Below are 122,947 nucleotides of genomic sequence, written 5' to 3'. Positions count from 1 at the left end.
CGTCACCCAGCCGTGAGTCCGTCTGCCCCAGCCCGGTCCTCTCCCGCCAGCCAGGCAGGGCGCTGATGCCCAGCCGTGAGTCTGTCTGCCCCAGCTGTGAGTCCATCCGCCCCAGCCCAGTCCTCTCCCGCCAGCCAGGCAGGGTGCTGTCGCCCAGCCGTGAGTCCGTCCGCCGCTGGGGCTTCCTGGTCTGTGGTGAGCCGGATTGTGGTGCTTGTCTCATCTCTAAGAAAACTTGCTTAGCTACCAAACCAGCACTAGCTCGACACACAGCAGCCCGTCCACGGGCAGTCACAGACTGGCCGGGAGGCCGTGTCCGTGGGACCGTGGAATGCAGGAGGGCGATCCTGCCCAGGGGCCTCAAGTGCTGGCCGCCGGCGCCCACGGCTGGGCAGAGCCGCAGTGGCCACGGGAGGCCGGCAGGCTTGCTCCCTGCTTTGGGGACCACTGAAGGGGCTGGGCAGTTTTCCATGGTCACCACGGGAAACCAGGTCCTTGTGGGTCCTCGGCAGGGGCTCCCAGGACACAGTGCGGCGGTCCTGATACCCGGGTGCGTGGACGTCCTCCAGCCGGAGGACCCAGGCCACGGGGGCACTCAGGCTGGCCCGACAGGGAGCAGCTCTGAGCAGCAGGTGAAACGCGGTGCCGGGCCCGGGCCCTGTTTGGCCCTCACTGGCCCGGCACGGTGCTCCGTGCGTCCTGCGGAGACGAGGGCCTCGGCGCCCGTCGGTCTGCAGGAACAGCCAGCCCTCGGGAAAGTGTTGTCGGGAAGTGTCTCCAGACACCACTGACAGAACACTTTGTGGGGCCGCCTTCACCCCCCAAGCGGCTGCAACGGCCGGAGCTGGGTCGGTCTGAGGCCAGGAGCCAGGAGATTCATCCGGGTCTCCCACGTGGGTGCAGGGGCCCAAGCACCTGGGCCATCCCCCACCGCTTTCCCAGGCCATAGCAGGGAGCTGGATCAGAAGTGGAGCAGCCGAGACTAGAACCAGCGACCATATGGGGTGCCAGCACTGCAAGCAGTGGCCTTACCCCCTACGCCACAGCGCCGGCCCCCATAAATAAATCTTTAGAAACAAAAACAAGAGCTGTCAAAAAACACAGGCGCTTTAAACACTGACGTGACCCTGACCCTGTAACCCCTCATGCAGAGGGGCGTCTGTCACCGCCCAGTCACTCTGAGTGTCCAGTGGGCGTGCTGCAGGCTTGGTGACGACACTCCTGTCAGTCCTCCCCGCTCCGCCCACAGGCAGGCACCAGGAACCAGGCCCCGGGGCTTAGAGCGGGGCGGCACCAGGGGGATCAAGTGAGCTCAGCTGCGGCGCCTGCTCCACACCCTACCCAGGTCAGGCGCCTGTCCCAGGTCACCCAGCCAGGTGCTTCTTCCCCACTGCCACACAGCAGGAACTCCCGGGGGGCGCCGGCCTCCTAAGGGCATCCTCCTGGGTCCCCCGTGCCCCCTTCTCTCTGGGATGCCCTCTCCCTGGCCAGGGAGCTCCTGTTCACACTGTTCTTGGGGGAGGCTGATGGAGGACGCAGGGGCGGGCGAAACCCCAGCGAGTTCTCAGCTCCGAAGAGGGAGGCACCAGGACGCCCAGCGGCTTCCGGAGCAGGGCCGCAGCTGAGCGAGAGGGACACGGCGGTCAGGAGACAGCTCAGAAACCCCCCGGGGGCCGTGCTGTGGCACAGAGGGTGAAGCCGCTGCCTGAGGCGCCGGCGCCCCCTTCTGGAGCACGGGTTCGAGTCCCGGCTGCTCTGCTGCCGATCCAGCTCCCTGCTGGCCGGAGGACGGCCCAGGTGCTTGGACCCTGAAGACCCAGGTGGGTTCCAGGCTCCTGGCTTCAGCCCGGGCCAGCCCTGACCATCATGGGGAGTGAACCGTGAACAGAGGCACTCTCTTTCTTTCCCTCCCTCTCTCCTCTTGTTCACTCTGCCCTTCAAACTAAAGCTTTAAAAATATGCAAATCAGAATCTTCAGAGAGGAATTAATGGCACCCACAAACGGACTAGGCTGCGAAGGAGCCTTTGGAAACCAAAAGTGTCACGGACACGGGCCAGAGAAACAGACAAATGAGACTTCATCGAAAACTCAAAAATCGCGCTCTTCCCAAGCCCCGTGACGAAGACGAGCTGATTCCCGGAAGCCCCTCGGCGGGGCTCTGCGGCGGCGCTCCCGTGTCCCAGCTGCACCTGGAACTCTGACCTCCCCCGGGCCGTCGCCGTGGCGTGCACCTCGCTCCCACCGCAGGGCTATGGCCGGGGCGCCGTGACGCCCCAGGGCGGCCACGTGTGGGAGGCTCGGGGCGCTGGGTGCGGTTTCTGTTGCGACATTCACAGCTCACCCTGGGCTTGCTGAGTAACCCCGCCACGCACCCACGGGGTTCCACAAACACGTACAGCTCAGGAAGGAGACAACACAGCTCACGCGTGGGTGAGAGGTCCCAGCAGACACTCAAGCAGCCAGTGAGCACCGGAAAAGGTCTGGAAGGGAACACACACTGAAGTCACAAGGAGACGCCGGCACACCCACAGGAAGGCTCAAATGGAAATCCAGCCGCCCCACGTGACGGGAAAGGCCCGCAGCAGCTGGCGTCGTGGGAAGGCAACCTCCTTGCAACACTGGCACGGCCCCCGCGGCCCAGCAGTCCTGCTCTGAGCACGACGCGGGGCCCGGCACTCCACGCTCACCGCAGCCTGAGCCACGTGGCTCAACACAGAACTCGGGACCCCCACGGCCCTCGGCAACACAACGGTGCAGCCACAGAGCGCACCGGACTCGGCAGCAGACACGCGGCGAACCAGCAACACAGGCTGAGAGGAGGACGTGCCGGCCCACGCGGGACACCACACACACGGCGCCCCGACCGAGCCGGGCGTGGCTGGGCGGGGGTCTCACCTCGAAGGGCCAGGAAAGCCTGGGGGGTCAGGGAACGTCCTGTGTCTTGGTAGCAGCGGTGACCGCCCAAAGCTGGCAAAGGCACACTTCCCATGGACGGGAGTGAAGTCCACAGCGCTGATTGAAAAGAAGAGAAAGAAGGTAACAGACTCCCTGGGAAATAAAGCCAAGAAGCCCCCAGGACACGGGGAAGGGGCCCCCAGGACACGGGGAAGGGGCCCCCAGGACATGATGAAGGAGCCCCCCAGGACACGGGGGAGGGGCCCCCAGGACACGGGGGAGGGGCCCCCAGGACACGGGGAGGGGCCCGCAGGACTTGATGAAGGAGCCCCCCAGGACACAGGGGAGGGGCCCCCAGGACATGATGAAGGGGCCCCCAGGACACGGGGAAGGAGCCCCCAGGACACGGGGGAGGGGCCCCCAGGACACGGGGAAGAAATATGAAGGCACAAAGAAGGAAGAGAAGACGGGAGACGGCCAGAGACGCGGGCGTCCAACCTCAGCCGCAGCCGTCCCCAGGCCGGCACACCCGGAGAGATCGAAGGCCGAGGGTCGAAGGTCTCGGCGCGCACAGAGCAGGCTGAGAGGGAAAAGCAGACTCGGGGAGCCTCGCTCTCGCAAAGCTTCCGCGCGCTAAGGAGAGAGATCGTCACGGCTCTGTGGGTGAGGCTCGTGAGTGCCACCGAGGCACGGCTGTGGCCCTGCCGCCGGCACAGTGACGCCTTCTGCTGTTGCCCAAGTGCACCAGGGAGCCGTGCAGCGCCGTCGGCCTTGAGCCGCTCTGCACGGATCCCACACAGAGGTCGACGCTTTCGGGGTGTCCTGGGGGTGGACTGTAACCTTGCTGGCCACCGGAGGCGGGGGCGGCGGAGGACGGAGACCCGTCCAGTCGGGAGCGGAGGTGGAGGTCCGAATGCCGTCCGTCATTCAGTGGGCACAGGCCTCAAGGCCACCTGCCTCAGGGGCCCCCGCCCACGCCGGCCCTGGCCGCCAGCCTCCCTCCCGCCGCTCCTCCGGCTGCCGCACTAGTTCCGCCGGGACATTTGTCCTTGCCACAGCTGGGAGGGGCAGGCGGGCAGCCAGGCTCCGCACGAGGGCGGCCCCTGGGCTCTGCCCAGCCTGCCCTGCCTTCCCGGCCCCGTGTGTGTTCCTTTGCAGCTGTCGAAACAATTTCAGAAAACTTCACAGAAAACCAGGAACCGCTGGGCTTCCCCACGGCCGAGGCTGAGCGGCTCCTGGTGCCGACGGCACCGTGCACGGCAGGCTGCCCCGGTCCTGTTCCCGGCATCCCCTCCGGCCACGGACAGCCGCCCACCACCGCCTACCTTCCCAGAGCTTGAAGCTCGCGTGGGGCCTGACACAGCGAGCACGCGAGTGCGGGGCTGTTGCTCTCCGCAGTGAGACCGAGGCTGCGCGGGCTGGTCCTGTCCGCAGAGGGACCGATTCCCCCCCGCCACATCAAGCACCTGGGAGAGATGTCTGGAGCCATGTAAATAAAGAAATGAGGGCTGGCGCCGCGGCTCACTAGGCTAATCCTCCGCCTAGCGGCACCGGCACACCGGGTTCTAGTCCCGGTCGGGGAGCTGGATTCTGTCCTGGTTGCCCGTCTTCCAGGCCAGCTCTCTGCTGTGGCCAGGGAGTGCAGTGGAGGATGGCCCAAGTGCTTGGGCCCTGCACCCCATGGGAGACCAGGAGAAGCACCTGGCTCCTGGCTTTGGATCAGCGCGGTGCGCCGGCCGCGGCGGCCATTGGAGGGTGAACCAACGGCAAAACGGAAGACCTTTCTCTCTGTCTCTCTCTCTCACTGTCCACTCTGCCTGTCAAAAAATAAATAAATAAATAAATGAGATCTTTCAAAAATCACGTGGTTAGCATTTATTGTATTGTTTAAGGATTTATTGATTTGAGAGGCAGAGTTATACACAGAGAGGTAGACACACACACACACACACACACACACAGAGAGAGAGAGAGAGGTCTTCCATCCACTGGTTCACTTCCCAGATGGCTCCAACAGCTCGAGCTCTGCTGATCTGAAGCTAGGAGCCAGGAGCTGAGGGTGGAGCCCAGACCACATGGGTGTGGTCACCCCGGGGTGGGGTGGGGGCCCGCTGGGTGCTTGTGTGTCGCTGGTTGTGGAGCTCCTGCCCTGGGGAAGGCTGTGGCTGTCACAGGTGGGCTGGGCTTCCATGGCTCCCCGAGATGGTGCCCGCGGGGAGGTGGGGGGCTGACCGCGAGCAGCCTCTCGCAGACGCCCCCTCCCACCCTGGGGCACGGGAGTCCAGTTCTTCACGGCTTACCTACCTTCTCTTGTTTCTCTGTTTTGCATAAGCTTGGAATATCCTCTCCTGTCACTAATCAGTGCTTGTTTCTAATTCTGGCTTTCGCGGAACAGAATACCCAGTTCAGACTGGCCTCAGAAATACAGGTCTGAGCCACTTAAGCCACCGAAAGACTCGGCGTGGGTTGCAGCTACGATTTTTTAAGCTTAATTAGAGAGATGGCGAGAGCGCCCATCCGCCGTTCACCGTCCGAACGCCTTCCGAGGCTCTCAGCCAGCCCTGAAGCTGGGGGCCCAGCGCTTGTCCGGGTCTCGCTCCAGGGTGCAGGAAGCCAGTCGCCGGAGCCATCGCGGCTGCCCCGGGTCTGCAGGCGCAGGAAGCCGGAGCCCACGTGGGATGCACTCAGGCCTGCAGGCGCCGTTTGACCAGGGTTCCGGCCCCGTTTCTCGTGTGCCCAGGGGCAATGCCCTGCTTTCTTAGGGACCACTGAACAGATAGATAAGCGACGTCTCGGATCGAGCCATTCCTGGTGACCGCGGCGGGAAACACCGTGCATGTACTGATTGGCTTGGACAGCGCAGCCCAAGGCGTGGGCACCGGAGAAATCCCACAAAAATGCAAGTTCTCGGTGGCAGCTCCAGGTCTGGGGTCCGGGTGTGAGATCGGCGGCCTCAGCTGTCAGGAGAGCCAGTGGCTTGGAGCCGGGGCAGGGGAGGCTCCCGGCAAACCAGGGGCCGCGAGCTTCCGCCCTCGGTCAGCGGATGCTGCGGTGAATGCTCCCTCCCCATCCTATGCGGTCCGCGCTGGTGCCCGGGAGGGAGGTGACGGCAGTGCTCCTGGGAGAGCCCCAGGACGGCGGCCGGCGGGGAGCAGGCGCCTCTCGCCCTGGCTCCACCTCTCCCACGGTCGCGCCTCTCCACGGGGCTGCTTTCTCCTGGGCCCGGGCGTTGTCTGTCCTGTGCTCAGTCCTGTGTTTGTCCTGTGTCCTCATCCCTAGTGAAATGAAGCCACTAACAAGGAACTGGGGCAAACCTTGCAGCCACTGGCTGGAGACCGCCCCCCACCATGAGGGTCTTCCAGCCTGGACGGCAGTGGTGTCTCAAATAGGGCCCCACCTTCTTCCTCTTCTTTTTTACAAATATTTATTTATTTATTATTTGAAAAGCAAATAGATACAGAGAGGTAGAGGCAGAGAGAGAGAGAGAGAGACAGACAGACAGACAGAGACAGAGACAGAGAGAGATACAGGGACAGAGAGAGTTTTCCATCTGCTGGTTCACTCCCCAATTGGCCGCAACGGCTGGACATGGGCCAATCTGAAGCCAGGAGCCAGGAGCTTCTTCTGGGTCTCCCACGTGGGTGCAGGGGCCCAAGCACTTGGGTCATCTTCTACTGCCTTCCCAGGCCACAGCAGAGAGCTGGATCGGAAGTGGAGCAGCCAGGTCTTGAACCTGCACCCTTATTTACCTGCTACCCACAGGCCGGCCCCAGGCCCAGCTTCTTAGGCAGCGAGTGGATCCTCGTCTTACAGGAACATTTCCCAGTTTTTATTTCAGGTTTGTGCCTGAGCAGGAGCGGAGACTTCGAACAGAGGCATAGATGTATCCTGCACAGGGCTGGCGGCTACAACCCACGGTGCCACCTGCGGGCGCTGGTTCGAGTCCCGGCTGCTCAGCTTCCGATCCAGCTCCCTGCTATGGCCTGGGAAAGCAGGAGACTAGGACCCAAACACCTGGGCCCTGCACCCATGCGAGACACCCAGACGGAATGCCTGGTTCTGGGCTTTGATCTGGCCCCGACTCGGTGAGTGAGAAAAATGGGTGGAAAAACCTCTCTCTCCCCCTCTCATTCGAACAAACACAATCAAATCTTTAACATCTCTTGCGTAACTGTGAGAATTTATTTAAGTGAAATGCATGTGTGTGCAGATAACCCAGAGGCCCAGAGAGGTGCCCCCCGGAGCCAGCAGGGGGCCTGGGAGAAGACAAGGGGCCCCCTTCCTGGGCTAGGGGGAGGCGCCCTATGGAGTCCACGTTTGGGTTGGAGTTCAGGAGGGTCTAGCACGGGTGAGGCTTTCTGGGAGCTCCGTGGTGCATCCAGTGGTGGTCACGACTCTGGACCTGGTGCATCATGGGAAACAGGTGTGCTGGGTTGACAGGACAGGGCTGGCGGCAGAATTGTGGGAAAAGCTCCCAGGCCATTTATCCTCATCCCTGCCTACTTCCTCCATATGACTTTCGGTTGGCCGAGTCCTGGTCGTGCTGCGCCCTGCGGCACTGCCCGGGAGGTGGTGGTGGCCGAGCCGTGGCCCGGCGGGAGACCAGGGCTTGTCCCTTGGCGGGGAGGGCCGTGGTGGCCCTGGCCTCAGCGGTGCAGGCGCTTGGGGAGTGAGCCAGCGGGTGGGAGGGCGCCGGCCCCTCTCCCTCTGCTTTTCAGGGAAGCAAAACTTAAAACCGGAAGTGACTCGGTCTGGAAAGAGGTTCCGAGCCACTGTGCCAAGTGACGGCCGCGACTGCTTCTCTTCCCTCTCCCGTCACACGAGTGTCTGTGTGTGGGTGACGCCGGCTGTCCAAGGAGCCCCGGGAAGGGGGAGGTTGGGAAGATTTACCCCCCGAGTTTTAAATAAAGGTTTGAGGGGTGCACACAGAGATCTGGTTCACTCCCCAAACACAGCAGCACCAGGAGCTCCATCCGGGTCTCCCACAGGGTGGCAGGGACCCTGTACTCAGCCGATCACCTGCTGCCCCCCAGGGGGGGCATTGGCAGGAGGCCAGATCGGAAGTGCAGGGCTGGGACCCGACCTGGCCCAGTGTCACAGCGGACGGCTGAGCCCACGGCCGCGCAGGGCCGGCCCCAGGTGTCTCTGGGTCCCGAGGCTGGGGTGGAACATGGGCCCGCCCTCCCTGCTCAGGTCTGCGGGGGCAGTCGCCGAGGGCGCCCACAGCCCTAACCCTGCACCCGGCCAGGTGGCTGCTCTCGGTTTAATGCTTTTCATTTTTTTTTTTTTGACAGGCAGAGTGGACAGTGAGAGAGAGAGAGACAGAGAGAAAGGTCTTCCTTTGCCGTCGGTTCACCCTCCAATGGCCGCCGCGGCCGGCGCGCTGCGGTCGGCGCACCGCGCTGATCCGATGGCAGGAGCCAGGAGCCAGGTGCTTCCTCCTGGTCTCCCATGGGGTGCAGGGCCCAAGCACTTGGGCCATCCTCCACTGCACTCCCTGGCCACAGCAGAGAGCTGGCCTGGAAGAGGGGCAACCAGGACAGAATCTGGCGCCCCGACCGGGACTAGAACCCGGTGTGCCGGTGCCGCTAGGTGGAGGATTAGCCTAGTGAGCCGCGGCGCCGGCCAATGCTTTTCATTTTGAGAAGAGTCACACGTCTGAAGGGTCTTCTAAAAAGCTCATGGAAAATGCTGATGTGGCGGGCAGGGGGCTGGACGGCCCCTCGCAAAGCCAGCATCTCAGAGAGCAGCTGAGAGTCCAGCGGCCATGTCGGACAGAACGCCCCCAGGTGGGAGGCCTGCACCTGGCTCCTGCTCTCGGCCTGGCCCTGCCCTGATCTTGTGGCCATTTGGGGAGTGAATCAGCCCACGGAAGTCTCTCTGACGCTCTGCTTTTTGAAAAAGTCTTAAACAAAATCTGTGGATGAACCCGTGTATTTTTAACTTTTACGTTAATTTATTTGGAAGCAGTGACAGATCTCCCATCCCTGGCTCACTCCCCAGATGCCCACGTCAGCTGGGGCTGGACAGGCATTCAAGCACCTGAGCCATCGTCTGCCACCCTGGGGCGTTAGCGGAAGCCGGATTGGAAGGCCGAAGCTTGGTGGCACCGCGCTCAAGGGGCAGGCGGAGCCACAGCGCCCCGGTGTCTGCCCGGGGTTCAGATTAACTTGTGATGGCATCGCAACAAGCAGGCACTAAGTGCATGGAGGGAGAGGATGGTGACACACTGGTGCTTCCTGAGAGGCCTGGGGGGACAGCGCCCCAAAGAACGAATGTAGGGGGGCCAACACCTGCAGTGCCAGCATCCCATGCGGGTACCGGTTCTAGTCCTGGCTGCTCCACTTCCCATCCAGCTCTCTGCTGTGGCCTGGGGAAGCAGTGGAGGACGGCCCAAGTGCTTGGGTCCCTGCACCCACGTGGGAGACCTGGAGGAAGCTCCTGGCTTCAGATCAGTGCAGCTCCAGCTGTTGTGGCCATCTGGGGAGTGAACCAGCGGATGGAAGACCTCTCCCTCCCTCTCTCTCTCTCTCTCTCCCTCTCTCTCCCTCTCTCTCTCTGCCTCTGCCTCTCCGTAACTCTGTCTTTCAAATAAATAAATCAATCTTAAAAGGAAAGCAGCAGGACAGAAGCAGGCAGCACACACAGGCTGAGGCCTGCAGCGGCGGCCGCGCAGGGCGCGAGCCCTGATGCAGGGGACAGGGAGTAACAGCAAAGAGCAGAGGGCCGCACTCCCTGGACCTCAGCGGGTGCAGCTTGTACAGTTCTGACGGGAAATGGAGCAGACGTCCGCTCAACGGCGGCCAGAACCGTGTGCCCAGGTCAGCTGCAAGCCAGGAGAGCTTGCGGGAGCGATCTCAGGGGATCAAGATCCCGGTGCAGGTCTCGGGGGAGCCGGGAGAGGTGTCGCGCGGCCAGTGTGACCCCGCAGGCCGAGCCGTGGTTCCCCAGTGCCGGGCGTGGTCCAGGGCGCTGTGCGTGTCGCTGTTCCCGACTGTCACATCTGCTTACGGGCAGTGTTCTGAGAAGGCCGAACTGTCACAGCTCATCACGCAGGAGGGCACCCCAGGGCGCCGGGCTCCGCGGGACACCGCTGTCGAGCACCCCAGGGCGCCGGGCTCCGCGGGACACCGCTGTCGAGCACCCCAGGGCGCCGGGCTCCGCGGGACACCACTGTCAAGCACCCCAGGGCGCCGGGCTCCGCGGGACACCGCTGTCGAGCACCCCAGGGCGCCGGGCTCCGCGGGACACCGCTGTCGAGCACCCCAGGGCGCCGGGCTCCACGAGACACTGCTGTCGAGCACCCCAGGGCGCCGGGCTCCGCGGGACACCGCTGTCGAGCACCCCAGGGCGCCGGGCTCCGCGGGACACCGCTGTCGAGCACCCCAGGGCGCCGGGCTCCGCGGGACACCGCTGTCAAGCACCCCAGGGCGCCAGGCTCCACGGGACACCGCTGTGGCTCCACCACCAGGCCAGGCCCTTGTGCAAGAGCTGCCGTGGAAAATCGCGCGCCGGCCGCCTCCACTGCTGGTGGCCGCCTCCCAGGAGGGGGCGCCGGAGTCTCTGTGCACACGAACAGCCTGGCTCCACCTGGCCAAACTCCGGGGCCCTCAGCTCCCTCGGGCGCAGGGTCGGCGGTATCATCGCTTACTAAACGCCAACTTGCTGGAGGTCACGTTAGCAAGCTCGTCCTTTCCACTTAACTCCGTCTCTCAAACCCTGTGCGTCCCCTCGCGCGCCGCAGAACAGTATAACGGGCTTGCGGTCACGTGGACCGCGTGATCTTAAAACACGGCCGAGCGGCTCTGCCCGCGATGGCGACGGCGTTGGCGTTCCGCCCTCGCAGCCGGTTCGACCTCCGGGGAGACAGCCTGGGGAAGCGCCGTCTGCCTCTGAGCCACAGCCGGGGCGGGGTGGGGGGGGATGCTGGCCCTAATGTCTGAGTTTTTCAGAGAGAGTGAGAAGCCAGGCTACCGAGCGAGGAGCCCCACACTCTCTCTCACACACACGTGTGCATCTACCGTGGCTGCGGGCTTACTCTCAGACACGCACACGCGAATGTTCCGAGCGGCTTGCACTGTACTCACAGCCCCGACCAGACAGCTTCAGCAGACGTCCGCAGCTGACGGCCTCACCCAGCAACAAGAGTGAGCTGAGCGGACAGCCCACGCCCGCGAGGCAGGGACCACGCGTTCTCCAAGTTGCAATTCCGAACAGTGCACACTGCCGTCCAGGGGCTAAAGGCAGACAGCGCTGCCGACCGGGCAGTGGGGGTGGGGTGGGGGGGTGGAGGCCTGGGGAGTCCACTGCGGCAGCCTGGCGCTCGCTTCACGGATGTCCGTGGACTCAGGACACACCCAACGCTCATTTTAAATAGGCACACTTGTAGCTCTGCGGTAACCCAGGAAGGCAAACTGATCACACACTGCAAGCGCTTAGCAAATGCGACCTCGTAATTCTACCCCAAGAGCGATGCACACATCCCCAGCCCGAGGCCTGGACCTGAAGCCCGGCGGGGGCCGTGTCCACTGGCAGGGACGCCGACAGCCCGAGGCCTGGACCCGAGGCCCGGCGGGGGCCGTGTCCCCCGGCAGGGACGCCGACAGCCCGAGGCCTGGACCCGAGGCCCGGCGGGGGCCGTGTCCACCGGCAGGGACACCGACAGCCCGAGGCCTGGACCCGAGGCCCGGCGGGGGCCGTGTCCACCAGCAGGGATGCCGACAGCGGAGTACTGGCCGCAGGGGCTGCGCGGCCTCGAACCCCGGAATATACTGTCCGGCCCTTTACACGAAGGGTTTGGTGAGCGACCCACCGCAAGAACATCACGCCAGGTGTGAAAAAGCCCTTAGCAAGGTAGAACTGCGGAGCGGGAAGGCGGAACGGCGGCCCCTGGGGCTGCAGGGAACTCTGCGGTGACGGCAGGATTCGAACCCCCGTTGTGATGGTCACACAGTCGTGTGTTTACTAAAACTCAGGAGTGGGCATTCGGCCTAGTGGTGAAGGTGCTCAGCCAGGGCCTGTGTGGTGCAGCAGGTTACGCCGCCGCCTGCAGGGCTGGCGTCCCGAACGGGTGCTGGCCCCAATCCCGGCTGCTCCACTTCTGATCCAGCTCCCTGCTGTGGCCTGGGAGAGCAGCAGAGGACGGCCCAGGTGCTCGGGCCCTGCACCCATGTGGGAGACATGGAGGAAGCTCCTGGCTTCGGCCTGGCCCAGCCCAGCTGTTGCAGCCCTCCGGGGAGAGAACCAGCGGACGGAAGGTTCTAACCTGACTTGTAAGTAAATAAACCTTACAAATAAATGAAAGATGCCGGTGTCCTGCGGGGGTCCGCGGCTCTGGTTCTCGAGGCAGCTTCCTGCCAATGCTCTCTCAGGAGGCAGGGACCTAGCTGGGTCCCTCACACCCACGTTGGAGACCTGGCTTGTTCCTGGCTCTTGGAATCAGCCAACCCAGCCCTGGCCGCTATCAGCATTCGAGGAGCGAGCCGGTGACGCGAACCACCTCTCGAATGAATGAGAAGCTTGATGGGGGGCGGGGGACAAACAGACCACACCAAGCTGTGAACGTAGATGGGTGAATTTTACAGCCCAGGGGTTGCACCCCAGCGACACTGCCAGTCGACTCCAGTGCTCGGGCGAGTCCTGCCTCCCCTCCTGGAGCCTGGCACGGGGCCTCCGGGGGTCTCCAGGTGGAATTGGGTGAGTGATGTGGAGCGGCCTGGCGTATGGTCACGAGCCTGGGAGGCTGAGTGCACATGCGCCCGTGGCACCTGCAGGGTCAGAAGGCACGGCTGGGCTTCTCCCCCCCGATACGGGCCAGCACGTGGCCGGCACACCTGGGCTCCCCCCCCCCCCGCCCGAGGACGGGCCAGCACGTGGCTGGCACACCTGGGCTCCTCCCCCCGAGGACGGGCCAGCACGTGGCCGGCACGGCTGGGCTTCTCCCCCCCCCCCCCGATACAGGCCAGCACGTGGCCGGCACACCTGGGCCCCCCCCCCCGAGGACGGGCCAGCAAGTGGCCGGCATACTGAGACCACGGCACGTGCTGCCCTCGGCTAAGCTCTGCCGTGGTTTTGCTCCTAGTGAGACTGCCCACCGCAGCGGGCCTCGGAACTGCCGGAGGGCCTGACTACGGGGGACTACCGACTCGTGACCGGCAGTTCTGGAAGTTTCCAGGTGAGGTCAAGGCCCTGGCTGAGGACCACCGGCCCGGGGGGCCTTTACAGCCCCTCATGGAGTAGCAGAAGGCAGTCATGGCCCGGGGGGGGGGGGGATCCTGTGGGAGGCCAGCCTAAGTCCCACAGCCACCATCAATCACAGATACGGCTCAGGAAGCGGTCACAAAGCCAGACTGCGGGGGCAGGAGGGTGCAGACTGCCCCCTCACCCCACCCAGCACCCCCAAGGCTGACCTCCCTCCCCTCTCCCCAGCACCCCCGAGACTGACCCCCACCTCCCCACCCCAGTACCTCCAAGATCGACTTCCAAACCCCACTCCCCACATCCTAGCACCCTCAAGGCTGACCTCCTATGTCTCAGCACCTCCAAGACTGACCTTGACCCTACCCCCACCCCAGCACCCCCAAGGCTGGCCTCCCAACCCCAGCACCCCCAAGACTAATTCCCCCACCCAGCACCCCCAAGGCTGACCCCGCACCGCAGCACCCCCAAGGCTGACCCCCCAACCCCAGCACCCCAAGGCTGAATCCCCACTCCCCCATCCAGCACCCCCAAGACTGATTCCCCCACCCAGCACCCCCAAGGCTAACCCTCCCCATATCACGTCCCAGCACCCCCAGGCTGACCCCGCCCCCACCCAGCACCCCCCAGGCTGACCCTCCCCATATCACGTCCCAGCACCCCCCCCAGCACCCCCCAGGCTGACCCCCCACCCTTCCCCGGCCCTCCCCAAAACCCAGGTCGCCCTGCTCTCAGGGTCAGCCCTATAGGTGGCCCCCCTGAGCCCTGGGTCCGGGTCAGCCCCACAGGTGGCCCCCCGAGCCCTGGGTCCGGGTCAGCCCCACAGGTGGCCCCCTGAACCCCGGGTCCGTGCAGCTCTGCCACCGCCGTTCAGAGGGCACCCCACAGGGGGCAGCGGCCGACCTGCACGGGACCCACAGCCTCACGCCCCGGAGCCTGGGTCACCGAGCCGTTCTGAAAACTGCCCAGACCACAGACAGGCACACGACATAATTATAATAAATATTTTTAGTTAACTCTCCAACCATCAAAGCATAAATGTTAACATCTGTTAGAAAATGTACACAGCACCCGTGTGTTAACGCGAGCGTCGGCCCGAGAGCGCGCCCGTGGCCAACGCTCCTTTAGGCACTTGGTGTGGCCGGGGCTGGGCGGCGGGGAGCGGGCGCCCTGGCCTGCGCTGCGGGACGCCGTGTGGCTGCGTTGCGTTCCCCGCCCACGTCCCTGAGAGCTGGAACCAGGGCGGGGGGAGACGCGCTGGTAACCACTTGGGTTTCTCTGCCTTCAATGTGGGACGTGGGTTCGGAGGCGGGAGCGGGGCCAGCAGGGCCGGCAGCCGCACTGGACGCTGCTGTTTCAGATGACTGCGGCCTCTCGTGGACGTGGACGCGACGTGAGCACACGCGCTGCTGGGGCTATTTCAGGAAGCGCCGGGGCCAGCAGGTTCCAGCTGTCTCCACCTTCCTCGGCCCTACCGCCGGAGGGAGGGGCCGTCTGCGGGCCGAAGGGTCGGGGCGGGCGAGGAGGGGCCTGGCTCTGCTCCCGGCCCAGCGGGGTCACTGCGCGGCCGGCGTGGCCTGCACGTGCCGCAGCAGCTGCTCGCAGTAGGCGGCTGAGCGGTGCTTGTGGACTACGGCCTCCGTCTCCCTCACCAGGAGGCTGGGGAACAGGCCGCTGCCCTCCTTGAGGGTACCTGCAAGACAGCACGCCATGAGCACGCCAGGAACACGCCACACACACACTGTGAACACGCCAGGCACATGCCTGCACACGCCATGAACACACTGCACACACCCCACGAACATGCCACACACCAGGCACATGCCGTGCACGCGCCATGAACACTGCATACATGCCACAAACATGCCACACACACCAGGAACACACCGTGAACACGCCATGCACACACCAGGTACACACAGCTCAGCACCCCACGTTGGGAGTTGTGCTCAGCAATCTCAACACAGAACTCAGATCCACTTGGCATCACTGGAGGCCCTCCAGGGCTTCGCGTGGCACTGGGCCTGGGACACAGGGTCTCCACGTGGCACTGGGCCTGGGACACAGGGTCTCCACGTGGCACTGGGCCTGGGACGCAGGGTCTCCACGTGGCACTGGGCCTGGGACACAGGGTCTCCACGTGGCACTGGGCCTGGGACGCAGGGTCTCCACGTGGCATTGGGCCTGGGACGCAGGGTCTCCACGTGGCACTGGGCCTGGGATGCAGGGTCTCCACGTGGCACTGGGCCTGGGACGCAGGGTCTCCACGTGGCACTGGGCCTGGGATGCAGGGTCTCCGGGTGGCACTGGGCCTGGGACGCAGGGTCTCCGCGTGGCACTGGGCCTTGGACGTAGAGTCTCCACGTGGCACTGGGCCCGGGACGCAGGGTCTCTGGGTGGCACTGGGCCTGGGACACAGGGTCTCCACATGGCACTGGGCCTGGGACACAGGGTCTCTGGGTGGCACTGGGCCCGGGATGCAGGGTCTCCGGGTGGCACTGGGCCTGGGACGCAGGGTCTCCACGTGGCACTGGGCCCGGGATGCAGGGTCTCTGCATGGCACCGTGGGACCCGGACACAGGGCCCCACGTGGCACTGGCCCTGGGACACAGGGTGTCCACGTGGCACTGGGCCCAGGACGCAGGGTCTCCGGGTGGCACTGGGCCTGGGACACAGGGTCTCCACATGGCACTGGGCCTGGGACACAGGGTCTCTGGGTGGCACTGGGCCCGGGATGCAGGGTCTCTGGGTGGCACTGGGCCCGGGACGCAGGGTCTCCACGTGGCACTGGGCCTGGGATGCAGGGTCTCTGCATGGCACCGTGGGACCCGGACACAGGGCCCCACGTGGCACTGGCCCTGGGACACAGGGTGTCCATGTGGCACTGGACCCAGGACGCGGCTCACGTCAAGGCCAAGTAGCAGCTGCTGGCGCTGCCGCCTCTAGCCCGTGCCCACGGCAGCCTGCCTGCGTCGACAACACAAGGCCCACCCACGCCCTGTGCTGGCAGGGGTAAGCGGGAAAGCGTCTGGGGTCCACAGTGCCATGCACGAGAGAAAGTGGGAGGGGGAGGCAGCGGGCGCTGCAGGGAGCCCCTTGGCAGACCCCTGCGACCCTGAGAGGCTGCGACACCGTCAGGCATCAGTGTCCACCAGGCAGCTGGACGCATGCGGGGAGCCGAGGATGGGGCTGGCCCGAGGCAGGTGGGGAGGGCGCCGAGGGAGGGAGCAGGGGTACTGTGAGCGCGCGGGCACGAGGAGCAGCCGAGCCTGCAGGTGCCTCGGTAGGGCAGGGGGTGGGGGGAGGGCTCGCAGGAGGGGAGGGCCAGGGTCTGTGCTGTAGCAGAAGTGGGGGTGCTCCCAGTTCCTGGGAGAGGCTAGGCGGCTGGGGGGATGGTGGGGCAGAGCGAGGCCCCGAGGGAGGCTGTGCGGGACAGCAGAGGGGTGAAGCTGCCCACAGGATGTGGGTCAGCCCCAGGCTGTGGCTGGGACATGAAGTGACCACTCCAAGGTGGGCAGAGGACCAGCAGAGGACGGAGAGTGGACAGAGATGGGGCGGGGCTGGGTGTACCAAGGGAATCTGGGGGCCACGGGGAGTGGAGGGTGGGTCCTGGGGCCCAACCCAGCACCAGCACGACGGCTGCGGCCCGAGTCGCCTGTCTCCCCAGCACCCAGAGAGCACTCACCTGGCGGCCAGACCCCCTGCTGTGGGCTCGCCCACCCACTCGCAAACAAGCCGAGGCCAGGATTCAGGGCCATGTTCTCGGGGAGAGCCCACAGTGCCGCGGCCAAGGACAAGACCCGACTCACACGAGAAACCAGATCCCACGGATCATATGCCCGCCACGGTAGGCATGGGCCCTCCTCTAACCCCGACCGGTGTGGCCGCCACCCCACTAAGAGCTGAGGTCTCCCAGGGATGTGACAAGGGCATGGCCAGCTGCCCCGCGGGCAGGGGACGACCCCTGGTGGGGTCAGCTGGAACAGCCACGGCCCCACCCTTCTCTACACAGTGGTGCCACGTGTGGGAGACCTGGCCACTGACTCTGGCCACTGCAGGCATCGGGGGAGCACCCGGGGGACGGTGGCTGGCGCCTCCTCTCTCTCTCTCTCTCTCTCTCAAGCACCCGGGGGACGGTGGCTGGCGCCTCCTCTCCCTCTCTCTCTCAAGCACCCGGGGGACAGTGGCTGGCGCCTCCTCTCTCTCTCTCTCTCAAGCACCCGGGGGACGGTGGCTGGCGCCTCCTCTCCCTCTCTCTCTCTCTCTAACACCCGGGGGACGGTGGCTGGCGCCTCCTCTCTCTCTCTCTCAAGCACCCGGGGGACGGTGGCTGGCGCCTCCTCTCTCTCTCTCTCTCTCTCAAGCACCCGGGGGACGGTGGCTGGCGCCTCCTCTCTCTCTCTCTCTCTCAACACCCGGGGGACGGTGGCTGGCGCCTCCTCTCTCTCTCTCTCTCTCTCTCTAGCACCCGGTGGACGGTGGCTGGCGCCTCCTCTCTCTCTCTCTCTCTCTAACACCCGGGGGACGGTGGCTGGCGCCTCCTCTCTCTCTCTCTAACACCCGGGGGACGGTGGCTGGCGCCTCCTCTCTCTCTCTCTCTCTCTAGCACCCGGTGGACGGTGGCTGGCGCCTCCTCCCTCCCTCTCTCTCTCTCTCTCAAGCACCCGGGGGACGGTGGCTGGCGCCTCCGCTCTCTCTCTCTCTCTCTCTCTCTCTCTCTCTCTCTCTAACACCCGGGGGACGGTGGCTGGCGCCTCCTCTCTTTCTGAGACAAGAACATGCTTCCCTCCTGAACCACGAGGCCAGCAGCGAGGCCGGGCTCTTCAGCCTGAGCCACCCGTCCCGGACGCCCACGTGCGCACAGAGACGACGTGAGAATGGCTGGCAGAGGCCTGTGTGACCCCACGGGGTGCGGTCCAGAAGCACACCCTGACCGCAGGCCCAGGCGCCGGCCCACAGCACACGGGCCCCACCGGGCAGTTCCGGGAGGCCTCACCTAAAACCGCGTCCTGGATGGCGCTCTCGGGGTCGTCCAGGTGCACGAGGAGCTCCCTGTACAGGTGCTGGACGTCGCCCTGGTACTGAGCCCGGCCCTCGGCGCTCCCCACGCACTTCAGCCACGTGGCCAGGGTGGAGGCCGCCGCCACCCGCACCTCGTTGGAGACGTCATCCAGGCGTTTCAGGAGCTCTGGCAGGAGGGGCAGGGGGCAACAGTGACCTCAGGGCTCACCCAGGACGAAGCCCACGCGGCCGCTCCCACAACTGCCCAGCAGCTCCAGACCCGGGCAGCAGGGGCTCTGCACAGCACCGGGCCAGCACAGCGCCCCCTGCTGGCAGTTCCCTCCTTCCTCTCCCGTCCCTGTCAGGTTCACTGACTTATCTGCAAGGCCGGGCAGACACGGGCTCTGCACCCGCTGGCTCTCTCCCCAGAGGGCTGCAGCGGCAGGGCCGGGCCAGGCTGGAGCCAGGAGCCCGGAGCTCCACCCCGGTCTCCCCCGTGGGGGGCGGGGGCCCAAGGACTCAGGCAGCCTCCGCTGCTTCCCAGGTGCAGTCTCAGGAATGCTATTCTGCCTTTCAAATAAACGAGTAAACGAATCTTTTTAAAAACCCAACTAAGCACTCTTTTCCAGGAAACCTTGAACTTACGAAGTGTCTCGGGCACACAGAGGCACAGAGGGACTAGGCCCTGTGTCCACCCCCGTCCACCCGGGTCCTCGTTCCCGCAGTCGGCAGAGCCACTGCTGGGCCCCCAGAGTTGCCACCCCGTCCTCTGCTTCCCTTCCGGCTTCTGCGGGTTCACCGGGCTGTGAGGAGGCTCCCGTGGGCTCTGGGTGCTTTGCAAGTGCACCCCCCGCGGTGGGCCGCCTCCCCCTGTGCCGAGCAGTGCATGGCTCCCCGGTGGCTTCTGAATGGCCCCCCTGTGCCCGGCCCCTGTCAGCTGTCTGGTGGCAACACCAGGGCCATGCTGGCACTCCCTGCCGCCAGCACAGCCGGAGCCCGCAGAGCCCACCCAGGGTCCTGTTCTCACGCCGGGGCCTGGCCACCGCTCCTGCTCCAGGCGGGGCCTGGCAGCCCTGGGGCGCCCGCCCGGTGCACTTGCCGCCCTGGGTCATGCCGTGCAGAGACGTCTGATTCAGCACCCGACCCTCGCCTTCCTGTAGCCACACAGGAACCTGACAAAGCCCGCACACCAGCGCCCTGAGACCGAGCTCGCCCTACCTGGGTAGATCTTGAGGAACGCGTCCGGGTCGCTCGTGGCTCCGCAGCTCTTTAAAAACGTGTCAAGGATGCGACAGGACGTCAGCCGTGTCCTCTGGGAGTCGTCCTCCAGGGTGGTGAGAAGCTGGGGCAGCAGCGCCTCCCTCACGGCCACCACCTGCCACAGCACACAGGGCTGACCTGGCCTCCGCCGCCCACCCACCGTGACCCTCGTGCCTTGCTTATTGTCCAGTTACTTATCACATGAAACAGGGCCGCCCCCGCCCGCTGCCTCACTCCCCAAACGCCTGCAAAGGTCAGGGCCTAGAGCCCGGTCTGGGTCTTCCACATGGGTGGCGGGGGCACAGCACTTGAGGCATCGCCGCCATCTCCCAGGCTGCACCAGCTGGAAGCTGGAGACAGACGCAGCGCCAGGGTCCAATCCCGGCCCTCTGACGGGGCCCCAGCACCCGGCCTGACACAAACGTAACCGAGGGGCTGGCACTGCGGTGCAGTGGGCACAGCCGTGGCCTGTGGCGCCCACATCCCACATGGGCACTGGTTCAAGTCCCGGCTGCTCCACTCCCGATCCAGCTCCCTGCTGGTGGCCTGGGAAGCAGTGGAAGACGGCCCAAGTGCCTGGGCCCCTGCAACCGTGTGGGAGACCCGGAAGAGGGTCCTGGCTCCCGGACTGGCCCAGCTGTGACCACTGCAGCCATCTGGGGAGTGAACCCGAGGATGGAGGACCCGTGCTGCGGTCACTCTGCCTTTCAGGTACACAAATGTAGACAAAGCTGTGGACAACACGACTTACACAGGCGAACGGTTTCTGTCCAACCTGGACAGCGGTTGTTAGAGACCCAGCATCCACAACTCCGTGTGAGGCACGGGTCCTACACACGCGGCCCGGGCACGCGGCCACCACTTCAGTCAGGAGCAACCTCTCTGTCCACCAGCAGGTGGCGCGCACACGCCGAGCGGGGGCAGGGGAACTGTCCCGCTTCAGCTCAGACGGCCACAGCGGAACACAGCCTCCTGCCGCTGCAGCCTGCGCCGCCGCCCTGCGGCCTCTGCCCCCTCCCCGCCGTACCTGCTGTGCCGACAGCAGGTCGCTGCTGGTCAGCGCCCACAGGCAGGCCACGGCGGCCGTGCGGACGGCGGCGGCGGTCTTTCCCGCGTGCCACTGCAGGTTGGGCGCCAGGATGTCCTTTACCACCGTCTCCAGGTAGCCGTGGAACTGCCTGCCAAGCAGAGGGCGTGAGGCGGAGCAGGCCGGGGGGAGGGGCCGAGCCGGGACTGCTGCACACACACCCGCCCGCCCGGCAAGCCACTCTGCACACAGCAGTTTGCTCCCAGCTCCGCCAGCCGCGGAGGGGCCTCGGGACGGCCACGGCCCCTGCTGTCCACGCTCGGACCCGTCACGGGCATCGCAACAGAGCCTGGCCTGGGTGGCCTCACGGGAGAGAAGCCCGGAGCTCACGAGAACCAAGCGCCCCAAACCCCATCACGGGTCGGCAGTGCCAGGGTCCAATGCCAGGCAGACTGGAATCCTGACAGCACGTCCCAGGCCAGGGGCCCCAGCCCTGACTCCCAGGCCAGGGGCCCCAGCCCCGACTCCCCCAGCCCCCACTCCCAGGCCAGGGGGTTCCAGTCCAACTCCCAGGCTGGAGACCCCAGCCCCAAGTCCACAAGCTCCGACTACCCCAGCCCCGACTCCCAGGTGTCCTCATTTCACTGGACAGCGACAACTCCATCACCTGACGCCACCTCACACTGACTGTGCCAGGGTCCATTCCTGGGGCACTGTGGGGACACAGTCCACAGAGACCACCCCTCCCCCTCCCCCCCGCGTCCTGAGACCACCCCTCGCCCTCACCCCCGTGTCCTGGGACCACCCTCACCCTTACTCTGAGGCCGTGTCTAGGGGACCCTTCCCCACACTGCGGGTTTCCCCCACCTGGACTCACTGCGGGTTTCCCCCACCTGGACTCCAGCCCAGGCTCTGCACACCGGGGTCCGACCTACCCCTGGGAGTTGACGGTGTCCTTCGGCCGGAGCAGCAGCTGGGTCAGCAGGGACAGGAGCTTCAGGCGCATCTGTGGGTCCTGGGCGGGCTGGAGGCAGGCCCTGAGCGTGGGGAACACCTGGGGCAGTACCTCTCCGACGGCCGGGCCTGCGGAACAGCAGCCGGTGTGGGCGCAGGTGGACGGCCGGCGGGAGCCCCCCTCACCCCCAGCGGCCTCTGCTCTGGACCGTCCAGGCGGGCACCCCGGGAGACAGAGCGTCGTCGCCCCGACCTCCCGCACCAGCCATCGGAGAGCTTCCTGCCTCCCAGGGCGGCCAGCTCCTGAGCCCGCAGCCATCGCCCCGCCCCCGCCCCTGCCCCAGGACGCGTCACTCATACCCTGTGGGCTCTGTGACGCCAGGGGACGCCCAGCAGCTCCGAGCGCTGCTGTCTCATGGGGGGTGGGGGGGATGGAGTCCCATTTATTTATTTGCTGGTTCACTCCACAGATGCCGGGAGCTCCACCCAGGTCTCCCACGTGCCGCCCCCACTGCCTCTCGGGGTGCACACCAGCAGGGAGCTGGGACGCGGAGCAGGTGTCCCTGTGCACACGCCCACCCCATGCCAGCTGTCTCACACACGGAGACAGACCTAGCGCTCCTGTTTAATGCCCGGGTTAATCAAGAGCATCTGTCGCTCGTGGCTCAGCACCACGGACCCCACGCACGGAAGGACATCGCTGACCGCAGGCAGGCGCGGGGCAGAGCGAGGCAGGCGCTGGGCCTGAAAACCTCCGCTGTCCTGCTGCGGTGCCAGCCAGGTTCCCTGCGAACCCGCCCACCCCAACCCCAACAGGCTCCGCGGGGGCTTCCCACACGCGCAGGGCTGCCACAGCCCGCGAGTCCCCATCACCAGGTGTCCGCGTGGGCGGTGGGGACTCAGCCCCGTGAGCCGCGGCTGCCCCCGCCCCGGGTGTTTGTCCTGCCCTGTGCAGCATTTCCGTGTGCTCCCCGTCCTGGCTATGCGTGTCCTCCCCACAGCACCCACGCTGACTGCGTGTCCTCCCCACAGCACCCACATGCTCACTGCGTGTCCTCCCCCACAGCACCCACATGCTCACTGCGTGTCCTCCCCACAGCACCCACATGCTCACTGCGTGTCCTCCCCACAGCACCCACATGCTCACTGCGTGTCCTCCCTCACAGCACCCACGCTGACTGCGTGTCCTCCCCACAGCACCCACGCTGACTGCGTGTCCTCCCCACAGCACCCACGCTGACTGCGTGTCCTCCCCACAGCACCCACATGCTCACTGCGTGTCCTCCCCACAGCACCCACATGCTCACTGCGTGTCCTCCCCACAGCACCCACATGCTCACTGCGTGTCCTCCCTCACAGCACCCACGCTGACTGCGTGTCCTCCCCACAGCACCCACGCTGACTGCGTGTCCTCCCCACAGCACCCACGCTGACTGCGTGTCCTCCCCACAGCACCCACATGCTCACTGCGTGTCCTCCCCACAGCACCCACATGCTCACTGCGTGTCCTCCCCACAGCACCCACATGCTCACTGTGTCCTCCCCCACAGCACCCACGCTGACTGCGTGTCCTCCCCACAGCACCCACATGCTGATTGAGTAGGCACACGCACAGCACCCACACGCTGAGTGGGCACACGCACAGCACCCCCGAGTCCTGGCTCTGGCTCCTGGTGCACACCCGGGAGGCTGTGGTGACACTCGTGTGCGTGGGAAACCTGCTTGCAGCTCCTGGCTGCAGGCGCCGGGGTGAACTGCAGACGGCGTCTCCCTACAGAGCACGCTGGCCAGGCCGTGAGTCAGCTGGCGCCGCACAGGGCTCAGCCCCGGGCCCCGGCACGAGACCAGCTCCGAGGGGTGCCGTCCCCGTCTGCGGCAACGCCGGCCTCCCTCAAAGCGCCGTCCCGGCGCCCTGCCCGCGGGGAGCAGTCCACACAGAGGAGCCGTGGAGAAGCCCCGGGCCCGGCTGACTCACGGGCGGCCCCAGCCAGGGCCTCCAGCGTCTGCCCGGCAGTCTCCAGGCGCTGCGCCCAGGTCCCGCTCTCCGCGGGCAGCGGCCAGGCTGTGGCACAGTGGCCCTCGCCGAGGCCCTCTGCCGGGGGAGGGGCTCACCTGCCTGGGTGACGACAACGCAGAACTGCATGAGCTCGGCCACGTGCACGGTCCAGCTGCCGTGGGAGGCGGTCAGCCCCTCCAGGAGTGGGCCCAGGTGCTTCCGATAGAGGTCCCGGCTGCCCGTCACCTTCTCCACAGCCGCCAGAGAGGCCAGGGTCTCCTCAGCCTGCGAGCAAATCCAGGGGACGGCAGCTCTGGCACTCAGGCCCCCCACAGCCCCCCAGGGGATGGCAGCTCTGACACTCAGGCCCCCCACAGCCCCCCAGGGGACGGCAGCTCTGACACTCAGGCCCCCCACAGCCCCCCAGGGGACGGCAGCTCCGACACTCAGGCCCCCCACAGCCCCCCAGGGGATGGCAGCTCCAACACTCAGGCCCCCCACAGCCCCCCAGGGGATGGCAGCTCCAACACTCAGGCCCCCCACAGCCCCCCAGGGGATGGCAGCTCCAACACTCAGGCCCCCCACAGCCCCCCAGGGGATGGCAGCTCCGGCACTCAGGCCCCCCACAGCCCCCCAAGGGACGGCAGCTCCGACACTCAGGCCCCCCACAGCCCCCCAGGGGACGGCAGCTCCGACACTCAGGCCCCCCACAGCCCCCCAGGGGACGGCAGCTCTGACACTCAGGCCCCCCACAGCCCCCCAGGGGACGGCAGCTCTGGCACTAAGGCTCCCCAGGACCCCCACAGCCACCCACGCCACTTCAGCAGGGCGAGCCCCCGAGGCCCCCCGACCCCACGCATGTCTCAAGGCTGCGTGCACAGCAGACGTGCACCTGCTCACGATGCCAGACCCAGAGGACCCACCGAGAGCAGGGGCTCGGTCTGGGACCAGGACCAGGACCAGGGGGACTGAACACGCTGGATGCTGGGCGGCCTCTTCCCCACCTAGCACCTCCACTTGGCTGGACTCACGGACGTCACCCCACAGGGGAACCAAGGGTGACAGCTCAGGGACAAAGCCGGCTGGCCTGTAACCCAGGCCTCCGACAACTGGCCCACACCGCGCTGGGAGGCCTGGGGGCCCTGGGAGCAGCTGGCCCAGCCCTCAGGGCAGAGACCACAGCTGTCTGCACCACAGTAACCCAGGATGACCACGGGGCCCTGCCCAACTCGAGCCACACGTGCGGCCCTACAAGCCCTCCGGATGCAGCCTTCCGTCCCGCCTGCTCCCGTGCGACTCCACTGCCCCGGAGCCCGGCTCTGCCCGCGGTGCCCCGACCTCCTCTTCAGGACGCTCACCTTGTCCTGGAGGCCCGAGGTCCCCGGCACGGCCATGACGGTCACCAGCACCTGCACGAGCTGCAGGCCGCACTCCCTGCAGTCCTCCTGGCACACGGACACCAGGGCCTGCACGCACAGCAGCAGATTCTGCAGGAAGCCGTCCTGGGGAGAACAGCACACGGTCAGGGCCCTGGACAGCACGCACGGCCCACGGGCAGGGCTCGCGGTCGGGGCCCTGGACAGCACGCGCGGCCCACGGGCAGGGCTCGCGGTCGGGGCCCTGGACAGCACGCGCGGCCCACGGGCAGGGCTCGCGGTCGGGGCCCTGGACAGCACGCGCGGCCCACGGGCAGGGCTCGCGGTCGGGGCCCTGGACAGCACGCGCGGCTCACGAGAGGGAGACCACTTGAGGTGCCTCCAGCGCAGGGCGCTGAGCCCGACAGGAGCACATGGGGGACACAGAACCCAGAGAGAGTGAAGGCACGCGTGCTGTGTGCAATGGCCCTGGCGTGTGGCCTGTACAGGTGCTGCCTGCCAGAGCCCACACGAGTGACAGCTGAGGACAGTTGCGCAGTGCAGTTACGCCATCAGCCGGGACGCCCACACCCGTCCGAGGCCTGGCTCCAGCCCCAGCCGCTCTGCTCCCGATGCAGCCTCCAGCAGGGAAGACAGGCGCTCAGACCCCTGCCCCCGTGGGATGACCCAGCAGAGTCCTGGCTGAGGCCTGGCCGCGCCCCGGCTGTTGCCGCCGTTTGGGGAGTGAGCCCACAGACAGAAGCATACGCTCCACGTCCCTCTGCCTTTCCAGTAAGTAATATTAACAGAGAGCAAGAAACAACAGCCTGTTCTGGATTTGCTTAGACACCCTAGAGCTCTCAGAATTAAAAAGAAAACATGGGGCCCACGCTGTGGCGCAGCAGGTAAAGCCAGTCTGCGCTGCCGGCATCCCATATGGGCGCTGGTTCGAGTCCCAGCTGCTCCACTTCTGATTCGGCTCTGTGCTGTGGCCTGGGAAGGCAGTGGAAGATGCCCACGTCCTTGGGCCCTGCACCCCATGGGAGACCTGGAGGAAGCTCCTGGCTTTGGCCTGGCCCAGTTGCAGCCATTGAGGCCATCTGGGGAGTGAACCAGCTGATGGAAGACCTCTCTCTACTCCCTCTCTGTAACTCTACGGGAGGGAGGGAGGGAGTCGCGGCGTGGGTCAGGCGGGCTGGAAGGGGCCGGGCCGCTCGTGCTGCTGCTCTTCCTGCTGTTGCGCAGTTCCGGATGCTGCTACGGCCCCGGTTCTCCCAGAGAGCAAACACATAAAAACCTCATTGTCCAGAAAGCGCGTCCTGCCCCAAGCTCTCCTCACGGTGACCCATGGGTCACTGCAGGAGCAGGAACCACGCCCCGGTGGCCAGCATGGTGCAGACGGGCACCACACGGCACGGCCTCCTGCTTGGGAGGGGACTGGACAGGTGCTGGGCTGCTGCATTCACCTGCACATGGGAAGATGGGGCCACGCGTGTGAGGGGGCTGCACGTGTGTGACGGGGTGCACGCATGAGGGGGCTGCACACAGGAAGATGGGGCCACGTGTGTGAGGGGGGCTGCACGTGTGTGACGGGGTGCACGCATGAGGGGGCTGCACATGGGAAGATGGGGCCACGCATGTGAGGGGGGCTGCACGCATGAGGGGGCTGCACACAGGAAGATGGGGCCACGCGTGTGAGGGGGCTGCACGCGTGTGATGGGGTGCACGCATGAGGGGGCTGCACACAGGAAGATGGGGCTACACACACGAGGGGGCTGCACACATGTGACGGGGCTCCATCTCTGTCCTGACATCACTGTGTGAACGCCTCCTCTGTGAAACCACAAGTGGGGGACCAAACACAGAACCTGGGCTCGCAGGGCCCGGCCTGGGACTCGAGTCTCCGTGACCAACAGGAAGACACAGCCCACGCGTGCTCTGCCGCCAGGCCTGTGGGACACAACTCTGCACACGACCCTCCCAGCCACAGCCTGCGGGGAACTGGTGCTTCTGGTTCGCCAGTGCGTGTAGGGAGGGACCCACAGTGGGCCTGGGCTGGGGCTGACGCGGCAGCGGTGGGCAGCTCGTTCCCACCCCTCCAACCCCCGCTTCCCTGTGCCCAACAGGCTCCCAGGGATGCCCACGGCACGGCTGGGACCCAGCACCCCACCAGGGGACAGAGCAGGGCACAGATGACTGTCCACAGCTGAACCCACCTGCTGCAGCCGCCAGCCCCGACCCCAGCCCTCCTTTGGGGCTCCAGCAGTTATTGGCAAAGTCGATGCCGCGGCACAGGCAGCCCTGGGGAGCACCGGCAGTGCAGACGGACGCTGCCAGGGCCTTGCAAAGTCCAGGACAGTGTCCCTAGGGCGAGGTCCAGTGCCTTGGCCGCCTGAGCTCAGCCGCAGGGGGCTCACCACACCACACAGGTGCACCGGCCTGTGTGCAGAGCCCCTGGCCAGAGATTTGAGGCGCATCTGCCGGATGCCACACGAGGCCGTGCACAGCCATGCCGTGGGTGTGGCACATGCAGCGAGATTCGTGCCCTTGCCACTGGGGGAGCGCATATGTCCCCAGAGCCCTGTCCTGTCCCTGGCCGCTGGCGGCAGCAGGTCCAGGACTCTCCCGGCCGGGCTGTGACCCGCTCTGAACCTTCAGCAAGCCAGGCACGGACCACAGGGCGCCAGCAGCGTGGCCGGTACAGCCGAGCAAGGGGAGAGCCATGGATCCAGACGGCCACAGCTGGAGGTCCCGACAGGCGGCTGGCCACCCTGGGCCCTGCCCGGGGTTGGCGCACGCTCGGCATGGAGCAGCCGGGAACCCTGGGACCCGTCCCCCCGCGCCCCGGCACCCCTTACGCTCTCAGAGCCCTGGCAGAGGTGCGGCTGGGCCAGCTCCGTGGCCAGGACCTTCAGGTGTGGCTGGAGGGCTTCCCGGGGGCAGCCCCGAATGACGGCAGCGAGGACCAGCAGGCCCGCGGGGCTGGGCGACCGCTTCAGCAGGGGCAGCAGCAGCTTCAGCGTCACCTCTGGGCTGACGAAGGCGCCGACGAGCTCTGCAGACCGCGTGCACTGCGGAGACACGGCGGACGCCAGGCATGAGGCGGGGCCCCCCACAGGCCCGCGTGAGACACAGGACACGGCCTTGGTGACCGGAGGTGCAGCCGTGGACACAGCAGCGTGGGCTGACCCCGGGGCTTCTCCACAAGCGGAGAGGCCACCCCCACACGGCCACGCAACACCATCGTGGGGACAACAGCCGGCGGCCGGGGTTTCGGGCTGAGGGAGACGGCCACGTCCCAGGACCCGCGACGCTGCGTACTCACACTGCTGACCACGGCCGGCTCCTCGTCGGCGCAGGCGTGGCACAGGGTCCGGAGCACGGCCTCCAGGTGCTGTGTGGCGTGGTCCTCGGCGTGCAGCAGCAGCATGGCCAGCAGCCGCGCGGACTTCACCCTGGTCCCCGCCACCCAGTCGCTGATGTCGTGGCAGATGGCGGGCAGCACCTTGGACAGGTTCCTGCGGACGAGCTCCCGACAGCCCAGCACCGGGCGGCTCTCTGGGGGACGGGAGAAACCCGATGAGACTCAGAATTTCTGTGGTTCCGTGGACAGTGCCGTCACCCACGTGAGGCACCCCTACAGGGCCACAGGAGCCCCCAAACTCTCAAGACAGAAACAAAGCCACGCAGCCAGCGCCCAGCTCACCGCGGGTGCCTGTGAAAACTGCTCCCCGGGCCCGTGTAGCCACAGATCTGTGACAGATGAGCCGGCATGTTCTAGAACGCCACGTCAGACTTGCGTGGGACACACGCATGACCGGCCGTGCTGTGCTAAGTGTACGTCCCCTCCCGTCCCCAAAGGCTGTCCTGTCACGTGGCCATCAGTGAGGAGACGTAACCAGCTGTGCAGGGTAACTGCACCACCCCTCCACTGCCGAGGGCTGTCCTGACGTGGCCGTGCCCAGCCGTGCCAAGTGCGTGTCCCCTCCTGTCGCCTAGGGCTGTCACATGCATGACCGGCTGAGATGCCGAGGGCTGTCCTGGGGCGTGGCTGTCTGTGACGTGGACCTGCACAACTGCTGACCCCTGCACCTGCTGATGAGCACGGAGCTGCTTCCAGCCTGCAGTGCTGCAAACGCGGCTGTGCGTGCGTGTGGGTGGGCGCTCCCGTGAGTGGACCCGTGCCATCACGTTCCCTGATGGTTGGAACGGCAGGGCCACGTGGCGGGGGGGGGGCAGTTTCAGGCGTCACTGTCCCCGCAGGCAGTCCCAGACGCGCTGGCCCCGTCCCTGTGGCTTTAACGTAACCTCCTCCGTGGGCTGCGTCAGGGTCACCTTCCTCGCCGAAGTCTCTGCAAACCGCTTGGCTGCCTGCACCCTGGCCACGCAGGAGCCCTCGGCCTCCAGCTCCCCGTCACTCCCGTCACAGCGCGTGCCCAGCAGAGCCGCCCGGCCCAGGCTGTCCAGCAGAAACCCACCGCCCACACGTGTCGTCCACTTCTTGTCCGCACCCGGGGGCCATCTAGATCCCAGGCGCTGGTCTCTGCCCGTCGCCGCTCCGGGCCGCCCATGACTCCACGTCATCCTTAGGGTCAGTTTGTCAATTTGTACAAAGCCGACTGAGAATTTCGATTAAAAGACTTTTTTGGTAAACAATGATTTTCTCCTCCTTCCTAAACAAAGGTTCGTTTGTTTATTTATTTTATTTGAAGAGCAGAGAGAGAATACAGTGAGAGGGTGTGCCACCATCTGCTGGTTCTCTCTCCAAAAATCTCGCAACAGCTGGGCCTGGGCCAGTGCCAGTGGCAGCCAGATCAGAAAAGCTGGGACTCGAACCAGGCGCTCATGGATGGAGGCGTCCCAAGTGCGGCTCGACTTGCCGCGCCACGCCGCCCGCTCCTGGTGCAGAGGCTTTGACTTTAAAAACTCACGCCCCTCGGCAGGTGGAAACGGAGCCACGCCAGGCAGGGTTTAACTTAACTCTAACACCGAGAACCATGGAGCCTTCAGACCCGCCTCCGGCGCCCACTCCTGTCCCTCCTGGTCGTGCGCTACAGAGTCAGCTCCCAAAGGCTCAGCTTGTCTGTCTGCTCAGAGGAGCTCACCGTGACCCTGCAGAGGGAGCAGGCCAGCCTGCAGGTCCCCTGCCTCGCTGAGAACACGGCTGCCGCGGGGACCTGTGGCTGGGACGCAGGAGGTCCCCAGGTTTGGCTCCCGGCTCCGCGGTGGCCTGAGGCCGTGTTCCATCTCGGCACAGCAGACAGAACCCCGGGAACCCTGGGCCAGGCGTGCCAGGCGGCCACCTGCTCGCTGACCACTGCCTGGGCTGCTTTTCCATCCTGGTGCCACCTCCCCGTGGTGGCAGACACGACGGGGCCTGTGAAGCTGCGAAGCCCACAAGCTGGCCGCCACAGCGGCTGCTTCCCCCCAGAGCTGCTGGTCCTGGACCACATGTCCAGCCCTGCGGCCGTGCATGAGCAGCGGCGTGGCTGCACGGCCCCCCCGAACGCCTGGACGGCCGTCTCCAGCTTTCTTGCACTGAAAGCTTCCCCACGCACGCCTAAGTGGCCCCTTCCACACACACGACTGCTTCATCTGAGTCCGCGCTGATGGTGGTGTCCCCAGCTGGGAGGGCACTGGGGGGTCCCTGCAGGCCAGGCCACACCGCACGGGCCGGCTGGGCCTCAGCACTGTCGCGGACGCGGGGCTCTCTGCCTCTTTGTTAGATGAATTCCACTGCTTGGCTGATGAAGTGAAGTCAAGCAGCAGGCGTCTAAAAGCCCCCAAAGCAGCGACTTCCAGAACGAGCCGGTACGGGAGCGACCCCAGCTCTGTTCCCAGGGCGTTCCACGTGAACACACAGTCAGCTCAGCTGGGAAGCGAATCCGCTCATGCCCAGATCTCGTGATAAGACCAGGCCAGCGGTCAGGAGGGGCCGAGGGACACTGGGCGCCCTCCCCACGGCCCCCATGCCACACTGCGGGGCTGCAGGTTCCTGCCCCTCAGCCAAGCCGCCACGGCCTGTCCCTGGGCGAGGTCACCAGGGTCACGGAGCGCACACAGCAGCGCTGATCCTGGCCCTGCTCTGAGCTGCACTCGAGGGAGTCAGGCGGCCACACTACCAGCACCCAGCTGTGTAGACGGCCCACGCCCACGTCGCCTGAGCTGCGGCTCCGGCCTGCTCCTCTCCAGGGGAACCCTGCACAGGGGCTGCTCCCCCCAGGACTCACCAGGCAGAAAGCACCGTCGCTCGGGGGAGAGGAGGGCAGAGGCCCCAGCCGGCGCCCGAGCACACGCGTGTTCACCGCCACCGCCCGTGCTCCTCCCGCTCACGGCCATCCTGACAAGCAAACCGCTCCAGCCCCCACACGTGCTCAGCGCATCCCAGGCGTGACCAGAGCTCCGGGGAGCACCAGGTAGCACCACGGGCACTGGAGAACCCACACCCAACACACAGTCGGGGCCAGGCGCACCTGCGGCTTTCAAACACCTCCCGTCTGTCACGAACACGAGCCACCGTCTGGCTTCCAGGTCCGACCACGGCCAAGTGAGCCCAGCAGCTGGGGAGGAGGCACCCACCCCACCCTCGGCGCAGGGGCAGGCCTAACACCCACACGGCCTTTCTGCCTGGGCTCTGCATCTGCAACGCACACTGCGTTTTTTTTTTTTTTTTTTTTTTTTTGACAGGCAGAGTGGACAGTGAGAGAGAGAGACAGAGAGAGAAAGGTCTTCCTTTGCCGCTGGTTCACCCTCCAATGGCCGCCGCTGCAGCCGGCGCACCGCGCTGATCCGATGGCAGGAGCCAGGAGCCAGGTGCTTTTTCCTGGTCTCCCATGGGGTGCAGGGCCCAAGCACCTGGGCCATCCTCCACTGCACTCCCTGGCCATAGCAGAGAGCTGGCCTGGAAGAGGGGCAACCGGGACAGAATCCGGCGCCCCAACCGGGACTAGAACCCGGTGTGCCGGCGCCGCAAGGTGGAGGATTAGCCTATTGAGCCACGGCGCCGGCTTCACTGCGTTTTCAAACTGACTGTGAGCCAGAGCAAACCCTGCCCGCACCCAAGAGGGCGTGGCCCCGGGGCCAGCTTCACAGCGCGGGGAGCGAGGCCGCGGGGCAGACGGCGGCCGGGTCGGGCAGCAGAGCAGACGGGACCCCAGGGAGCTGGCGCCAGCCTCCACGGCTCACAGCACTGACCCCAGAGGGGTCTGAGTTCAGGCCATGCCAGCACTGACCAGGCCGGGGTGGAGGGGTGGGGGTGGGGGTTACTCGCCGGCCTGGGCTACACCCCTGCCCACGTTTGTTCTTGTCGGTGTGCAGTACTGGATTTAAGAGAACAGCCCAGAAGGGACAGGGAGTGGCGCAGCAGCTAGGACGGCTCCCCACACCTGAGCCCCTCGTCCCAGCTGGCTCCACCCCCATCCCACACTGCAGCCCCTCCTCCCAGGTCAGGCTCCACCCCCACCCCACACCTGAACCCCTCATCCCAGCCCAGGCTCCACCCCCACCCCACACTGCAGCCCCTCATTCCAGCCCAGGCTCCACCCCACCCCGCACCTGAGCCCCTCATCCCAGCCCAGGCTCCACCCCCACCCCACACCTGAGCCCCTCGTCCCAGCCCAGGCTCCACCCCCACCCCACACCTGAGCCCCTCGTCCCAACCCAGGCTCCACCCCCACCCCACACCTGAGCCCCTCGTCCCAGCCCAGGCTCCACCCCCACCTCACACTGCAGCCCCTCGTCCCAGCCCAGGCTCCACCCCCACCCCACACCTGAGCCCCTCGTCCCAGCCCAGGCTCCACCCCCACCCCACACTGCAGCCCCTCATCCCAGCCCTGGCCCCACCCCCACCCCACACTTGAGCCCCTCGTCCCAGCTGGCTCCACCCCCACCCCACACTGCAGCCCCTCGTCCCAGCCCAGGCTCCACCTCCGAGCCCAGCTCCCTGCTAACCGCGCCCTGGGAGGTTCAGATGTGGACCAAGTTCCCGGCCCAGCCGGGGTAGTCGTGGCCACCTGGCGAGTGACCCGGAGGCCACAGACCCTGTCTTGTCGCCCTGCCTTTGGAATAAGTAGAAACAGACACACACACGCACACGCACACACGTGCACAGGTGCATTTCACAGCCCACGAGGGAGAGCCTCCTCCCGGGAGTGACAGGGTTTCCGGAGCAGCGTCAGGGCTATGGGGCCAGGCACTGGTGGCCCGGTGAGGACAGGAGGGGCACGGGGGCTCGTGACCCACGCCTGGAGCTGTTTCTGGTAAAGTGGCCCCTTCCTGGTCACCTGGAGTCTTCCCCCAGTGCCAGGATGCCACAGGCCCCGCAGCCTTGAGACCTGGGGGGGGGGGGGGACGGACACCGCCCAGCTGTGCACGCGGACACTTCCAGGGGCCCACAGGAGCCCACGCGATCTCCACAGCACAACTGTCAGGAGGGAACAGGCCCTGCTGGCCTCCCGGGGGCCACGCCCTGTGCAGGGAGCAGCGCCCAGCCCGGCACCTCCTGGGGCACCCAGAATCCCTTGTGGTTCCCCAGCGAAGCGCCACTCACCTTGCAGGGGGAAGTGGGGTGGGGGCGGCGAGGCGAAGTCCAGCTTATCTTTCAGGTCCGCCTCGTTCTCCCGCTGCCACTGCAGCCCAACCTGCTCCCAGAGGCCCGCGGCCGACCGCCTGCGGAACGAGAGGAGAGCGCCTCACTCAGACTCTTCCACGGACACACGGGGACCACGGAGATCCTGGGCTCTTCCACGGACACACGGGGACCACGGAGATCCTGGGCTCTTCCACGGACACATGGGGACCACGGAGATCCTGGGCTCCTCCACGGACACATGGGGACCACGGAGATCCTGGGCTCCTCCACGGGGTCCACGGTGCGCCTGGATCCCTCCATGGATACACAGGGACCATGGTGCACCTGGGCTCTTCCACGGGGACCACGGTGCGCCTGGATTCCTCATGGATACACAGGGTCCACGGTGCGCCTGGGCTCCTCCAGGGACACACATCCAATCCCAGGGACAACTGGCTCATCCCTACCCCGCCTGTCAGGGCCAGATCCTGTCAGCTGAGCAAGGTGGGGGTGGTGCTGTGGGACCCCACACAGGGGGGACCACCACCGAGGAGGATCACAGCGGTGCAAGTGCAGTCCTGGACAACACCGGAAACCAGACAAGCTGACCGCCGTCAACTGAGACGGCTCTGCCACGGAAGGGACACGGGGCAGCTACATGAGAGTCACCCTCCCCACAGACTCAGGGCAGCTGTGTGCTGAGTCACCCCCACCCTGCAGGGACACAGGGCAGCTGTGTGCTGAGTCACCCTCCCCCCCTGCAGGGACACAGGGCAGCTGTGTGCTGAGTCACCCCCCCTGCAGGGACACAGGGCAGCTGTGTGCTGACTCACCCTCCCCCCACAGGGACACAGGGCAGCTGTGTGCTGAGTCACCCCCACCCTGCAGGGACACAGGGCAGCTGTGTGCTGAGTCACCCTCCCCCCGCAGGGACACAGGGCAGCTGTGTGCTGAGTCACCTCCCCACAGACACAGGGCAGCTGTGTGCTGAGTCACCCTCCCCCTGCAGGGACACAGGGCAGCTACATGAGAGTCACCCTCCCCCACAGACTCAGGGCAGCTGTGTGCTGAGTCACCCCCCCTGCAGGGACACAGGGCAGCTGAGTGCTGAGTCACCCTCCCCCTGCAGGGACACAGGGCAGCTGCAGCTGTGTGCTGAGTCACCCTCCCCCCCTGCAGGGACACAGGGCAGCTGTGTGCTGAGTCACCCTCCCCCCCCCCCCCGCAGGGACACAGGGCAGCTGTGTGCTGAGTCACCCTCCCCCCCTGCAGGGACACAGGGCAGCTGAGTGCTGAGTCACCCTCCCCCCCCCCCCCGCAGGGACACAGGGCAGCTGTGTGCTGAGTCACCTCCCCACAGACACAGGGCAGCTGTGTGCTGACTCACCCTCCCCTGCAGGGACTCAGGGCAGCTGTGTGCTGAGTCACCCCCCCTGCAGGGACACAGGGCAGCTGTGTGCTGACTCACCCTCCCCCTGCAGGGACACAAGGCAGCTGTGTGCTGAGTCACCCTCCCCCTGCAGGGACTCAGGGCAGCTGTGTGCTGAGTCACCCTCCCCCTGCAGGGACACAGGGCAGCTGTGTGCTGAGTCACCCCCACCCTGCAGGGACAGAGGGCAGTTGTGTGCTGAGTCACCCTCCCCCTGCAGGGACTCAGGGCAGTTGTGTGCTGACTCACCCTCCCCCTGCAGGGACACAGGGCAGCTGTGTGCTGAGTCACCCCCACCCTGCAGGGACACAGGGCAGCTGTGTGCTGAGTCACCCTCCCCCTGCAGGGACTCAGGGCAGCTGTGTGCTGAGTCACCCTCCCCCTGCAGGGACACAGGGCAGCTGTGTGCTGACTCACCCTCCCCCTGCAGGGACACAGGGCAGCTGTGTGCTGAGTCACCCTCCCCCTGCAGGGACACAGGGCAGCTGTGTGCTGACTCACCCTCCCCCTGCAGGGACACAGGGCAGCTGTGTGCTGAGTCACCCCCACCCTGCAGGGACACAGGGCAGCTGTGTGCTGAGTCACCCTCCCCCTGCAGGGACTCAGGGCAGCTGTGTGCTGACTCACCCTCCCCCTGCAGGGACACAGGGCAGCTGCAGCTGTGTGCTGAGTCACCCTCCCCCTGCAGGGACACAGGGCAGCTGTGTGCTGAGTCACCTCCCCAGAGACACAGGGCAGCTGTGTGCTGAGTCACCCTCCCCCTGCAGGGACTCAGGGCAGCTGTGTGCTGAGTCACCTCCCCACAGACACAGGGCAGGTGACTGCAGGTGACTGCCCGGCTCCCGTCCTGGACTCAGGCCCAGCACGCACACTCACCGGATGTCCGGCATTTCGTCATCGATGCTGGACAGTAACAAGGGGATGAGCTTGTGGAAATACGAGTAGCGGTCTCGCAGGTCCAGCAGCCAGCTGCCCACCACCGACGTCACCGCCTGTCGCACCTACAGGCACAGAAGCCATGGAGCTCAGGGGGACGGCACCAGCCCGAGGCCAGCCCTCCCCTCGGCTGGCCAGCGGGTTCACCTAGGCCACGGCGGGGACCGTGGCTGCTGCCTCAGCAATGCCAGTGGCAACGTGGGCTCCCCCGGCCAGAGCGGGCGCCGCTCCCGTCCCCGCCCCCGCAGGGCTGCTCAGTGGGCTCCCCCGGCTGGCGTCACACCTGCACCCCAGCTCACACACACAGCAGTGACCTCACACACCTGCACCCACAGCTACACACAGCAGTGACCTCACACACCTGTACCCAGTACACACACACAGTGACCTCACACACCTGCACCCAGTACACACACAGTGACCTCACAACCTGTACCCAGTACACACACAGTGACCTCACACACCTGCACCCAGTACACACACACAGCGACCTCACACACCTGCACCCAGTACACACACAGTGACCTCACAACCTGTACCCAGTACACACACAGTGACCTCACACACCTGCACCCACAGCTACACACACAGTGACCTCACACACCTGCACCCAGTACACACACACAGTGACCTGACACACCTACACCCAGTACACACACAGCAGTGACCTCACACACCTACACCCAGTACACACACAGTGACCTCACACACCTGCACCCAGTACACACAGCAGTGACCTCACACACCTGCACCCAGAACACACAGCAGTGACCTCACACACCTGCACCCAGTACACATACAGTGACCTCACACACCTGCACCCAGTACACACACAGTGACCTCACAAACCTGTACCCAGTACACACACACAGTGACCTCACACCTGCACCCAGTACACACACAGCGACCTCACACACCTGCACCCAGAACACACACAATGACCTCACACACCTGCACCCAGTACACACACAGCAGTGACCTCACACACCTGCACCCAGTACACATACACAGTGACCTCACACACCTGCACCCAGTACACACACAGTGACCTCACACACCTGCACCCAGTACACACACAGCAGTGACCTCACACACCTACACCCAGTACACACACACAGTGACCTCACACACCTGCACCCAGTACACACACAGCAGTGACCTCACACACCTGTACCCAGTACACACACACAGTTGACCTCACACACCTGCACCCAGTACACACACAGTGACCTCACACACCTGCACCCAGTATACACAGCAGTGACCTCACACACCTGCACCCAGTACACACACAGCAGTGACCTCACACACCTGCACCCAGTACACACACAGTGACCTCACACACCTGCACCCAGTACACACACAGTGACCTCACACACCTGCACCCAGTACACACACAGCACTGACCTCACACACCTGCACCCAGTACACACACACAGAGTGACCTCACACACCTGCACCCATTACACACAGTGACCTCACACACCTGCACCCAGTACACACAGCAGTGACCTCACACACCTGCACCCAGTACACACACACAGTGACCTCACACACCTGCACCCAGTACACACACAGCAGTGACCTCACACACCTGCACCCAGTACACACACAGTGACCTCACACACCTGCACCCAGTACACACACATTTGACCTCACACACCTGCACCCAGTACACACACAGTGACCTCACACACCTGCACCCAGTACACACACAGCAGTGACCTCACACACCTGCACTCAGTACACACACAGCTGTGACCTCACACACCTACACCCAGTACACACACACAGTGACCTCACACACCTGCACCCAGTACACACACAGCAGTGACCTCACACACCAGCACCCAGTACACACACACACAGTGACCTCACACACCTGCACCCAGTACACACACAGTGACCTCACACACCTGCACCCAGTACACACATAGCACTGACCTCACACACCTGTACCCAGTACACACAGCAGTGACCTCACACACCTGCACCCAGTACACACACAGTGACCTCACACACCTGTACCCAGTACACACAGCAGTGACCTCACACACCTGCACCACAGCTACACACAGCAGTGACCTCACACACCTGCACTCAGCTCACACACAGCAGTGACCTCACACACCTGTACCCAGTACACACACAGCAGTGACCTCACACACCTGCACCCAGTACACACACACAGTGACCTCACACACCTGTACCCAGTACACACACAGCAGTGACCTCACACACCTGCACCCAGCTCACACACAGCAGTGACCTCACACACCTGCACCCAGTACACACAGCAGTGACCTCACACACCTGTACCCAGTACACACAGCAGTGACCATCCACCAGCTGTCTCTGCGCCTTCCTGAGCTGCCCTTTGTGGCCAGGGACTGTGGCCAGGGATGGCTCGGCCCACAGTCAGACTGGTCGCCAGCTGCGCTGGAGGCACAGAGGGACAGGGCAGGGCTCCCGAGGGGGCACAGTCGGTGAGGCACGCAGTCCAGTGGGGCAGACATGGCCTGAGTGGAGCCCAGGAGACATGGACACAGCAGAGTTCCAGGCAGGTGCGGGCTGCACCTGGAGCCCACACCCGATGCACCCAGCACAAAGCATCACAGACGAACTGAGTCAAGACCCTGTCCTGGCCCCAAAACCCCCTTCACCCTGCCACCTGCACACCCTCTCCATCCCCCTCCCTGCCCCTGCACACCCTCCCCATCCCCCTCCCTGCCCCTGCACACCCTCCCCATCCCCCTCCCTGCACCTGCACACCCTCCCCATCCCCCTCCCTGCACCGCACACCCTCCCCATCCCCCTCCCTGCACCTGCACACCCTCCCCATCCCCCTCCCTGCACCGCACACCCTCCCCATCCCCCTCCCTGCACCTGCACACACCCTCCCCATCCCCCAGAATGCACCTGCACACACACCCTCCCCATCCCCACCCTGCACCTGCACACCCTCCCCATCCCCCACAATGCACTTGCACACACACCCTCCCCATCCCCCAGAATGCACCTGCACACACACACCCCCATCCCCCATGATGCACCTGCACACACACCTTCCTTATCCCCCATGATGCACCTGCACACACACCCTCCCCCAATCCCACCCTGCAGCTGCACACACCCTCCCCATCCCCCACCCTGCACCTGTGCACAGACCCTCCCCCTCATCCGCTGCCCTACAGGCAGCCACAGCCCTGGTGGCCGGTGACTCAGGGCACTGTCATCCACACATCGCTACAGCAAAGCTGTGCCCTGCACCACACGCAGCGTCACGCACGCAAATTCCCAGGAACGAGGGGAGGCAAAGGTTGCGCCAAGTGGGCGGCCTGGGACAGCAGTCAGACCCTGAACTGGGTGGGCAGGGCCGCCCCTCACACACCGACCCCCGTCCCCAGCAGGACTCGGCCATCTACTCCCAGGCACACAGAACACCCAAGACAGCAGGGCCCAGCAGGCACGTGTACACCCGTGCTCTCCACAGCCAGCGCAGGAGCAACACATGTGCCAGCAAGACACGTGCACAGGGCGGACACAGTGACATGCTACACGCTACACGGACGGCAACCAACACACACACACGTTACACGGAAGGCTAGGAGACAGCGACCAACACACACGCCACACGGAGGGGCTGGGAGATGGCGACCACCACACACACACACTACACGGAGAACCTGGGAGACAGCGACCAACAGACACACACTACACGGAGGGCCTGGGAGACAGTGATCCACACACACACACACACACACTACACGGAGGACCTGGGAGACAGTGATCCACACACACACACACTACATAGAGGACCTGGGAGACGGTGATACACACACACACACTACATGGAAGACCTGGGAGACAGCGACCAACCCACACACACTACACGGAGGGCCTGGGAGACGGTGATCCACACACACACACACTACACAGACAACCTGGGAGATGGTAATCCACACCCACAACCACACCCACACACACGCACACCCACACACACTACACGGAGGGCCTGGGAGACGGCGAAGCGTGTTCCGTGCAGCTCCGCTCCCATGAACGCCCAGTGCTCAGGGACAGGGGGAGCGGTGGGAGGGGGTGTGGGGGACCACGAGTGGCCGCCTGGGAGTCACCCCAGTCCCCGGGACAGCGTGGCTGTGACTCAAGGTGACAAATCTCACAAGACGAGGGACTGACGCACGCCGCCCGCGAGCTCAGCAGTGACATGGGTGGGGTGGGCAGCGGGGGCCTGGCTGCTCACGCAGAGGTGGACGGACGAGGTGGCCACTGCCCCCTCTCACGGCTGCCACCGGCACCTCCGCCCGGCTCCCAGGGTCACGCGGTGTCTCCGTCCACCGCTGCCCCGACCCGACCCAGCCCGGCCCCCGCCCCCGGGGCACCCCGGCCGTTACCTGCGGGACGTCGTCGAACAGCCGCTGGGCCAGGTGCGGCAGCACGTCGTCCAGGGCCTTGCTGGCGCCCAGCAGGACCACAGTGCCCGTGGCCTCGGTGGCGGCCACGCGGACCTTCCAGTGCTGGTGGGTAATGGTGTGCATCAGCGGCGCGGTCAGGGCCTCGGCCTGCAGGTGGAAGTGGTCTGCGGGGCAGCGGGGCCGCGGTGAGCGGGGCCTCCCCGCGCAGGGACCCCGGGGAAGGGCGCGCGGGAGTCCCGGGCCGGGGTCCCCTGGGGGACAGGCGCCCGGCCACGCCCACCCCGCCAGGCCACGCCCACCCCGCCTGCCCCGCCCCGCTCACCCGGCGTGGCCCGCGCCAGGGCGGCGGCGCACGCGCAGCTCTCGCGGCGCACGGCGGCGAAGGGGTCGCGCAGGGTGCAGCGCAGCACGCGCACCGCGTCGTCCAGGTGCGGCGCGGCCGCGGCGCCGCCCAGCTCCACGGCCAGGCCGAGCAGCCGCACGAGCGCCAGGCGCAGCTCCTCGCACGGCTCCGGCGGCGGCCGCGCGGGGTCCGGGCCGGCCAGGCGCGCGGCCAGCGCGGGCAGCAGGTGCGGCAGGGCGTCGCGGGGGCGCGCGGCGCGCCGCAGGCCCAGCGCCAGCAGGTGCGCGGCCAGCGCGCGGCAGCCCTCGGCGGGGTCGGCGAGGCGGCGCAGCAGGCGCGGCAGCAGCAGGCGCGCCCAGGGGCCCTGGAAGGCGGCGGGGTCGGCGGCGGGCAGCGCCGCGTCCTCTTCCTCCAGCGCACAGCGCAGGGCCTCCAGGGCGCGCCGCCGCCCCAGCTTGCTCTCGGCTTCCAGACCCGGCAGCAGGCGGCCCAGCGCGCGGCTCAGCTCGGCCGCCGCGGCCGCCTCGTCCGGGCCCGACGACGCCACCTCCGTCGCCGCCATCTTTCCGCGTTGCTCGTCGCCACGGGAACCGGCGCTTTTGCGACGGCGCGGCGCGGATGACGGCACGACTTCCGGCACTTCCGGCGAGCGCGCGGCGCAACGGTCGCAGCGGTCCGGGCGCAACCCACGCGTCCTGGGCGCGTCGGGTCCGGCCCGCGCCGGCTGCTTAGCCGTTGACCGCGGAGGCAGAGAGCAGGTGTCCACCTTGCACACGGGGCTCACGCCGGTCCAGCGAGCCGCCCTGCCCCCTCCCGCACACGGGGGTCACGCCCGTCCAGAGGGCCGCCCTGTCCACCCCGCACGCGGGGTCACGTCCGTTCAGAGGGCCGCCCTGTCCACCCCGCACACCAGTGTCCGGAGGACCGCCTGCGCACCCCGCACACGAATGTCCCGAGGACCGCCCTGTCCACCCCGCACACGAGTGTACTGAGGGCCGCGCTGTCCCAGCTGGCCAGGCCCCCGCTAGAGGGCAGCCCCGTGGTCCCCACAGGCCAGCTCAGCCCTCCGCCCGCCTGGGACGCAGGTGGCTGTCCAGCCTGCACAGGCGTCGCTCTCCCTCCCCTGTGTGCACGGTGGCTAAGGGACGCCAGGACACAAGGCCATGCCCGCGATGGAAGCCCACCACAGACGGCAGTGCCTCTGCCCGAGCCACTGTGCAGGGGGATCTGTTAGAGGGAGCAGTCTTCCATGTGCTGGTTCACTCCCCAAATGGCCACAAAGGCCAGCGGTGGGCCAGGCTGAAGCCAGGAGCCGAGAGCTGCATCCAGGTCTCCCACGTGGGTGCAGGGGCCCAAGCACTTGGGCCATCAACAAGGAACGGGATCAGAAGAGGAGCAGCCGGGACTCGAACCGGCGCCCATGCGGGATGCAGCGGCTCTACCCGCTGTGCCACAGTGCCGGCCCTGATGGAGATTTAGACCCAGCTTCTGCAAACGCGTTCTCCCAAGTGCCCAGGACACGCCTCAGACTCCCTCGGGAGACTGAAGTTTTCCAGAAAATAATTATGATTATTTTTAGCAAGTGGGAAACAGGCTCAGCCAAATGCCCGGATCCCAGGAGCCGAGCCGGGCAGAGACGGGGAGGCCAGGAACACGCATGTGCCGACCTGGGGGTGGGGGTGGGGGCAGCGTGAGCGACAGCGGGTTCCCCGCGTGTGCAAACACGAGAGGTCAGCTGTGTGCCCCGTGTCCAGCAGAAGTATCTTCCAGGAGGGAGGACAGAGCAGGACCCGCAGTGCGGCTGGCTGACGCAGCCCCCCTGGACCGTCCAGGGAGACCCCTCCCAGGGTCGGGGGGCACCTTGATTTTGGCCAGGGGCCCTCTGCGTATTTCTAGCATCATTCAGGAGCCACACAAAGCCGTCCACTCAGGAACTGGCCTGCGGCAGAGCCCGGCCTACGGTTGCCCTGGCGGGGCCGCCCTGGACAGAAAAGGGGTGCTTCCCAGCCTGGGAGACGGGGACGTCACCAGCAGGGGGCGCCCTGGCGCAGCCTCGCTCGTGGAGCACAGGTGCACAAGCCCTCAGCCGAGCGCTGACGGAGCTGAGACATAGCGGCTTTTAAAGGGGACGAGAAACCTCAGCCAAGCCTGGGGCGGACTAGGAGCACAGCTGGCCTTGCAACACGCGCTCGGCCACAGCCGTGGGACTCGCTCTGAAGGTGCGGGAAACAGGCGTGGGAAAGCCTGGTGCTCCCGTGTGCTGGGGCTCTCACAAACGAGGAGTGAGGGTGGACGCCGGCACATCCAACCCCTACAAAGCTAGGGGTTCCAGACACACGCCACGCACGCCCAGCCTCCCCCGTGCTGGCCTCGCGAGTGGCCGTGGCCGGGACGACGTGCTGGACTCTTCCAGGCCTGCTACTCCGGAGACCTGGCCGGCGTGCCACACCTGTCCACAGCCGGTGTGGTGCAGCGCGCAAAGCCGCCGCTCCGGCACCGGCACCCTCAGCCGAGCGCCTGCTTGGAGTCCCAGCTGCCCCGCTTCCAAGCCAGCTCCCTGCTAAGGCGCCTGGGAGGGGGCAGGTGGCGACCCAAGTGCTGGGGCCCCTGCCAGCCGCGAGGGAGACCCAGACGGAGCTCTGGGCTTCTGGCTGCAGCCTGGCCCCGCCCCAGCCGCTGCAGGCGTTTCAAGAGTGAAGCAGCAGGGGACTGAGCGCGCGCTCGCTCCCTCCCTGCATCTCTTCCTCCCTCTCTCCACCTCCCTCCCTCTCTCTCCATCTTTCTCTCCCTCCCTCCCTCTCTCTCCCTCCCTCTCTCTCTCTCCCTCCCTCCCTCCCTCCATCTCTTCCTCCCTCCCTCCCCCTCCATCTCTCTCTCCCCCTCCCTCCCTCCCTCTCTCCCTCCCTCTCTCTCCCTCCCTCTCTCTCCCCCCTCCCTCCCTCCCTCTCTCTCTCCCCCCTCCATCTCTCTCTCTCCTCCATCTCTCCCTCCCTCCCTCCCTCCCTGTCCCTCCCCCTCCATCTCTCTCTCTCCCTCCCTCTCTCTCTCCCTCCCTCCCTCTCTCTCCCTCGCTCCTTCTCTCTCTCTCTCCCCCTCCATCTCTCTCTCCCCCCTCCCTCTCTCTCTCCCTCCCTCTCTCTCCCCTCTCCCTCCCTCCCTCTCTCTCCCTCCCCCTCCCTCCCTCTCTCTCTCCCTCCCTCCCTCTCTCCCTCCCTCCCTCCCTCCCTCTCTCTCTCCCCCCTCCATCTCTCTCTCCCTCCCTCCCTCCCTCTCTCCCTTCCATATCTCTCTCTCCCTCCCTCTCTCTCTCTCCCTCTTTCCCTCCATCTCTCTCCCTCCCTTTCATGGAGAGGAAAATAAAACATTTTTTAAAAAGCAAGAGGACGAGTGCTGGTGAGGGTGTGATTGATTGCACCTCTTGCACTGCTGGGGGCCCCGTGGCTCACTGCAGCCGGCCCTCTGCTGGCACAGACGGGCATGACAGCCAGGACTCAGGACCCCCCCCCATGTCCCCACGCCGGCTCAGCAGGTGGGTGGATGAGCGAGGCGGGGTCTGCCACACACGGGGCCCTTCAAGAAGTTCACAAGTGGAATGTGGCGGGATGCCTTTCCTGCTAGCTCCCCAAGGTAGCTGGGGGTGATGGGAGCCCACTCAGCCCAGACAAGGGGGGCGTCCCCGACGTCAGGCTTAGTGGAGCAGGGACAGGGGACCTGCGCCTGGCTGGCCTCCATGAGGGGCTGGGCGCTCCAGCTTCCCGGAGTTCCAGCGTGGGAGAGGTCAGACCCCAGCGGGGAGCAGGCCTGGATTCTCTCCCCCAGCTCCTCCCCCCGCCCAGGCGGCTGTGGCGGGGGCGGTTCTGAGTGGAGACCAGGTCAGCACTGCACACTCAGAGCGGCTGGGTGGACACGGCTCTCATGGGAAGGCGTCTGAGCAGAACGAGGTGGAGCCGTCCAGGCGCGTGTCAGGAAAGAGGGACCCCAGCGCGTCATCTGTCACCGGGGCTGTGGCGTCTGCTCGCTGGTCTGGGTCTGGGGGAGGCGGGTAGTCGAGGGACGAGGCCTGAGATGCGGCTGAGCCAGCAGAGGCACAGGGCCTGGAAATGGAGAGAGATCAGGCCAAGGTGGGGGACCCTCCTTCAGGGCAGCGCCGGCCCTTGAGGGGCACGTGGGCGAGCACCAGGCCTTGGCTCCGTCATCCCGGCGTGAGATGGGGCTGGTTTGGGCCGAGTGCCTGGAAAGGCCGAAGGTTCCAGAGCTGTTCCCAGGACGTGCACAGGCCTTGGGCACAGGCTCGGAGCCCTGGGGAAGGGAGAGTCCATGGCGTTCTCGCAGGCGCTGGCTGGGGTCCTGGCCCACGGTGGTGTCGGTCACAGGGACAGTGGGGGCTGCCGGCCATTTGACGTGGGTCCCAGCTCCGCTCAGCCGCCAGGTCCTGCTGGTCACAAGGTCACAGGGCCCGGCTTGGGGGCTGGCCACACGTGTGCCCGGTTGCTGGAGCCCCAGCCCCTCTCCACCTGGGCCCGTGGGGGCTTCCCCACAGCACGAGGTCCTCCCCACAAGGAGAGAAAGCTGCGCGTGGGCAGGGAGCCCCTGCAGGGAGCCCCAGGAGGCAGGGCTGGCGCAGCACCAGTCTCCTGGCTCTGCCAGCGGGGATGGAGGCGGTGGACAGGGCAGGGCGCCCTAGCAGCTCCGGCTCCTTGACAGGTGCGCACTTCAGGCAGAGCCGGGGTTGGGGAGGCGGCTCCCAGGAGAAGGTGGCCCTGACCCCTGGTGTTGCGGGAACCCCATGGGCTGCCTGCAGAGAAAAGAACCCGGCGTCAGACCCGGCAGGAGTGGGAGCTGGTGCCAGGGGCCTGCCGCCAGCTCTTCCTCGCCGGGGTCCTGGTGGAAGCAGCTGCAGGGTTTGGGAGGGGTTGGCAGTGGCACAGACGGGGCTCTGTCCACTCACCGCACCCCGGCTTCCTCGGCTCTGCCACAGGGCTGCTCCCATCCGAGCATAGCCTCCCAGCTTTGTGAAAAGACACAACTAAAGAAATTACTTATTTGAAAGAGTGACAGTGAGAGATGGAGAGAGATCAATGTCCCATCTGCTGGTCCATGCCCCAGATGGTTGCCATAGTCAGAGCTCAGCCAGGGGCCAGGAGCTCCATCCGGGTCTCCCATGTGGGTGCAGGGGCCCAAGCACTTGGGCATCTTCCGCTGCTTTCCCAGGTGCATTAGCACGGACTGGGCTGGAGGTGGAGCAGCCAGGACTGGAACCAGGGCTCAGGTCTGGGTGTATGGCGTCGCCTGTGCTGCCTGTGACAGCAATGGGCATTCGAATTCATCTTTTCCAGGAAGACTGAAACCTCCCATCGTAAATTCATGCTTTCAAACAGAGAATCTGCACGCGTGGCATAACATTCAAAATAATTCAAAACGCACCAGGGGCCTGGGGAACGGGCGGGGGCCGGCCCTCCTCCCTCACAGCCTGGTCTGCGTGTGCCCCCAGAGCTGCTCCCCCCGGGTTCACACACGCGCTCTGTGCTGACTGCTCCTGACTCCCCTGGGCACCCCCTGCGGCAGATCCCCGTGGACGGAGGGTGCTGGTTGGCTGGGGGGCAGGTGCAGCTGCCCACGGTGCACGAGCCAGGAGGGGGCCGGGCCAGCAAACCCCCAGGGAAGCCGGCCCTGGAGCGTCTGCTGCCAGCCAGGCCGCAGCATAGCAGGTGGGGCACCTGGGCCCAGGTGCCCTGCAGCAGCCAGCGTGACAGGAAGAGGAGGGTGCAGCAGGTGGCCCTGTGTCCAGCCGGTCGGCGGGCGGTTGTGGGCTGCACGGGAGGCAGGCCGGACCCTCAGGGCACCAAGTCGGCTGCGGGAAGCAAATCTGGTCGCAGATTCCTGAAAGGGACCTCTTCTTCTTCCTTGTGGCAGGTGCAGCTGGGACAAGGGTGAGTCCGAGGCCGTGTGACCTGGCCATGCAGGAGGAAGCTGGCCCTGTGAGGGGCCCTTGGGGTGAGTGGGGGCCTGATGAGGGCGTCAGGGGGGCTTGGCGGAGAACAGTCCCCTACTCCCTCTTCTGGCATGGGGAGAGGTTGTGTTACCCCTGGGAAGGGGGTCCTGAGACCCTGCAGGGACGGTAAGGGCAGTCCCCTCTCCTGCAGGCCAGCTGTGGCCTCGCATTGACCACTGGGCGTCTGGAGACAGGAGCTCAGCCCCGTTGTACTGGGGACCTGGGCCCGGCTGGCCATTCCCTCTTGCCTCCCCTCCCACCCCCAGCCACGGTGGAGCCTGCTGAGGAGGGGGCTGTGGTGTGGATGCGTGGGACTGGGACCACCGGGGTGCGGGTTCAGGGAGGACCAGGGGCCGCAGCCGCACGATCCTTGGGTCCCTGTGCGTCTGTCTGGGGAGGGTCCCGACGCGGCAGGGGAGTCAGGTGGGCCGGGGGAGGCGGAGCAGTGGGGGCAGCCGGCTGCCGCGGGAGCGCGGCGCGGGGGCGGTGCGGAAGGCGGCGCCGCTGCAGTGCGGGCCCCGCTCGCCCGCGTCTCCGCGTCCCCGCGCACTCGCCTCCCGCCTTGGGCGCAGCGCATCCAGCCAGGTACGTGGGGCCGGGCCCGAGGCCAGCTGGGCCGCGGCCGTGCCCGGGAGGCCTCCGGGAAACGCGGGGGTCCGAGAGCCGCCGGCGGGGGTGAGGTCCGGGGTGCGGAGTGGGGGTGGCGCGGGTCCCGGAGAGAGCTTTCCTCGCGTGCAGCCTGGAGACCCCGGGGCCTCGCAGCCGGCCCAGCCCGGCCATTATGACTCCGGCGCGGCGCCCGGCCTGGCCTTTGTTCCTCCCACCGGCCGCGGCGAGGCCCGGCCCGGCTTTCTCTCTCCGAGCGCGCGGGCCCCGCCTGCGGGCGACCCCCGCGCTAGTGTCCACGGCTCGGGGCCGGATTGCCGGAGGCCGCCCCCGACCATGCCCGGAGCCGAGCCGGAGCCCCCGGGGCCTGTCCCCAGGTAAGGCCGGGCCCTGCCCCGCCGCTGCGAACGCGGGGCGCGCCCTGAGGCCCGCGCGTGTCTTCCCCACAGGGACGCGGTCCTGGCGTTCGCGCTGGCCATGGCGGCCCCGTGCTTCCCCTCGGACGACGACGACAGCCTGCGGGGCTGCGAGCTCTACGTGCAGCAGCATGGCATCCAGCAGGCGCTCAAGGACTGCGTGGTGCACCTGTGCGTGGCCAAGCCCGAGCGCCCCATGCGCTTCCTGCGGGAGCACTTCGAGCGGCTGGAGAAGGTCAGTGGCCCCGGGGCCCCGCGGCGCCTCCGAGGTCAGGGCCTGGGCTGTGCCTGCTGGGGTCCGAGGAGCCGACCCCCGCCAGGGGCTCCTTCCTCCCCAGTGACACCTGTCGCCGCCGCCTTCCCGGCCTCTGGGGGGAGGCGTGGCCATGCCGGTGGGCCCCGCCCAGTCCTCATTCCGCTCCTCCCCCCAGCTGTCGCTCGGGGCTGTTCTGTTTCATGTTCCGGTCACAGCTCGGCTGTCCCTTGTCCCTGATCCCTCGTGTGTCCCCATGCTGTGGAGTTTAGGCTGCAGGGGTCCCCCCCAAAAGGGGGGAACGTACTTCTTCCCTGTATTTTAAAAGGTTTTATTTATTTGACAGGCAGGGTTACAGAGAAAGAGAGAGAGAGAGAGAGAGGGAGAGAGAGGTCTCCCGTTTGCTGGTTCATTTCCCAAATGGCTGCAATGGCCAGGGCTGGGCCTGGCCAAAGCCGGGTCTCCCAGGCAGGTGCAGGGACTAAGCACTTGGGTCAGCTTTCGCCGCTTTCCCAGGCCACAGCAGGGAGCTGGGTGGGAAGTGGCGCCCACAGGCCCAGGACCAGCGCCCATGTGGATGCTGGCTCTGCAGGCGGCTTCACCAGCGGCGGCCACAGCGCCGGCCAGCTGAGTGAGCTTTTTGAAAGCCCCCCATACAGATGCATGTAAGAGACTTTTGCACTGAAATGAACCCACATTCTCGTTCCGTTTCCCACAGACCTTTTCAAAGTCACCCCCTGAGGCCTGTCCCAGACCTCGCTGCTCCGCCACTGTGTCCTGTACGGGACAGTGTTTGGTTAGGAGGCCTTGTGGGAGTGGACTTCCGGGTGCATGCAGTCTTGCTGCTGGTGGTGGAGATCTTTCTAGAAGGGTGGTGTCCGGGTGCAAGGAGCTCCGTTGCTCGTTCTCCCTGTCACTGGTGGGTGTGCGTGGCCGTGGAGTCTCCGCATGTCCCCCCTTGTCCCCAGGCGTGGACAGGGAGGGCAGGTGGCCGTGTGTCCTCCTGGCTCTCACGGGGACCCTGCCGGAATTGGCACTGCTCGGCTTGGTTTTGGTTTGTTGGGGGGCGGGGAGTCCACCGGGAGCCCTGGGGCAGGTGCAGGCTGGGCCCCGCCGAGGCAGCAGGGGGAGAACAGGGCCGGGGACGTTTGGCTGAGGCCGCGATGTTTGGAGCCCTACTGGGCAGGGTGGCTTTTGCCAGCTCATCGTCACCCAGGGTGCTCCAGGACAGCTCAAGGCCGCCGAGGCCAAGCTGGAACAGGTGGTTCTGGGAGCCAGGATGAGGACTTGGCCAGAGAGGGTTAGGACTTGGGGTGACACCTGGGGGCCCAGGAGGGCCCAGGAAGATGCCACAGGTGGCAGGAGCAGGTGCATAGACCTGTGGCTCTGTGGTGGCCCCCGTGCAGAGACCCTGCAGGCAGCTGAGGGCTGCCCTGACGGGGAAGCATCCGAGCCAGAGAGCTGGGGACGCCAGCTGGGGGCCGCGGCAGGTGTCGGGGCTGGACATGGGCTGGGCGTGGGGCTGCACGGCCAGGTTGGCCACCTGTTTCCGTGGTGATGAGCAGGCATTGCTGTCCGGGGAGGGGGCTGTGGAGCTTTGGCCTGAGAAGGGGCTCCCTCTGGTGGGAGTTAGGCACCGGGCTGCCGGGGCTGGGTCTGAGCCATGGGCGGGGGCCTGGGCGGGGGCTGGTGGCTGATTCACCTGCCCCTGCAGAGGAGGGCTGGGGTCCCGGGCGGTGAGCGTGGCCTGGCGCTGTCTGGATTGTCTCAGGTTGAGGCCCAGGTCCTGTCTGAAATGCCGGCACTGGGTTCTGACCAGGGGTCTCGGCCTGGGTCCTCCCACGCCCGCCCACGCGTGTCAGCCTTGGCGTCTGTGGCCGCCACAGGCTGTTTCACCTGCACGAGCAGCCTCGGCCGCAGAGCCCTGTGCTCTGGCCCCGCTGGACACAGCCCCAGGCTGAGCAGCCTCAGGTGGTCGCTCTGTGGGGGGGGGTCTGCCCCACCCCACCCCACATTTCCTGTGGCCATGGCTGACCTGCCTTGGAGTGTGGACGTCTCTCCTGACGGCCTCCCTCCCTCTCTGGGTCAAAGTCTCCCCCTTGTCTTAAAAATTTAGAGAGAGAGGGAGAGAGACATTCAGAGGGAACTCCCATCTCCCACGTGTGTGCAGGGGCCCAAGGACTTGGGCCATCTTCTACTGCTTTCCCAGGCCACAGCAGAGAGCTGGATCGGAAGTGGAGCAGCCGGGACTTGAACCAGGGCCCGTATGGGATGCCCGTGTTGCCGGGCTGTGGAGTCACATACTGAGCACCTCAGTCAGGACCCCCCTTTTCTGATCAAAACGCCCTCCCCCAGGCCCGGCTGACCCCATGAGCGTGTCTCTCACCCTAGCTCCGCCTCTCCATCTGGCTGACCCCGTGGGCGTGTCTTTCTATGGCTCTGCCCCAGCCCCGTGGGTGTGTCTCTCTCTAGCCCCACCCTCAGCCCCGGCTGGCCCCTTGGTCATGTCTCTCTCCAGCTCTGCCCCAGCCCCCCTTTGGGCCTCGTGGGCGTGTCTCTCTAGCTCCGCCCCTCCACCCCCGCTGGCCCCATGGGCTCTCTCTAGCTCTGCCCAGGCACGGCTGACTATAGGCATGTCTCTCTAGTTCCGCCTTAGCCCCGGCTGACACCCCCCAGGAGGTGTCTCTCACCCAAGCTCCGCCCCCAGGCTCCCCCCCACCCTATGGGCGTGTCTCACTCTAGCTCTGCCCCAGCCCCTCCAGCTGGCCCCCCCAGTGGGTGTGTCTCTCTCCAGCTCCACCCCAGGCCTGGCTGACCCCGTGGGCGTGTCTCACTCAAGCTCCGCCCCAGCCCCCCTGCTGGCCCCTAGCCCTCCCCCCCCCCCCCCGCCCCACTGGCCCGTGTCCTGTCTGTCACGCTAGCTCCGCCTTTCCCGGAGCTGTGGGCGGGGTCGCGCCGCGTTCCGCTCCGAGTGGGGCCTTCGGCCTGCTCCGAGGTTTGTCCCCGGTCCTCACGGCCGCGCTTCCCCCGTGGGCAGCGGCGCCAGGGGCGTCTCCGGGTGTGGGCGGAGGTAGGGGCGACCCCGGCGAGCTGCTTGGTGACAGGAACGCGTGTGTCCCCGGGGTTTCAGGGCCGACCGCGCCTGTGTCGGGCCGGGAGTGAGGCCCTCACGCGTGTCCGTGTCCACGTCCACGGCGCTGCCCCGTGGGAGGCGGCCACACCCGGGCACCGGGCACCGGGCTGTGCGGCCCCGCCTGTGGGCGGTCTTCGCTCCTCTCCCTTCCCCCGGGGTTTCAGGGCCGACCGCGCCTGTGTCCGCACCGGGAGTGAGGCCCTCACGCGTGTCCGTGTCCACGTCCACGGCGCTGCCCCGCGGGAGGCGGCCACACCCGGGCACCGGGCACCGGGCTGTGCGGCCCCGCCTGTGGGCGGTCTTCGCTCCTCTCCCTTCCCCTCGGGATTTCAGGGCCGACCGCGCCTGTGTCCGCACCGGGAGTGAGGCCCTCACGCGTGTCCGTGTCCACGTCCACGGCGCTGCCCCGTGGGAGGCGGCCACACCCGGGCACCGGGCACCGGGCTGTGCGGCCCCGCCTGTGGGCGGTCTTCGCTCCTCTCCCTTCCCCCGGGGTTTCAGGGCCGGCCGCCCCTGTGTCGGCGCCGGGAGTGAGGCCCTCACGCGTGTCCGTGTCCACGTCCACGGCGCTGCCCCGTGGGAGGCGGCCACACCTGGGCACCGGGCACCGGGCTGTGCGGCCCCGCCTGTGGGCGGTCTTCGCTCCTCTCCCTTCCCCGGGTTCTAGAACGAGCCCGGTGCAGGGGTGCAGCTGTTCCCTTGGGGTCTGGGTGACCTGCGTCTCACAGGTACAGAATCCGGGAGGAATCTGCACCTTAGCAGCGTCAGATCCTCCGCTCCAGGACACAGGCTGTGTCTTCATTAATTCTGTTAGATTTATTGCTGTTTTGGTTTGTGTGATTTTTTAAAATTTATTTTACTTGAAAGACAGAGTCACAGAGAGACAGAATCTTCCATCCGCTGGTTCACTCCCCCAGTGACCACAATGGCTGGAGCTGGGCCAGGCCAAAGCCAGGAGCCAGGAGCTTCCCCTGGGTCTCCCACGCGGGTGCAGGGGCCTAAGCACCTGGGCCATCCTCCACTGCTTTCCCAGGCCACAGCAGAGCTGGACGGGAAGTGGAGCAGCCAGGACTCGAACTGGCGCCCACTCGGATGTCAGCAGTGCGGGCGGCAGGCAGAAGCTGAGCCCACGGTGCCACCGCGCCGGCCCCCAGGCTTAGCTTTCCAGCCCAGTCTTAGGTTTGCAGAGACGCTGAGCCTCAGCACGGGAGCCTCCGGCCCCCAGCCCCGGCCCCGGCGCCGCGTCTGTAACAGCCTGGGTGAGACCCTGTTGCTGGCCCGAGTCCTCCGGTTCCTTCAGGGCTCAGTCTTTGTACTGTGCACCTAAGAGACAGGGATGGGGCCTCCCCGCCTTGGACGTCCACGGCTGTGACTGCTGGGCTCCCCCCGTGCACAGTCTGGGCCTCCCCGCCCTGGACGTCCGTGCACGCCTGTGACCGCTGGGCTCCCCCGTGCACAGTCTGGGCCTCCCCGCCCTGGACGTCCACGGCTGTGACCGCTGGGCTCCCCCGTGCACAGTCTGGGCCTCCCCGCCCTGGACGTCCGTGCCCGTGACCGCTGGGCTCCCCCCGTGCAGTCCGGCCTCTCCCAGCGAGTCTGGAGCCGGAAGCCTGGGCTGTGCAGCCCTATAGGCTGTGCTGCCCCTGCTGTGGCTCCGGCTGCCCTCTCCCGGGCAGGATGCTCCTGGCGTCTACTGCTGTGGACAGACATTCGCGTGCGTGTGCTTTTGGGTAAACTCCAGGAGTGGGGTTCTGGGCTCCACGCTGAGACCCCAGCAGCAGTGAGTGCAAGTTCCGTTGCTCTTCCTCCTCACCAGGGTTTTGTTCTGTTTGGATTTTTTTCTAGAAGGATCTCAGTGTTCCGCCAGTGACAGATGGCGTGGGCATCTTTCCTGATGTTTCTGCCGTTTGTGTCTCTCTGAGGAGGTTGTGTTTTCTAGCCGATAAGTTCTAAGAGTGTTTTCTTTTCTTTTCTTTTCTTTTTTTTTTTTTTTTTAAGATTTATTTATTTATTTGAAAGAGTTACACAGAGAGGAGAGGCAGAGAGAGAGAGAGAGAGAGAGGTCGGTCTTCCATCCGCTGGTTCACTCCCCAATTGGCCACAATGGCTGGAGCTGGGCCGATCCGAAGCCAGGAGCCAGGAGCTTCTTCCAGGTCTCCCACGTGAGTGCAGGGCCCAAGCACTTGGGCCATCTTCCACTGCTGTCCCAGGGCATTAGCGGGGAGCTGGATTGGAAGAGGAGCAGCCAGGTCTCAAACCGGCGCCCGTATGGGAAGCCAGTGCTGCAGGCAGCAGCTTTACCGGCTATACCACAGCGGCAGCCCCGAAGAGAACGTTTTTTAGAGCCCAGGCAGAATGTGGGGTTCTGGGTGCCGTCCGTGAGTGCCGTCAGGGGTTTCGGGGCTCAGAGCATCCTCTTCCTGTGTCGCTGGGACTCGGTAGTTTCCGTGCCAGCGTCCATGTGGGCACTGGTCGCACTGGAGCTTGGTTTCTCAGCTCTGGGTGCTGGTGTTGGGAAAACCCATGTTTCCCGGGTGATCTTCCCGGCCTGGGGTTTGCTTTGAAGTCTTCACAGGACAATTTATTTTCTTAAAAGATTTATTTTTAAAAAGGTTTATTTGAAAATCAGAGTTACATAGAGAAGGGGGGGAGAGAGAGGGAGAGAGAGGGAGAGAGAGAGAGGTCTTCCATCTGCTGGTTCACTCCCCAGATGGCCACAACAGCCTGAGCTGAGCCAGGAGCTTCCTCCAGGTCTCCCATGTGGGTGCAGGGGCCCAAGCACTTAGACCTTCTCCTTCTCCTTCTCCTTCTCCTCCTCCTCCCCCTCCCCCTCCCCTCCCCCTCCCCCCCCTTCTTCTTCTTTTTTTTGACAGGCAGAGTGGACAGTGAGAGAGAGAGACAGAGAGAAAGGTCTTCCTTTGCCGTTGGTTCACCCTCCAATGGCCGCCGCAGCTGGCGCGCTGTGGCCGGAGCACCGCGCTGATCCGCTGGCAGGAGTCAGGTACTTATCCTGGTCTCCCATGGGGTGCAGGGCCCAAGCACTTGGGCCATCCTCCACTGCCCTCCCGGGCCACAGCAGAGAGCTGGCCTGGAAGAGGGGCAACCGGGACAGAATCCATCATCCCAACCTGGACTAGAACCCGGTGTGTCGGCGCTGCAGGCGGAGGATTAGCCTAGTGAGCTGCAGCGCCGGCCTAGACCATCTTCTGCTGCTTTTCCAGGACATAGCAGAGAGCTGGATCTGAAGAGGAGCAGCCGGGTCTTGAACCAGTGCCCATGTGGGCATTGCAGGTGGAGGCTTTACCCACTACACCATAGCGCCGGCCCGTTCTTAAAAGATTTATTTGAGGCTGGCGCTGTGGCTCACTAGGCTAATCCTCCACCTTGCAGCGCCGGCACACCGGGTTCTAGTCCCGGTCGGGGCGCTGGATTCTGTGTCGGTTGCCCCTCTTCCAGGCCAGCTCTCTGCTGTGGCCGGGGAGTGCAGTGGAGGATGGCCCAAGTGCTTGGGCCCTGCACCCCATGGGAGACCAGGATAAGTACCTGACTCCTGCCATCGGATCAGCGCGATGCGCCGGCCACAGCGCGCCAGCCGCGGCGGCCATTGGAGGGTGAACCAACGGCAACGGAAGACCTTTCTCTCTGTCTCTCTCTCACTGTCCACTCTGCCTTTCAAAAAAAAAAAAAAAAAAAAAAAAAAAAACCAAAAAAACAAACGATTTATTTGAAAGAGTTACAGAGAGTGAGCGAGCGAGCGGTATCTTCCCTCTACTCCCCAAATGGTCATAATAGCCAGGGCTGGGCCAGGCTGAAGCCAGGAGCCAGGAGCTTCCTCTGGGTCTCCTTCGTGGGTGCAGGGGCCCAGGCACTTGGGCCATCCTCCACTGCTTTCTTAGGTGCATCAGCAGGGAGCTGGATCAGAAGTGGAGCAGCTGAGACCTGAATCTGTTTTTCTTCAAGTGGTGTTGTCAGGTGTGTGTTGGGGTCATTGCACAGTGGGAGGTGGAGGTGGCTCTCACTGTCTGCACTGTTGTTTTTTTTTTTTTTTTTTTTTTTTTTTTTTTTTCAGGCAGAGTTAGACAGTGAGAGAGAAAGACAGAGAGAAAGGTCTTCCTTCCATTGGTTCACCCCCCAAATGGCTGCCACGGCCAGCGTGCTGCGCCAATCTGAAGCCAGGGGCCAGGTGCTTCCTCCTGGTCTCCCATGGGGTGCAGGGCCCAAACACTTGGGCCATCCTCCACTGCCCTCCTGGGCCACAGCAGAGAGCTGGACTGGAAGAGGAGCAACCGGGACAGAATCCGGTGCCCCGACCGGGACTAGAACCCGGGGTACCGGTGCCATAGGCGGAGGATTAGCCTAGTGAGCCGCAGTGCCGGCCCTCCGCACTGGGTTTTGATGCTTAGGTAGGAGTTCACCATTCTCCCTGGCCCTCTGGCCCCAGGCTGCAGCTCCATGGGGTCCTTGGGCTGACCGTCCAGTCGCTGTGTCCCTGCCCAGGCCCACGATTCTGCTTCTCCGTGGCCTTTCCCAGCTGTGGGCTCGCTCCTCTCAGTCATGCTGGCCACGTCCAGATGAAAACACGTGGGCTGGTGCTGTGGCATAGTGGGTAAAGCTGCCGTGTGTGGTGCCGGCGTCTCATATGGGTGCGGTTCAAGTCCCAGCTGCTCCACTTCTGATCCAGCTCCCTGCTGATAGCCTGGGAAAGCAGTGGAGGATGGCCCGGGTACTGGGCCCCTGTACCAGCATGGGAGACCGGGAAGAAGCTCCTGGCTCCCGGCTTCAGCCTGGCTCAGCCCTGGCCATTGCAGCCGTTTGGGGAGTGAACCAGCGGATGGAAGATCCTCCCCCGCCCAGCTCTATAACTGCCTTTTAAACAAAAGTTAGAAGTTGAAACACAGAGCTGGGCATTTGTCCAGCAAACAAGATGCAGGCGAGGTCGCCTGCATCCCACGCCAGGGCCCAGGGTCCACCTCCCAGCTCTGCTCCTACGTCCAGCTGTGGCCTTGTGGAGCGCTGGGGAGGGAGCCAGTGGACGGAGCTGTGTCTGTCAAAGAAGCAGCTAGCTAGCAAAGCAGAGCGGCAGGTGCCAGTGAGGAGTGGAGGGATGGGACCCTGCTGCCTTGCGCAGTGCAGGAAGCCACACGGCCACGGGGAGCGGGGGTTCTGAGTCGCGTCCACAGCTGCCACGGGACAGCAGGCCCACTCTGGGGAGGCCCAGCCCGGTGGCTGAACGCCCACGGCAGCCATGAGGCCAGACAACCCGGCCGTCCACATCCGGTAAAGGGATACACGGGGCGTGGCGTCTCCCCACGGCAGAACTCGCCCAGCCGTGAGCGGGAGCCAACTCTGACACCCACAGCACCAGGCGGGAGCCCGGGTGCCTTGCTCAGTGGCCAAACCACCCATGGCCGTAGGCAGTGCCTGCCCGGCTGGCAGCCTGGGGTGGCCGGGGCAGGGCCGCTGGTGGGAGGAGGCGGGACCGCTGGTGGGAGGGGGTTCCTCTGGGCTGGGGGGTGCAGGCGCTGACGCGGAATTGCGCACTTAACATTCCTTTGCTCACCGGTTCCTGCGGCTCCGCCTCTTGGGCTCTGAGCACCCCTCTGGGAGTCAGGGCCGTCTTCTTCCAGGCCAGGAACGGGCACCACCTCCAGGCTGACCCCCCTCACCCTCAGCGAACCCCGCAGGGCCGCCTGCCCGCCTCTGCTCTGCGGCACGGGCACTGGGGCCACCGGCTGCCCGTGGGTCTCTGGTGCCGCAGCGTTCCAGACGCCCCGGCGTCTCTGGCTGGAACTCCGCTGGCTCCGGGGACTCTTGGGGACTTCCAGTGGGAGGGGCACAGAAGAGGCACTGGCGACCCAGGGTGGCCATTGTGAGGTGGCCTGTTGTCGTGGCAACAGCAGAGTGGCCCCGCGCCACAGGGCAGGGCTCAGTAGGCCCTGGCTGTTGAGGCAGGTGGCACCTACCTCCCAAGGGGCCCTGTACGCAGTCCCCATGTCCCCCTGAGAGCCCAAGCCTGGCTTTGTGGTTGCAAGGGCCAGCGAGACCGTGGGCAGGCCACAGAGGCCGCGGTGCTGCCAGTTCTGCCAGGACCGGGAGGGAAGCCATGTGCGTGTACTCCGTCCCGCGTTAGGGGCACCCGGAGACGGCAGCGCAGAGATGAGCCACAAGGTAATGGCCACAGAGGCCGCGGTGCTGCCAGTTCTGCCGGGACCCGAGGGAAGCCATGTGCGTGTTCTCCGTCCCGCGTTAGGGGTGCCCGGAGACGGCAGTGCAGAGATGAGCCACAAGGTAATGGCCACAGAGGCCGCGGTGCTGCCAGTTCTGCCGGGACCCGAGGGAAGCCATGTGCGTGTTCTCCGTCCCGCGTTAGGGGCGCCCGGAGAAGGCGGCACAGAGATGAGCCACATGGTAATGGCTGGCCGCGCCCAGCTCCCTCTCTGCTACCCTTCCTCGTGGGAGGGGCTTCTGAGCCCTCCGCCCCGCCCCGCTGGCCACGGGCAAGGGAGGGGTTGGGAGAAGAGCTGTGGACAGGGTCCTGCCCTGTGCCCTGGGGTGAAACCCCCCACCCTTACAGGATGGGAGGGGCCGGGTCCCCTTGGGCTGGATTTGTGGTGGAGCCGATGGGGTCCTGGGCATGTGTCCTCCAGGTTCAGGCAGAGGGGACACGGCCCCCGGAGCTGAGTCAGCCGGGGCTTGGCCCCCTGGAGGCTTCATCCTGGACACATCTTGTGAGCCCCGTGGCCCTCGGTGGATGGCGTGGTTTCTGGGACTTGCCGCTCATGCAGGTGCCTCAGTGGCGCCCGTGTCGGCATCGTGGCATGTGGTGACACGGTTCTTCTCCTGACTGCTCTGTGTCGCGGGCCTGTCTGAGCAGAGTGTAGGAAGGGAGAGAAATTCTGCCCGAGCCCAGCTGCTGGGGCTTACTAGACGCTGTCTCGGGCTGGCGCAGCAGGGGAAGCCGACATCCATCCCAGAGAGTGGCTCCCGTCCCCGCTGCTCCTCCCATCCAGCCCCTGCTACGCTCCCGGGAGGGCAGTGGAGGATGGCCCAAGTGCTTGGGCCCTGCACCCGCATGGGAGACCAGGAGAAGCTCCTGGCTTTGGTCTGGCCCAGCCCCGGCCATTGCAGCCATTTGGGAAGTGAACCAGCAGATGGAAGACCTCTCTCTCCCTCTCTTTCTGTCACTCTGACTTCCAAAATGTTTTCTCTTTCAATTATCCTTTTTTTTTTTTAACAATGTAAAAATTTTTTATTGAGAGAGAGAAAGAGAGATATCTATTGATCTTCCATCTGCCGATTCACTCTCCAAATGTCCACCACAGGCGGGGCTGGGCCAGGCCCAAGCCGGGAGCCAGGAACTTGGTGTAGGTCTCCCCGTGGGTGACGGGGACCCAAGTCCTTGACCCATGGCCACTGCATCCTGGGGTCTGCAATAGCAGGACGCTAGGGCTGAGAGCGGAGCTGGCTGTCCATCCCGGGCTGCCTGCCCCCATGCTGCCCCCAGGAGTTAGGGCGGGCACAGGGTCGCCGCCGCCCCTGCTCAGGACTCTGCCACTCTCCCTGGTTTGGGTCCACGGTGGGTGGAGGGGGTGCAGCCTTTGGGATGTGCTGGTCGGGGTCCTGGGTGTCCACCCGCGTTCTGCACTGCCCTTGGGCCCGAAGCTGTCCGGTTTTCCTGAGGTTCCTGGGGCAGGGCACGGTGACAGAGGGAGCCGGCAGGAAGCCAGGCCCCCCCCCCCCAGCTTCCTCTGACCCCATGGGGCCAGGTGGTGGCTTCGCCTTCCGGGGGCCTAGCACCTGGCTGGGTGACCCTAAGAGGCCAGCGTCCGGATTCCTTGGGGGTACAATAAGAGATGGGCCGTGAAGTCACAGCAGGGGGTGCACCCGGAGTGTGCACCTGTGAGGCCCCCAGGAGCCCGGAATGTGCACCTGTGGGGTGGGTACCCCACAGCCGCATCTCCATGTCCTCCCAGGTGGGTCCAGCAGGGCCGGTGAGGGTGGGGACCCCTGATCCTGGGCCCCTCTCCTGGCTCCCCAAGGCCCTGCCTGCGGCCACAGCCACAGGGCGGAGTCACTGTGCCCCACGTGTCACTCGGAAAGCCTGTGGCCATGTGGACTCTGGGGCCGGCCGGGCAGGGATGAGGCAAGGACAGAGCCGGGGCCCCTGTGCCTGGCGGAGGCCGCTGCCCTAACACTGTCCCCACGTTCTTGTCCCGCGCAGGAGGAAAACAGACAGACGCTGGCACGGCAGAAGTCCGGCGCCCAGCCGGACTCCCATGACGAGGAGGTGTCCCCGGTGCCCCCCAACCCCGTGGTAAAGGCGCGGCGCCGGCGCGGGGGCGTGAGCGCCGAGGTGTACACGGAGGAGGACGCCGTGTCCTATGTCAGGAAGGTGAGCCCCTCGCCCCCGGCCCCAGCCCACCCCCCTGCCCCGCGCCGGCCCCTACCGCATGCCAGTCCCGCCCCAATCCCACCCCGCCCCCGGCACCCTGGCCCCCATCACCACGGCTCACCTGTGGGTTCCCTGGGGGCAGAGTCTGGGCGGTGTGAGGAATCCTGGTCTGGGTCCCTGCAGAGAGAGACAGGGGTGGGGGTGCGGGGGGGGGGACGGACACACAGAGCCCCCACCCACTGCTTCACTGCCCAAACCGCCTGCGACAGCCAGGGCTGGGGCAGAAGCCGGGCCAGGAACTCCATCCAGGTCCCCTACCTGGGTGGCAGGGCCCAGACCCTGGAGCCATCACTGCTGCCCCCAGGGGTGCCCGGGGCTCAGTTCCTCTGATGGTGATGCGGGTGTCCGGACCCGGGGCCCAGTTCCTCCGATGGGGACAGGGGCGTCCGGACCCGGGGCCCGGTTCCTCCGATGGGGACGGGGCGTCCGGACCCGGGGCCCGGTTCCTCCGATGGGGACGGGGCGTCCGGACCCGGGGCCCGGTTCCTCCGATGGGGACGGGGCTTCCGGACCCGGGGCCCAGTTCCTCCGATGGGGACAGGGGCTTCCGGACCCGGGGCCCAGTTCCTCCGATGGGGACGGGGCTTCCGGACCCGGGGCCCAGTTCCTCCGATGGGGACAGGGGCTTCCGGACCCGGGGCCCAGTTCCTCCGATGGGGACGGGGCGTCCGGACCCGGGGCCCAGTTCCTCCAATGGGGACAGGGGCGTCCGGACCTGGGGCCCAGTTCCTCCGATGGGGACGGGGCGTCCGGACCCGGGGCCCAGTTCCTCCAATGGGGACAGGGGCGTCCGGACCTGGCTGCCCAGCCTCCCTCCCCCAGGCCTCGCCGGGAGGGGCACCTGGGCCCTGAGACGCTCAGCAGCTGTGGGCAGTGCTGGCCTCCCCGGGTGGCTCCTTGGCCCATGCCTGCGTCAGAAGCTTCCGGAAGCAGGTCCTGCACAGCCATGGTGCTGCCTCTGTACCTCTGGGGTCCCGACCCCTGCCCGGCCCTGACCTCTCTCCTCTGAACCAGGCAGGGAGCATCACCTTGGGCAGCCCCCAGCCTGGGGTCCGTTATCAGTTCTGTTGCCGCTGGTTCACTCCCCAGATGGCTGTAATGGCCAGGGCTGGGCCAGGCTCAAGCCAGGAGCCAGGAGCTTCCTCTGGGTCTCCCCCATGGGTGCAGGGGCCCAAGGACTTGGGCCATCCTCCACTGCTATCCCAGGCCACAGCAGAGAGCTGGACCGGAAGTGGAGCAGCCGGGACTTGAACTGGCGCCCGTATGGGATGCTGGCAGCGCAGACGGCGGCTTTAGCTGCTGTGCTGCAGCGCCGGCCCCTGTGTGTGTATCTGAACGCTGCAGTGAATACCGTTCAGCCTTGAGAAGGGAGGAACCCTGTCACGTGGGCGCTGTGCTGAGGGAATGGCCGGGCTCTGGAGCTCAGTGGGGCTGTGGGTGCCCAGGCGCAGCCCCTGTGCCGGGCAGGAGTCAGCGTGAGTGTGGGGTGTTGCAGAGCCGCCGAGGGGGTGGTCTCGAACATCTCGCCGTGACAGCTGGCTGGTGAGCGAGGGCCCCCAGTGGGAGCGGCAGAGTGGGCGGGGCCAGGCCACACTAGCTGGGGTCAGGCAAGGGACGTGAACCCTGGCGCCGGCCCCACGTCCCGTGTCCACATGGCCGGGTCTGACCGCCCGTGGCCTCCCCGCAGGTCATCCCCAAGGACTACAAGACCATGACGGCGCTGGCCAGGGCCATCTCCAAGAACGTGCTCTTCACCCACCTGGATGACAACGAGAGAAGGTAGGTGCCCGGGAAGGTCCCCGAGGAGGCGCCTGCCGCGGCTTTCTGGAAATGTGGGCTCATGAGATGGGGGACGGCCTCGGGATGGGGTGCTGTGGTGCGCCTGCTGTGGCTCAGGGGAGCCGGCCCTGGCCCAGGACAGCCAGGCTGCTCCAGACGCCGCCTCGGGTCCCTGTGCCAGGCCCTAGGGCGGAGAGACACGGTGAGCCCCGGGGGCTGTGTCCAGCAGCGTCCACGTGCTGGGACCTGCCATGCCCACTGCCCAGTGCAGAGACGGGGCTGAGGGGCCTGGGAGCTCAGGGCGAGGCAGGCTGGATGGAGGGGGCCGGGTGCAGACGGCGGAGGCGGCGGGTGGAGCCGTGTCGGGGCTTGGGAGGGGCCACACTTGGGATGCTGACGGGTTTGGTGACGGTGGAGGTTGGGGCTTTGATGTGGCACTCGGCCCTGTCTGGTGTCTTCTGGGGTCTGGGCTGGGTGCCCTGGACACCCCCGCCGACTAGTGACACCACGGCTGCCGTCGGTTTTGTCCCCTTGTGCAAGGCTGCTGATGCGAAGCTGCTGTTGTCCCCACGGCCGTCGTGTCTTCTGTGACAAAGTGATTGGTGGCCATCCTTCTGGGTCGGCTCGGAGTCCTTGTCCATCAGAGGAGCCTGGGTCTAGAGGCTCCGTGTGGCGGGGCCTTGACTTCTGACCTCTCATGTTACTGCCCATGGCTGTGGCAGCCAGGGCCACCTTGGTTCTGTTACCGGAGAATGGCAGGGTTCTTGTCTTCGCGCAAGAAAGAATTCAGGCGTGAGACAGAGTAGTGGAAAGTAAAAGTAGCAAGGTTTATTAGGGTAGTGACATCTGCAAGAATGGATGGGCACCTCTCTAGACAGGACCTGAGAGAGTGCCCAGTCACTCGGACTGGGAGGGGAGGGGGGAGGAACGAGGTTACGTGGTTGAGTGGAGAGATCACACCTGGCCAGGCAGGCGGGCGGCTCAGCAGAGAGGCAGAGGGCTGAGCGTGCAGTCCGGTTGAGGCCGGGGGTTTTTAAGGAGATGGGTCTTGCTTCCCCACCTCTGCTCCTCTTGGAACAAAGGGCTTTTGGGATTTAAATAGGAAAACTTCTGAGTTTCCCCTGAAGGTATCAGTCAGGAGGAAGCCTAGCTGGGCCATCCTGGGTTCAGAGGAAGGGTGAGCAGGACCCTCTAGAGAATGGGGATCCGGAGCAGGGTGTTTGAGATGCAGATACTGGGCTGCACCTGGGAGACTGTGGAAGATTTGTCAGGCAGAAGGGGCGGGGACCCCACCTGGCAGGTTATCAGGTAGAAGGGGGCAGGGCAGGATGCGAAGGCCGGGCTGCCCCTGAAACATTATCCGGATGACTGTGAGATGCAGATGCAGATGCTGGACATAGACGTCTTCTCTTTAGGCCTGTCATACACACATAAGCTCATATCTGACTTCCTACCTAACAGTTACAGGTGTGGGTCTGAGCAGGTGCGCCCCTGCCTGTGTCACCGGGACCCCAGGCAGGTGTGGCCATGTGAGGCACCGGGGGTGGCTCCGAGGGGCTGCACAGGGGGCCCATGATGCCTGTTACTCTTCCCGCCCTGGGAAGCCCGTCACTCAGGTCTGGCCAGGCGCCCCACTGCATGTCTTGTGTGCCCTGTGGACTGACGGGTCCCGTGGACAGCAGGGGTCCTGGGGAAGGCGAGTGGAGCCCTTTAAGCCCCCAGGGCCTCTCTCTGAGGCTCTGGTCCCAGGTGGGGGACAGCGCTCTCTCCCACAGGCCATCCCCACTTCCACTTCCTTTGGCCACTTGCTGAGCCTGGGGCCGTTGGGGGTTGTTGAGCGCTGATGGCCAGCAAGGGCTAGGCCGCATTGTGGTGTCATCACTCAGCCCATGGCCCGGGGTCCTGGGGACGCTGTGTGCGTGGTGGCTCAGCGGCTGGACTTGTTACCGCCTCAGCCCACGGTGCGTGTTGGGCTGCACGGGCCACTGTTGGCAGCCGGTGAGGCTGGGGGAGCAGCAGTTTTCTCTGTTCCTTGGGTCACAGCGTTCACACACAGGCCTTGGGAGGTGGTACGGCTGGCCCCTCCTCCACCGTTTTAATTGTGGCAAAAACATGTCACCAAAACCACAGTGGCGTGGGTCTCTCTCGCACTGTGTTGCCGTCTGCACCCGGTGCCTGCTATGCCACCTCCTCGCATCCCCTGGGAGTGAGGCTGAGCCCTGACCTGCTTCCTGTCTGAGTTCTACTTCCTGTCTGAGTTCTGCTTCCTGTCTGTGGGTTCTACTTCTGGTCTGTGGGTTCTATTCCCCATTTCTGGGTTCTAGTTCCTGAATGTGGGTTCTACTTCTGTCTCTGGGTTCTGCTACCAGTCTGTGAGTTCTATGTCCGGTCTCTGGGTGTAACTTGTAATTCCAAACTTCTTCCAGTCTCTGGGTTCTACTTCCTGTCTGTGGGTTCTATTCCTGGTCTGTCGGTTCTACTTCCCGTCTCTGGGTTCTACTTCCTGTCTATGGGTTCTACTTCTGTCCTGTGGGTTCTACTTGTACTCTCTGGATTCTACTTCCTGTCTGTCGGTTCTAATTCCAGTCCCTGGGTTCTACTTCCGGTCCTTCGGTGCTATTTCCGGTCTCTGGGTTCTACTTCCCACCTGTGGGTTCTACCTCCGGCAGCTTTATCCCAGCCGGGCAACCATGGTGGGGATGACCTGCCATATTCTTAACACGGGTGCAGCCCCCGGCTGGCCCTGCCCCCAGGCTGCGCACGGCTCCTCTGCTTCCCGCTGGGTTTCGAGGGGCAGAGCAGCCTCCCTGCAGCCCCTCCTCCTGCGTTCAGGCTGGGGCCCGTCCACACGCTGGTCATTCCATGATGGCGTCTGTGTCACACACTGAAGTGTGGAGGAGGGCCAGGGGGGTCCCTGCCTTTGGGTGGACAGGAGAGGATGCCACGGGGTTGTGGGGGTGGCGTGAACCCCGAGACCACTGTCTTGGGATAGCGGTGTATCTGTGCGGCCTTTATCCAGGGCGCTGTGGGCCTGCACACAGGGTCTGAGGAACACGGCCCCCCTCATCCTTGCACACGGCCACACGGCTCACCAGGAACGGAGCCTGGGTGGGGGGTGGCAGGTGGGCAGTCTGCACCTGCAGGGAGCTGGCCGTGGCCCAGAGGGTGTGGGCGAGAAGGAGCCCAGGGGGCCCTGGACACAGTGGCTGGTGTGCCTCCCACATACACATGTGCACACACACACGTACACACGCATGCACGTACGCACATTCGTGTGCATGCACACACACACGCATGCCACTCACTCAGAGGCCCAGAAATTGCGTGGCTCTCGGGAGGAGCGTGATGTCCTTCACAAGCTGTGTCTGACATCGGCTGGGTCTCCGTTTGCTCCAGTACCAAATGGGGGTCAGATCCTCTGAGGGTGGTGGTGAGGGTGTGAGTGGCCCTGCCCACGTGGGTAGGATCACCATCACCGTAGCCTCCTTCACCATCGCCTTCGTCACCGTCACCATCACCATCACCATCACCATCACCCATCGCCATCACCGTCGCCGTCACCACCCCCATCTTTCTGGCAGTCCATGGCTGTGTGCCGGGGGCTCCTGGTGGGCCTCTCCGTGGGTGGAGCTTTGCCCTTGGAGGCTGACCGGCCATCCACACCGAGCCTGAACCAGGGCCCGTGTTCCTCAGGCTCCTGTCTGAAGGGGGCGTCGGTGCGGCTCAAGACTGCTCGGTGCTGCCGCTCTCTGCTCCCCTAGGCCTGGGGTAGGAAGAGGCTGTGCGTGGCTTCAGGGCTCCCATAGCCAGGGAAGGGTCCCTGGGAGGCCCCCTGGGAGGCCCCAGTCCCTGCGTCAGTGGCCAGAAGAGAGCACTGAGCGGGCAGCCCTATCACCTGGGCCTCGTGCTCACAGCCCACTCAGGGCTGGCACTGCCAGCGAGGGCCTGGGGCAGGGGCAGGGGCATTGGACATGGCCTGGGGTGGGGGCAGGGGCAGGAGCATTGGGCCTGGGGCAGGGGCAGGTGGGTTGGGTAGGGCCTGGGGCAGGGGCAGGGGCATTGGACATGGCCTGGGGCGGGGGCAGGTGGCAGGGAGGACAGGGCCTGGGGCGGGGGCAGGTGGCAGGGGCAGGGCCTGGGGCAGGGGCAGGGGCAGGTGGCAGGGGCAGGGCCTGGGGCAGGGGCAGGGGCAGGGGCAGGGGCATTGGGCAGGGCCTGGGGCGGGGACAGGGCTTGGCCTTCTGGGGAGCTCCCCTGCTCAGACAAGGTAGCTGTGTGCCCCAGAGCCCTGGGCAGTGCTAGGACAGCGAGGGGCTGGCCTTGGAGGCCACTCCAGGCCCGGGAGCCGTGGGAGCCGTGGGAGCCGTGGGGCTCCCTCCCGCCTTGCCCTGATGAGGGCACCTGGGGCCTCGCTGAGCCCCTGGGGGGTGAGGAGCTGCCACTTAGGAGGCCCTGGCGTGTTTATGGCAGGCGCGGCCTCAGCGGGGCCTCATTACCGGAGCCTCGGGCGGGCGCGGCGCACCCTGGGGCCCTTCCTTCCTGGCCGCAGCTCCAGTGGAAGCCAGGCCCCTGGCCCGAGTGGCCCCAGCAGCTGTCTCTCGTTATCTCTGCCGCCTGTTTTTCCAGGCCGCAGGTGATGAGGAAAACACCCGTCTGCGAGTCACATGTGCGCCCCGGGGGGAGCCGTGTCCTCGGCCCTGACCTGCAGGCTGGCGCTGGCTCGGGGGCTTGCTGCCCGCCTTCGGAGCGACACGGAAAAACAAGATGAGCGTTTTGGAAAATGCAGAGCCTCATCCAGAGACGCTCAGCGGCCTGAACTTGCAGAGAGGTTTTTTGGTTTTTTGTTTTTTTTTTTTTTGGTTTTGTTTTGTTTTCATCTTGTGCAAAGCCAGGCTCGAGCAGACTTGAGGTGGCACACTGTCGGCTTTGGAAGCCAGAATTCAGGGGGCGCTCAGAGAGCCCAAGCCGACTCCCCGAGCCCCAGCTGGGGCTGCAGAGGCTGGGAGCTGGGCCTCGGTGGGGCTGGCTGCCCGCACAGTTGCACGCGCAGGTCAGGAGCCGGCCATGGGAGCAGCAGCTCGCCAGGCGTCCGGTGGCCAGGTCTGGAGCTGGCGGGCGGCCTCAGCCCGCCCTGGTCTCCTGTAGGGGTTCCCAGGCTGATGTCACCTGCAGCCGTGTGCACCGCTTCGTGGGGCATGGGGGAGAGCGGGGCTCGTGGAATCAGATGGGGTGCAGTCTGCCGGGTCCCCGCCCACGTCCCGCACAAGCCTTGTGGACGAGACTTCAGATGCCCAAGGCCTCCTGCTGCCCGTGCCGGCTTTGTGGCTGTGAAGGTGTCTTGTTGAGGGGAGCGCAGGGGCCAGAGGCCGAGTCCAGCCAGGGTCTGTGGATGTGCTGCCCCCTGGTGGCCGGCCTGCCCACGGCGCCCTCCCACAGCCCCGGGGTCCTGGGCTGGCTCCACTCTTGATCTCTGGTCACCAAAGATAGCCTTGCTGCTGGGGCTGGCTGGGGGCGGGGCAGCTGGATGTCCTGGAAGCCTCGGCCTCACGGGCCCGGAGTGCTCATCAGCATCTCAGTGGCCTGGGCTGAACCCGCCCCCATTTACCACCGGGACACGGGCTCAGGGCACAGGTCCCTCCGCTCTCTCGGGGCGGGGTCAAGCTGCACGGCCAGCTCGCTGCTCCCCTCGCACCCGCAGATGAGCTGTCACCTGGTCCTCACGGTGGCCATGGGGAGGACGCTGACCCACACACCGAGCGCCGGCCCTGGCTCCTAGTGGCCCGGACGCGGGGCCGTGTCAGTGTCCAGGTCAGGCGGCTCCCCTGGCTGCGGCTGTGGGGGTGGTCTTGGCCCCGCCTGAGTCCCCGTGGCTGGGTCCCTGCGGGGCGTGGCGGCCTGGGGAGCTGGACGACTGCCCACGCCCCGTCGCCTCCCCCTGCAGTCGCCTGCTTTGATTCCCAGCTGCTGTTTTTGTTATTGATTTGCCTGAGTTCTCTCTTTTTTAAAAAATATTTTATTCATTTGAAAGGCAGACTCACACAGAGAGAGGGGAGACAGAGAGAGAGAGAGAGAGAGAGAGGGAGACAGGTCTTCTCTCCGCTGGTTCGCTCCCCAAATGGCCACGATGGCCACGATGGCCAGGGCTAGGCCTGGCTGAAGCCAGGAGCCAGGAGCCTCCTCTGGGTCTCCCACGCGGGTGCAGGGACTCGAGGACTTGGGCATCTTCCACTGCTTTCTCAGGCCAGAGCAGGGAGCTGGATCGGAAGTGGAGCAGCCGGGACTTGAACCGGCACCTAGGTGGGATGTCGGCACTGCAGGTGGCGGCTTTACCCGCTGAGCCACAGCGCTGGCCCTGGAGTTATTTCTGAATCAGCGACACCAGGCTCGTGGGGCTGGAGTGCTTCACGCATGTTTTCCCGCTGAGTCATCGGTCTTTTGATCTTGCCCGTGGGCTCTCTCCTACTTTTGTCATCTGGAGGTTTTATGCTTTTCTCCTTATTTTTGTTGTGGTACAACATAGAACGTGAAACTTGCTGCTTTGAGCTGTGTGTGCACGGCTCCGTGAGCACACGCCTGTGCAGCTGTCGCCCGCCCTTCCAGAACCTTCTGCCCGCTCGGCTCCGTGCCCCTCCGTTTGCTCCCTGCATCTGTGGGTCCCAGAGCCCCGCAGGGCGTCCATCCTGCAGCGACGTTGTGTCCGGCGGCGTCCCCTCCCGGTCAGGCTGATTGGCGGCCGCCGGCCTGGCTGGACCCACTTTGCTCACCGGTCCTCAGCTGATAGGCGGGTTTGGTTTCCATGGGAGGGCCTCCCAGGTGCCAAGAAATGGAGCATAAGCAAACCCCAGGTGGACACGCCAGCCGTAGCTTGTGGAACCTTCTGCGTTGATGGGTCGAGTCCTTGACGTCTTGGGCGTTCTGTTTGGGTGTAAGGCAGTCATCGATCCCGCCTCACCCCCAGGACGCCACCCTGGGCCTGCCTGTACCACGTGGCATCACTGGCCTCTTCTGACCGGAGGGACCTGGGGTCTCCTCTGGGACTCCTGTCCCCGAGCTGTGTCTGCTGCTCCCCGAGCGTCCGTGTCCCTCAGACTCTCCCCGTGCTGTGTCCACTGCTCTCTGAGTGTCCGTGTCCCTCAGACTCTCCCCGGGCTGTGTCCACTGCTCCCCGAGTGTCCGTGTCCCTCTCAGGGCTGTGTCCGCTGCTCCCCGAGCGTCCGTGTCCCTCTCAGGGCTGTGTCCACGGCTCCCCGAGTGTCCGTGTCCCTCTCAGGGCTGTGTCCACTGCTCCCCGAGTGTCCGTGTCCCTCTCAGGGCTGTGTCCATGGCTCCCCGAGTGTCCGTGTCCCTCTCAGGGCTGTGTCCACTGCTCCCCGAGTGTCCGTGTCCCTCTCAGGGCTGTGTCCATGGCTCCCCGAGTGTCCGTGTCCCTCTCAGGGCTGTGTCCACTGCTCCCCGAGCGTCCGTGTCCCTCTCAGGGCTGTGTCCACTGCTCCCCGAGTGTCCGTGTCCCTCTCAGGGCTGTGTCCACGGCTCCCCGAGTGTCCGTGTCCCTCTCAGGGCTGTGTCCACTGCTCCCCGAGCGTCCGTGTCCCTCTCAGGGCTGTGTCCACGGCTCCCCGAGCGTCCGTGTCCCTCTCAGGGCTGTGTCCGCTGCTCCCCGAGTGTCCGTGTCCCTCTCAGGGCTGTGTCCACTGCTCCCCGAGTGTCCGTGTCCCTCTCAGGGCTGTGTCCACTGCTCCCCGAGTGTCCGTGTCCCTCTCAGGGCTGTGTCCATGGCTCCCCGAGTGTCCGTGTCCCTCTCAGGGCTGTGTCCACGGCTCCCCGAGTGTCCGTGTCCCTCTCAGGGCTGTGTCCATGGCTCCCCGAGTGTCCGTGTCCCTCTCAGGGCTGTGTCCACTGCTCCCCGAGTGTCCGTGTCCCTCTCAGGGCTGTGTCCACGGCTCCCCGAGTGTCCGTGTCCCTCTCAGGGCTGTGTCCACGGCTCCCCGAGTGTCCGTGTCCCTCTCAGGGCTGTGTCCACTGCTCCCCGAGTGTCCGTGTCCCTCTCAGGGCTGTGTCCACTGCTCCCCGAGCGTCCGTGTCCCTCTCAGGGCTGTGTCCACTGCTCCCCGAGTGTCCGTGTCCCTCTCAGGGCTGTGTCCACGGCTCCCCGAGTGTCCGTGTCCCTCTCAGGGCTGTGTCCACTGCTCCCCGAGTGTCCGTGTCCCTCTCAGGGCTGTGTCCACTGCTCCCCATGTGTCCGTGTCCCTCTCAGGGCTGTGTCCATGGCTCCCCGAGTGTCCGTGTCCCTCTCAGGGCTGTGTCCACTGCTCCCCGAGTGTCCGTGTCCCTCTCAGGGCTGTGTCCACGGCTCCCCGAGTGTCCGTGTCCCTCTCAGGGCTGTGTCCATGGCTCCCCGAGCGTCCGTGTCCCTCTCAGGGCTGTGTCCATGGCTCCCCGAGTGTCCGTGTCCCTCTCAGGGCTGTGTCCACTGCTCCCCGAGTGTCCGTGTCCCTCTCAGGGCTGTGTCCACTGCTCCCCGAGTGTCCGTGTCCCTCTCAGGGCTGTGTCCATGGCTCCCCGAGTGTCCGTGTCCCTCTCAGGGCTGTGTCCACGGCTCCCCGAGTGTCCGTGTCCCTCTCAGGGCTGTGTCCATGGCTCCCCGAGTGTCCGTGTCCCTCTCAGGGCTGTGTCCACGGCTCCCCGAGTGTCCGTGTCCCTCTCAGGGCTGTGTCCACGGCTCCCCGAGTGTCCGTGTCCCTCTCAGGGCTGTGTCCACGGCTCCCCGAGCGTCCGTGTCCCTCTCAGGGCTGTGTCCACTGCTCCCCGAGCGTCCGTGTCCCTCTCAGGGCTGTGTCCACGGCTCCCCGAGCGTCCGTGTCCCTCTCAGGGCTGTGTCCACGGCTCCCCGAGTGTCCGTGTCCCTCTCAGGGCTGTGTCCACGGCTCCCCGAGCGTTTGTGTCCCCCTCAATCTCTCCCCGGGCTGTGTCCACTGCTCCCCGAGTGTCCGTGTCCCCTTCAGCCTCTGAGCAGCCAAAGGCTCCAGGAAGCAGAGGGATGCCCTGGCCGGGTGGTTTGCTTTTTAAGTTTATTTTACTTATTTTTGAAATTCATTTGAAAGTGGCGGGGGTGAGGGGCTTCCTTCTGTTGGTTCGCTGCCTGAGTGGCTGCAGCCGGGGCTGGGCCAGGCCAAGCTCAGTTCAGGAGCTCCACGCAGGTCTCCCCCATGGGTGCAGGGGCCCAGGCACTGGGGCCAACACTGCTGCCTCCCAGCTGCATGGGCAGGAGCTGGACGGGACGCAGAGCCCACGTGGGAGGCGGGGCCCAAGCAGCAGCGTCCACCTGCCGGCATGTAGGCTGGGCTTTCTGACGCCTGTCCTTGGTGAGCGGCAGGGGACCAGGTTGTGGGGGTCGGACCCTGCGGTCAGTTGGCTGGTGACTGCGTGGGCTGTGCAGAGGACGCCCAGTTAGACTCGCTCGGGTTTCTGTGGGGGTCCAGAGGGGAGCACGGCGTGGGCCTCACACACGTGGCCCTGGGGAGGGAGAAGAACCAGGGCCGGGGGAGCCAGAACCAGGGCTGGGGACGCCTCTGGACATTGCACCCCCTCCCCAGCTCCCCCGGGGCGCCAGCACCCGGGGCCTCACAGATTCTGGCCTGGGACTCTCTGCTGGGCTGTGGCTTCTGGGCTCTCTGCCCCATGCTTGGCTTGGCCAACTCTACTTTGTGGATTAAGAGCGAGAAAACCAGCAGCTGTGCATGTCCAGTGTGTGCAGCAGAGGGGCACAGGCCATGGGCAGAGCTGACCGCCCTGAGCTCCGTGACCTCCATGGATGGGCAGAGTCCCTGTGTGCAGCAGAGGGGCACGGGCCATGGGCAGAGCTGACCGCCCTGACCTCCGTGACCTCCATGGATGGGCAGAGTCCCCGTGTGTAGCAGAGGGGCACGGGCCATGGGCAGAGCTGACCTCCCTGACCTCCGTAGATAGGAAGAGTCCCCATGTGCAGCAGAGGGGCACAGACTGTGGGCAGAGCTGACCGCCCTGACCTCCCTGGATAGGCAGAGTCCCCGTGCGCAGCAGAGGGGCATGGGCCGTGGGCAGAGCTGACCGCCCTGACCTCCATGGATGGGCAGGGTCCCCGTGTGCAGCAGAGGGGCATGGGCCGTGGGCAGAGCTGACCGCCCTGACCTCCATGGATGGGCAGGGTCCCCGTGTGCAGCAGAGGGGCATGGGCCGTGGGCAGAGCTGACCGCCCTGACCTCCATGGATGGGCAGGGTCCCCGTGTGCAGCAGAGGGGCACGGGCCGTGGCAGAGTTGACCTCCCTGACCACCCTGGATGGGCAGAGTCCCTCTGCTCCCCTTGCAGCCTCACTCCAGCCTGGAGGCCGCTGGGCGTGAGTAGACAGGGCAGAGGTGAGGCCTCCCCTGCAGACTGGCATCCGTTCCTGGGGCCTGGGTATCCCAGGAGCCTCGACGCCTCCCCATACAGGAACGAGTGAATGTGCGTGTGTTCATGTGGGCGTGTGTGTGTTGCTACCGAGAACTTTTTATTTGCCTGCCTTTTACCTAGGTTAGAAGTGGCTGCAGCCAGGATTAACTGGAAGAGCACCCAGCCTGGGTTGCCAGTTCAGGTGCAGGCTGGTTCCCGCTTCCTGCACGCCCTCTGCTGACCTGGGCTGTGGGAAACCGACCTCAGGCACCGCACGGCTGCATGCGTGGATCTGTGGAAGGTGAACCCATGGATCTGTGTGAGGTGCATGTGTGGGTCTGTGTGAGGTGCACGTGTGGGTCTGTGTGAGATGCATGTGTGATCTGTGTGAGGTGCAGGTGTGATCTGTGAGGTGCACGTGTGATCTGTGAGGTGCACCTGTGATCTGTGTGAGGTGCACGTGTGATCTGTGTGAGGTGCAGGTGTGACCTGTGTGAGGTGCAGGTGTGATCTGTGTGAGGTGCACGTGTGGATCTGAGTGAGGTGCACGTATGGGTCTGTGTGAGGTGCACATGTGATCTGTGTGAGGTGCACGCGTGATCTGTGGGAGGTGCACGTGTGATCTGTGAGGTGCACGTGTGATCTGTGTGAGGTGCATGCATGATCTGTGAGGTACATGCGTGATCTGTGGGAGGCGCACATGTGCATCTCTCATGTGAGGCTTGTTTCTGTGTGGTCCTCATGTGCCTGGTCCAGCAGGCCCCCGCTGCCCTCTGCGGTTTCCTGTCTGGGGGTCCTGGCCCCACCTCCGGAGGCGGCTGCTGTGGGGGCCTGGGAACAGGTAGTAGCCGGTGCGGAGGCCGCAGCGTCTCGGCTGTCTGGTGCGCGGACAGCTGGCTCCAGCTTGTCCTTGAGAAAAAGCAGCAGTTGCTCAGAGCGGCGGACAAACAACGGCGGGCTGTGCGCGGAGCAGCTGCGGGGCAGGCCGGGGCACACCTGTCCTGGCAGCTGCCGTCCGGAACGGACCGCTTTAGCCCTGGGCGCCGCTGGGCCCGCCCCGCCCCACAGAGCACCCTTCCCGGTGGGGGGGCACTGCCGGACCCCTGGCCCGCCACAGAGCGTCCTCCCGTGTGGGGGTGCCGCTGGACCCTGCCCCCCCAGAGCGTCCTCCCGTGTGGGGGTGCCGCTGGACCCTGCCCCCCAGAGCGTCCTCCCGTGTGGGGGTGCCGCTGGACCCTGCCCCCCAGAGCGTCCTCCCGTGTGGGGGTGCCACTGGACCCTGCCCCGCCAGAGCGTCCTCCCGTGTGGGGGTGCGCCGCTGGACCCTGCCCTGCCCCGCCACAGAGCGTCCTCCCGTGTGGGGGTGCCGCTGGACCCTGCCCCGCCAGAGCGTCCTCCCGTGTGGGGGTGCCGCTGGACCCTGCCCCCCAGAGCGTCCTCCCGTGTGGGGGTGCCACTGGACCCTGCCCTGCCAGAGCGTCCTCCCGTGTGGGGGTGCCACTGGACCCTGCCCTGCCAGAGCGTCCTCCCGTGTGGGGGTGCCGCTGGACCCTGCCCCCCCAGAGCGTCCTCCCGTGTGGGGGTGCCGCTGGACCCTGCCCCCCAGAGCGTCCTCCCGTGTGAAGGGGTGCCGCTGGACCCTGCCCCCCCCAGAGTGTCTTTCTGTGGAGGGGTGCCGCCAGGCCCCCTGCCCCACCCCCAGGGCCCCCTGCCCTGCCTCACTGCTCGTCCTCCCTGGTTGGGGGGGAGCTGCTGGGCCCCCGCCCCACCCCCAGGGTCCCTGCCCCGCCCCACAGCTCATCCTCCCTGGTGGGGGGGGCCCTCTGGCCCACTCCACAGAGTGTCTTCCAGTCAGGGGAGCGCCTCTGGGCCCCTCGCCCCGCCCCCAGGGCCCCCACCCCGCCCCAGAGAGCGTCCCTGTGTGTGGGGTGCCGCTGGGCCCCCCGCCCTGCCCCCAGGGCCCCGCCCCACGGCCCATTCCTGCCTTGCTGATGTGGAGCGCTTTGAAGTGCGGCAGGATCTGGCTTAGTGCGGGAGGGGGCCTGAGTTGTTGACTTGTCTGTTCATCGGTTCATTCCCACATCGTACACGTGTGTAGAGCATCCACCCACCCACTCATGTGTCCCCCCTCCCCCTTGTCCCTCTATCCAGCCACCCATCCATCCACCCACCCTCCCTGTTTATCAGGCACCTCCCCATCTCCCCACCCACCCACCCATCCATCCGCCCATCTGTTTATCCAGCCGTCATCCACCCCCACAGCCAGCCATCATCTGTCCGTGCTCCCTGTGCCCCTGAGAGCTGGCTAGGTGGGGGCATGGACAGAGGAGGGAAGCTGAGGCTGCCCTGGGCACACTGCCCCCGCCAGGGGCCCGGGCCTCAGCTCCCAGTCTCCGCATCACCGAGACACCATGGGCGTCCCCTTCGGCGTCAGACTCCCCTGTACATTGTAATCAGAGAGACGAGGAAGCCATGACCTTGCACACGCGTAGTGCATGCAACATGCGTGTTGCGGGCGGTGCGGGCTGTAGTCCCAGCAAGGGACCTGGGGAGGCTTTGCCGGGAAGATGGTGGGGGCGGGGGCTGCTGGAAGCTGCAGGCAGGTTGTTGGCACTGATACGTGTGGCAGAGTCCGTGGGGGGGTCCGTGGGGTCTGTGTGGGCATGGGAAGTGGGGCCCGAGGCAGAGAGGCTGCCGCTACCCTGGGCGGGAGGCGGGGCGTCCCCAGTGGTTGGCTGGTTTTCCATCTGTTGGGGGCGGGGCTATGACTGTCCCCAGACAGCTCAGCTGTGAGTTTGCCTCTGGTGGTGAAGGTAGGGGTGGTGGTGAAGTGACATCGACCGAGTGATGGTGGTGAAGTGACATCGACCGAGTGATGGCCATAGTGACATCGACCGAGTGATGGCCGTAGTGACATTGACCGAGTGATGGCCGTAAAGTGACATTGACCGAGTGATGGTGGTGAAGTGACATCGACCTAGTGATGGCCGTAGTGACATCGACCGAGTGATGGTGGTGAAGTGACATCGACCGAGTGATGGCCATAGTGACATCGACCGAGTGATGGCCGTAGTGACATTGACCGAGTGATGGTGGTGAAGTGACATCGACCGAGTGATGGCGGTGAAGTGACATCGACCGAGTGATGGTGGTGATAGTGAAGAAAGTTTGTGAGGCCGCCCCGGTGGGCTTGGAGGGCCCAGGGTGAAGCTCACCAGCGCAGGGCCGGGGCGGGGTTCTGGCGTCCTTCCAGGCATTTGTCCAGTGGCTGCTGGGTGCCCACGCTGGCACGGCCGGCCCTGGTGGCTCAGCCGCGGGGGGTCTGGAGAGCACGAGGAGGCCCTGGCGTCCACATGGGGCTCAGGGAGGCTGCGTGCCGCCCCCTCCCCTGCCCAAGGGCATGGCCAGCAGTGGGAGAATGGATGCCTCCCCTCACCCCAACCCCCAGGATTTTTTTTTCATTTGCAAGAGTTAGAGAGGGAGAGGGAGAGGGAGAATCTTTCGTCCACTGGCTCACTCCCCAAATGGCCACATCGACTGGGACTGGGCTGACCCAAAGCCAGGAGCCAGGAGCTTCCTCCAGGTCTCCCACCCGGGTGCAGGGGCCCAAGGACTTGGGCATCTTCCACTGCTTTCCCAGGCCACGGGAGAGAGCTGGACAGGAAGTGGAGCAGCCGGGACTTGAACCAGCACCCATTGCACTGCAGGCGACTGTAGCCGCTGCGCCACAGCGCCGGCCCCTCGCCCCTGCTGTAGAGCAGTGGCGCGTTCATGAAGGCGGCTGCAGGGTCCACACGGGCGCCCCGCACCGGGCCTATCTGCTCTCCTGGCCTCTGCCCCCAGCTTTGTTCCTGTTGTGGCTTTCCTGCTCGCCTCTCAGTGTCGCCGCCGAATGTGCGCCCGGGGCCAGCCGCAGGGTCCGTTTCCCTCCCTGGGGCGCCCGCCTGACATGGAGCTGTGGGGTCCGCGGTGCCGGCTGCTGCAGACCTGGCCGCGTTTTCGCTGTGAATTGTGGGAGATGCAGACGGCTCCGCGTCCTCACTGCGCCGCCCTGGTGGCCACGCCACTGTTGGAGGTGAGACCTGGAGGCCGTGTGGCCTTGTGTTAGGGAAGAGCCGGGCAGCCCCAGCCACGGGCGCAGGGGCTGTGGGACGGGGACACCATGGAGGGGAGGGGCTACAAAAGGGACACCACGGGAGGAACGGCCTGTGATCAACAGGCAACACGTGTGACAGTCTTGGGACAACGCTGAATGAAACAGCCAGGCCCCAAAGGGGTGCGGTGTGGCTGGGCGTGCAGGTGCCCGGGAGGTGGGGAGCCAGGGGGGATTGAAGCCAGGGGCGTGGTCAAAGCCAGAGGGTGTGGCTGAAGCCGGGGGCGTGGTTGTGGTTGAAGTTGGGTGGTGTGGTTGGAGCCAGGAATCACGGTTGAAGCCATTGGGTGTGGTTGGAGCTGTGGGTGGGGTTGAAGCCAGGGGCGTGGTCAAAGTTGGGGGCATGGTTGAAGTTAGGAGGCGTGGTTGGAGCAAGAGGGTGGGGTTGAAGCTAAGGGTGGGGTTGGAGCCGGGAGGCGTGGTTAGAGCTGTGGGCGGGGTTAAAGCCATTAGGCGTGGTTGGAGCAAGAGGGTGGGTTTGAAGCCAGGGGCGTGGTTGGATCTGGGAGGTGTGGGGGTGGGGCTAGGGTGTGGGGGGGAGTTGGGAATGGAGCCAGGAGGCGTGGTTGGGACTGGGGGCGGGGTTGGAGCCACGGTGCCTTCTCCGGGTTGGATGTTTTCTGAGAACGAGGGGGCATGGGGTGGAGGTTACGTCTTGGGGGAGGGGTCTTTGCCGGCTGCAGCCTTGGTGGCGGGCACGCGTGTTTCCCGGCACCGGTTCGTGGTGTCCGGGCCGGGGGCGAGGACTTCGCTCGTTTGTAAAAGTTACCTGGGCTCTTTGCTGGCTGCTGCTCCTGACGCCCGCCTCTCTGTTCTGCTGAGAGCCGTCTTGTTACCCTTCTGCTACCAATCCTAATTAGAGCGATGAGCGCACACCTGGGCCGTGCTCGGTGGTGGCGTCAATTCCTTCACCTGGGGCAGAGCAGGTCGGCAGGGCGAGCTTGGCACAGCTGTCGGGGCGGGGCGGCCACAGGCCTGGCCGGCTCTGGGCAGTGGACAGCGTGGGAAGAGACAAGGACAGGGACAGAGACAGAGCTGGCCACCTGGGGTCACTGTGCCTCTGCCACTGGGAGAGGCCCGTGCTGGCTGTGATGAGGGACCTCTCAGGGTGGGGCTGGAGGGGCCCCCAGACCACGCTCCTGTTCCAGAGCTCAGAGCCAGCGAGCACGGCGTCCGTGTGACAGCGGGGACCCCATGGTGACAGCGGGAACACTGTGGTGACAGTGGGGACCCCATGGTGACAGTGGGGACACCATGAGCGTGGGCAGTGAGCCCGATGTCTGTGTGACAGCGGGGATGCCATGGTGACAGCGGGAACACAATGGTGACAGCAGAAACACTATGGTGACAGTGGGGACCCCATGGTGACAGCGGAAACACCATGGTGACAGCGGGAACACTATGGTGACAGTGGGGACCCCATGGTGACAGTGGGGACACCATGAGCGTGGGCAGTGAGCCCGATGTCTATGTGACAGCGGGGACCCCATGGTGACAGCGGAAACACTATGGTGACAGTGGGGACCCCATGGTGACAGCGGGAACACTATGGTGACAGTGGGGACCCCATGGTGACAGCGGGAACACTATGGTGACAGTGGGGACCCCATGGTGACAGCGGGAACACTATGGTGACAGTGGGGACCCCATGGTGACAGTGGGGACACCGTGAGTGTGGGCAGTGAACCCGATGTCTGTGTGACAGCGGGGATGCCATGGTGACAGCGGGAACACAATGGTGACAGCGGAAACACTATGGTGACAGCGGAAACACTATCGTGACAGCGGGGACACCATGGTGACAGTGGGGACCCCATGGTGACAGCAGAAACACCATGGTGACAGCGGAAACACTATCGTGACAGCGGGGACACCATGTTGACAGTGGGGACCCCATGGTGACAGTGGAAACACTATGGTGACAGCGGGGACACCATGGTGACAGTGGGGGCCCCATGGTGACAGCGGAAACACCATGGTGACAGCGGAAACACTATGGTGACAGTGGGGACACCATGGTGACAGTGGAGACCCCATGGTGACAGTGGGGACCTCATGGTGACAGCGGGGACACCATGGTGACAGTGGGGACCCCATGGTGACAGCGGAAACACTATGGTGACAGTGGAGACCCCATGGTGACAGTGGAAACACTATGGTGACAGTGGGGACCTCATGGTGACAGTGGGGATCCCATGGCGACAGCGGGGGACCCCATGGTGACAGTGGGGACCTCATGGTGACAGCGGGGACATCATGGTGACAGTGGGGACCCCATGGTGACAGTGGGGACCCCATCGTGACAGTGGGGACCCCATGGTGACAGCGGGGACACCATGGTGACAGTGGGGACCCCATCATGACAGTGGGGACCCCATGGTGACAGCAGGGACCCCATGGTGACAGTGGGGACCCCATCGTGACAGTGGGGACCGCATGGTGACAGTGGGGACCCCATCGTGACAGTGGGGACCCCATGGTGACAGCGGGGACCTCTTGGTGACAGTGGGGGCCCCATCGTGACAGCGGGGACCCCATCGTGACAGTGGGGACCCCATGGTGACAGTGGGGGGCCCATGGCGGCAGCAGGGACACCGTGAGCACGGTTGGTGGAGGATGCGCCATGGCTCCTGGGCACTTGCTCTGTGGGCCGCTGCTCTGTTTTGCAGAGGAGGAAGTGGAGGCTTAGGGTCAGGTCCTTGCCAAAGTCCCCGGCGCAGTGGGAGCAGACCGCATGGACCCGGCTTCCTGGCTCCAGAGCTCTGTGCTGAGCCCCAGAGCACCCAGGGTCCACCTCCGCTCACCCTTCCCTGGCCCTGTTGCTGCGGCCACCAAGAGGGTGAATGTGGCCTCACAGCACCTGCTGGGAGTGGGCGGGGTCACTGCTGTCCATGCACTGCTGGGGGACTCTGCTGTCCATGCACTGCTGGGAGTGGGTGGGGACATCGCGGTCCAGGCACCCAAGATCAAGTCCCCACCATTGTGTGTCCCAGCCTGGTGCGGCTCCTGTCCGCGTTTTCAGGGGTGGACATGGGGCCCTGCCTGCCGGCCCCTCGCTGGGGCACGGGGAGGCGTCACGCTCGAGGCCTAACTGGCCACGGCAGGTGCAGCACTGACCGGGTCTCATTGTGCCCGTGGGGGGCCCAGTGCCTCTATCTTGGCCCGGGTCCGTGTGATGTTTCCTGTGACGTTCCCGCCGTCCATTTGTGGCAGGAAGGGTGGCTCCCAGAAGCTGCGTCCACACCCCTGACTTCAAGGGGGAGGGGGCAGCGTGAGGTCGCGGGGACCCCCAGGCTGGGCCGTTTGGGGGGGTTGAGCTGTTACCACACCTGGTGGGGAGGCGGGTGCTGGGCCAAGCACCTTCCAGACTGTTTTTTTTTTTTTTTTAAGATTTATTTATTTGAAAGGCACAGTTGCGGGGTGGGGGGGTGTGGGGAGGGAGGCCTTCCATCTGCTGGTTCACTCTGCTCCCAGCTCCGGCTTCCTGCCCAGGAGCGCACGCAGGGCCCCTGCCACCCGCCTGGGAGGCCTGGACGGAGCCCCTGGCTCCCGACCTTGGCCTGGCCCAGCCTTGGCTTTGCAGGCATTTGGGAGCTCTCTCAAATAACTTTTTAAACAATTTTTGAGAGAATAACAACCTGTGTGTTTTCACTCAGGATAAAGATCCAGACCAAGTTAAAGTACTCTATAAACCCAATGAATTGGAGTTGGTTTTCCTGCAGGGCGTCCTGGGACCCCCGTGGCGGTGTGACGACCCCCCTGGGCGTCCACAGGGCCTGGGCAGCCCCTGCCAGTGCCTCGGAGGCCACGGAGCCGCCCTCGCCCAAGGGGCCAGCGGTCGCCCCCAGCCTGGGCCTCTGCACACCTGGACCTCGGCTGTGAGCCCTGGCCACTCGCCCAGCCCAGCCCAGCCCCTGCGTGGCCCTGGACAACTCTGAAGTGACATGGCTGTTGGTGGTGGTGGTGGGGGAAGCATCTTGCTGCTGCTCTCCCCACTCCCGGGTCAGGCCAGGGGCTTGGAGGCAGCGCTGGGAGCTGCAGCCGCAGAGACCAGGGCCTGGCCCGGAGCCTGGGGCGGCTGCTGCCAGAGACACCGTGGGCTGCGATTTGCTGGCCCTCATGCCTGGAGCTGGGCCCGGCGGGCCTGTCTGCGGCCACAGCAGACAGCTGGGTGTACACCAGCAAGGTGAAGCCAGCCCCTGCCCTGAGGAGTGGGGCCCAGGAAGGAGGGGGCCAGACTGGGGCCTCCGGGGCCTGTGTCTTGCCCCAGCCAGGACATGGCCTGGAGTGGGGCTGTGTGGCCTGCGCAGAGGGGCTCTGGGTTGGCTGAGACCTGCGCTGGGCTGGCCTCCTGTGGCTGCGGAGCCCAGGGCCTGTGCCCGGCTCCGAGTCCCCGTCCCACCGACTTGCCTGGAACAGCTACTCAGAGAGCTCCCAGCTCCCAGTGCTCAGGGCCAGACCACCTCCTGGGTGCTAACTGTGCCAGGGTCTCTCCCCAGCCCGCGCTGTGACCCCCGCCACAGCTGTGTCCATCTCGGCCAGCTGCATAGGCACCTGTCCTGGACCGGCACCGGGTGGGTGGGTGTCAGCACAGCACGGCTGCTGACACACAGGCCGCCTGGGCCTGGGGGCTCTCCTGTAGGCGTGAGGGCGTGTCCCCGAGCTGCTGAGGCCCCGAGGGCTTGTGTGCTTCCAGGCAGATCCTGGGGAGGCCAGCCCAGGGCCGACTTGGGACGAGTCCGCTGGCCGCCTGGCCCCGGGAACAGCTCCAGGTGTGCTGGGCTCTGTTCTTCCAGGGACACAGGCCTCGAAGATCCAGATGCTGCAGAGAGGCTGTGGGGTGACCCTGGCCGACCCCCGTGGGAGCCCAGGCGGGGCCTGGCTGCCCTGGGCTCTGCCATACCCCCGGGAGTCCCCGGGCACCAGGCGGCTCTGATGAGGTTTCCAGCTGCGGCCCGCTTCCCGTGTGTGGGACGTCCGGGCTCGGGCTGGCGTCTTCTGTCCCCTGGCCGCCCCTGGCTGACCACATGGTAGAGCCTCTTGTGGCTGCCCCAGTGTCCTGCTGGGGGCCCTGCCCTGCGCCAGCCGCTGCTGCCTGGTCCTCACTGTGCCTCTGCTCCCACCAAGGCAGCGACCCTGCCAGGGCCCGGGTGTGTTTGTTGAATGAATGTGTGATGGGGCCGGCGCCGCTGCTCACTAGGCTAATCCTCTGCCTTGCGGCACTGGCACACTGGGTTCTAGTCCCGGTCGGTGCGCCGGATTCTGTCCCAGTTGCCCCTCTTCCAGGCCAGCTCTCTGCTATGGCCCGGGAGTGCAGTGGAGGATGGCCAAGTACTTGGGCCGTGCACCCCATGGGAGACCAGGATAAGTACCTGGCTTCTGCCATCGGATCAGCGCGGTGCGCCGGCCACAGCGGCCATTGGAGGGTGAACCAACGGCAAAGGAAGACCTTTCTCTCTGTCTCTCTCTCTCACTGTCCACTCTGCCTGTCAAAAATAAATAAATAAATGAATGAATGTGTGACGGACAGGAGGGCCCTGGCCGTGTGACGGCCGTTCTGTTTAGCCACTGGTTTTGGTGGGGCCTCTTTCCATTGTCCTGCTTGGTGTCCGCACACATGAAGGGAGGTGGACGGCTCCAGCCGGCGTCCGGGAGCCTGAGTGTGGCTCACGGCTGCCCGACGGCCCCTGGTGGCTCCCGGCAAGGGCAGGCAGGAGCAGCAGGCGCTGCTGTGGAGCTGACCCTCTGCCCCCACCTCCTGGGAAGGGGTGACCGGGAGGCCCCTCCACTGTCTGGGGGGTGGCCCAGGTAGCACGATGCTGGTCCTCGCTGTCCTGCTGGGTGGGGCAGCCGCCCCCAGGCCACACACCCTGCCCAGCTGGCTCGCCCAGGAGAGTGGCCGCCTGGCCCCTGGCTGTGAAGCCCTGCAGAGGCCACCTCCTCTGGCCCCTTGCCAGGGGAGACCCTAGGGCCACTTTTTTTTTTAAAGATTTATTTATTTAACAGGCAGAATTACAGAGAGGCAGAGCTACAGAGAGAGCGAGAGCTAGAGAGAGAGAGAGGTGTTCCATCTGCCGGTTCACTCCCCAAATACCTGCAAGGGCCGAAGCTGCGCCGATCTGAAGCCAGGAGCCAGGAGCTCCATCCGGGTCTCCCACGCGGGTGCAGGGGCCCAGGCACCTGAGCCATCTTCCGCTGCGTTCCCAGGCCACAGCAGGCAGCTGGATGGGAAGTGCAGCGGCCGGGACCTGCAGACCGGGGCTCTAACCGCGGTGCCACAGCATCGGCCCCCGAGGGCCCCTCTCACTTCTCTTCGCCTCACAGCGAGATGTGTCTTTTCCTTGGCACGAAAGCTGGCGCGGGTGCGTGCTCGCGGGAGAGACGCCAGGGTGTCCGACACTCAGTCCATGCCAGGCGGCGTCCCGCTGCTTCCCTCACGGCGGCCGCTGACCACCCCAGGGCCACGGCGTACACACCACACTTCCTGTGGGACACGTCCCGGGGCTGTGCTAATCGTCAGAGGTCCTGGGTCCCCTTCCTGGGAGTGTCGGGGGCGTCCGTGTCTCCTGGTGCGAGTTTTGTCAGACTGAGGGCTCCGGGAGCGGGCCCGTGTCACCCGAGGCCTCGGATCTGTGAACACAGAGCTCCTCGTGACTCCTTCGGCGGTCGTGGGGTCCGGGGGACGTCCCCAGTTCCACTTTCCGGCGTTAGAAATCTGTCTTCTTCCATGTTTTCTCGGCTAGCATCCAGATGCTTGTGGATTTTTCTAGATCCTTCTGGAGAGTCAGCTTTGGGCTCGGTTTTCTCTGTTCTCTGCCCGCCGATCATGGGTCCTTCCTGCAGATCCTTCGGCCACTGCTTTCACTGCCCCACGCACAGTGCTGTGTGCACGTCCATCCGGCTCCATCTGGCTCTGTCCGGCTCCGTCCAGCTCCCAGTGTTCTCCAGCGTCTGCCCAGCCACCTTTTTTTTTTTTTTTTTGACAGGCAGAGTGGACAGTGAGAGAGAGAGACAGAGAGAAAGGTCTTCCTTTTGCCGTTGGTTCACCCTCCAATGGCTGCCGCGGCCGGCGCACCGTGCTGATCCGAAGCCAGGAGCCAGGTGCTTCTCCTGGTCTCCCATGGGGTGCAGGGCCCAAGCACTTGGGCCATCCTCCACTGCACTCCCGGACCATAGCAGAGAGCTGGCCTGGAAGAGGGGCAACCGGGACAGACTCCGGCGCCCCGACCGGGGCTAGAACCCGGTGTGCCGGCGCCTCAAGGCAGAGGATTAGCCTAGTGAGCCGCGGCGCCGGCCCCAGCCACCTTCTTTGGGGGGTTTTCCTGGTGTTCTTCCCGCCCCCTGCGTTTGCTGGTGGACACCAGGTGTCCTGCTGCTGCCTGGTAAGGCTGCAGCGATGGGCGGCTATGTCCGGCGCTCGGTGGTGCCATCCCGGGCACCTGTGTTGAGGGGAGGGCGGTGTGGGCGTCCCCCGCTGTCAAGGGGCAGGCGTCTCTGCTGCCCCGTGCGGCCCTGTCCACGTAGCTGGGAACCTGTCCCCCAGTCTCCACCACAGTGCTGTGGTCCACTGTGCCACCCCCTCAGCCAGACCCGACCTCGGACAGCACCGAGGGCCATGCCCGGCAGCCGCCCCACTCTGTGGAGGCCGCGGGGGACCCTGCAGGCTCCCAGGACAGCGTGGTTCAGAGAGAAAAGTTCCCTTGTGCCCGCTCCACCTGCACCGCCCAGAGCAGGCTCTGTGGCTCAGAAGCAGGGCAGGGCCTGGGCTGGGGCGCCAGGGGCTTGCACGGCTGCCCCCGCCCTGGGCACTGAGGGGTCCTCCCCTCCCTGTGGCCATGCTCCTGCCATGGGCGCGCCTTGGGCTGAGTTATTGCTGTTTAGAGCCGTTTGGAAGCCCAAAACTGAGGCTGCTATGGTCGGCCAGGGAGCCGCCGCGGCGCCAGGTGCCCAGGGGCCTCGCGCTGACCTGGGAGACCAGCCGGTGGCCTGGGGTGGACCTGCACCCCCTTCTACTTTGCAATGTCGTCTTGAGGTCGGAATGGCTCTCGGGGGTGCACTTGACCCCAGCATCTGCTTCTGTCTCATCCTGTGGACTCGTGCATGGGGCAGGGGGTGGGCACGCGGGAGCTGGCCCAGGGTGCCCCCAGTCCCCTGAGTTTTTCAGAATCAAAGCCCACAGAGGCAGGGGACGGGGCAGGAGGTGTGCAGTCAGCTCCTCCATTCCCCCATCTGAGCTCGAGCCCAGAGCTCATTCTCTGTACCCCGGGGCCGTCTGCGCTCACAGACCAGGTTTGGGGGGGCGTTGGGGGTGGAGCAGGGGCCCCCTCAGTGGAACAGAGCCACACTCCTCACTCCCCACCCTCCCCACTTCCTCGAGCCCAGCCTTGGTGGGGGGTCTGCTTTTGGCTGGCCGCCCCTTCCCTTGCCCCCTGGGGTGGCCTTGGCACTGAGAACTGGCCCGACCTGTTTGCAGGGCAGTGGTGGGGGTGTTTGCCTGTGGGGCCACCTCCGGCTGCACTTCCACAAGGGCTTGGGATTGCAAGCCAAGGAGCAGGGTGAATAAAACGCACTGCTGGCTCAGAACACCGGGGAGACCCAGGGACGCCGGGAGACCCAGGGACACCCAGGAGACCTAGGGACACCTGGAGACCCAGGGAGATACCAGGGACATCAGGGAGACCCAGGGACGCCGGGGAGACCCAGGGACACCGGGGAGACCTAGGGACACCTGGAGACCCAGGGAGATACCAGGGACATCAGGGAGACCCAGGGACGCCGGGGAGACCCAGGGACACCGGGGAGACCTAGGGACACCTGGAGACCCAGGGAGATACCAGGGACATCGGGGAGACCCAGGGACGCCGGGGAGACCTAGGGACACCTGGAGACCCAGGGAGATACCAGGGACATCAGGGAGACCCAGGGACACCCAGGAGACACCAGGGACGCCGGGAAGACACCAGGGAGATACTAGGGACATCAGGGAGACCCAGGGACGCCGGGGAGACCCAGGGACGCTGGGGAGACCCACCCGGGGAGCTGGTGCCGTGTCCCCGTCCCCCTGGGGTCACTGTCGCTCAGTGACTGTTCCCAGCCACACTCCCAGGGGAGGCACCTGCTGTGCCCTTTTATTTGATTTCACTTGTGTTTTGATTTATTTATTTGAAAGGCAGAATGACAGACAGAGAGAGAGAGAGAGACAGGTCTTCCATCCTCCTGTTCATTCCCCAAATGGACAAAATGGCCAGGGCTGGGCCAGGCCAAAGCCAGGAGCCAGGAGCTTCCTCTGGGTCTCCCATGTGGGTGCAGGGGCCCAGGGACTTGGGCCATCTTCCACTGCTTTCCAGGCCATTAGCAGGGAGCTGGATCAGAAGTGGAGCAGCTGGGGCTTGAACTGGCGCCCACATGGGATGCTGGTGTGCCCTCTATGGGTAGGCTGGCTCCTTGGAGACGCCGTCCCTGCTGCGATCCGTGGCCCCGTGATGTCACTCCAGCAAGTACGTTGCCTCCATGGCACTGAGCCCAAGCAGACCGGAGGCTGTGAGGTTGGGAGTTAGGTGGGCGTTGGGGCCGGGGTGGGGAGGGGAGGGGTCCGCCCCTTATCCATGGCGCCGTCCGAGCTTCCCCCCAACCCCCCACAAAGAAGCCGAAGTATCTGAGTTTTGTGAACTCCTCCATGTTTCCATGTCGGCGCTCATTTGGAGGTGGTGCCCGTGTGAGCAGACGAGCAGACAGAGCCACGAGGGGCGCTGGGTGGCCACAGAGCATCCTCCCGGGCCCTGCCAGGCCTCAGCACCATCCAGTTGTAGGGTAGCCCACTGTGGTTGACGGGCCGGCGTCCTGGGGCCAGCAGGGACCAGGCCAGCCCAGGAAGCGTCCTGAGCTCCCCCGGCCCCACCGGTGCGGCTGTGGCTTTCAGTCACTCCTGGCTGCCCGGCGGGGGCGCTGGTCCTGGATTCCTGGTTCAGCCTTGGAGCCCACGGCCCATGCTGACCCCCAGGGTTGCTCGGCGACTGTGTACTGTAGAAACTGTCGGCAACCTCAGCGTAGACCTGTGAGGCCCCGGGCACGGGCTGCTGGCCCGAGGAGGCTGTCTGAAGGCGGGTGGCAGAGCTCCTCTTCGGACACTCACCCCATGGAGCCACGCTGCCCTCCTGCCTGCCCCGCCCCCGGCAGGGCCCCGGGGCTCCCTGAGCCACCACATGACCCCCTCCCCAGCGCGCAGCCCCCCTTCCGTCCCCACCTCCTCTCCTCAGCACCCCCAGCCGCAACCCAGCCGACACCGTGTGCACACTCAGCACTCAGAGAACCTCTGATCGGGGACGGCTGCTGTGGCCCGGCTCTGCGTCGCGGCCCCCGGGGCCGTTGTGAGGGAGCGGACGGGGTCCCCACGGCCCCCCCCCCCAGGAGAGGACCCCATGGCTGTTACGTCCGGCAGAGCGGACACAGCACAGCTTCTAGAAGTCAGAATTACGAGGCCGAGGATCTGAGTTTAGGCTCAGTGTCTGTGGAGCCCGATGTCGTGAGTTAATTCATCGGGGAAAACATTGCCTGCACATCAGAGACGGTGGCTGCGGACGAGGGGGCGGGCAGGCGCTGTGTGGGCACCGCACCCCGTTTCTGAGGGCCTGGTTCTGGCCCAGTCCCGCTGCTGACTCTGGCTTCCTGCTAATGCACACCAGGGAGGCAGCAGGGACACTCACGCCCCCGGGCCCCTGGTACCCAGAGGTCTCTCAGCTGCGAGAACCCCTTACTCTGCCTCCTGGACCCGGGCACAGGGAGTCCGGACTGTGGGCTCTGCATCCGTGTCCCCGGTTCCCCCTGGGCCTGGCACAGGTTGTCGAGGGCCCGCGCTCCGGATGGGCGGCGTGGGGCACTTCCTGCGGGGCGCTGTGGGTGGACGGGCAGGAGGGCCGTCCGGGCGAGGGCCGGGCAGGTGCTTCCCTGTGTCCCCTGCCGCCTCTGCCGGCTGGGGAGGTGCCGGCTCCGCCTCCCTCCCTCGCATCCCGTTTGGCCCATTTCAGGTCTAAATTTAGAAAACTGAGCGGCCGGGCTGCCCGGTGGGCCCCGCCCTGGCATGGAAGCCCCGCCAGCCCCGGTGGCTGTGGAGCCGGCGTCTCCCACGGCATGTGCACGTGGCGGCCCTGAGCCGGCGTCCCGGAGACCCCCAGGCTGAAGGTGTGCAGAAGCCTCCGGCCAGCCGTGTCTGGAGCTGAGCCGGTTCAGGGCGGGTCTGTGGCTGCCCCATTGCAGAAATGCAAACAGCAAACCACGTGGCCGGGCTGGGGGTTGCTGTCAGGGTCTTTTCTGTTTCTCGTGGTCCTGGATAAGGGCGAAGCCGCCTGCACAGGTCGGTAGGGCTGTGAGTGCAGCGCCGGCCCCTGGCTTGGGCCCCTCACCCGCCTGCAGCCCCCAGCTCCGTGCCTTTCTCTTTCAGCGACATCTTTGACGCCATGTTTCCCGTCACACACATCGCTGGGGAGACCGTGATTCAGCAAGGTGAGCCCTGTGCCTTCGCCACGCGTGTGCTGGCGTGGAGCTCGGGCAGCGGGAGTCAGGCCCGGGGCCTCCGTGATCCTCTTGTCGCTGACAAATTGTGGGCGGGACCCAGGCGTTCCTGGGCAGGGGTCTGCGGAGTGCAGAGGCGCAGCCGGTTAAGCCGCCGCCTGCCCCGCTGGCATCCTGGTTCCATTCCCGGCTGCTCTGCTCCCACCCAGCTCTCTGCTGTGGCCTGGGAAAGCAGCAGAAGTCAGTCCAAATGCCTGGACCACTGCACCTCCGGGGGAGACCTGGGTGAAGCTCCTGGCTCCTGGCTTCCGCCTGGCTTGGCCTGGCTACTGCAGCCGTTTAGGGAGTGAACCAGCGGATAGAAGATTTCTCTCTCTCTCTCTCTCTCTCTGGCGCTCTGCTGTGGCTCCATGGCTCAGCGCTCACACCTGTGTCCCCTTCCTACTGCAGGGAACGAAGGGGACAACTTCTACGTCATCGACCAGGGAGAAGTGGACGTGAGTAGCCCTGGCTGCTGAGGGGCGGTGGGCCCTGTTCCCGAGCCCCAGTGGAGGCCCCACCCACTCTCGCCACATATTTTTCCCAGGAGACCCCGCCTCCTGGGTCTCCCCCAGTCAGCGTGCCTGGTGCCCTGGTGTCCCCACAGCCCTGCCCGGGCCCCGATGGGACCCTGTGGGCGCCTGTCCCGGCCTCAGTGGCCTCCCCTGCCGGAGGCCTCCTTGCTGTGCTCGGCCTTGTCCCCGCGCGCTCCTGTGTCTCCTCTGGGACACTGCGGCCTCAGCTTGGACGGCAGTGACGTGTCCACGTCCCGGGCTTCCTCCGTGGCACCTGCTCGCTTCCTTCCTGGGTCTCAGCTCAAGTTCAAGTTCACGATCATGTGCTTTTTCCAGTGGCCGTTTCTGCCAGGCCCCCAAGTCAGGGACCAAGTCCGACCCCGGCACTTTGGGGTCTGCTTCCCAGGCAGGCCCCCACGTCACTCTGGGGCTGGGGATGCCGGTCCAGCTGCCACGCCTTCTCCTTCACCACAAACTGTGCCACCACCTGGCCTGGCCCTCAGGCGGCCCGACTGGCTGCTGGCCAGGCGACGGCACGCCCGAGCCCCGGCTGAGCTATTTCAGGGCTGCGCCTCCGTCCAGGGCTATTCTGGGGCGTCCTTACTCATGGCTTCCCCCATCAGCGGCGTGCACCGCAGGGTTTCTGGGAACCCGGGCAGGCACACTCGGCTTCCGGAGCCGGCAGCCCAGGAAATGATTCACGTTCATCTGCCGTGAGGGGCACACGCTCGGCGCCTGCAGGGGCTTCCTCAGGGCCCGGGACAGACCTTTGGGTCTGGGGGGCGGGGCTGTCTCCCCACTGACGGGAACAGAGGCAGGAGCTGAGGCCGCAGAGGAAGTGCCACGGTGCCGCCGGCCCCGGGCTCGGCTGCCAGTCATCGTCGTCTCCTGCTGCCCCACTGCAGATCAGGGAAACCCCACCCCAGGAAGCAGAGGAGACAGAGGAGGGGGCTCTGTCCTCCTGCCTGGGCCCCTCCAGGAGATGCTGCCCCGGCGTCTGGGCAGGGGAGGGTCCAGCCTGCAGCACACAGGAGCTGGCCGCTGGGGGTCGGGTGGCCCAGCCTCCCCCGTGTGGATCCGCAGCTTTTCCACCTGGCCCTGACCTTGCTCCCGGGCTCTTTAGCATTTGCTGCCCACAGCCCTGGCACCGTCACCGTCCTGGCTATCGCCGACCTGGCTGTCACCATGCTGGTGCTTCTTCCCCTTCCTGATGTTTGCTAACCACTTGTGAGCCCCAGGTGTGCACAGAGCATATGTGAGAGCCCCAGGTGTGCACAGAGCACCCGTCAGAGCCCCAGGTGTGCACAGAGCACCCGTGAGAGCCCCAGGTGTGTACAGAGCACCCATGAGAGCCCCAGGTGTGCACAGAGCACCCATGAGAGCCCCAGGTGTGCACAGAGCACCCGTCAGAGCCCCAGGTGTGCACAGAGCATATGTGAGAGCCCCAGGTGTCCCCTGAGCACCCGTGAGAGCCCCAGGTGTGCACAGAGCATATGTGAGAGCCCCAGGTGTGCACAGAGCACCCGTGAAAGCCCCAGGTGTGCACAGAGCACCCGTCAGAGCCCCAGGTGTCCCCTGAGCACCCGTCAGAGCCCCAGATGTTCACCGAGCACCCATGATAGCCCCCAGGGGCTTACAGAGCACCCGTGAGAGCCCCAGGTGTGCACAGAGCACCCGTGATAGCCCCAGGTGTGCAGAGAGCACCCGTCAGAGCCCCAGGTGTGCACAGAGCACCCGTGAGAGCCCCAGGTGTGCACAGAGCACCCGTCAGAGCCCCAGGTGTGCACAGAGCACCCGTCAGAGCCCCAGGTGTTCACCGAGCACCCGTCAGAGCCCCAGGTGTGCACAGAGCACCCGTGATAGCCCCAGGTGTGCACAGAGCACCCGTCAGAGCCCCAGGTGTCCCCTGAGCATCCCTCAGAGCCCCAGGTGTGCACAGAGCACCCGTCAGAGCCCCAGGTGTCCCCTGAGCATCCCTCAGAGCCCCAGGTGTCCCCTGGGCACCCGTGAGAGCCCTCCATGCCCCCCAGCCCCTGGCGCACACGGTGAAGGGGAGATGCAGTCTGCCCTCATGGCAGGTGGGGGTGGATGGAGTCCATGGGGGAGGCAGGAAGAACAGGAGGTCAGCAGAGCACTCGCGCTGCACCTGCTCGGCTCCCCCTCAGCCTGCACCATCCTGGGCACCCCTCAGGAAGCCCAGGCCCAGCCCCGCCGCCCAGGGCAGCGTGCCCTGTCTACTGTGGGTCCCAGCTGCCCCGGGACCTACACGGGGTCCAGTCTCAGCTCCTCCTGCGTTCCCACAGGGGCCTTCAGCTCAGCCACGGCTAGGAGAAGAGCTCAGGGAGTCCCCCAGGGTTGGCTCCTGGAGCCCCTGGGCCCAGCGGCCCAGCCCCCAGTCCTGGGTGGCTCTCTCTCCTGTGGATTGGGGGGAGGCAGGAAGGCCTCGGGGAGTCAGGCTCTGTCCCCCACGACTCAGCCGGGTCCTCATTTCTCATGGGAATTAACACAGCTCAGGGGGGGGTGGCTGGGAGGTCTGGGGGTGGAGGGTCCCTTGGGGCTCCGCTGTCCCACGCCTCCCCCGCCCCAGGGGCAGACCCCACCCAAGTCTGGTGCCTCCTGCAGCCCCACCACGCCCTCCCCACATCACAGAGACCACTACACCCTGGAGACTGAGGCTGGGAGCTGTTGCCCCGGAGTGGAGCCTGTGGCCATGGCCCTGGGGCTGAGCGGGTAGCTGAGTCCTCCCCGGGCAAGCAGGATCTCAGCATCAACTGTGCCCCCCCCCCCCCCCGCACTGAGCCCCTCCCCCTCCTCGCAGCCGCCTCGGCTGTGACTCACGGCAAGCCCTGAGGTCCAGCCTCGCTGGCCCGGCTGACCCTACAGCCCGCGTCAGTGACTCCCTCTGAGAGAGGACAAACGTGCGGAGGGAGGGGGCTGGCTCTCGCCCCCTGAAGTCCCCCTGCCATGCCAGGGCCCCCCAGGATGGGCTCAGCCGACCCCTACCGGGCTGCCTCCCGTTAGGCCACATCCTTGATGGCTGCCCGCCAGGCCTGGGGGCACGTGGGGCGGCTTTGTGAAGGGAAGAGCTGAGGTCACCTTCGCAGAACTGGAATTCCCCAAACACATTGTCCTGGCAGACCCAGGCCCCTCCCTCAGGGACGAGGCAGCTTTAAGGCCCTTGCTAGACCCGGCTGGCCAGAGCCAGGATGTCTGGGCCCCGTGGGCGGACGCCCACTCATGGCTACAGCTGCAAGGGGACAAGGCTGTGACTTCAGGCCCACCCAGCACCTGCATGCATCGGGACGGGCTCCCCCGGGAGCCAGGTGGAGGAGCCCCTGTGGTGTGGGTGTGCCGGGCGGGAGGGCCAGGCCACAGTAAAGGCTCAGCCAGGATCTGCAGCCCCCGGGGCCCCGCCCCCGCCACGCCCTCCTGTCTCAGAGTATAGAAGTGAACCCAGATCAATTTTGTTCCTGGAACCGAGCGCCCAGCTGTGCAGGCCCCACCCCCGAGGCCGACTCCCCCTGGCCCAGGTTGTTCCCAGCCCTGGCTGTCCCGGGGCTCCCCCTGGAGGTTCCCCCCACACCGGCCCGCTGGCTCTGGGGCTCCCCTGGGATGCCTGGTGGTGGCGGGGTGTTCGTGTGCGCTGGGTCACTTAAGTACTCACTGGGAAGGCAGAGAGAGCGAGCTTCCACCCCTGGTTCACTCCGCAGACGCCCGCCACAGCTGGGCAGGCCAAGGCCAAAACCAGGTGCTGGACGCTGGGTCCGGTCTCCCACGTGGGGGCAGGGGCCTCCCACCAGGCACAACAGCTGGAGGCGGGACTGGGACCAGGCCCTGCCTCGGGGTGCCACCCTCGCCACTGAGCCGCACACCCACCCCCTCCAGGTGTTTTAATTCAGGAACACAGATGGCACAGCATTTACATGGTATTTGCATGGTATTTACACATTTGCATATCATTTACATGATATCAACCGCTGCCACCACTTGGGAGCACAGCCAGGGGCTTGAGCCCTGTCACACTGTGTGCAGGTGCAGGCACAGTGTGTGCAGTCGGCCGCGGTGTGGGCGTCACCCACTCATCTCAGACTGCGCCCCTAACACCCCCTCACGCCGGCCCCCAGCACCCTTCTGCCTCCGCATCCAGGTCGCACGGGCTGGGCTTTCGCACCTGCCTCTCGTCACTCAGCTGGGGTCCTTGGGGGTCCTTGGGTGCCCTGTGTCAGCACTCCCTTCCTCTTGTGGACAGGCCCTGGGCTCCCCGTCTCCTGCCTGCTGTGAGCGCTGCCGTGGTACACACGGGGGTGCCACCGGCTCCCGGGACCCTCGTTCCAGGGTGCCCCGGTTCACCGTCCTCGGCCATGTCGGTGTGAGGACAGAAGGTTCTAGAGCAGGTTCAGGGCCTTGACCAAGGGAGTGGAGGGTAGGGTTGCTTCTGTGGCCCAGGAACGGTAGATGGACGCCTCCAGAGGGGATAGTGACACAAGGCAAATCCAAGGCCCTGGGCGCTGTGGGCCAGGGAGACAGGCAGGCACTGCCCCTCAGCCTTCCCTCTGTGGGAGCCTAGGCAGAGCCTGCAGCCCCTGCCCAGCCTCCAGGTGGACGCTCAGGCATCCCGCCTGGGCCCTGCCCAGTGTCGCCGCCGGTGAGCAGGGGCTGACCTGGGAGGTCCAGCGGGGCATTCCCACGCAGCCCGAGGGCACCCAGGGTGGGGGAGGGGCAGGGCCTCTCACCCCCCACCCCGTCCTCCTGGCTGCTCCCAGGACTTTGCACACCCAGTCTGCCCCAGGGCCTTGGCTCGTCCTTGCCCTGCCCGCTGTCCGCAAGACTGGCCCTGGCCACTCGGCACTCACTGCAAAGTTCCTGTGCACGTGCGTGGCTGGGCAGCACGTCCCCCGGGAGCAGGAATTGCTCGTCCACTCTGAATCGCTGCTGTGACCCAGGGGGTGAGGGGATGAATGCAAGGGTGGACGCGGGGTGGCGGGGCCGCCCCGCAGCTTCGCTGTGGCCCGGGCAACCCCCCTTTTCCTTCTAAAAGAAGACAACACAAAAAGCGGAACAGAGCGGGCAGCAGCCCCTTGCGTGCCAGCCGGGTGGGGCCGCCCTGCACTGGGGAGCCGTGACAGAGGCCAGTGTCCCGAGAAGGATGGCCCCTTTGTCCTCCGGGGGGTGGCCCGGTTCCGTCTGTGGGGCCTGCACAATGGTTTCCTCTGACTGCCTGACGGGGGTGGGGGGGTGCCGTTCCCGGAGGCCTTGGGCTTCTTGGGGAGGGAGGGGCTCCCTGGTCCTGCCCTGCCGCTGCCCTGCGTCCCAGGAAGTCCAGGGGTGCAGCTGCCCTGGCTGGCTCTGCGGGACACACCCTTGACCCCCGGAGCCCCTGCCACCTGCGCGGGTGGCCTCCTGGTCCCTTCCTGCGCGGCTGGGAGGCTGGGCCTTCCTGAGTGGCACACACCTGTCCAAACCCCAGGTTCACATCTGCGGCCCCGGCGAGAGCTGTGTGTCCTCGGGGGCCGTGTCTGCCCACTGCGCCTCCAGGCCCAAGGCCCTCTGAGAGGCGGGGACACGCTCACCCACACACTGGCCGAGTGCGCTCGCTGTGCCTGCCCGGCTGAGCCAGGTGGGCTGTGGGTGGTGCCTCCTGGCCGGGGCACCGGGCGCTTCTGAGTGGCGGGACTCACCGAGCTGGGCCTTGAGCCCGTGGAGCCCCCAGCAGCTTTCACAGGACCACGAGCACCGCCAGTGGGCTTCCTGCCTGCCCCACCGTGGACACTCGTTCCCCCCACAGGAAACGGAGGCAGGGGCTCTCCGAGGTCCTACAATCCGGGACTGCCCCCAGCGCCCGTCACGCCCTCAGCCTCCAGGAGGCCAGGGAGGGTGTGGACGACCAGTGCTCCGGCTCGCACTCGGGTGTGGACGCATCACCTGCATGGCCCTGTCTCCACGGGGGACCCTGGTTGTCACTGGGGTGTAGATAAAGAGCCATTGAGCTCGGCAAGAATCTCCCGTCACTCACCCCCGGCCTCTCCTGTCCGACGCACACACATTTTGCAATGGGAGCCATTCTTTGGGCCCCCAGACTCGCTGGGGGAATAAAGAGGGCACAGTAGCCGCATAATGGACAATCTGCGCCATTCTGCGTGGACGCGGCCACGCTGCCTCGCACAGGGGCCGCACTGTGCAGGGCGAGGCCTGAAAGGGGTCTTGTCCGGCCCCTCCCCGGGCACACGGCGGCTCCGGTTCAGGCTTGGGGGCTTGGGCGCTGCCCACGGGGAGGAGGGGATTTGCGCTCAGGACACCCAGCAGGGGTCCCATGGGTCAGACCTGCAGCAGAGGTGGGCACGGACGCGGTGATACCCGGGGCAGGAGGGCGTGAGCACGGGGCGACCGCATGTGCCACCAAGGGTCCCGCTCCCCAGAGTGCGTGCAGGGAAACCGAGACCCAGGAGGGTCTGATAAAGGAACTGCAGCGGGGGCTGCCGAGCCAGTCCAGGCACCCTTGGGCGCTGCTGCCTCTGGGCCTTGAGAGCCACCCGAGCTCACCTCTGAGCAGACCTGGGGACAAGGTAGACACCGGTGCTGTCTCTTGGGCAAGCTGGGTGGGGGCCCTGTGCCCCTCCTTCCAGGGACCCCTTTTGGGGAGCCCAGGGGGCCCCCGGCTTCTTTCACTGTGGCCTTGTCCCTGATCTCCCGGGGGAGTGCAGACCTGGCAGGTTTACAGGAGGGACGGAGGCCACAGAGACACACTCACCTGTGCCCTGCCCCCAGGTGTACGTGAACGGAGAGTGGGTGACCAACATCAGTGAGGGCGGCAGCTTCGGGGAGCTGGCGCTCATCTACGGCACCCCCAGGGCCGCGACGGTGAAGGCCAAGACCGACCTGAAGCTCTGGGGCATCGACCGTGACAGCTACAGGCGCATCCTCATGGTGAGTGGCGCCCTGGCCGGGGAGGGCGGCCGGCCGGGCCTGACGCCAGGCTTGCTTGAGGGCCTGGCTCGACTCAGAACGGGGAGCCTGTGATGAGTGGAAAGTGTGTGTGTGGGGGGGGTTCTGGAAGGTTCTTAGAAGACACAGGGCCCTTCCTGCCCTTCCTGCTTCCTGCCTGGAACGTGGTTGCAGTGGCTGGAGTTCCAGCTGCCGTCATGGACGATGAGGTGAGCTTGGCCCCCACTGGAACCACGGGGCCAGGACGCCAGGGCTGGGCCTGGCCCTCGACTTCTGCACGTGACACTGGCGTTGGGCCCTGGGCACTGTCACTTTAGGTGTTTCTTACACACAGCGAGTCTGCTCAGGGTACGTGTGGTGTGCACACGTGGGTGTGCCTATGCACGTGTGCAGCCCACCGTGGCGGGGGGGTCAGCCGTGTGGGCACTGCCCAGCACAGGCACACACACGCCTCCTCCCTGCCGGGCACCGCTCTGCACAGGAAGCTGCACACGCGTGGGGCCCTCCCCGAGGAGGAGGGCACGGGGAAGGGGCTGCCGCGTTTGTGGCCGGCGAGGAGCCCGCTGTGGACGGGGCAGGAGGCCCCTGCTGGTGAGAAGTGAACGGAGGCCTTGCCGCGACCACGAGCTGCTGCAGGAGTTTCGTCCCAGGGTCGGCTAGACCGCGGCCTGCGAGGGATTCCTTCTGGAAGGTTCCAGGCCGCAGCACTGGTCCGGGGTCCCCTCCTGCTCAGGTCGTCGTCTGCCTTGGGCACACGCACGCCTCGGGGCTGCTCTGACCCCAGAGGACCTGGGCGGGGCCGGCTTGTGGGAAGGCACCTCTGGGATGGCGTTTGCATGTCCAGCCCTGCTGGGGAGGCAGCTACGCCTGCAGCCGGGAGCCGCCCCCAGGCCAGGGGACTTCACTCTGCTCTGACCCCAGAGCAGCCGGGCAGCAGCAAGTGGAGGCAGCTCTGCTGTAGCCTAGGGTGTGGAGGGCTTTGTAGACCCTGAACCTGTCAGGTTGGCCACGGTGGGGGGCAGGGCTGGCAGAACTTGGAAATCTAGGCTTTGGGGGCTGGAGGGTGACAGTCCGATCAGTGCCTCTCTCCTCAGACCCAAGCCCCATTAGGACCTCCCCCCTCAGACCCAGGTCCTGTCAGGACCTCTCCCCTCAGACCTGGGTCCTGTGAGAGCCTCCCCCCTCAGACCTGGGTCCTGTCAAGGCCTCTCCCCTCAGACCTGGGTCCTGTGAGGGCCTCCCCCCTCAGACCTGGGTCCTATGAGGGCCTCCTCCCTCAGACATGGGTCCTGTCAGGACCTCTCCCCTCAGACCTGGGTCCTGTGAGGGCCTCCCCCCTCAGACCTGGGTCCTGTGAGGGCCTCCCCCCTCAGACATGGGTCCTTTCAGGACCTTTCCCCTCACACCTGGGTCCTCCCCCCTCAGACCTGGGTCATGTCAGGACCTCTCCCCTCAGATCTGGGTCCTGTCCGGGCATCCCCCTCAGAACCAGGTCCTTTCAGACCTCCTCTCTCAGACCTGGGTCCTGTGAGGGCCTCCTTCCTCAGACCTGCGTCCTGTCAGGACCTCTCCGCTCACACCTGGGTCCTGTCAGGGCCTCCCCTAGACCTGGGTCCTGTCAGGACCTCTCCCCTCAGACGTGGGTCCTTAGGGCCTCCCCTAGACCTGGGTCCTGTCAGGACCTCTCCCCTCAGACGTGGGTCCTGTCAGGGCCTCCCCTAGACCTGGGTCCTGTCAGGGCCTCCCCCTCAGACCTGGGTCCTTTCAGACCGCCTCCCTCAGACTTGGGTCCTGTTAGGACCTCCACCTAGACCTGGGTCCTGTCAGGGCCTCCTCCCTCAGATTGGGTCCTGTCCGGGCCTCCCCCCTCAGACCTGGGTCCTGTCAGGACCTCTCCGCTCACACCTGGGTCCTGTGAGGGCCTCCTTCCTCAGACCTGGGTCCTGTCCCGACCTCCCCCCTCAGACCTGGGTCCTGTCAGGGCTTCCCTGATCAGACCTGGGTCCTGTCTGGGCCTCCCCCCTGAGACCTGAGTCCTATCCGGGCCTCTCCCCTTAGACCCGGGTCCTGTCCGGGCCTCCCCGCTCAGACCTGGGTCCTGTCAGGGTCTACCCCCCCAAGACCTGGGTCCTGTCCTCCCCCCTCAGACCCCAGATCCGGCAGGACCGAGGACGGCCTCCTCTGCAGGGGGTAGGTTCGGCTCCTCTGGCCACGCTCTTGTGTGGCCGCCGGGGCCTGTTCCCCCCAGGGCCGTGCTGTGACCCCAGCGTGGGCGGGCCCCGGCCTTGTTCATTCGCCCTCTCCCTGGGGTTTGGGGACAGGACGCGCCTGGCCTGGGGCTGTGCAGTGCCCGTCTTTGGTCTGCGGGGATGTGCGGCTGGCACCGGGAAGCTGTGACACTGCAGCGGCAGCCGGCGCTCCCTCTGCGCCAAGAATAGCGCCGCCGGGCCGGGGCTGGTGGGGCTGGCGGGGCTCCTGCGTCCCGGGACCCAGCGCCCTGGGCCTCTTCCCCGTGGGGCCGTTTCTGGAGGCGTCCGCAGCATGCCCCCCACCCCCGCCCCGGCGCCGGGCCAGGACCCTCTGCCCTCAGACCAGGATTCGATCTGGAAGCTTCCTCGGGTGTCCGTCTGTGCCGCTGTGGTTCTGCCGAGGGACAAGGGAGCCCGGCTGTGGCCACGGCTGCCACTCCACCCCGGCAGCCCAGATCTCCCTCTCACCCTCTGAGGCCCGCGTCGCCCTGGGCCACACCTGGGGCCCGGTGCATGCGGGCGGTGGGGCTGGAGGCTGCACCCTCCTGCTGACGCTGCTGGACACGGGGGTTGGTGTCCACGACGCTGGGTGCGCCCAGCATGGGCTGGGTCAGTGGGGTCTCCCAGGACCCACTGGGCTGAGTTCTCGACCTGAGGGAGCGTTAGGTGCCTGGGGGCCCAGGGTGGGGAAGGGGAAGCCGGGGCCTGGGGGTCTGGGGTCCTGTCTCCGGGTCTCGTGCCAGGTGCTGCACACACCTGTGAGGTCTCATGGCCATTACGGGGATCTTACGTAAGCTCCGTGGCCCAGACATGGGTAGGGAGGCAGGAAGACCAACCCCCTTGGGCCAAGACTTGAACCCGTGGCCCTGGGCCTCAATCCCCTCCCCTGGCCTCCCCATGGCTCTGGGAGTGCAGGCATCCTGCCCCCTCCCCCACTTGAACCTGTGTCCCTGAGCCAGCCACCCCCTCTCCTGGCCTCCCCAGGGCCCTGGGAGCGCAGGCAGCCTGCCCCTCCCCCATGTCTCACACCTGTCCCCAGATCATGCTGTGTTCTGTCCAGGCTCCTGCCGTCCACTGCACCCCGGGAAACACTGGTCCATCCTGGTCTCCTGGCCCTGTCCTTGCTCTGCCGTCCACCCCGGGCCCCACGGCAGGGTGGTCATTTGGGCTGTGCCCAGTCTGCCCTGCTGTGACCTAGGTGAGGTCACTGCCCCCAGGCGGGGTTCTAGTGGCTGCACCAGGCAGCCATGATGACCGCGACTGTCCCGGGTGTGCTTGGGCAGCAGACCTGTGTCTCCCTGGGTGCTGGTGCGGCCACAGCACCCCCAGGGCCCCGGGTGGCACAGGCTCCTTGGCCTTGGCCGTCCAGGGGGAGGAAGGGCTCAGGGCGGCCAGGTCCTGTGTGGCATCCTTGGAAGGCAGCTCCGTGCTGTGGGCCACTCAGGACAGCCTGACCCTTGGGGGCGTGGCAGGTGCAGTCCAGCTCTGCTCAGTGTGGCTAGTGTGTGTCACGTGGCTCTGAGCACCCTCCCCGTCTGACGTGTGGATGCCGAGCCGTGGCCCGGGGCCGAGCACGCAGTGGGTGCCTGGAACGGCTTCTCCCTGGTGTGAGCTTGCTGTTTGGGGGTGGGGTGGGGGTGGCCCTCTCATGGCGCCGAGGTCCCTGTGAAGGGGAGACGCCAAGTCTGCGTCTGGCTGTGGGCAGTGCCGGGAGACAGGACCAGGGCTGACCACTGTCGTGCCAGCACCACCGGCACGCGGTAAAATCGGTGCTAATGGGTGGACGCCCTGGGGGGTGGAGGCCTCGTGGGTGGGTCAGGAAGCTGGTGCTCACGCCAGACCCTTCTGCCTCCCTCGCATGTCAGTGAGGGCTGCAGACGGGACAGGGGGTCCCGTGGCCTCAGGGGAGTGCAGGGTGGCAGGGAGGGGCTGTGGAGATGTCAGCGCCATCTTGCCTCCTGGGCCTGCGCACCCCCCCACCTGAGGTGTGCTCGTGGCTCCTATGCCGGGGTGAGGGCCAGCGCCTGTGGGTCAGCTCTGGCTGCACCACAGGATTGCCCGGTGGCAGCCGTTTCTGTGCCATGAGGCAGCCACAGGGCCCGTGGCGGTCAGAGGACGGCTGTGCCGTGGCCGGGCCGTGCGGTGGGGGCAGCACGCGTCCCCCTGGTGACCCAGGTTGGCCCTGCTCGGGGGGATCCACAGGGCACATACGGGGCCGCCCTGGTGGGGAAGCCCCTAGAAGGCAGGGAGGGGCTTGAGGGGCTGGGGGGCAGCCCCCGTGGACGCTCGGTCCCTGGAGGGCGCTCAGGCCGCTGGGCGCTCAAAGCCCCATTCAGGGTTCCGAGCCGTGTGGGGAGCCTGGGGCTGCCGCACCCTCCCCTCGCTCACCGCCCTCCCCTCTCCCCCGCAGGGCAGCACGCTGAGAAAACGCAAGATGTACGAGGAATTCCTCAGCAAGGTCTCCATCCTGGGTCAGTGGCTGGGCCGCCCGCGTGGCCTCCTCCTCCCTCGCGCACCGCCGCCAGCCTGGGCTCCGCTCTCGGAGTGGCTGGTGTCCACGGCTGCCGGTAGCTGTGAGTCCGGGACACACGCACACACGTGTTCACAGAGTGCACACCTGTTGGCCAAATCAAGGAACCCCGTGTCCCTGCCCTGGTGGACAGTGCACGTCCGTCCAGGCCACCGCTGCCTCCAGGGGTCACTTCTGAGGCTCCTCGGAGCCCGCCAGGCTGTCCGGCTGTGCCCAAGTGTGGTTCTGCTGGGGCTGTCCCGCTTCCTGGGTGCCCTGGGTGCCCCCGGCCCTGGAGGGATGCTGCAGGTGGAGCCTCCCAGCGGGCTTGTGGAGCAAGAGCAGCACACGTGTGCATGCGTGTGCGTGTGTGTGTGGGGTGACGGTGCCCTCGCCACATCCCCTGCTCCCTCTGTGGAAGGCAGGGGCAGGCAGGGAGGATGGCCGTGGGCGCTGTCCCCTCGCTGGAAACCTGGGGACCTGCTGTGCGCCAGGTGCCCGGGATCCCCCTGCTCCTCAGGAGTCCGCAAGGGTCGGCCCAGGAGGGGGCACCAGTCGTCAGGTGTGGGAGTGGACAGCAGAGCCTGGTGGGCAGGTGTGGGTGTGGACAGAAGGGCTTGGTGGGCAGGTGTGGGTGTGGACAGAAGAGCAGGTGGGCAGGCGTGGGAGTGGACAGAAGAGCAGGTGGGCAGGTGTGGGTATGGACAGAAGAGCAGGTGGGCAGGCGTGGGAGTGGACAGAAGGGCTTGGTGGGCAGGTGTGGGTGTGGACAGAAGAGCAGGTGGGCAGGTGCGGGTGTGGACAGAAGAGCAGGTGGGCAGGTGTGGGAGTGGACAGAAGAGCAGGTGGGCAGGTGTGGGTGTGGACAGAAGGGCTTGGTGGGCAGGTGTGGGAGTGGACAGAAGGGCTTGGTGGGCAGGTGTGGGTGTGGACAGAAGAGCAGGTGGGCAGGTGTGGGAGTGGACAGAAGGGCTTGGTGGGCAGGTGTGGGTGTGGACAGAAGAGCAGGTGGGCAGGTGTGGGAGTGGACAGAAGGGCTTGGTGGGCAGGTGTGGGTGTGGACAGAAGAGCAGGTGGGCAGGTGTGGGAGTGGACAGAAGGGCTTGGTGGGCAGGTGTGGGTGTGGACAGAAGAGCAGGTGGGCAGGTGTGGGAGTGGACAGAAGAGCTTGGTGGGCAGGTGTGGATGTGGACAGAAGGGCTTGGTGGGCAGGTTTGGGAGTGGACAGAAGGGCTTGGTGGGCAGGTGTGGGTGTGGACAGAAGGGCTTGGTGGGCAGGTTTGGGAGTGGACAGCAGAGCCTGGTGGGCAGGTGTGGGAGTGGACAGAAGAGCAGGTGGGCAGGTGTGGGAGTGGACAGAAGGGCTTGGTGGGCAGGTGTGGATGTGGACAGAAGGGCTTGGTGGGCAGGTGTGGGTGTGGACAGAAGAGCAGGTGGGCAGGTGTGGGAGTGGACAGAAGGGCTTGGTGGGCAGGTGTGGGAGTGGACAGAAGGGCTTGGTGGGCAGGTGTGGGAGTGGACAGAAGGGCTTGGTGGGCAGGTGCGGGTGTGGACAGCAGATCATGGTGGGCAGGTGTGGGTGTGGACTGCAGATCGTGGTGGGCAGGTGTGGGTGTGGACAGCAGATCGTGGTGGGCAGGCGTAGGCGTGGGTGCAGAGCTCCACCCCTGAGCAGGACCCTTTCCCAGGCTTATGGACCTGATTCTCCCTGGCGCTCGGGGCCACCATGCCTCAGGCCGCCTCCTGGGAGCTGCTTTTGGGCGCTTACCTGAGTTTCCCCTGCGTGGTTCTTGTGCTCCGTGTTGGAGACACCGTTCAGATGGGGGCCCATGGCCGGGTGGCTCTGGCTGCTGCCTGGGGGTCTCCGTTGGCATCAGGTGTCCCGAGCACAAGGCTCCCAGCTGAATTAGGCGTTGCCCCTCCGCGCTCTGCCTCCTGGATGGCCTTGAGGGCTGGAGAGGTTTAAAAGGCTGGAGCCGGCCGGCGCCGCGGCTCACTAGGCTAATCCTCCGCCTTGCGGCGCCGGCACACCGGGTTCTAGTCCCGGTCGGGGCACCGGATTCTGTCCCGGTTGCCCCTCTTCCAGGCCAGCCCTCTGCTGTGGCCAGGGAGTGCAGTGGAGGATGGCCCAGGTGCTTGGGCCCTGCACCCCATGGGAGACCAGGAAAAGCACCTGGCTCCTGGCTCCTGCCATCGGATCAGCGCGGTGCGCCGGCTGCAGCGCGCTGGCCGCGGCGGCCATTGGAGGGTGAACCAACGGCAAAAGGAAGACCTTTCTCTCTGTCTCTCTCTCTCACTGTCCACTCTGCCTGTCAAAAAAAAAAAAAAAAAAAAAAAAAAAAAAAAAAAAAGGCTGGAGCCACAAGTCTCCACTCCCCTTGGTTTTTTTCTTTCTTTTGTTTTTAAAGATTGATTTATTTATTTGAAATGCAGATTTAGGGGGAGAGAGAGAGGTCTTCCATCTGCTGGTTCACTCCCCAAATGGTTGCAACAGCTGGAGCGGGGCCAGGCTGAAGCCAGGAGCTTCTCCTGGGTCTCCCACGTGGGTGCAGGGGCCCCCAGCACTTGGGCCATCCTCCACTGCTTTCCCAGGCCATAGCAGGGGGGCAGATTGGAAGAGGAGCAGGCGGGACTCGAACCACTGCCTGTATGGATGCCGGCACTGAAGGCGCCTTTACCCACTATGCCACAGCGCTGGCCCTGTCCCGTCAGATTTCTGTCGCTGGCCCTGTAGATCTGGACGTGTGTTTGTGTGGCCATGAGGAGGGTGGATGTGCCCGGCCGTGGGGCAGCCCTGTTCTCTCTGGCCCTGGCCGTGGGGTGAGAGCCAGTCCAGCCACCATGCCTGGGGGTTTTGCCCTCTGCCAATCAGCAGGACGCGCTGGCTGCAACCCAGACCTGAGGTGAAGGGGCTTCTGGCCGCCGACCCTGGGATGCGCTGGCGCGGGTGTCAGGGTGTCAGGCGGGGCGGGGGGTTCCTCGCTCTCGGATTGGGGTGGACCATAGCTCTGAGGATGCTGCGGAGGTTGTTGGCATCTGGGGACACCCATGGCATCCCCTGAACAGAGCCCGGGACCCCTGCTTGCCCCTTGGGTGGTTCTAGATCTTTCTGTGGCCCTGATGCTTGGCTGTGGATTGGGCAGCCATGAGACCTAATCTCATGCCCGGTCTCTCAGCCCAGGGCATGGTCCCCACTCCTGTCCTGGGTCCCCAAGACCACGCCCCGGGCGTTTGCTGAGGGCACACCTGGGGGCTGCCCTGGCCACCCTGGCCCGCGTGGGGCCGCTGGTGACCCCGTCCTCCCGTGCAGAGTCCCTGGAGAAGTGGGAGCGCCTGACGGTGGCCGACGCCCTGGAGCCCGTGCAGTTTGAGGACGGAGAGAAAATCGTGGTCCAGGGGGAGCCCGGGGACGACTTCTTCATCATCACGGAGGTGAGTGAGCGCCGCCCACACACACGTGCCACGGGCATCCACGTGGAGCCACACACGCCATCCACACGTCCCTAAGCCCAAGGATCTCTTAAAGTGTTGGTGGGTACACGCCTGCACATGGAACACACACGCTTGCACACATGACGAGGTTGTAAGACACAGATCACATGGTGGATGCATGCCTGCACGTGGGACAAGATGGAGGACAGGGATCACGTGGCTACACGCTTGCCCATGTGCTGGGATTGCAGCACATGGAACACACGGGGAGTACACACTTGCACGTGTGACGAGATTGTAGGGCACGGACTATATGGTGGTGCACACGGACCACACACACACAGGGGACACACGCTGCACATGTGACAGGACTGCAGGACACGGAACACATGGATACACGCCTGCACACGTGACGAGATCGCAGGACACAGGACACACTTGTGGTGCCGGTGGCATGTCAGGATTAGACATCTGATTTAAAGTGCGCGGCAGTGGCCTCTGCCTGAGCTCACGGCGTGGGTGCCGTGCATGGGGCTGGAGTCGCTCTGGGGGCTGGGCCTCGGCTGCGAGTGGACGGCCGTGGTGGCGACCAGTGCCGAGTGCGGAGGCCGCCCTGGTCCTCGCTGGGGTGTGGCCCCCAGGGTGTTTTCTGCAGGTCTCTCTCACTGTGTGTCCCCATGGCCGTCCTGGTGTGGGGAGCCCAGCCCCGGTCACAGATCAGGAGATGCACACGCCAGGGTTGGACGCCTGTGGCTGTGACGTCACTTCTCCTGAGACCCGGCCCCCATCAGCCCTCCCCTTTTTTCCCAGGAAGAAGCAGAGGTGCAGGGTGGACGTGGGGCCACCATGGAGCTGTCCTGGGACCCTGGGGGCTGCACTTCCTGTCCCCGGGAGCGAGAACAGAGCCACGTGGCCGGGCTGTGGTTGTGTCCACTTGTGCCCAGGCTCCTGGGGGCCACAGGTCCACATTTTCTCCACCTGGTCTGGGGGTGACTGTACCCTGCATGGGAAGGCGGGGCCACGTCCATCAGGGCCATGTGGGGGACAACGCCGGGCCCCGCCCCTCCCAGGCTGTGCTTAATCCCTCAGGGCCGGTGGTGCCTGTGGCCTGGGTCCTGGCCTGCTGGACGACATCCATCCCAGCAGAGCCAGGGGAAGCTGCTGTGGAGCTGGGTGGGGCCGGGTGGGCGGCCCTCCAGTGGCCATGGTCTCCGTGTCCCTGCTGACCACGGGCCGTTTCCTGCCTGCTGGCCGCAGTGTGGCACAGCCTGACAGCGGTGCTGGGTGTGGTCTACACAGCCACTCTCGGTGGACGGTGTGGTTGTGTGAGGGCCGGGGCTCCCTGGGCTGCTGGCATGGGCGTGGCCTCTGGGGTGTGGTGCCATGCATATGCTGTACATGTGGCATGCAATGCAGCATGTCATGTGTGTGCAGTGTATGCCATGCGTGTGCCACACATGTGTAGTTTGTATGGCATGGTCTCCTGGCATCTTGCTGCCTGCCTCACACTCTGTCCAAGTCTCCACTGCACTGGCCACCTAGCACAGAGCCGTCCTGGCCACACCCGGCCCCCGAGGGGACGCTTGGCCGCCCTGTGGGGCCCTCTGAGGCCCCTGGTCCTGATCTCATCCTTGTCCTCACCCTGCCCAGGACCCTGCTCTCTCTGGGACTGCATGCGGGCTGCCAACCCTGGTGGGTGGCTGTGGACACCCCTATGCATTGGGCCCAGGCCCTGGGGCCACAGTACTTAGCAGTGGGGGCCTGTGTGGGCCACAGACCTGGGCAGCAGCCGCTGCACAGGCGTGGGGAGACCCTGGCAGCTGCCAGCCTCAGGCCACACTCCGTGTGGGTGGGAGACATCTGACCTCCGGCCAGGTGCGGGGCCCCGAGGCCTCCGTGGGGCATGGCCATGGCTGTGGCCGTGGTCTTCTTGGGGGCTCTGACCCTAGTCCACCAAAGTCGGGGCAGCGTCCGGGTGGGGGCGGGAGGCGGGCCCTATTGGCCTGGCTCGTCCCCTGGGGAGGTGTCTTGGGGCCTACTGTGCGGGCGGGGGTCCCGAGACCCTCGCTGGCCCAGCTGTTCCCTCCTCCTCCTCCTCCTCCTCAGAATTTACCGCCTGATTCCGCACTCCAGGCGAACTGTGGCCGCCAGAGCTGGGCGGGGTGGGTGGGGGCGTCGGGGTCTCCCGGGCTGGGGAGGGGGCAGCTAATGGGTTTTGCGTTCCCGCCGTGCATTCCTCGATTTGAACCATGTGCCTGGGGGCAGCTGGACCCCAAAGGGCTGGCATCCCCGTTGCCATGGGGACGTCGGATCGGATTCCCCTCCCGCGTAGCAAATCAATTTTACCAGCGTCCGCCACGCGGAAGCAACTGCAGGGCAGCCTTTCCCAGCCACCTCCCGCCCAGGCCTGCGCACCCCCTCCTGGACGCTGGGGCGGGAGGGCTCCCAGAGCCCATGGGGGACGTCCCTTCACTGGTGCTCACAGAGGGCTGTCACTCAGCGCCCCCACCCTGCTCCGTGACCCCCGTCTTCGCCGTATTTCCGCATTTGGCGCCGTTCCCTGGGGAAGGTTCTGGCTCTGTGCCCATTGGCTCCATGCCGCGGGGTGTGCTGGAGGGACCCTGGCCTCTGAGGCAGGGGGTATCCAAGGGCCTGCAGGACCCCTGCTGGGCAGAGAAGGGTCTGGAAGGGCCGGGGCCTGGGGGCAGCGGCTGCGATGCCTGGACTTGCGGCCACTTCCTGCTCGGCATCTGTAGCTGCCCTCGGCCGCGCGGCCCAGCCCGGAGCCTGGCTGCGTTTTGGTGCTGCCTCAAGTGGGGCCGTGATGGCACTGGGCACCTGAGGCTGCAGAACCCTGAGCGCCCCGTGGGGTCCCCAGCACTGGGCTGAGCAGCCCCCTTGGGAAGCCGAGGTCCCCGGGTGGTCGTGGAAGAGCCAGTCCCCCGTGGAGCATGCCCGGGGGTGATGCCAGTGCGTGTGGCCCTGGGGTGGCCTCGTGACCCGAGACGCCTGGGCTCACAGCGTCCCCTCGCCCGTGTCCACTCGGTGCCCGGTGCCTGCCCCATGCCTTGCACAGGAGCAGCCGTGCCCTCTGCTCACATGCTGCCGGTGGGCCCCTGGAGGCTCCGACAGCCGCGGTCCGCCCGGAAGCACACAGGTCCCCTGGACTTGGCCCCAGCTCCTTCCCTGGCGCGGGTCAGCTGGTCACCCTGTGTCTGAGGCTGCATGTCCCCTTGAAGCCCCATCGCTCCTGCGGGAAGCTGCCCTGGGCCTGAGCAGGACAGCTGGTCCCGGGCACGTCCCCCCAGCCTGTGACGTGAGCACGGGGGCTCGGGGGTGGGCGAGCCGACTTCCCAGCTCGGCCGACATCTTCGCTTTGTCCGCATGCTGGCCAGGTTTTCCCGTGGCTGTTCCCTGGAGGAAGGCAGCGGCCTGGCCTCACCGGGGGTGCAGCTGCCCACGTCTGTCTTGGTAACGAGCCTGCCTCGCCCCACCCCCCTCTGCCTTTCCTGCCTCCCACGACCCTCCAGGGAGACCAGGCGGATTCCCACAGGCCGTTCCCAGCCCGCGGGCGGTGCGGACGGACAGATGTGGCCGCGTGTGCCGGATTCCAAGGCCCTGGCACAGTATGAGGAGAGCCAAGCTCCGTGCCAGGCAGGGCTTCTGCCGGGGGATGTTTGGGCTGGGAAAACCCCAACAGACGCCCAGTGCAGCTGGGGCTGGCCAGGCAGCCTCGGGCACGGCCCCTGCGTCCCCTCCCCACGGGCCTGGGACCCCGTCTTGGGAGGTCCACGCAGCTGGAGGGGCCAGCTAGGTGGGGGTCCGTGGCCTCAGGAGTCTCCTGCTCCGTCTCTTGGCGTAGAGTCAGCAAAATGGCTTCTGGGGGCTTCTCGGGGTGCAGGGCTGGGGTCACCCTGGGCGGAGCTGGCGCAAGGGTGGGGGCTCGGGCGTGGGCGGCACCAGGAGGAAGCTGAGCTGAGGGCGGGGCAGGGGGTGGAGTCGGGGAGTGTGAAGCCCATGGCCACCGCGCCCGCGCGTCCACAGCCGCAAGCCGGACTCCGGGGATCCGGGCGCCCCCGGGGGCTGGGAAGAGCGGCCAGCGCGGTGCCCTGTGAGGCCTCTGCTGCAGGGGGTGGCGGCGGCGGCGGCGGCAATGGCGGTGACGCAGCTCTGAGCTTTTGCGGTGTGCCCCACTCGGCCCCACACGGCCACGCCCTCTTCCCTGGCCTCGCAAGTCACTGAGGTAGTGACCACTACCCTGTCCGTTTATACCATGAGAAATAGGCTCAGGACAGGTCCGAGACTTCAGGCATCACCAGCCACCGCCAAGTCCATGGTTTCAGACATTGCTAGTCACCTGCCGATCCCGGCCTCTGCAGGTGATAAAGCACTGTCTTGCCCGTGCCTCCCAGAACCTGGGAGTCTGAGCGAGTTCGCTAGCCCTGGGAGAGCTGGGGCTCAGGGCAGCTGGGTGGTGTCCATAGCTTCCCAGCTGGGCCAGGTCTGATGTCCAGGCCCTTGTGAGGCCCTCGTGGTGCCCATGTTGCCCGGCCAAGCACCGGTCTCCAGGGGACCCGGGATGTGCCCCGCTGGCCTCATCCTGTGGCCACCTCCTTCCGTCTCCCCATGCTGAGCAGAATGAGTTCATCTTTCTGACTTAAAAAAATATATATTTATGCTAACTTTATTTAGCAAAGCAGAGACGCAGAGAAAAAGAGACATACACACACCTAGACAGACAGACAGACAGAGATCCTGTATCTGCTGGTTCACGCCCCGGCGCCCGCAGCAGCCAGGGCTGGGCCAGGCCAAAGCCAGGGCGAGCGTCAGCAGGCAGCTGGGTGCAGCCAGGCTCTCTCCTGTGGGGTGCGGGGCCCCACATGGGTTCAGGGTGACTGGGCAGTGTAAAGAGGCCCCTCTGGGGTGGTCAGCGCCGCTGACCACCCCACGTGCCCCTGCAGCCTTTCTGAGAGGCGGCCTGGAGGCCCGAGGGCCTGGGCAGCGCTGGGTTCCAGCCGTGCCGCCGGCTCCCTGAAGCGCGGCACTGAGGTCAGCACGTGTTCGTCCTTGGGCCCCTGTGTTTCCAGAAAGCTCTGCTGCTCTGGCCAGCGGCCGCGCTTCAGGGGGTGCTGGGCGGCTTGGCCGGTGAGTGGGGCTGCTGGGACGTCCTGGTGGGGGCAGGCGTCCTGGCCGGAGGGTTGTGGACGCCCAGGCCCTGTGGACGAGGTTGGCGCACAGCAGGCTGGCATCTGTGGGGAGGCCGGACGCCGTCAGGGCCCTGTGTGGACACAGGCTGTGGGTGCAGAGGCCCTCTTTGGACCCCTTTATGGAATCTTATGCTCCAGTCGCCCTGACTCCAAGACGGGGAGCCGCGTCCACGAGGGGCCCCTCTGCTCCCCCAGGGTTAGCCAGAGACCTGTTCTGGCCAGCGAGGTGTGAGGGGGGTTGTGGACGCTTCCGGAAGGGTTTCCCACAGGTGGCACGTGGTGACTCCTGGACCCACTGAGAGGGCTGTGACCCCGCCGAGACCCAGGGCCCAGGGCGGGGGGCAGACCCACGGGCCAGCTGGCTGCCTGACTTCTGGGGACGAAGGTGAACACAGCTCGTCACCCAGGAGCGCCATGTGCAGCACCAGGAGGCTCGGGCGGGCGGGCGGCGGACACCAAGGTCGGGGCGTGGGTGCCGGGGACCGTGCCGCCGAGCAGGCCCCGGCTGAGCCGCGTGCTGGGTTCTGGGAGCAGCGCGAACTTGAAAGGCAGGAACCGCAATGTTAGCCACGGGCCCGGGGTCACCCTGGGCAGGAGCAAGGCCAGCGGCTTCAGCCCCCACGCGTGTCGCCCTCAGCGACGGCCTCCCACGTGGGCCACGGAACCCAGAGCCGTGCTGAGCACCCAGCTGAGCCGGCACTGGACCGGGACCGGGCGCTGTCCTGGCGCCTTCAGCACCCCAGCTCCCCGGGCGCCCGCCGCGTGCGTGTTCCGCTGCTGCCTCCGCTGGCTCGGTAAACACCCAGAGCCCGGCGCCCGGCGGGGACCCGCTCCCGGGGGCTGCCAATTGGTGCCTGCAGATTCTAGGCACGGCGGCTGCGGCGTGTGCCGCAGACTGTGGAAGGCAGGAGTCACTCATTAACCTGGGCACAGCCAGCCCAGGGAGCCCACCTGGACATGGGGTGTGCAAGCCCCCCAGAGTCGGAGCCGCTGATGCCTGCGTCAGGGTGCAAACCTTTGTCTTCACAGTGGCCTGGGGTGGGGCCTGGGCCAGCGCGCCTGACCCTGCCGTACCGCACGTGCTGGCTGGAGTGGGGGGCATTTGGACAGCAGCCGCCCGGCTGTCCGAGGCTCCTCCGTGGCCGCCCCTGCTCTTCCCATGCCTGTTAATCGCTGAGCCGGCGCCGCCTGCTCCCCTGCATGGGGGTCGGGGCCCCACCGCGTAGCCAGGGGCGCCTGAGCCTGAGCCAGCTCCCGTCTGCCCCCAGGGAGCCCCCGCATGGCTGGACGCCCGGCTGGGCCTTGGCGGTTAACCCAAGGTCAGCTCTGAGCGCCAGGCCCCCGACAGATTCCGACCCCTTGGTTGCACCGCCGGAGTTTCCCATCGGAAAACCGCGTCTGGGCTGGGGTGGGGGCTACGGGAACGCTGGCTGCCCCGCGGAGAGCGAGGCCTGGGGGCCGCGTTCCGGCGCGGTGGAGACAGGTGCATGGGTTGGGCAGTGGGGGCGAGTGTCCCCCATACGTCCGGCTCTCACTGCCGCTTGGGCCCACAGGGCACCGCCTCCGTGCTGCAGCGCCGGTCCCCCAGCGAGGAGTACGTGGAGGTCGGCCGCCTCGGGCCCTCCGACTACTTTGGTGAGTGTCCCCTCCCGTGGGTCCTTGGGGGGCTCTCAGGGGGCGGGGGCTGAGCCGCCCTGCAGCTGGGACAGAGGGCTCCGCGGAGTCTCCCCAGACCCTGGTCCAGGGTGTCGGCCCCAGCATTCCCACACCTGGAGCCCGGTGGGTGTGAGGGAGGCCGGTGCCACAGCCCACAGTGCCAGCCGCGCAGGGGCCTCCCAGAGGGGGTCGGCCAGGATGTGGAAGTGCCCCGGGCACTTCGGGGACTCACGTCCACTCAGGCTGCTGCTGGCACGTGGTCGGCTCTGCCGCCTCCCCTCCAGCCAGCACTGCCCTGAAGGGGAGCCGTGTCCGCCCCAACGGCCTCGGCCCCTCGTGCCCCTGACGCCTCTCCCCCCTCCTCCCCCCTCCTCCCCCCGCCCCTCCCCCGCCTCCCAGGGGAGATTGCGCTGCTGCTGAACCGGCCGCGTGCGGCCACGGTGGTGGCCCGTGGCCCCCTCAAGTGCGTGAAGCTGGACCGGCCGCGCTTCGAGCGGGTGCTGGGCCCCTGCTCCGACATCCTCAAGCGGAACATCCAGCGCTACAACAGCTTCATCTCCCTCACCGTCTGAGCGCCCGCGGCGGGCCCGGCCCGGCCTCTGGACTCAGTTTCTGGAATAAACAGCCGCCTCCTGCGTTTCAGAAACAAGGCAGCGAACAGAACCCAGCCCAGGCCCCTGCCGTGCCCCCCGGCGCCGCCGGCCACAGCGCCCTCCAGGGCCCTGGCCCAGGGTCCCGGGCTGCGGCTGCGGACGTGGGAGGAGCCGGCCAGGCGTCCCTGCTTGTCCTCGGCCCTTCTGGAAAGTCCCCAGGTGGGAGGGGCCTCCTGACGGACACTTGGCCGGGTCCAGGGACCGCGAGGCAGGGCTGCCTGTGTGTGTGCCGGGTGGCTTCCCGTGACCCTGGGAGGGAGAGCGGCATCCTGGGTAAACCACAGGGGGCTGAGTTCCCCCTGCCCCCACCCATACCAACCCCATTCCCGACCCCCGCCGATGCCCGCGCCCCAGCCTGGGTGCCGCGCTGCCCCCGTCCGTGGCCCCGTGTCCGTGGCCCCGCGCCCCTCCCCGCTCGACGCTGCATGAGCATTAAATGTGCGATGAGGACCCCCGCCCGGAGGCTCTGGTCTGAAGTCTTTTGGGGGGTGCTTCTCGTTCCCTCCCAGTGGTGAGACACGGGGGGCACAGCCACCCCGGGGGATGCAGGTCGGGGGCATGAGCACATTCTTAGCTGCCGCCGCCTCCGTCTTCCTGGACCAAGCCTGACCTCACGGGGGCGCCTCCCCCAGGCCCCTCCCCCAGCGTCACTGGCAGGCGTGGGGGCTGCGCTGGGGCGGCCACGCGGGCAGGGCCCAGCTCCCTCGTTGCCCCCCTGGCCTGGTGTGGCCCTGCCACTTGTGGCCGTCTTTAGGGCCTCGAGGTGGACATGGAGGCCCTGAGGCTGCTGCTGGCAGTGTCCGGGGATGGCCAGCGCCAGGGTCCCCGAGCCCCAGCCCAGGGCTGTGACTGGAAAACAGAAGTGGGTGGGTCGTGGCAGAAAGAGGCCGTGCAGGTGTGGCGTCCGCAGGCCAGAGGAGGAATCGTGGTGGGGCTGGCCTCCCCAGGGACACACAAAGACCCTGGGCTGTAGAACGGGGGCACCCAGAGAGCCGTGGGGGTCACGGGCTCGGCCGTCGGCTCTCAGACCCTGACACGAGACAGTCCATGAAAGCAGAGTCCGATCAGACGGGACGTATCGCCATTTGCACGGGGACGGAGCGACCAGCTGTGGCCGGGAGGAGCGTCCTCAGGCCTGGATCCCACGGGGCAGAGGCCAGGTGGACGTCAGGAGCCCTCCAGAACCCCGAGTGGGACGTCCCAGCCACTCGCTCGGGGACGCCCGGGTGGAGCCGCGGCCAGCACACGCCTCGCCCAGGGGGAGCAGCAGCCCCTGCCCTGCAGCCCTGAGCCCCCAGTGGTCTTGGTCAGTGGGCACCAGCCTCCCGCACCGGACACCTCCTAGCCCAGGAGGACCACAAGTCCACAGGGACCCAAGCCGCGGGATCTGTGCACCCCCAGCTGGGCGGGGGAGCAGAGCTCGGTCCCCAGAGCCCCATGTGCTCCTGTTTGTACGCAGCCTGTGTCTTCACTCTCCAAAGGCCCTCAGCGGCCGGGGCTGGGCCAGGGCCTGGAACTCAACCCAGTCTCCCGTGTGGGCGGCAGGTGCACAAGGACTTGGGCCACCACTGCCGCCCTCCCCCAGGTGCATCAGCAGGAGCCAGGGCCAGGTACGGAGCCCACGTCCTCCACTGTGGGCCACGGGGTCTTAACTGCTAAGCCAAACGCTCACCCTGTGGTGTCCATTTGAATGTCGCTTCTCGGGGCTGGCGCTGTGGAGCAGCGGGTAAAGCCGCTGCTTGTGATGCCGCCATCCCATATGGGCGCCGGTTTGAGTCCCGGCTGCTCCACTTCCCATCCAGCTCCCTGCTGATGGCCTGGGAAAGCAGTAGAAGATGGCCCAAGTGCTTGGACCCCTGCACCTGCACGGGAGACCTGGATGAAGCTCCTGCCTTCCTGGTTCCGGCCCCGCCCAGCCACAGCCATTGCGGCCATCTGGGGAATGAACCGGCGGATGGAAGATTGTGTGTCGCTCCCTTTCTCTCTCTCTGTAATCTTGCCTTTCAAACAAGTTTCCAAAAAAATAAAATGTCACTGCCCACACACACGCCTGTCAGGGCTGTGGATCTCCCACCTGCTCCCAGGCACTAGGTCGGTGCCTGGAGGCCTGGGGCCAGGTGGGTGCCCAGCAGAGAGCCCCTGGGTGTTTCCCTGACCCCAGCAGCCGGGCAGTGCGCAGCCCCCAACCCAGATGGGAGCCATCAGAATCCATCCGCTGGGGCTGGCTTGGGGCTGAGGGTGCTGCCTGTGGGAGGAGCTCGTGAGGACCTGGGGTTTGCCAGGGCCACCCAGAGAGTGGGTGCAGCTGGGGACCCTGCTCCTGGGCGGGCCTGGGCCCCACGTCCCCGCCTGGCACGGCAGACGCTGGTGCCAGATGGGGGCCCCAGACTTGGCCAGGTTCACGGAGGCTGTGCAGGAGGGAGCCCCCAACCCCACCTTGGCTTCTGCTCCCCCCGTCCCCGTGCTGGAGACCCCGTCCCCCGCTGTCCTCCTCCGCGGGCAGTCTGCTTGCCTGGGGGAGGAGGCCGAGCGGTGAGCTCTCTGCTGCCTCGCTCCGTCACCCATGCACTGGTCCTGGGGAGACTGCCTGGGCTCTGCTGGCTCAGCCCCTGACTCCCTCTGCAGCTGGGCCCCTCGCCCTGCTGGCCACTGGGCTGTTGTCCAGAGCTTGCCATGACCAGACCACGCGCTGGGTCCGGGAGCCAGCAGGTGCACAGCCCCTCTTGCCGCCTCGGCCTGGGGCTGCACCTGGTTCCGTCCGGTGTGGACCTTGGGCATGACCTCGGTGCGTCTCCATGTCCACATCTGTGGAATGGGTGTAATGGCATCATGTGGTTCCTGGCAGGAGGCTCAGCCGTGGCCTTGCGGGCCTGACCACGACAGCCGTGGCCCGGCTCGGGGGGCCAGGTCCCCTGGTGATGGTGGTGACTCGCTTTGAGGTCAGGCCCCAGCTGCCACGCCGGGAGACACTGGAGGGCCCGGGGTGGGGAGGGCGACTTCGTGTCTGGAGGGTGGTGGTGCTGGGGATCCACGGCCCCCAGAGGCCAGCGCGCGGCAGCTGCAGCAGGGCCGGGGTCGTCTCAGACTCGGGAGCTGCGGGGCCCTGCTGGTCGCTGGCCACGCTGAGCTCTCCCTGTAGCTCTCTGCTAGCGAGATGTGACCCAAGCAGGAAGCTAGTGACTCGCTTCCCAGCCACACCTCCAGCTTCTCCCAGCCTCTGCCCGGCCTGGCCTGTTCTGGATTGGATCGGCTTGGTCTGGTCTGCTCTGGTCTGGCCTGACCTGGCCAGCGTAGCTGTTGACCTGGGCCCGGAGACCAGCAACCTCATGCAGGTGTCTGGATGGCAGGTGCACGTGCTGGGCTTGGGTCTGAGTTGGGGTCCCTGGGGATCCCTGTAGGGGTCTCGCCCCAGGCCAGGCTCCATCTAGGGCAGAGCCCCTTAAGGGTCCCTGCAGACTTGACCCACGCGGGACCCTCGGCCCTTGGCAGCTTCCTGGGCCGAGCGTTGCGTGTGCTTTTGCAGCCGGCGAGGTCCCCCTGGGGCACTTGGGGAGCCCCGGACAGGCAGCGTGGCTGGCTCTGCCTGGCCAGCACCGTGGCGGGCGCTCCTTCGCCTCACACCCTGGGCCTCGCTCCTGTCAGCTGGGTGGTATCAGGCGAGGTCCCCGGCTTCTCCGAGCCTCAGCGGTCCCATCTTGGAGATGGGAACGACCCCTTTGCACCCTGGGGTTGGGTGTGCGATCGGAGACGGGCCCGGCACAGACGTGGCACGAGGTTGTGGGGCTCTCCTCACGCGGACGGAGCGCTGGTCCAAGAGACCGCGACAGCCCCGGCCCTCGGCTTCACCAGATGTGCGCCTGGGCTGGGGGTAGGGCGGCCGCTGTGGGGGCACCTGCAGGGCCGCGGCACCCACCACAAGGAAAGGAGTTCAGGAGGGGCCGTGGCAAGGGGCCCCCAGGCCACACCTGCAGCGGAGCCAGGACCTTGGCGGCTGCACCCCCTCCCTGGCCATCCTGGGGGCCGATGCAGAAACCACACGTGTGGCCCAGCAGTGTGGTGTAGTGTGCATCAGTGCTGCCGGGGTGCAGAGCGTGGGCAGCCCCCGCCCCGCCTGTCCTGCACCCCCTCGCCCGGCCACCTCTCTCCTAGTGGGAGCTGGGGCGGCCACGCCCACCCAACCTCCCAGCCCCTGCAGTGGACACACGGGGCAACCCTAAAGGACCCGGCTTGGGAGGAGGGGGTGAGCAGTGCCCTCCCGGGAGGCCCCTAGGAGAGCAGGAGGCCCACAGGAGGAAGGGGTCCCAGCCCTCCCCCCACCTCCCTCGCCTAGAGCCTCAGGGTGGGCGTCGGGGAGGAGCTGTGCGGCCCCGCCCTCTACTCCCAGATTCTCTGGTCAGGAAGCGGTGGGCGGGCGTGGGGGCAGTGTGGGGGAGGAACTGGAAGTGGTTCCAGCACGTTCCTGGCTGATGATGCAGACGCAGGCCTGGGCAGAGCCTCCTCGGGGAGGTCCCTGGCGCAGCTCCCCTGAGAGATAAGAGGGGTGGGGCCCTGCTGAGAGGGAGAAAATCCCTGCCCGGGGGCTGCCACCTCCTCCTTGAAGCCCTCTCAGGTTCCACTTTGGGCCCTCCAGGGACCTGGCCACTTGGCTCAGCGTGCACCTGTGTGTGGGCTGGGGCATCCACTCCCTGGCCTGCGGTCTCAGGCCCAGGGACACCCTACAGGGCCAAGGCCATGGGGCAGGCACCAGGCCCTGTGCAGGCTCCGTCCCTGCCTGCGGCCTGCTAGAGGCTGGAGCTGGCTGCGTGTCCTCCTTACCGGCCCTGGAGCCGGTGCTGCGGCTTCCCTTGGCCCCTGCGTCTGCTCTGGGTGACCAGCGAGCCTTGCAGAGGCTTGGGCCTTGCTGTGGTCAGTGACCTGTCCATAGGAGCTGGCCCTTGGGAGCCAGGAAGCCTGTCCATCTTGGAGGGTTTGGTTCTGTAGGAGCAGAGAAGCCCACAGCAGATGCCACCACATCTGCCCTGGAACATTCTAGAGCATTCTGGAAAGAGACTGAGCCCCAACCTGGCCTGGGCCGCCCGCCCTCACCCAGGGACCCTGCAGCCTCTCAGCATCTAGGCTCTGTGTGGTGGGCACCCGGGTACCCCAGAGGCTCTCCCCAGCCTGGTCCCTCGTTCCTGGGCGACCTGAGTTGGGCCTGACCCTGGGGGCTTGCTGCCTCCCACCAGGGGCGGTGGCTCTGGGGCTGGGACTTCATCAGAGTTCGGCAGTCAGGGCCTGGCTTGGGAGAGCTGCCGCGGGTCTGGGGGACGCACGGGTGAGTGTGGGTGGAGGAGGGGGTGGGGATGCAGAGGCCCGCAGAGGGGAGGGAGCGTCTGGCTGCCCCGAGGGTCACACACACGAGGGCCGTGGACGGCAGCAGGCCGCGAGACCGCATCATCGGTCCCAGCATCTCACTCCCTCTGAACGTGGGCGAGGAAGCCCGGGCCACCAGGACGTCCCCAAGGAGCTCAGACTCCGAGCTGGGCCCTGATTGGACGGGGCCTAAAGTCCCACCCCCTGTCCCCTGTCCGTCACTGTTGATGGACTTCCCCGTCCCCAAAGCTGGAAGCACCCAGCCGAGCCCCCGAGCCCCCAGCCCCCGGCCGGCAGCTGAAGTCTCGGCTCCTGTGTCTCTTTGTCCACCTGCACCGTCCATGGGGGCGGGGCTCCTGGCTCACCCAGGGGAGGAAGGGTCTGCTCCCCAGTACACACAGGGCTCCTGGGCCGGGGTTGGGGTCTCCAGCCTGGTCTCCAGGCAGAGGCCTCCTGGCCGGCCCCGGGCAGTCAGTGGCTGGGCTGGGGGTGCGGCTGCCATCTCGGCCCTGGGAGGCACAGGGTGCCCTGATCCAGCCCCACCTGAAGCTGCCCTGGAGCAGGGCCTGGCTCAGCCAGCCTGTTCTGCCTCCGGGTGCCCACAGCACAGAGGTGGGCGGGCTGTGGCCGCCTCCCTTCCTGTCTGTCACACATGGGGGCGGGGCCCTTCCTTCCTGTCTCCCTCTCTTGCCCTGGGTGGAGAGGTCCTCGCCCCAAGGCCTGGTCTGGGGGGACCTCCAGTGCCCAGGACAGGGTCCCTCGGGGAGCCAGGCCCTGGGGTGGGCGTGGGATGGCACAGGGGGTGCTCCTGCTCCTTCCGCACCATGACCGCCAGGTGGGGAAACTGAGGTGGAGCCACAGCTGAGCTGGCCTGGGGTCAGCTACCAGGAGACAGCCGTGGGGGCTGCCAGGAGGCCCGCACGGGGAGGGCTCTGTGGGGCTGAGCAGGGCCAGGCTGCCGACACCAGGTGTCTCTCGTGAGACAGATGCCCATGAGCAACTGCAAAGGAGCCGCCGCATGTTAGAGCGTGTGCAGTGTTAGCGTGTGCAGTGTCAGCACGTTAGAGCATGTGCGGTGTCAGCACGTGTCAGTGTGCAGTGTCAGCACATGTTAGAGCATGTGCGGTGTCAGCACGTGTCAGTGTGCAGTGTCAGACATGTTAGAGCATGTGCGGTGTCAGCACGTGTCAGTGTGCAGTGTCAGACATGTTAGAGCATGTGCAGTGTCAGCACGTGTTAGTGTGCAGTGTCAGCACATGTTAGAGCATGTGCGGTGCCAGCACGTGTTAGTGTGCAGTGTCAGCACATGTTAGAGCATGTGTGGTGTCAGCACGTGTCTGTGCAGTGTCAGCACATGTTAGAGCATGTGCAGTGTCAGCACGTGTTAGTGTGCAGTGTCAGCACATGTTAGAGCATGTGCGGTGTCAGCACGTGTTAGTGTGCAGTGTCAGCACGTGTCAGTGTGCAGTGTCAGCACGTGTCAATGTGCAGTGTCAGCACATGTTAGAGCATGTGCGGTGTCAGCACGTGTCAGTGTGCAGTGTCAGCACATGTTAGAGCATGTGTGGTGTCAGCACGTGTTAGTGTGCAGTGTCAGCACGTGTCAGTGTGCAGTGTCAGCACATGTTAGAGCATGTGTGGTGTCAGCACGTGTTAGTGTGCAGTGTCAGCACGTGTTAGTGTGCAGTGTCAGCACGTGTCTGTGCAGTGTCAGCACATGTTAGAGCATGTGCGGTGTCAGCACGTGTTAGTGTGCAGTGTCAGCACGTGTCAGTGTGCAGTGTCAGCACATGTTAGAGCATGTGCAGTGTCAGCACGTGTTAGTGTGCAGTGTCAGCACGTGTTAGTGTGCAGTGTCAGCACGTGTCTGTGCAGTGTCAGCACATGTTAGAGCATGTGCGGTGTCAGCACGTGTTAGTGTGCAGTGTCAGCACGTGTCAGTGTGCAGTGTCAGCACATGTTAGAGCATGTGCAGTGTCAGCACGTGTTAGTGTGCAGTGTCAGCACGTGTCTGTGCAGTGTCAGCACATGTTAGAGCATGTGTGGTGTCAGCACGTGTCAGTGTGCAGTGTCAGCACGTGTTAGAGCATGTGCAGTGTCAGCACGTGTTAGTGTGCAGTGTCAGCACGTGTTAGTGTGCAGTGTCAGCACATGTTAGAGCATGTGCAGTGTGTGTATGTGTATAGTGTCAGCATGTGTTAATGTGTGCTAACTAGTTAATGTGTGTTAGCTAGTGTGTTGTTAGTGCGTGTTAGCACATGTTACAGTCCATGCAGTGTCAGCATGTGCACTGTCAACATGTTAGGGTGTGCAGTGTCAGCATTGTTAGCATGTGCAGTGTCATTGCATGTTAGCATGTGTTAGCATGTGTGAGCGTGTGCAGTTTCTGGCTGCAGCAGGGCTGTGGGGGTCTGGGCGTCCGCTCCTCCCAGGTGGTCCCGTTCCAGTCCCGCGGCTGCGACCCCTTTGCCCACGTTAGGCCGGGCACCAAATGTGCATGACAGGGTCAGGGCCGTGGCCAGGCCTGACCTCACCCGACGTCCCCAGCGGGGTCCTCCACGGGTCACTCCCGGCGTCCTCCCTTCTGTGTGTGGACGAGGCGAGCAGAGACCGAAACACAGAAATTTGGCTTCTATGAGGGAACTTTACAGATTCAGGAAAAACGTAATTTTTTAAAATAGAGATTTCTCTATTATTTACTTGAAAGGCAGAGCTGAGAGAGAGAGAGAGAGAGAGAGAGAGAGAGAGGTCTTGCATCTGCTGGTTCACTCCCCAGACAGTCGCAACAGTCAGGGTTGGACCGATCCAGGGCCAGGAGTTCATCCAGGGGCCCAAGCACCTGGCCATCCTCCACTGCTCCCCAGGCCACTGCAGAGAGCTGGATCAGAAGTGGAGCAGCCGGGACTCGAACCGGCGCACAGAGGGGACGCTGGTGCTGCAGGAGGAGGCTTAGTCCACTGCCCCACAGAGAATTTTTTTAAAAAGTGTGAAACCCAGCACTCCTGTTTCTGCTGTATGATTTGCTCTCTGTCCTAAGCTCTGACATTTCTCTGCCCTACAACGATTATGGGAAAACTAGGAAATGGGAATTTGCATTTTCCGACACTTTTTATTTTGAAAAAATTCGATTCTGCAGAAAAGTCATAAGGATTGAACAGCAAATAGCTACGTGCTGGCCACTCCCTCTTCTTCCCTAGCCACCCTCCTGGTCTGTCGCTGTCCATCCCCCCATCGCACGTCTGTCTGTAGTCTATCTATCACGTCTGCCCGCCTGTGTCCCTATCGTCTCTCTACCTACACACCTGTCAGGCAGGTCCGCCATGTGTCTGTCTGTAGCCATCATCTGGACCGGCCCGTTCAGCACCCATGCCTCCTGTTGGGATGGAAGCTGCAGCCACAGTGACCCCTGCCCCCAGCCCACCACGGGCTCCACCTCGCGCTCTCACGGCTGCAAGGCCAGAGCTGCTCTGGGCGGGCGCTTCCCCCTCAGCCCCTCTCTGGAGCTCCTGTCACAGCCAGGTGACATAGCTGAAGGGGCAGGCCCGGGGTTCCCTGGACGCCTCCATCTGGGCTTTTCTTGTGTCCTTGAGACCACATGGACACGTCTGGCAGACCACAGCAGGTGAATGCGTGGCTGGCTGTCCCCTGGGGCCCGAGCTCGCCTGTCCCCTGCCCAGCTCAGTTTCCAGGCCCGTCCGGGTGTATACAGCGTCCTTCCGTCCTATGTCCATACTGGCCATTGTGCCGGGTGCCCTCCTCTCTGTCTGGCTCTGTGACTTCCTGTTCTCCTGGAGAAGTTTCTGTCCCTTCCACACCTGCACCTGTGTGGCTCCTGGAGCCCCTGCCCTGGGCGGGCGAGGGTGGGCTGTACCCTTCCCACAGCCCAGCTCTGCTCCAGGAGCTCCTTTCTGGAAAGCTCAACTGGGGAACCCAGGAGCTGCCGGGGTGCAGGTCTCCCTAGCCATGAAGACCCTCCCCTGCACAGCCCGCGCCAGGCCCTGCTGCCTCCTCCACCTGCCTCCCAGGGCCAGAGCTTGGCTTCGGTGCTGCCCCAGGCTGGACATTCAGCCCTGCCGCACCAGTTGACCTTGACCTGCTCATTGGGTGAGGTGACCTTTGCCCTCGCCCACCTGTGGGACATGAGACCCAGCCCCAGGAAGCCCCCTGAGGGCTCTGAGTGGCTTTCTCGCTGCTGGACAGCCCGGCCCGGGGGTGGGGCGGCCAGCGCCGCTGCTCGGGGACCTGTCTTGGTGGCGGCCTTGCAGAACGGGGTCGTGAGCTGGGCCGCAGGGGCCAGGGCTCGGTCCAGCACTGACTCAGTCTCCTGTGTGGCCAACTGTCGTCCAGGGTGCGGGTTCCGACAGGTGTCCCTGCGGCCACTCCGGTCCTCCTCCAGCCACTCTCCGGCCTTGAGGGGGGGCAGTTTTGAGTCTGTCTGCTTGATCCTTGCCGCTGGCCTCTCTGCTCTCCTCCGGAGTGCATGGCTTGGGACAGCCGAGAACCATGGCATGGAGGCTGGGCCATGCTGGGAGGCTGGGACATGCTGTGACCGGTGGCTGCCGAAGCAGAGGCGGAGCCCTCCCCAGCTGTGCTGGGAGGGGCCCCAGCTGGCTTCCAGAGACTTGCGCCAGAGCCAGGAGCCCCCCAGCCAGCCCCAGTGCCCGTGGGGAGAGCCCGCCTCCCGAGAGAGCAGGCATCCAGGTTCTGTCTTGCCACACTCTGCTGTGTCCAGGGTCCCGCGGCCCCAGAATAAAACCCGAACCCCTCTCCTGGGTCTCAGGGCCTCCGCTCACCCCTCCCCCGCCCCAGCTGCTCCTGCCTGCTGCCCACACACCCTGACATTCATGCCTGGTCGCTGGTTTATCCTTTCTCTGGGACGTGGTGGGTCCGTGGTGGGTCCCTGGGGGCCTTGGGTGGGCACACACGCGTCTGCCGAGTGCCGCGTGCTCATTTTCCAAAGCGACCCCTGAGTCGGCTCTCACCTTTCATCCCGGGGATGAGGAGGGGGCCGCCCGCCGTGTGCTGTGAGTTCTGGACCCCCGAGAGCCACCGTGAACAGGCACAGGCGGACAGGTGAGGACAGCTTCGCACGGACACCACTGGGACGTCCGCTCCCTGCCCTGCGGCGGGCCCAGGCTCACTCCCCACGGCCGCCCTGTCCCGTGCTGGACAGGAGCTGGCCTCTTCGGCCTCGCTGGAGGCCTCCATTCACAAAATGCAGGACTGCGGGACTCCTGTGTGTGCACCTCCAGGGCAGGCACCGCCCTCGGGACTGGGAGGGCCTTCCCACCCGGCCGGCCGCTTATCTCCCTCCCCGGGGAGCCTGGACTGGAAAGGCCTGATCCCGGCTGGGCCTGGGGCGGCCCCGGATAATGACTTAATTAGCGCCTGCACTCTGCGCGTTTGATCTTCAAGGGGCCGAGCCTCCGGCTTAATTGCCCAGAAGGAAGAAAGCCTCGCTCAGAGATAAAGGGAAACCCTCGTTCTGGAATCCGCTCTGGCTCAGGGGCCCAGGCTGGATGCCCCGCTCAGCTGGTCCCACCTGCACAGCCCGGGTGTCCTGGCTGGGACCCCAGCTTGGGGACCGTGGCTGGCCTCCTACTTTCCAGGTGTGGGACTGAGGCTCGGGGCAGTCCAGGACCAGGACCAAGGGACAGAGGATGCTTGGGTGCACCCCGCACCCCTTCCCCAATAGGGAGGGGACAGGTGGGAGTGGTGGTGAATCTCAGATGGTGCCAGCTCTCTGGGGCCCTGAGCATAAGCACTCAGCTCCCAGCCTGGCACCGTGTGGCTACAGGAAGGCGGCGTCCACCCAGCACTTGAGGGTGCCAGGCCTGGGGCGGGGGACCTGCAGTGCAGCAGTGAGCAGGCACACATGCACACACACACGGGACACCCATGCACACACGGGTGCACAAGTGGAAAACGCTGGCTCGGGCATCCGTTGATGAAGGGCGGTGTCTCCACGGAGCTGCTACCCCTGTCCTCAGGACCCGTCCTTCTCCCGGGGGAAGGAGGTCTCCGGGCTCCCCCCCGCCCCGCCCCCGGTCTATTTGCAGCACCTGACTCACCTCAATTACGCCCGCGGGCGCGTCGGGGCGCGCCAGGGACGCCCCCATGGGCCGGAAGCATCGGCTCTGGGGGCGACCGGACACCCCGGGCCGCCAGGTGCAGCTCCGCGGCCCCACCCGCTCCGGGGTCCGTGGATGTCTGGGGCGGCTGGCGGGCCGGGGTGGGGGTCGTCCCCGGTGGAGGCCTAGCTCTGGGGCCCCGGGCGGGGATGCCCCGCGGAGCTCGGAGCACCGCGCCCACGCTCCCGGGCGGCAGCCGCCCCCGCACTCCAGGGTATATTTAGCCTCATTATCAGATGTCTGCCGTGAACCCTGCGAACCGTCTAATAGCGGCTGGACGTGAGACGCGGTTCCCTACCAGCCCGGCGCACGTGACCCCCGCGCCGAGGGGCGGTGTCCAGGGGGCGTGGACGCCCACCCAAGCTAGAGACCTCTGGCCTGCAGTCGGGCCCGCGGGCTCAGTGTCCACTCCCGCAATCGCGCTGATGCGGGGCGGGGACCCAGGGAGCGAGTGGCGGCCGGTGAGGGAGTCCCCCGTCCCGGATGGGGGGCGCGTCGGGCCCCGAGTGCCCCTCGGAGGCGGCCGTCGCGCGCCCCCAAGGTCGCACCTCCCTCGTGCGGCTGCTGTTGTCGTGGTCGCTATGGCGACGGGTCGCAGTTTTATTTTTAATAGCGGCCGGCGGTCTGGGGGAGGCCCGCGCCCTAAGGTGGCGCCCCCGCAGCGCAAGGCCGGGGACACCCAGGAAGCTGTGGGCCTCCGTGCGGGGGTCCGCACCCCAGCATATCACGCCACGTTCGGGGCCGAGCGGGACCCCTGCGCACAACTCCGGGGTCAGTGGCGGGGTCCAGCCTGGCCGCCACGTGGGTCACCACGACTCCAAAGCCGGGAGGCGGGCCCATCCAGTGAGGGGGGCAAGGTTGGGCTTTCGGGGGCTTCTCAACGCTCTCGGGTTCCCCTTCGCACCCCTTCCACTGGCCACGCGGAGAGCACACGGGGCGGCGGGGGTCGCAGTCCTCAGGGACCGCGGGAGAGGCCTCGCCCCTGGCATTTGGGGGAGGAGAGCGCCCCAGAAGCGCCCTCGCCGCCGGCCTTTGAAATGCGGGAGCCGGCCGGCCTGGGCGAGAAGACCAACCGCGGGGCTGTGCCAACACCTCCTTAGTCTGGCGGGCGGGGGGCGCAGGCGTGATCCTCAGGGATAGGGGCGTTGACCACCGACCCCCCTCC

At 65.9% G+C, this 122,947-nt stretch overlaps 3 protein-coding genes across 7 annotated transcripts; 2 read left to right on the top strand and 1 right to left on the bottom strand.

Moving 5' to 3' along the window:
* Nucleotides 1–14,083: 14,083 nt before the first annotated feature.
* Nucleotides 14,084–40,996, bottom strand: DNAAF5 (dynein axonemal assembly factor 5). Its single transcript, XM_051835231.2, has 13 exons — nt 40,376–40,996; nt 40,033–40,217; nt 35,561–35,685; nt 33,235–33,353; nt 28,012–28,244; nt 27,545–27,757; nt 24,690–24,833; nt 23,448–23,616; nt 21,317–21,464; nt 20,382–20,532; nt 19,313–19,469; nt 18,090–18,281; nt 14,084–14,786 (listed from the first exon to the last, which is right to left on the bottom strand). The coding sequence occupies exons 1-13, from the start codon at nt 40,956–40,958 to the stop codon at nt 14,650–14,652; spliced, it is 2,556 nt and encodes an 851-aa protein (XP_051691191.1). The 5' UTR covers nt 40,959–40,996; the 3' UTR covers nt 14,084–14,649.
* A 5,821-nt stretch (nt 40,997–46,817) lies between these two features.
* PRKAR1B (protein kinase cAMP-dependent type I regulatory subunit beta) lies at nt 46,818–110,756 on the top strand. 5 transcript variants are annotated; one of them, XM_070064255.1, is made up of 11 exons: nt 46,818–46,973; nt 47,444–47,645; nt 59,018–59,188; nt 60,936–61,027; nt 87,027–87,088; nt 87,548–87,594; nt 94,417–94,575; nt 99,253–99,313; nt 102,662–102,783; nt 109,544–109,625; nt 110,046–110,756. In XM_070064255.1, exons 2-11 carry the CDS (start codon nt 47,472–47,474, stop codon nt 110,216–110,218), a joined length of 1,143 nt encoding a protein of 380 aa, XP_069920356.1. In that variant the 5' UTR covers nt 46,818–46,973; nt 47,444–47,471; the 3' UTR covers nt 110,219–110,756. The 5 variants fall into 5 exon arrangements, with proteins under 5 accessions (XP_069920356.1, XP_069920355.1, XP_069920357.1 ...); XM_070064254.1 differs by having other exon boundaries at nt 46,943–47,063; XM_070064256.1 differs by lacking the exon at nt 46,818–46,973 and adding an exon at nt 47,218–47,371.
* LOC138846954 (PE-PGRS family protein PE_PGRS47-like) lies at nt 99,320–102,654 on the top strand. The gene is made up of 2 exons (XM_070064259.1): nt 99,320–100,400; nt 100,433–102,654. The coding sequence occupies exons 1-2, from the start codon at nt 99,792–99,794 to the stop codon at nt 100,994–100,996; spliced, it is 1,173 nt and encodes a 390-aa protein (XP_069920360.1). The 5' UTR covers nt 99,320–99,791; the 3' UTR covers nt 100,997–102,654.
* Nucleotides 110,757–122,947: the final 12,191 nt, after the last annotated feature.

The sequence above is a fragment of the Oryctolagus cuniculus genome, chromosome 19 (genome assembly GCF_964237555.1).
Source record: "Oryctolagus cuniculus chromosome 19, mOryCun1.1, whole genome shotgun sequence".
Lineage (NCBI taxonomy): Eukaryota > Metazoa > Chordata > Mammalia > Lagomorpha > Leporidae > Oryctolagus > Oryctolagus cuniculus.
This window is presented reverse-complemented; position numbering and strand designations above follow the sequence as displayed.

Excerpts from the sequence above, each read along its gene's own strand:
- PRKAR1B (XM_070064256.1), top strand. The coding sequence starts at position 47,331 with ATGCCCGGAGCCGAGCCGGAGCCCCCGGGGCCTGTCCCCAG. Across the intron at positions 47,372-47,443 it reads CCCCCGGGGCCTGTCCCCAG|GGACGCGGTCCTGGCGTTCG; the intron begins GTAAGGCCGGGC and ends TCTTCCCCACAG. Across the intron at positions 102,784-109,543 it reads ACTTCTTCATCATCACGGAG|GGCACCGCCTCCGTGCTGCA; the intron begins GTGAGTGAGCGC and ends TTGGGCCCACAG.
- DNAAF5 (XM_051835231.2), bottom strand. The coding sequence starts at position 40,958 with ATGGCGGCGACGGAGGTGGCGTCGTCGGGCCCGGACGAGGCGGCCGCG. Across the intron at positions 40,218-40,375 it reads CCTGGCGCGGGCCACGCCGG|ACCACTTCCACCTGCAGGCC; the intron begins GTGAGCGGGGCG and ends GCTGCCCCGCAG. Across the intron at positions 33,354-35,560 it reads GACGAAATGCCGGACATCCG|GCGGTCGGCCGCGGGCCTCT; the intron begins GTGAGTGTGCGT and ends CTCGTTCCGCAG.
- LOC138846954 (XM_070064259.1), top strand. The coding sequence starts at position 99,792 with ATGGCCGTGGGCGCTGTCCCCTCGCTGGAAACCTGGGGACCTGCTGTG. Across the intron at positions 100,401-100,432 it reads CAGAAGGGCTTGGTGGGCAG|GTGTGGGAGTGGACAGAAGG; the intron begins GTGTGGGTGTGG and ends GCAGGTGGGCAG.